Consider the following 120,076-nt stretch of genomic DNA (forward strand, 5'->3'; position numbering starts at 1 on the left):
ACATACATGTGACCCCTGTTCCCATCTGTGCTTATAACAGAATATGCTGAGGGAAACATGTCACCAGTAAACCATCCTAAGGGGAGAATAAGAAATTGATAAAATGTGCGCTCCGAGGGGAGGAAAGATTGATGGGAACATTTACAGCATGTGGATGTGCAATATATTAGCACATATATCAGCATAAACCCTTGGCCCCTCTCTTTGTCACTCTCTGTTCACCTGGACGGGTGTGAGCTTGTTCTGAAGGACAAGTGCTGGGAAAGGTGTTTACGTGGTCTCACAAATCAAGGAAGATTTGACTAAAACAGCAGGTCCCTCTGTTGAATAATAATAAATATGGGTTTTTATAATGGTCAGCTCTTAAACTCTTCCAGTGTGGTCATCTCATACACAAGTATTTGTTTCTGTAGCCTTGGTCTTAAGTGAAGTTCTTCTGAGCGGTACTATGGACAGCCAAAGGCATAAAGGACACAACTGTAAACATGTAATTGAGTGGTAATCTTAACGGGTAAACACATTCTCAAACTTTCACGTTCATTCATTCCTTTTCACCTCACTCTTAAATTTTCTCTCTCTATTATTCTTCCTCTCCATTCCTAATCTATGACTCAATAGCATCAGTGCAAGGAAGAGAGAGAAAAATACAGAAAGAGGATAGAGAGAAAGAGGACAAGGAGAGAATGCACCCTCAGGGTCCCATGTTGTTTGGGCCTGTCTCCCCAACTCACACACAGACATAGACAAGGGCCTAAGATACAGTGAACCCTCTTTCTAGTATATACTGCAAGCAAGCAGTATTACTGTATATAATGCACACTGTAATGCATTTGATTTGCATTTAACACCTTCTTCCCCCCTCATGTGAGAGTGAAACTAGACCGGGAAGGGCGAAATGCAACTGATGGTGGAAATCACACTATAATGGGGTGTCAAAGAGGAGGAGGAGGAGAGAAAGAGGAAGATAGTTGCTCTGATAGTGCGCTTATAACACAAAGGCTGCATCTGTAAAATACTCCACCATTATACAGTAGACAAAAAAATAGTATGTAAACAAAGTAGTAGGAAATAGTAGGAACAACTTGGATGAACTACAGTTTAATCCAGATTATATACATGCTACACACATTCAAACTACACTCTTAAAATGAAAGGATCTTTATTAGCATCTCTGGTTCTGTTGTGAACATCAGTTAGCGAAAGCTAGGGACTGCGGTTTATAAAACTTTAAATATTTATATTTTTCTTACATAAATGCACTGATTCACCAATGTCTTTCAAAACATTCACATTTTGTTCCAAATCCCAAGGCCTCATTCATTTATGAAGAATTCCAGAAAGCACTCACTGCAATAAAGAACATATATCCAAAGCAGCTAATGAAGCAAGACACATGTCAGTTTAAAAAGTAAGGGAAAGTATTGATAAAAAAAAGTTAGGAAAAGTTAATTGTGCCTAATATTTCTCTGTTTGATGCATTGATATGCTTATCAGAGCACTGAGCCATTAGCTTAGCACCAAAGTCTAATGAAATCAATAGTGGGTCTCATTTGTGTGGCATGCAGATTCACTTTTGAGGTTCCATGACAGTCTTAGAAGTCTGCTACCTATACAAGAAAAAAGACAGCTAACTAAATTCTGGAATACAGTCAGATTGTTAGAAGGTTACCCAAATAACTGAGCCAAAGGGGTGGTGTTAACATCAGCTGATCCAATAAGAGTACAAGAGTAAGATTTATATCACATAATAGGATAAGTGGCTTGTTTGGGGCAGTATTAGAGCATTAGGATGCATTAAATGTCTGGTGGTTTAGCCGTTGTTGGGTAAATGTAGCAGTTTCGCTGGCAGGTCTAGAGAGATTATCCTCAAGAATATTTCTGCATTTCAAAACCGTAGGTTAACACTCACATTATGTTTGTAATTACATTGTGCCTGGGCAAAATTCAGTACTGTGGAGCTCGCCATTGTGTTGCTAAGGTGTTCTGAGTTGCTAGGGTGTTAGATGTTTCCAAAAGTGTCCCCCAAGTTTCTATGATATTTTGTTTCCTTGTTTTCCATCTCTACCTCTCTTTATGGCACTTTAAGGCAAAAGGACCCATTAAATCCATTTCTAAACTCACCCTGACATAAAAGTTTCCTCATAACTCAAGCGATTCAAGTGTGTGCTCGTGAGGAGAGTGTGTGATAGGCTGTGTTTGGTCTTGTCCCTGTCTGTGTTTGCACTCACTGGGCCGATGACAAATTAAATATGCCAAAGTCTGTGTGTGAATGTGTTTATTTTGCATATTGATGTATTTGTTTGTAAGTGTACACGTGTGTGAATGTAAAGGTGGTCTTTGTCTGCAGGGTTCGCACCTGTTGTGTGAACACCTGAAGGCTGTGCTAATAGCTGTTCTGTCTGCATTATGTTCAGTACCTGTTGCATATCCTGCAAACAATATTTCCTGTGTGTGTGTGTGTGTGTTTTACTGTTTTATATCTTGGGTGTCACAGAGAGGCCAAATCTAAAATTCCACAAATAGCAAAGTGAAGGAGGAGCTTGTAAAATCGACCCTGATCTGCTCACTTGAATGATTTTTTCCCCCTGGAACAATCTTAAAAACAGAGTTTGTGCACATCTGTTTTTGCTATTGCTCACAGTGATAATCCAACTAAAAATAAAAATAATCTAATGTAAATAATGTAATATCTGCTTCATCAAAAATAAAAAAATAAAAAATAGCAGAAACTCTCAGTAGTTATAATTGTACTTTACATAATAAATGCACATTTATGAATTACACAGACAGGGAGCATGGAGTTATACAAATGATATGTAGTTGGTCTCAGCTTGTTATTGCGTGTTATCTCAAAATGTATACATCCCAATTCAATGACAATTTCAAGCGGTTGACCTCACAATGCTTTCATATGCAATGTTTAACTACCACATTCACGATCTGGTAGCACCTGAAGGCAGCATCAGTGAGAACAGAAAGAGACAATGGTAGCTTTAGCAACATTAACCTAGACTGCCAAGAAGCTCTTTCATAAAGGATGATACTTTATAAAGTGATACTTTGTCTGGAGCTGACGTTTGCACACAAAGTATTGCTATGGATCCCTAAACATTTAGGGGACTTAACAGATTTTTACTGATTTACTGATGATGTGCACAAACCTGTAGGGAAAAATCTGGAATTGCTTGTTCTGAAAGACTGTTTTGATGATATCTTGGGATTATAAACAACAACAAGTAGCTGAAATTGTCTGCACACTGGAAAAATCCAACCAGACCAGAAACGGTCTATCAAAAATATAGTTTATTTTCCAAAAGTGAAAAAGAGACAAAAGTGCAAAGTGTCTTAAAAACAGACCAAAAGAGCAGCTTTCCAGTCCATGCTTTCTTCAGTGCTCATGAGTGCGAATGTCAGAAGGTGATTTTTTTTTTAAATATACATGTTGGATTAAAATAAACTTCTTTTGTTCTATTCACCTAAGAACTCATTGTTCTTTTTGAGCACAGACAATTCTTGTTTGATGATTTATTGGGATTACAGACAAAATTAGTGGGTGGATTTTTACCATTATACGCTGGTTGTTTTCACACACTGTGGCCACACAACTGTGTTCAAACACTGATTTTTGCATAAAGGTCCCCTTTAAATTAAAAGAATTACTTCAATATGAACGAAAGGAAGAGAAATCAGGAGAAAGAGTAAGACAACAAAAATGAAGAGTTTAAGTGGGTCAAAGTCTTAACTTTCTTTCAGTCCAAGTCAAGACAGTGGCCTCTGAGCTGTAAAGGAGTATGTGGGACAGTGTGTGTGTGTGTGTGTGTGAGCGAGAGAGAGAGAGAGAGAGAGAGAGAGCCAGCGTGGCGCATTACACTTGTAGGTAGACATGTGCAGGATGTATCCGAGGCCCAGAGGACCTGCAGTACCTCTCTAAGATATAAATCAGTATGTGTGTGTGTGTGTGTGTGTGTTTACAGACTCTACAAATCAGATATATTCATTGGACAACCTTTTTTCCACTTTCACACAAACATCCTCATTCAAAGTATGGGTATAGTCATTTTTCTCATAGGCAAATACCCCCCACCCCCCACACACACTAATTGTATGATTTATAAACTATTTAGGAATGTAGTGAGTTTGTCTGAAGGATTTAAATGCTATAAAACTACAATCAAATATATAGCCCAAAAGAAATCAAAGTCTGTTATTCTTGAATACTTCAGATTTGCAGTTAGTGAAACTACACCTCTCCTTTTACTGTTTCTTACAACCCTTTTACTGTAGCTCAGGGTTAACCACACATTGAGCAACCTAATGGCCAACCTAAGGCCTAACATGTTTTGACCTGCACACTGTGTGTATATGCGAATGGTTTTATATGTTTTCTCCTATATCATCACATAACATGCTACTGCTACAGCATATTCCTATTTTAATTAATTATATCACAGGAAGAAGAGCACAGTGTTTGTGTGTGTGTGTGTGTGTTTGCACAACCCTGGCCTTTTTTGCGATAGGTCTTTACGCATACCCTGAGGATGACTGGGAGCTGTGATTGATGGGCGAGAAGATAGATGGATGGTGACATGGAGAAACTCTGACACCCAATTCCTGAGGAAAAAAATGCCACACTGTAGAAACGCTAGAAGACCTTTCTAATCTGTGCTGCTGATGAATCAGAATCATGAATCTGTAACGCTGATGAAGGTGGCTGATCTGATCTGACAGCGATCCGAGGAGTTCCTGTTTTGGAAAAGTTTGCATGGGTTTGACTCGAGATGTGTAAAAATGATAGTCGCAAAAAACTGTGTCTAAGTTTATGGAACACATAGAATTCTTTACTAGTGCTCCATGGTAATTTCACTAGAAAACTTTTTAAAGAATAAAGGTGTCTGTAATACAGCAGCTGTTCTTAAACATAATATGGAATTACATGAGCTAACTTCTTGAATGAAAATCATCACATGAGATCTATTACATCTATTATATCAGTTTGAAAGTTTAAAGCTACAAATATATATATATATATATATATATATATATATATATATATATATATATATATATATATATATATATATTTTTTTTTTTTTTTTTTTTTTTTTTTTTTTCAGTTTCTGAAAAAGATCAGGTGTCAGGAAAGATCAGCGTGAGGGCGACTTGTTTTAGATCTATGAGGAAGCCAGATCTTCGTTCAGTGGAGGGGAAACTTCTCTCCTCTGCCATACCCCAGTGCACCTTGATGTTAAAGTGGAGTAGTTCTTCCACTTGAAGAAAATGGTCACTGCTCCTTCCTTCGACAGCTCAATCAAATCATCCCTCTTGAAATGATGACTGCACTCTTGTGTTAGGAGTTACATTAAAATCCTCACGTCGGATACAACAAATCCATTTTTTTTTTTTTACACACATTTGCTTGTCCAAAGGAAAAGTATGGAAACTAACCACAGAATTACACCTTGAGGATGTCACATAATGGGACACAGCAATACACAGACATTGCACCTTCATGCCAAAGGCACTTGAAGCTTCTTGAACTCATTAATATAATATTATATTTTAATATAATATACTAAAGTGTTATGTTACTACAGTTAATAAAATGTGTATAAAATAATTTTGTAGTCTCTAGTTAATCGAAAATTTAACAGAAAGACCACACTATTACCACAACTTGCTATCGGAGAATGCTAAAGCCGAAGCTTGCGTACAACTGAGATTTTAGCTGAAATACAGTACGTAGGCGGTGGGCCGTGCATAGTCTACTGTTGAATAAAATCACTATTTTTGTTTTCTTCGTGCAAAAAAAGTATTCTCATAGCTTTATAAAATTACGGTTGAACCTCTGATGCTACTTTTCTGGGCCTTGAACATGTCAGTTGCATTGCTGTCTATGCAGTTAGTGATGTTTGGATGCAGTGGTGTAATGTAACGAAGTAAAAATACTTCATTACAGTACTTTAGTATTTTTTGGGAGTATCTGTACTATTTCAGCCAACTTTTACTTCACTCCACTACACTTACTAATTAAAATGTATACTTTTACTCCAAAACACTTCCCCTATATAGAAGTATATTAGTTACTTACTACAAAATAGTCAGAAGAACACAGACTGCAGGAAAGCAGGTTTGACGAATCAATGTCTGGCGTTTGCAAATTAGACTCCTAAAAAACACCTTTGCTCATGTGCAAACATGTGTGTGGCTATTTATTTAATTTCATGTAGGCCTAGTTAACTTAATCTATATCACACAAAGAGTACCGTTTTTCTGCAGATGCATGAACACATTATAATAATTTTATACAAGTTTAGTAAAGTTATAAATGACTTACATTTTAGACATAATATTACTTGTTTTGCTAAATTTTTCAACTCTCTGAGCAATGGACGGTGTTTACTAATTGAATGAATCATCTTTTTGAATGAATCGTTTGAATAAATGACTCAGTGATTCACTCATTATCACAGTCAAATGCTTATTTTCTGAATGAATCAATCCTTGACTGAATTGGTTGAATCTCTATGACTCACTCATTAACATTAACTTGCTGTCACCTACTGGTGGTTTTAATTTCACATTTCGATTGTTTAAAATTATTTAAAATATCAGTATTCAATGTTTTGTTAAAAACAAAACATTAGGCTTATTTATATGTCTGTATCTGCAGTTTAATTACATCCATGTCCCTTCTGAGATGCATAAACTGTGTAAATAAGTACAAATGCTGTTTCAGATGCAGATTCCAGAAATGTTTTCTTATGTTGGAATGAAAGACACTAAGTACTGGACAAAGTGCTTCTTATTCTTAAGTAAAAGTATTTCAAAAATACAAAATGGAAGAAATAGTTAAAACTGAAAAATCTTGCTACTCAAGCTGTTTATGAACATTTTTATGTACATATTTATTTGCTTCTTTTCCATTTTGCAATTACTTGTACTTTCACTTTCAGTAATTAATTACATTTAAGATTTAAAAAGACTTTTTGTACTTCAGTACAATAAATATCACATAGACTACTTTAAGACTTTTACTCAAGTATTATTCTAAACGGTGTCTTCAACTTCTACCAAAGTCATTTTCTGGTAAGATATCTGTACTTTTACTTGAGTATGACTTTCAGGTACTTTATACACCACTGCTCAGATGGTGGTTATATCCACGGGCGCTGCGGATAATACATGGGTTGCATAATAAAAAAATTAGTAGATAAGGTAAATCATTAATAATGCATATTAACTCCACTTTCTAATATGAATGTGTTTTAAATTGGTTACAGAAATTTAATAAACTGTAAATTTACAAATTAAAGTACTCAAGAGCAGCCAGTGAGGGATTTTGTCATTTGTTGTTTGATCAACATTAAAGGGGGGGTACAATGGTGTTTCGTGTATTCAGTGTTGTTCATGGGGTTAAAGAGATGGATTCTCATGCTAAACATGGCCAAAGTTTTAAAAGATTATTTAGAAGGATGACTGAAAATTTCTGTGCCAAAAAGAATTCTTCCGGGTTGGTACAAGTTTCAGCTGTTTTTTTTTTTCGATCATGGATCTAATGGATCTAGTTTGTTTTTCCGGGGCAGCAACGGAGTGTATCAAGTGCATTTGTGTGTTCTGGTCATATGAGTGACGAATGTTTTATAAACAAGGCCCAAGTCGGCGCTGGATTTGCACATCGTTTGCTATTAAAACATGGAGCCGTAAAAGACCCCATTCATGTAAGTACAATTGCATCAGATTTCTGTATTTTGTTGGAAATCATCACATAAGTGAGGATATGTTAATGGGAACCACACGAAACATCAGTATTATAGCACCGCTCACCGCACGCCTCCAGGAGCTCGGCTTTTTCCGGAAAGAATCAAAAGCTGTATTTTTTAAATATAAATATGATAAAACTAAAGACTTTTTGGATATATGAAGGATGCAGTTCTTCTCTATAGGTACTCAAGATTAACATGAGATTAGGTGAAACTGTGTATGTTATGTACCCTTTAATTACAGACATAGAGCAGACAAAACCTATTTCAAGGATCCAATATTGATACACATGTGTTTTCTGTGGCAACTGTTTACATTAACTTAAGACAAAACTGGCAGTGGTTATGAGGATTCTCTCAGGATGACCATTTTGACGATTTTGTGTGCATTTGGCCACTTAGCTGCGGGAATAAGTAATGTGGTATACTATATGTGCAATCCCTTAAGGAAATTTAGGACCCGATTTAACAATTCTAGAAATTGTTGTTTCAAAATTCCATGACTTTCCCACATTTGTTCCCACAATTTGGAGGGTTTTGTTGTAAGAGACCTGGCAACCCTTTACGTCAAGCAGGTAACATTATTGCTAACATAATGACTCATCAAAAAATATACATTAGCATCATCTTTATTAAAGAGAAAAATCACTTCATCCAATATCTAAGTGAATAAAATAGCTTTGACAGCCTTGGAGTTCCACTACTATTGACTTTCTTCTCTCACACAAGACTCATGTTTGTGTAGGTGACTTAGAACGCATTTTTGCTCTGTTTGTGTTGTTTTACTACTTACACAATTATTTAATGTATAAAATTATTATTTACAATACACAGACTGGTTTTAATCATATTTTTAGTGTGTGTGTGGGGGGGGGGGGGTTGGGGGGGGGGGGGGCAATCCTCAGAGTGGGATTTCTGCTTATGGATTCAGGTGACGCTTTGGCTCATCAGCAAATCACTACTATGCAGGGTCAGAAAGCTCTCGGAATTTATCAAAATTATCTTAATTTGTGTTCTGAAGATGAAAAGGTCTTACGGGTTTGGGACGACACATAATTAAAAGTCTTAACTGAGGGGCTTGAATGGACTATGGTCATTCTGAGATTTAGTTCTTAGAATTTTACAGCACGGATCATATTAGGTCACACTTAACAGAGTTACAGACTAGGACCATAGAGCCAAAAAGATAACGTCACACCATTTACTTTGAGTTCAGTGTGTAGGCCTTCATCCATTCCAGCGGCCAAAATAGACACAAAGGCAGATGGTGCATAGCAAATTACCAAATGTGCCTTCACTCACACATAAAATGTGGACACACCAAATACCTGTACCCACACACACCTACACAAATACCAAGCGCAGTAGACACTGGCAAACTTAATGTGGCCTGAAGTGTGTTTGTGTGAAGTAAGGTGATTTTGTATGATCTATGGGCCATTCTTCAGGCTGATGGCAAAGCAAAGTAATCTTACCCATCCAAAACATTGGAAACATTACATCAAATTGTCTGTCAGTTTCTCTCACAATTCTTCCTATATCGGTCTGTATTCAAAACAAACATGCACAGCACTCAGAGCTGTTGTCAGTGCATACCAAAATCCCACCCATCCTGCCACCTGCTACTCAGTCATCTCACACTTTATTATGGGCTGTAAGTAACTATGGCGACTGGCCAGGTTGGCAGGTGAATGCAGAGGTCACTGAGGTGGGCGGGGTAAAGACACATGCCCCAGACATCACCGCTCCACACACTTATACATTAACATCTCCATGGAAATGACCTCTGGCCTTCCAGCAAAACACAGCTCTAGAAATCTACAACTAGATAGTGTCATTGTGTAACTCACCCAATTATACAAAACAAACTCTTTGAATGACAATTTTATCATTCTGTGGTGTTACCCACTTTTATAATTAAATTAGAATACAAAAATTATTTTAAATTATAGAGTTATATAATTATATAAATTATAAAGTTTAGAGGTGGCAAGACCTTTTTATTTTTTCCTCTTCTCAACACACCTAAAGTGTACTTTATTCCCTTGATGGCATACCTCAGTTTTCTGGAGCTATTACTCCAGTCTTCAGTGTCTTATGATCCTTCAGAAATCATTCTAATATGCTGACTTACTCAAATTATTATTTTTAATATTTAAATTTGTTGTGCTACTTGATATTTCTGTATAGGATTTGTGTTAGGATTCTTTGATGAACATAGAGTTTAAAAGAACAGCGATTTAAATAGAAGGTTTTTGTAACAATGTAAAAGTCCTTTTCTGTAAAGTAAAATTATCAGTAATAAAAAAGAAAAAGTAATTACTGTAGTACTTAATTACAGTACAAGCACATGTTAAAGGATGTCACTGTGGTTTTTATATAAAAAAACTTTTTTCATATAATTATTTTTTTTATAAAATCAAAATGTATTAAAGTAAACAAATGTTTCAAACAGATTAAAGTGCAAAAGAACAGCTATTACTGTACAGTATATCTTTTGAAGGCTGGAATGTTTCAATCCAGATTAAAATGTACAAATTTACTATATAAGTATATACAAATTCTTAAAAATAAAGTATTTGATAAACATCATAGCGAAAACAAAACTCATGTTAAAAAAACGTAAATATTGTTTGAATTGTTTTCTTTTCTGTGACGGTGTCAGGTACAGCAAGTTGTACAGCTCTGTCTTGTGTAGAGGAGTGACTTCTGTATTTCTGCTGCTCTATAAGCACCACCTACTGTCAGAGGGTTCATTTGCATTTTCATTCAACCTGCCGACTTGTGATTTTCAATGTGAATTTTGACAAGCATGCAGTGCTGAAAATTTTAACCAGCTGATGGAAAAAAGCTAATGCAGATTCTAAAATCTAATTTGGATAAGGTATATAGATTTTTATTACGCAATATACTGTATGTAAGAATACCTGCACATGTCTATGTTAAACAGCAGTGTATGTTTTTCAGTGTAACATTTCACTTGAATGAAATGTTATATATTATATGTTATATGTATATGTTAAACATGTATATGTTATACAATAAAAATGAAAAAGAAAAAAAAAATAAGCATTTTACATGTATCTTGTTGTCTCAAAATTATCCCTACGGTATTGTAGTTTTATATTCATATTATTATTATTTAAAATTTAATTTTAGCACCTTAATTCTATAAACTCAAATGACATCATATTATGAAAGGTCAATAAACCATAAACGGTATGAAAACAAAACCTGGTATTGGTGCCAACCAGGACAATGACACAGCAGGCATGGTAACCACAGGCACAATCAAGCATATCTTTGTTTACTGCCAAATACACACTCTGACACATACTCTCAGAGAGAAAGTGTGAGAGAGATGAGCACACGAAAAGGAATATAAACACCATATCAAATTGGCAGAATGTGGCAAGCGTGAGAAAGAAGAGAAAGAACATAAACAGGGTACAAGGTTCACACGGTGATCAGGATAAAGATACACAGACACACACAACACACACACACACTTACATGATGCAAAAAAAAACTATTTTTTGGTCTGCTTTTTATGAGAAATTCCAAGATATAAACTTCCTTATTTATATTTTTCTTTTCAGCAAATGTAACTTATTTGAATGATGTCTGGATATATTTTTATTTGGAAAACAAGAAAAAAAATACTGTTTTTTTTTTTTTTTTTTTGCAGTTCATGCAACATTCACACACCAAGCCCTAACAAAACCCCCTTTTCGTCCCTTATTCTCAGTTCTTCATGTTTCTCTTTCAGGCATTCTTTCATTATTCAGTGAAGGAACACAGGTGCACCTGTTTCAACTGACTCTTTTCAGAAGAACTACAGTCAAACATGCCTAATCCCTAACTCCAATGACACACACACACACACACACTTCAGTAACACCCACCAGCTCGCTCACTTCGCAACACACTGAATGTCTGCCCTTTAACAGAGGGAGGAAGAGAGAGGAGGTGGCAGTCAAAAGTCATCCGTCTTTCTTCCTCTTCAGCTCTATTGTGTTTGCAGTGCGTCACCTGGTGGAAAAAAGAAAGGATAAAGAGTCTGTGGATGGAGAGAAGAAAGGCAGAAAGAAATCAAAGGATGAAAAGGGATGGAGGGAACGGGAGAGGTGGAGTGCACACAAAATGAGCAAAATAAAGCAGAGGATGTTGTCCAAACTGAAAAGAGCTTTTTAAAGCTGCCCTCCCCTCTAAACTGCTCTTCAGGCCTGTGTGAATGTTCAGTCTTTCTGTTCTCAAGCACACGAGACAAAGAGAGGGGACGGAGAGCAGCTCATAGACGAGTGAAATGAAGGCTGAATCGGGACAGTCAAAACAGAGTTCACTGACTGCATGTATGAGGAGTGTTACTTGCAAAGCTGTTCCAAAGGTTACAATGAACAAAACGGCACACAATAAATATGCAGATGAACTGAAAAACATAGGTTCCAAAAGGGTTGATTCAAAGTGATGCCACTGAAGAATCATTTTAGGTTCCTTAAAGAATCTTTCAGTGCTTTCTTAGGGTGAAGAGCATTAAAAAAATCTAAAAGAACCTATTTCCACTAAAAAGAACGAATAGAAAGGTTCTATGGATGTCAAAGATTTCTTCACGGAATCATCAATGCCAATAAAGAACCTTTATATTTAAGAGTCTTTTAACATACACTTTTTATATATTTTGTATATTTGTATACTATCCCATGCTCTCCAAAGCTGCATTTATTTGATCAAAGATACAGTATGCTGAAAACAATTGTCCTGCTTAGTATTTGTTTTTCAGTATTCTTCGATTCACAGAATAAAAGCATAAGCATTAATATGAAATAGCTACATATATTTTGTAACATTACAAGCTCCTTTGCTACACACACACACAAACACGTTTTAATAAAAAGCACTAATTAATAGTGTACTGTTTTCTATATGCAGGTACTGTATGAATACAGGAATAAACATTAAATGTTTGAACATTTACTTCTATAACCAGTATCTTGGTGTTTCCTCCGACTAAATCAAAGCTGTAACTCACTCTCTGAGCTTGTGTGTGGTTTTCCTCACTTGCAATCATGCTGAGCACATTAAAGTACTTACAACAGCTCTTTATGCTCCTCTGAGACTTACAGAAAGAGAGAGAAAGGCAGAGAGAGAGATTTTGTCTTCCACTGCCCACAGTGTTGGTCAGTGTGTCTGAATTCCCCACGGCAGCTCATATCTCACAGTATGACCTCACACACACACACACACACACACACACACACACACACACACGCTTAAACAAGTGAGCTAACGCTAAAAAATGGGACAGTACGTAAAGAGGACAAAACATTCTACCCACAGTGTTGAATATGCCACAATGCAGTACTGTCTTCCATTTCCTCCCCCGTTCCTTTCTGTTCTTTTTTCATTTAACGGGGTACTTTCTGGGGCTGGGAGACTGAGATACACAATGCCATTTGTTTCTGACAGGAAAACGGATTAAAACTGAATATGGTGCGTCACAGTACACTGTATTGCTCTGGTATGAATGCACTGCCACCTACTGGATGAATGACATATTACAGATGACAGCAGCTTTCTTGAACCACTGGTGTTACAGCTAAAGTCCAGAAAAGCAAAGAATGTCCTTCTTTGCTTTTCTGGACTTTAGCTGTAACACCAGTGGTGTCACTTGATCAGTTTTACTTGAGCATGAACCAGAGTGAAGTATCGTTTGGACCACTAAAATATTACTGATAAATACGTCTCTGGCAATGGAGATTACCATATACCAATATGAGAACAATTTTTAATGATAATATTTCTATATGCTGTTTAGAACCAGAACTAATGATGCCAGATTTGAAAATAAATCACTCTTCTGATCTGGTGAACAGATTTACGCAAAGGTCTGAATTTGTTCGCAATTTAGTTCGTTTCATTCAGTTCACTCAAGCACTGCTCACAATATCTTACTCGTGCACCTTTCAGTAAGTTTTCACCCGAAATAGTAATGAGATACTTTATATGAAAAAACTAAAAGACATAAAATCCACTGCCGGAAATGTCTTTTATAATTTGTCAACAATGAAGCAGCTCCACTCGGTACTGCAAAGCCAATTTATATAAAAATATCCAAAACAATATCTAAGAAAAAAATACATATCAAGTATAAGGATCGAGTTTGAGTATAAAAATATTGAGACACTTTTAATCGAATCATTCTGAATAAAAGACAATTATTTAAAAAATCTCCAAGGCAATTGCTTAGCTTGTGCACAACCTTCTTTTAGCCTTAGCAAAAAGAAATAATTAAAAATAACATAAATTGGTGATTGGCAAAACATCTGTCAAACAACACACAAAGTGACCTGACATACAGCCAAGTATGGTGACCCATACTCAGAATTTGTGCTCTGCATTTAACCCATCCAAAGTGCACACACACTAGTGAACACACACACACACACACACACACACACAGAGCAGTGGGCAGCCATTTATGCTGTAGCGCTGTTGGGGGTTGTGTTCCTTGCTCAAGGGCACCTCAGTTGTGGTAATGCAAGCCCAAAATTAGGGTTAGAGAGATTATCATAAGATCTGAATAAAACAGTGATGCGGGTGAAAGTCACTGTTGAATTACTTCTATTCTCAAATCTATTAATAGTAGCATGTGTGTTCAGCATTTAAACCCTATGTATATGTCTATGTATGGTCTAAGTATAAAATCAGATTACTAACCGACTTACATTACTTTGTTATTGAATATCTGCAGCACAATCCCTGTAAAATAAAAGTTAGTTAATGCTGAAATTAAAAGAAATGAATAGCAACATTGCTAAATGTGCGTGTTGTTGGCATGGTAGTTTACTGGCAGTTCAGAAAATCTGTAATTCACTTACTTGCGAGGTCTTAAAGCAGCAGGTTTTATGGTTAAACAGTAGATCTATAGTATATTTATACCAATCTACATCCAAATCGAGCATTCCCGCCTGGATACAGCTTAACCAATAGCATTCGAATACAGTTCTGAAGGAGCATTTGATTGGTTGAACCTACTGAAGGGATATGCCTTTCACTGATCGAATCGGTTGAGTGAATGACTCAGTAGTTGTGTCCCAAACTGAAGTGCATGGATGGAGTGTGCATTTGAAGTGTGATTGCGTCACAGCACGCAATGAAGGCTGCCCAAACTGAAGTGTTCAGTTCTTGACAACGGTATTTATTCAAAGGCAGGGGAGAGTTATATGGGGGAATTCACACTGAAATTTAACTAGAAAAGTTTTAAAACCCATGGTGTTTTTTTATATATATATAAAGCCCACAACAATTAGACAACAACTATATAAGGCAATAGTATTTTCCTTTGTTGTTGTTTTTTTTTTTTTTTTTTTTTTTTTTTTTTTTTTTTTTAGTGCTGTCATGCAAGAGATGTCTACAAATGTTTTAACCACAGATTTTAACCAAACTTTAGCACTTCAGTATTTTGTATGCATGTCCTGTCGTGTCATATTTTAGAATGTCAAGATTGCAAACCTGTCATTATATTTTTTAAAAGTGTTTCCATTTTCTCTTGTTTTAGTACTATTTTGGAGAAAATGTTTTTGCATGCTGGGGAAAGACTTATAAAATATAAAGTAAGCAAGTTACATTGTGCTGTTGTTATTACCAGGCATGGTTTATTTGCTCTGCCTAGGATTGCAAGCGTCCTGGGACAGTCGAGGGAGTGAGTGGAAGCTGATGGAGGGAGGACATTAAACTCCAGAGGAGAGAAGAGTAATCAGTAGAAGAAATATTGAGGTACTTTAGTAAACTACTTTTAGTAACTACTAATACCACATTGGGAAAAACTACTAGTCATATTTAAAACCTTAGCTAAAGGGATAGTTCACCCAAAAAGGAAAATTACAAACCCGTTATGTTTTTATTACCTTAGATTGAGCTATACATCTTAGATTGATCTACATACATGGAATTATTTATTGAATAATTAAGGAAATAATATAATATAATTCCTTGATTTACTTTTGTAAAGAAATCTCATTGTTCTCTGCTGTCTTTACCGACAACTTTACCTGTGTCCGCCACCCAGGCCCGTCGTCAAGGGGGGGCATTGGGGGGCAGTGCCCCCCCAAATGACTTTTAGTGCCCCCCTAAACGTAACGCACAGAACAATTAGCCAAACTTGCATTAGACTTTTGATATTAGATGTTCTTGATTTAAGATCATTGCGATACTCACTATGTTTCAGCAGAACTTGACTCACAGGAACAGTAATCACTACAACGGTAACACTAGAAATGCATAGCACATTACCTTCAGAAATGATTCAGACAATTCATTATTCAACGCATTATTACACAGAACATAATTTTAAATATAATTATATTCATAAATGACTGTTAAAACATCCCAAAACAGCACCCAAACCTTGCAAAGACCTACCTCATTAATTATTCAAATACAACAGCCAATGGCAAGTCTCCAGCAGCAGACCTCTCAATATGTTATTTTTGTGTTAGTAGTTTTATTATTTCAAATTACAATATGCAGTTTGTTTGTAAGTATATGTATATGTATATATAAATCATGCAATTCATTTAGTTAAGCATACAGTATTGTATTGTTTATACGCAATTCCTTTGCGCAGCTGAGCTGCACATTGCATGCGATCTCAGAATAAATTTTTGGCGGTTTTGTACAGAAAAGCTACAGTATGGATATAAGAAAGTGGTTTAAAGATTCGTCGGTGAAAAAGACGACTTTGACCAACACCAACGTGTGTGGAGACGACTCTGGAGCTAATGAAATGGTAGGATTGGAGAATTTATTGTCTAATGAGACACAAGTTCACAGCGTAGACAGAGCAGCGGGTCTAATTATGAATAGATACAGACGGTTGGTCTGGGAACGCCCCCGGGAACGCCCCGTCACGTGATGTGAATTTAGCCCGTGGGGGAAAACATTGCCTTGGCGACAATTGAAATAAACGGGACAATCACGCCGAAGAGTTGCTGTGTTGTTTTCTGTACCTCCAATAAACTAACAAATTATGAATTTAAGTTCTACAACCTTCCTAATAAACATACAGAGCCGGAAAGGATTACAAAATGGCTACAAGCAATAAATTGTGAGGATGATCAAGGGAAGTTGTGGAATCCCAAGACTAAGCATGTGTGTGTGTGCAGTCGGCATTCATCACAGGCAGGCTATATTAACATCGTGTTCATTATTAACGTTATCAAAACTGTGTAAGGTTGTTTCAGAAAGTGGAATGCATATATAATTAGCCTTATCATTCTACCTTAAGCAAAACTATGTAACGTTAGCCTAGTGTGGAACATAAACCCACTTAAAAAAGCGTGGACACGTAACAACTTAGTTTTGTGTCAGAACTTTTACACTTTCATTCATAAATTCACCCCGTCTGTGTTTGCGAAACGATTGAATCGCAGTCAAAAATAGAGTTTGCTGTATAAAGCAGAACGTCACGGGATTTGGCTATTTTTGAATGAATACATCTATATTAGGGCTGTAAAATGAATCAAATATCGATATGGACTAGTGTATATGAATATTAAAGTTAAAAGAGACTACAATTGTACTACGTGTCTCTGGGAATGAGTGCTCAATACGTGCATTTTGCCATTCAGATACACACGATGCTCGCAGTGTTTTCCCCATAGACAGTAAAAGAAATGGACACAGCGACCCCATTGGAACTCAATTGAGACAAGTGAAGCCCATTTTTAGCGTTTTTTAGCACTTCCGTTTCTGACGCGCAGACTCAAACGAAGCTTGAGGACGTCAGCAACCTGTCTGACAGATGCAAATCTTCTAAGTGGCTGTGCGTGCAAACTGCCATCGTTAATCTTGCAGAGACGGCGAGCTTGAGCGGGGAGTTCTTTGTCGTGAGTGAGCAGGAGTAAGTATTCTGATTAATTATTTTGTATAGTATTTTAAAATGTAACGCCAGTACGCCATATTAAGTTAATTGCCTGCGAGCTTCTCCTCCTGTCTGTACGGTAATGCAACAGAGAGACGAGTGGTTATGACGCAATCGTTAGCCTATTTTTTACAAAAACTGTTTATACGGGGCCATAATGTAACATAGAAGGTAATGGAGCCCTTTATACATTGTCGTGTATCTTTAGAAATAAATAATGGACAAACGGCGTCTTTAAACGCCTCAGATGTAAAGTTATTCGCTGTCAAAGTGACGCCAAAATGAATGGGAGTCAATGGGAATGCTAACGCAAGTGAAGTTCTGCTAAAAGATGGCAGCCCCCACCCGACTTCAACATCCGGTCGAGTTCCTTGCCCCCTGGTTTTCCCCCACGCCGGCCACGCCCCCAGCTATGACTAGATGCCGACTGTATCTATGGGCCTACTACTAGTGATGACGTGATTGCCGTTGCTCTGGCTGTGACTGGGCCAAAGCTGCAGGCCATTGATGATCTTGGAAATGAAGGACCGAATCAGATCATTTTAGAGCGATACCCTGCTCACTTGTATAATAATAAAAATCGCTCCTTTGTGTCTTCATGGTATCAGACTCGTGACTGGCTTGAATATAGTGTCAAAGCTGATGCAGCATTCTGCTTCCCATGTCGAGTGTTCAATAGTGCGCACGCCGTAGTAGAGACATTGAGATCATACGGTGAAGTATTTTATTTGAATAATTGAACAAAACAAGACTATTGTGGTCTATTTTAGTTATAGCCTAATATGGGTTGTTGTTATGGTCTGTCTCAGATCATTAAAAAAAGTGTGCCCCCCTATGAAAATTAAATGCCCCCCCATTTGGTTTGTTCTGGCGACGGCCCTGCCGCCACCGTAACTTCTCTAAAGGGAGGGGTGAGCGGGGGACTGAGCCTCACCACTAGATTGCAGCTAAAAATTACACAGTGCAACTTTAAGTAAAACTATTATCTTGAATGCTCTAATATAAGGTATTGAGAGTAAAAGTAAAGGTATAAAGTATTATTCTAAAAAATAATTTGTCAGGATGGTTTTGCATTAATATTACTGCTGCACTACTGTGTCTGTTGCATTTTCTTCTGAATATGTTCAAGGTTATTAAATTTAAAGTTGCCTACTAAATATACTGCTATGTAGCATGATGCATCAAATGACCATATTTTTGTAGTGCTACTGTCCTGTGGAGAAAAAAAAAATAGAAAACTTAGTACTTCATATTTGTACGAATATACTTAATGGATGTACTTCCTTACAGTCCACCTCTGATTATTCTGAAAATGAAAGTATCAACATTTTGTTAGAATATTAACATTATGCTAACTATATCAAAGGCTCGGACCAGTCAAACAGAGCACTGTTCAGATGTGACAGCTGCCAATGAAGATTGAGCTGTACTATGCTCTATTTTATTTTATTTTTTTACGTTTTTATTCACAATATTGTTGTTATTTTTATGCTTTTACTGCCTACAAAATCCGGGTTGTAAACCTGTCTACATATGATCCACATGGTCAAGACAATAAACTATACAAAATCGCACCTCTGTAAGATATCAGTCAGCATTTGAACTGCTGTTTGAGTGTGTGTGTGTGTATTTTGTAGTTTTTCATCTGTATCATTACATTATTCAAGTAAACTCCAAGCAAATTCCTGCATTTAAAGTTGTAATCCGACAAAGGACGCAGCAAACTAGTGTAATTTACCTGGCCTCAGTCTTAGCAAAGCCTACATCACCGTCCGTCTCCTCCATTATGACGTAAAACGTTTTCCTCTCGTCAGCCCAAGTATAGGTCTCTGCAGGAAAGTAATGGGAGTTACGAGATCAAGGTGTTTTTACACCATGATACCTGATTAGTTGATGTAATAGTGACGTTAGGTTTAGGGGTGGGGTTGGGTAAGGGGGATAAACACCCAGCAGTTTCAAAACACCCATATGGTGATAAACGCCCACTTTTGCTCTGCAGAGACCTAAGTCTCCGTCAGCACAGCTCTAACACCGCTGCTATGCGACCTGGATGCAACAGAGCGCTGTTGCAATTAGGAAATCCTGTGAGGGCGGGGCGTCCTTCGTGCTCTTCGGAGGCCTGGCTGTACCTTGTCCAAATACCCACGCTCTTTGTATTTCTGTATTTGGCCCAAGTGCTCAAGTGAGCATGAAGACCACAATTGTGTGTAGAACTTTTCATTACCTGATGGGGACGCACTTATAGTTTTGTAAAAATGCAAATGTTTACATAGCGTTATTTTAATTTAGGTTTAATTTAATTTAAAATCAACTTCCTTCTAGATAGGATGTTCAGTAGTCCCTATAACATGACATAATTTCAATTTGTGGTGCTTCTAATTAAGTGATAAGCAGCAGCAAATGTTATACAAAATACATATCACCACTACTCATCATTGCACTAATAAAACTTAAAAACACTGTTTTTCTACCTAATTATATGTAATATCTAATTATTTTATTAATATTCAATTTACACTGGAAAGGTTTCCGTGACCTCTCTTGATATCGGCAAAAAGTCTCACGATTTATTTCCACAAAATGATTCACGAAGGGATACACCTATTTGAGACCACATACTTGCCTATTTGTGGATTTACTGTATATTAAGGGCACTGCGTTTTTGGCGTTTTTAAATGTCACGTTTTTCGTTCTTTTTTGAAGCTTTGATTGTGTTTACAGTGTGCAATATAACATGTGTTCATGTTTCGCGTGTAAAAAACACAGTATTTTCACACAATTCACCTATATGTATACCGCTGTTTTCACTGTCATAAAAACGGGCTAATGACTTCCTTGTTCTTTAAACTCCCTCCTTCAGAAATACAAGTTCTGACTGTGCCAGCGTTTCCTGTGTTGTGATTCGACAGCAGCTTAGCGCAGGCTGCCCTCCTGGAAACGCGATTGGGCTAGTTTTGAGAAGCAAGTGGGCAGGATTTGTTTTGAAAACCTGTCAATCCTGATCTGAAAGCATGTGCTGGATATGTACGTATAATCACAGGAGCGTTTTTACTGACAAGATGCGCATGAAAATCACATTCGATTTTTTTGTACAGCCCTAACAACAAAGCTAAACAGCATTGCCCTTTGTGTAATAAGTTACAGAAACTGTTAAATGCACCAACTTAAATAATAAAATACACTTACCATTTGTGGTCCATAAACAACGCCTTCTCCAGACAAAGAGGGAGCTGCTCCATCTTTCAAGAATAATCTTTGTGCGAATCCGGCATTAAACTGATTAAGATTGAGGAAGCTGTACTCAGCAAATTGTACTGCACAGCGTCCCTGGGAAGCCCAAACAAAGGTGACTGGAATCCTATATGAAAGACATGGCGACAAAAGCACTCTTCAAACGCAACTCTTCCTCTTCTCCATTGGAGCGCAACAATACCACGCCCCCTTTTTTGTGTATTCCTGTGGGCTGAGGTTAGTCAAAAAAATGGTTTTAGTGACATCATTACTGCAGGAACTGGAGGGATGTAGTCCAAACAGGTAGTTGTAGGCGAATTCTGTTGAATAAAATATCTCGCTTGGCATTGAACTTTAAGCTTTAGAATTTTACAGATATTATTTATACTCTAACAACAACATTGCACACTAACTAAAGTTTAAAACATGGGATCACGAAGAACGGGACCTTTAAGAACTGGGACAGTCTTGCGCACTTACCTCCTGTCGCGCGCACGCGCTCTCAAGTGGCCAAGACAGCAAGTGTGGGTATTTGGAAAAGGCACTGGTCTTTGAAATGTGTACACTGAACTTTGGGACACAGCTAATGACTCGCTCATCCTATAGCAAGAATCATTGAACAAATTGGTGAACAAAAATGAATGAATATTTGAACCGACTCCTTCACCAGATGAATCACAATCCACTTTATGAGGGCTAGGGTGTGAATTGAATACTTCAGTTCTGGATGGAAATTTACAATCTATTTTTTAGAGAATTTATAATCCAAAATGAAATCCTTCCTTGTGTCACATCTTTATTATTTCCTTGGTAACACACTTCATGAATAGAGATGCAAAACAAATCAAACAATTTCGTTTCTAAAATGACTAATATTTATATTAGTCATATATGTATTTTTTAACATTTTTTATTCATTTAGATCTTTCCATAATACAGGAAATACAGGATCATATTTACTCTGTACACAAACACTTTATTTCTTTAAGTATAATTATTATCCCTCATGACACATACATATATTTTTATATTTCAAATCAAAGAGATCCACTTGTCAAATTGTTTTTATTTCTCATTCCATTCTAGCTTACAATTATAAACAGAACATAACAAAATAGAGAAAAAAAATTGAAGAAATATATTAAATAGCACATGAGATTCAGCAACATTTTTTAAAAAAAAGAAGAAATCTATTAAATAGCACATGAGATTCAGCAAAACAAACCCCCCCCCCCCAAAACAGAAGAAATATATTAAATAGCACATGAGATTTAGCAACATTTTTCCATCCATGTCAGTCTTAAACTGAAGAGGCGTCAGCAAAATTTCCAGAAACATAAACACTGATTTCATAAATAACCAGCAACAGGTGTGTTTTAATGTGAAAGTCCTGGAGTGTTTAGAGTAGTAATGCAAGTGCAGACAGATGACTGGGAGCTTCAAACCTCACAGCATGGAGATACCACAGCTGCCCAATCAGAAACACAGTTGTCTTCACACAAATCAACATTAAAAGTTAAAAATAAAGGGAAGAAAAGACTGAGTGTTTGTGTATCCAAGTTAGAGAAAAAGGAGACAAGAAATTCTGTGTCTGGTGGTGAGAGTGTGATATAAGGCAGCTGCAGGGTCAAAGAACTTCTCTGTGTCGTAAACCACGAGGAGAGACACATACTGATGATCTCACAGTCTGTCAGTCCGACGACAAGGTCACTAAAAACACAGAAAGTTAAAGCCAACACAAGAACCAAAGCAAAGTTCTTGGAAAATGTACACACAAAAAAACATCACATGCACTCACACCAGACACAAACACATATTAGTGCAAAAAAACACAATAGTGCTGATGTGACTCACAGTTTACAGTTTCACATCTCTTCTGAAATTATAGTGGACGTCCTATGAAACAAAGGTCTAGACAGCTTGGATGCCAAATTTCAAGTTCAACAGCAAAAACAAGACCATCTTATATAAAGATCAGCAGTGGTTCAGTAAACATCTTTCATAAATCCAGTTCGGTTTTAATCCAGTCAGCTGCAACTTTTTTTTATTACAATTTTTTTTTGCTACAAGGATATATTCAGGAAACACAGGAAGACATAACGACGGCTCTCCCCTTTCCATACTACTGCCTCCTCTGTGATGCTGATAGTGGCACATCCGTTCCAGAGGAGTAATATGAAGTTCAGTGCAGTAGTAACTTGTAAAAGAGGTAGTCACACTTCATCACACTGCAGGGTTAGCATAAACCTCCAGATTTCCTCACTGGTGTGCGTTTGTAGGAAGTGGAGGGAGCTTTTCATCATACTGTGGAGGAGGCGTGAGGGGTTCGATGGAGAACACGTTAGTCTGCTGGATATCGCTTAAGCTTTTCCTCCTCAGGTTATCCGATTTCATGCGCCTAATTTTAAGGGGAATCAGCTTGCGCCCAGGCCGGCTGTTTCTTCGGCCACCTGCACCAGTGCTGGGGTCGATTTGGGATGAACGTCTGCGTGCTGGGCTAAATCCATCTACCACAGTGTGCTGATCTTCCTCTAGGTCCTCATAGGCTGGCAGCTGGGTGATGCTGTTGTGTCGCTCTGAGGACTGACTGATGGGATACTGGCCACTCATTACCACCTCATCGTAAGTGGGTACAGTGTAGGTTTGAGCTAGTTGTTCCATCCTAGAAGCAAAAATGTACAACCAAACACAGCATATTCAGCTTATTTTTGTTCAAACTATCATTCAAAACATTTGGGGTCAGTAAGTCTTAATATATGCTTAATATTTTTATTCAGCAAGGATGCATTAAACTGATTAAAAGGGGTCATCGGATGCCCATTTTCCACAAGCTGATGTGATTCTTTAGGGTCTTAATGAAAAATCCGTAACAAAGTTTGGTTAAAAATTCTCAGTGATATTGTAAAAAACACCTTTTTTTATTCTGTCAAAAACAGCTCTTTTCAGAGCAAGCCGGTTTCCCTTAAATGTTAATGAGCTCTGCTGACCCCGCCCCTCTCTTCCAGCCGCTCTCTGAGGGACTGTTTACTTCAGCCGCAATCGTGTGAAACTTGTGAATTAGCACATTATTATTATTATTATTATTAACACCTTATACTCACTTTTTCTGTAGGTGATCGGGGTGCAATCTCTTAAGAAACAAACGTAATACACTGCATCTTCAGCAGCTCAAACTATCATCTGGGTCTGTTTTTGTGACATCACACAGACATCTGAGAACGGCTCGATTTGAGAAAGGGGTAAACATTTTAGAAGATAAAAGAAGGTGGATTTTTATCACTATAGGGTGGTTGTGTACACACACTGCCAAAACACATTTCAGTTCAAACAACTTCTAAAAGTGCATGTAGCATCCGATGACCCCTTAAAAGACAAACGTTACAAAAACAATCCTCAAAATTACATACATGACTCTGGACCTCAAAACCAACCATAAGGGTACATTTTTCGAAATTTAGATTTATACATCATCTGAAAGCTGAATAACTGTGCGTTCACACCTCCGGCGCCGAGAGCGTCAAAAATCGCTCTTGCCACTCTGCTCACGACGCTGCAGAAAGATTCGTGAGCGCTCAGACGCTCTGCAAACAAGCTTGTTGATCTCGTGCAGACTAACCACAAGGAGGGTAACGTTATAAGTTAACCTCATTAAATATTGTTGTGGACAAAGTATTAAGATCCTTTACCTAATAATGTAGAAAGCACTGTAAAATACTCTGATGTAAGTAAAAGTCTTGCATTGAAAATGCTACTTAAGTAAATATAGTCAAGTATAAACATTACTTAATGTAAGTATTATCAGGGAAATTTGTTTAAATGTAAACTGGGACTACAAAAATGAACAATCTCAGACACCTTGGTCCACGTATCAATTTTAATGTATTTTTTTATGTCCCTGTACGCAAACGGACACATCATAGATCATTGCAAACGGGAAACGGCAATAATCAACCTGTCCTCCATTGTGCTTGGGAACTAATGTGGTCGGAGCTGCGTTCTCTGGAATCCTCTCAAGCGGTGGACTTCTGCGCTCCGATTGGTTGCTGCCCAACAGCGTCATAGCTCATTATCATAGAGTTGCCTTGATTTCAAGCATATTACTAATCAAAAAATGTTTTAATATATTTACGGAAGAAAATGTACAAAATATCTTCACGGAACATGATCTTTAATTAATATTCTTCTTATTTTGGCCCATACAATGTATTTTTGGCTACTGCTACAAATATACCCCAATGACTTAAAACAACCCAACGGTTTTCAACATTCAGAATAATAAGAAATCTTTCTGGAGCAAAAAAAAAAAAAAAAAAAAAAAAAAAAAATCATTAGAATGATTTTTGAAGCCTCGGAATAAAATAATTTTAAAAAAGTGAATTTGAGTTTATTTGAGCAATTTCAAGATTATCTCTCACAATTCTGATAAGCAAAAACAACTTGTCATTGTTTCTTTTCCTCTCGTCTGAGAATCATGAGTATCCCTGACTTCTGGCTTTTTTTCCTCAGAATTGTCAAACTCACAATTTTTGAGTTAAGTTGAGTTATAAAGTCCGAACTAGGAGATATAAACTTGCATTTGTGAAAATAAGTCAGAATTGTGAGATCAAATAAATAACTTTTGTAAAATTTTAATAATGTTAATAATAATAAGCTTAAATATTTAATAAATATTTATTCTCCAAATTGGTCTAAATGACATCATAAAGTAATAAAATAAAAAAAGAATGTTCATTTAATTTAATGTTAATTTAAAATCTTCCAAAAATCATGAAGTGTATTCAAGTCACTTGTATGTGTGAATTATTTAATTGATGTGTTTTTGAAAACATTAATTGGACAAAAAAAATTAAATAAAAAGTCAGACACATCATTAGCCTATTTACCATCATAAAGTGTAAGAATGTGGCTGCACCTGGGTGTGTATTTAACAGCATTTACTCACCTAGCCCCCTCCTCCTGTGTGTTAGCAGGTGTACCGCTGGCTTCCTGTCCCCGGGCCGCCCTCTGTTTCTTCCGTACGCTCAGACACACAGACAGCAGCAGAAGCGCCACTCCTCCCCCTACTAGGACGAATGCCACGGACGAGGCCTCCCGAACTTGATTCTGATCCATGCTGGGTCTGGAGCTGTTCCCTCCAGACCCTGCCGGCTCCACGCTCCACATAATCATGACTATCCCCAGAGCGATGAGGCCCAAGCCCAGCGCAGCAGTAGCATACTGCGCCCCAGAGGTACTGCCGCTGTTCCTGCTGGGGCTGGGTGGAGTCGGGTCGCTGTAGGACATGCTTCCAAACCTTACCATGGATTCAGATCTCCTCTGGATATGTTGTGTGCCTGTCGAAATGCCTAAAAACCGTATCTCATTTTTCCTGTCTTTTCTGGAGTGCTGACCCCCTCTGTGAACAGAAAATCAAACAAAGGTGAATCAGCAGAAAAGTGATTGAATAATCAAGACAGACGATCATAAAAGAGTCTTATATCAGTCAACGTCCAAGATCCAGGCCAATTCCTTTGATAAAGCCTGTGTGAAAAAAGCGTAACCCTTCCAGTGCTTCAGCAGTGATAAGGTTTTTATCAAAGCATATTTATTGTGCACACACATCAGTAGACATGATGTTAGGCTTGCCAAACATCCTTCCATGAGATAAAGCAGGCGTCCCTTCAACTGAGCTTTAGTTACAGGTGCATAAAATGGAAGAAGGAGTTTGATTCATGAGTGAAGTGAGAGGGTTCACAGACTTTTCATCTCTGCTCTGGAAAGTTTATGTTAAAGTGAAAACAAGGCACCTCCAAGCTCCAAAAGTGTCTTTACTAAGAATGTGTTATTGTTTAATAGACAAATACACAACAAAAAAAAGCTCATGATAACTCTGCTCAGTCATGCCTACACAGCTCCTGGCATTGGTTATCTGTCCAGGCAGGTCTGGGATACGCACTCTTTGCAGCACCCTTAATCATTTCTTAGCATTGTAGCAACATTAAGTCATGCTCCCAGATCAGTGTAAAACTTGTGCATGCAGAACCAATTAGTTTATAATAGAATTATTTCCTTGAGTTGTGACTCATCGGTTATGCTGTGTGTATGGAAAAGTGTAGGCAGTTGCTCATGAGCTTTGTCTTTGTATTCCAGTATTTAAAGTCTCGATGGACAGACATAATTTCTGCACGGCACATCTGACTTGTTGAAGGCAATTTCCCTCATGAATAAACAAGGTTTAGTACATGCCTGAATTTGATCCATAACATAGAATTTACCTAGCACGTCTAAGCATGCAGACAGATAAAATGATGAAAGTGAATCCTCCCTAGGGAATGGCAGGAATTTCCTTTTCTCCCAAAAGCCACTGTAACCAGATTAGACGATGGAAAACAATAGTGCCACATAAATTCACATTACAAGGGACACCGTAAAAGGTTCAGCTAAGGGAGCCCAGGGCAACCGGGGGCCCAGAAACCCTAGCGACACCAAATTTCAGATGGAAGCTGTTTCTTAGAGGGAAAAGTACACACACATTCCAGCATCAGTGAATTTAGTGATAACTTGACAAAAATTGTCATCAAAAATAAGAAACATTTTTTTAATAATTTACAGTACTCAAAACGACACCTAAGGGGGAGTTAACACAGAATATGCTTATATATATATATATATATATATATATATATATATATATATATATATATATATATATATATATATATATATATAACGTGAGCACCTAGTTTTTATGCCAAATACAAAAACGTTTAAAAATGTGTAAATACCCGTAAAGCTGTGATGTTTAACACTCTGCCAAAAATCTCCTCGTGTGCATCATGCAAGAAATAAAGTCATGCAAGTTTGGAAAAGTATGAGCGCAAAGTTTTCTTTCTTGATTTCCCTTTAAGCATCAACGTCTGAAAATCTTATCCGAGTAGATTTTGAACGTGTAATATAGGTGTTAGTAGAAACTTTATAGAGTTAAATGTCCTTAACGCAAACAATAAATTAATGCAACTTTACACGAGCAGACGTCCTGTTAAACACTAAGAGATAGCAACAGCGATTCTTAACAGAATGATCACACTGTAAGGCGTAAAAAGTCCAAATATTATTAAATATATGACAGATTTAAAACAACAAATGCGCACGACATGCGTCTTAAAAACAGAACGCGCAACGTAAAATCATGTAAACATAACAAAGTTCCAGAGAAACGAGTCAAACTTCAGGTTCACTGGGAATGTAAGAAGACTTACCGAGAAAAATCCCCTTCCTTTTGTTTAGGAGACCAACCCCATTTAAATGCTGGATGAAACCACTTTTAATCCATTGATGCTACACCGCAGCATTCCTTAAGATACTCAACTTGAATTTCTTAAAGCGGTTTGGCCTCCAGTTTCACAGAAGTGAACATCTTCCTGTCCCTGCAGTCCAGAATTAACCCTTTAACAGACCTGTTCGGGCTCCTGCCCCGCCCACATGTTCTGAGGGGCTAAACTTCCCCATCCTCTGACACTGATGGTCCATAAAACTCTTTCAGTGAAATTTTTAAAATAGAAACACAACCTATCAAGGTTTCCAGTTCCTTAAGTCAAAAGTGTTCATCTTACTTTCGTTCATCTTTTTGTATTTCAGTCTTTTTTCTCAATTTTTTAAAAATGTTTAAGAATTATTGATAACCTCTAGGAAGACTGTAGGTCTGTACAGAAGCTGTCATGAAGTTTATTTATGACATGAAGTTTGTTTATACACTTTTCAAGATACTAGCATTGTTTATCACCATTCTTCAGTCAGGGTGGTGCACATCAAATGACCAGGATCACCCACATAAATACGTCAAACAAGGTTCAGACAAACATCAATTCCTAGAGCGGGACAAATGCTCAACAATATTTAACTACTTTATTGGCAGTTGTGATTCTGGCAGTGTTAATAATGCTGGACAAAGGTTGACCATATTGACAAAGTGCTTCCTCTTTACGTTAGGAAATATCATGTAACTTTATAACAGTAAATGGAAAAAGGAGTGTTCTGACATGTATTACGTATTTTTCTCAGAATAATGAAATACTTTAGTAATCCTGAGTGGGAAACTGTGGGAATGTCAGGTAAGATGTTTATCAGATACCAGAAATATGAGGAACAAATATTTAACAAAAACACAACAATGCCAAAGTGGGAAAAAATTAGCTGATCATTTTTTTTTTCGACCCCAAAAAATGTTGTCTTGTCTTAATGTCCTGGGATAAAATACAGAAGTAGGCTGCCAGAGAGAAGAGTTAACTAAAATTTAAGACCATTTTAATATGGAGAACATGTAGTCCTGTCTTTATCTATACAAATATGCACCTCCTTTAACGCTGCTTCAGAAAGTCAGTTAATAAACACATAAATGTACAACAGTCATATCTTTTATATTTGCACATTTACTATGATGATTAGCCTAACCCCTGCTTCAGCTTAGCAATGTGCATGACCTTGGAGTTGATAGCATAGCTATGTTTGCATGATATTGAGATTAGTGATTTACAGTCGGTGCACAGAAGCAGCAGATTCGAACCATTTGAAACATTGGTGGGGGGGGGGGGGTCCAAATTCAATACCACGCCTTAACATAAATGGCTGCCCACTGCTCTGGGTGTGTGTGTGTTCACTGCTGTGTGTGTGCACTTTAGATGGGTTAAATGCAGAGCACGAATTCTGAGTGTAGGTCCCCATACTTGGCTGAATGTCATGTCACTTTCACTTTTAATATCAATAATTTTGTGAAAATCTAAACATATGGATTCTCACTTTGAGACAAACGAGTCTACAGCCACAGACAACAACATAGGGTCTTCAAAGCAAAGCCAACTGGCAAACTGAGAGTCCAGAGACTGAAAATGTGAACTTTCATTAAAATTTCATCAACATTCACCTTGAAAAATAAAATCCCCCATTTGGGAGCTTGAAGAAAGTGTCTTTGTTTTTCCTCAGAATGTGTTTGTTATGTTTTTCATCAGTGATCTCAACAGGAGAAAGACTCAGACATTTGTGAGCTCAGCAGCAGAAAAATGTCGAACCGGGCAACGCTCTCGTTGTAGCGAGACCTCCTGAAGTCCATTCCTTGGAAATGACCCGGATCTGTTCTGATGACTGATCTTTCGTCCAGCGAAGTTCTTTGGGCTGAGACCAAGCTGCTGCTGTAGAAAAAAAAAGTATCCATTAGATTTCTGATTCATCGGTGCTTCAAACTTTTAAAGACTTTTAAGAATTATTCAAGCAATAATGAGGATAGATTGTTACTGAGAACTACACTCGAAAGAGAGAGCAGACACTGGTTGTGCAAAAAGATTAATGCAAAGGATAAAGTGTTAACTAACTACATTTAAAGTAATTGTTCACCCAAAATATTGTATTACTGAATACTGGCACGTCTAAATGTAGCATTTGTATAAGTTTTAAGAATTTTATGATTCAGCTTTAGCGTTCTACCTTCACCCTCCTTAAAGACTGCTGATCATCAAGACAGCTAGGTGATGAGCTGCTTAGAGAGCTTTGCCGGTGAAGTGTGGGCGGAGTCCCCAAAGGTTCGACTTCCTGATCAAGCTCTGCCCTGCAGACACAGACATCAGAGAAATCTGCATGACTCGACTGTCTCCTGAACTTGTACGACAATATATTCAAAGAGACATTGATTCATTGAGACATATACACTTGTAGAGTTAGACACAGACACATACAGTACAACAATACTAACAGACAGTCTTACCTGGCTGCACTGACAAGTGCCTTCACCTCTTCATTCAGGTGATGACGGACCATGTGCTTGTTGCTTGGAATACACAAGGCCGCCGCCATGGTGTCAGAGCTGAAGGAGGGATCCATCACCATGATGGCACCATGAACCCCACTGCTCTGAAGATTGTCAGCAAACTCCTAAATGAAAAGATATGTCATTCTTTTGAGTTAATCCATATACCACCACCTACACTTTCTCTGTTGTCTCTCAATGGTACCTTCAGATCAATCTCTTTGATCCATTTGATGATGCGATGACAGGTCCACACTACAGGGTCTGTGTTCTGATTCTCACACTCTGATCGCCTGGACTGCAAAATCTGCAGTAAAACAGTATTTGGATAATTGTTGTTTAGCGTCATTAACTTATTAGACAGACAAACAGGGTATGTTTTCCAAACTGGGCTATTCTGATGTGTGTGTGTGTGTGTGTGTGTGTGTTGTTCCATTTTGGTAAGGTTGCCTGTGCCTGTAGGAATTCCCATCATGCTGTTCTTCTGGTTTATGTGTGTGTGTTACCTCTTTGTCAAAGTTGAGCGTATGTAGCAGCTGTATTCCCAGCAGCAGGCTGTTCTGGTGGGCTTTTTTAGACACGTGCAGATGCTTCTCAAGGTCGGTGCGCGTGAGTGTACTTAGGAGACGTCCGTCCACAAGGTGAGTGTGGAAGAACTGGGAATATTGAGGGAGACCTACATCCATCAGCCAGGCCTGAGCCACCCAGTGGTGATCCAGATCAGCTGCTTTAGAAAGGCTGAAACAACATTAGAAAAATATTGTATAAATCTAGAAATAAATGGAACTCTTTGTATTCAATGAAGTTTTGTATACCGTTTTAATAACAGAAGTTGCAACTTGATCATCAACATTATTATATATACAGTATACAGCTGCTTCTCAATAAATTAGAATGTCATGGAAAAGTTTATTTATTTCAGTAATTCAACTCAAATTGTGAAATTTGTGTATTAAATAAATGCAATGCACATAGACTGAAGTAGTTTATGTCTTTGGTTCTTTTAATTGTGATGATTTTGGCTCACATTTAACAAAAACCCACCAATTCACTATCTCAACCAATTAGAATACTTCATAAGATCAATAAAAACAATTGTTGGCCTTCTGGAAAGTATGTTCATTTACTGTATGTTAATTTATTGTACATGTACTCAATACTTGGTAGGGGCTTCTTTTGCTTTAATTACTGCCTCAGTTCAGCGGGGCATGGAGGTGATCAGTTTGTGGCACTGTTGAGTTGGTATAGAAGCCCAGGTTTCTTTGACAGTGGCCTTCAGCTCATCTGCATTTTTTGGTCTCTTGTTTCTCATCTTCCTCTTGAGAATACCCCATCGATTCTTTGTGGGGTTCAGGTCTGGTGTGTTTGCTGGCCAGTCAAGCACACCAACACCATGGTCAATTAACCAACTTTTGGTGCTTTTGGCAGTGTGGGCAGGTGCCAAAAAAATGCAGGAAAATGAAATCAGCATATTCAAGAAGCTTGTCAGCAAAAGGAAGCATGAAGTGCTCCAAAATTTCTTGGTAAATAGGTGCAGTGACTTGACCAACACCAGCAGATTACATTGCACCGCAAATCATCACAGACTGTGGAAACTTAACACTGGACTTCAAGCAACTTGGGCTATGAGCTTCTCCACCCTTACTCCAGACTCTAGGACATTGGTTTCCAAATCAAATAAAAAAACTTGCTCTCATCTGAAGAGAGGACTTTGGACCACTGGGCAACAGTCCAGTTCTTCTTCTCCTTAGCCCAGGTAAGAATCCTCTGACGTTGTCTGTGGTTTAGGAGTGGCTTAACAAGAGGAACACAACAACTGTAGCCAAATTCCTTGACACGTCTGTATGCCTTGAGCCCAGACTCAGTCTATTCCTTGTGAAGTTCATTCAAATTCTTTAATTGATTTTGCCTGAAAATCCTCATAATTCTGCGGTTTCTCGCAGTTTGTTGTGCATCTTTTTCTTCCACACTTTTTACTTCCACTCAGCTTTCTGTTAACATGCTTGGTTACAGCACTCTGTGAACAGACAGCTTCTTTGGCAATGAATGTTTGTGGTTTACCCTTCTTGTGAAGGGTGTCAATGATTGTCTTCTGGACAACTCTCCATGATTGTGTAGACTAGTGAAGCAAACTGAGAGACCATTTTGAAAGCTCAGGAAACCTTTGCCGATGTTTTGAGTTGATTAGCTGATTGCCATGACACCATATTTTAATTTGTTGAGATTGTGAATTGGTTGGTTTTTGTTTAATGTGAGCCAAAAATCATCACAATTAAAAGAACCAAAGACTTAAACTACTCCAGTCTATGTGCATTGAATTTATTTAGTACACGGGTTTCACAATTTGAGTTGAATTACTGAAATTAACTTTTCCACAACATTATAATTTATTGAGATCCACCTATATGTTTATATATATATATAACTTGATATATAACTTTAACCTGGAATATTCTTTTCAAATATATTTTATTAATAAAATAAAATGCTATTAATAACATAAATAGAATTAAGTTTTTGGGGCGGTCACACCATTTGACCTTCAAGGGATTGTTCGCCTAAAATAAAAGTTTCTGTCATCATTTTAAACCATTTAATTAATACGGATTGATTTTATGATGCATTTTTGGATCTTCCATACTTTGGTTACCTGGACTTTTAATGGAGAGACAGAAACCTCTTAGGTTTCATTAAAAGTATTTTGTGGTCTTAATATATATTTTTTTATATTTTTTTAATCTCTATGAAATTGTTGTTCTGTTCAATTTATTTTTATTTGCAGGGGTCCTCTATAAAAAAAAAAATATTTTTCTGTTATGTTCTCTTTTTTTATGTCTTAAGATGTGCTTCCTACCCGTGTCCTAAATCCGCATCCCTGTAGTCTTCAATGGCCAGACGGAGTTTCCTGCGGTGCATTGAATTACTGATCCCTAAAACAAACTCCAGGTCCTCATCCGTAAGAACTAACAAAACCTAACAAAACACACACAGAAATCAAGGTTTAATTCTAACATTCACAAACACTGCTTGTTTAAATAGCCCAAAGCATTCTGATAGGATCTGTGTATAATTTTATAGACTGGTGTGGATAAGTGTTTATGTATAATACCGACAAGGTCACGTCTACCTTCCCACTTTTAACGTTGTCTGCACAGGCCCGTATGTACATGGGCATGGCCATGATCACCTCTAGCCACGCCTGCACGGTTCCTGCACGCCAACGGGACATGGGGGCCGTCCGCGCGAGCTCCACCTGCTGAAGACGATCCAAATGCTCCTCGCATTCTGATAGGCTCACACTGAGGCGGGCGGGGCTTGATAAACTGTCGGAGTCTAGATTGGTGGATGACGGGAGAGGGGCGGGACTTAATAGGAGTTTGTTTTCTATAATTTATGAGCATAACCACCGTGTTTTCTCAAGTGGAGACAGCTATACGGTACCATAAACATAAAATATATTAATTCAGAGATAGGTTAGATTAATGTCCTGGAACAAACATTTTCCCATTTACATCATAGTTTTTGAACAGCAGCCACTAAAGCGTCTTCTGAGCAGGAATCAATAATTTCACCAGTAGATGGCAGCACAAAACCGCCTTCAAAAACGGCAATCTCCTCAAGTGCCCATCATTTGTTAATAATAGGGTTGTTTCGAAAAACAAAGCACTCCTTTCTTTGAATTTTAACCTCTTAAGACCCGGCAAAACATTTTAGAAAAAAATAGTAATAATTTTTTTTTCATGTCATTAAATTGCTTAGAGCATATAAATACATGTAAAAATTTATAAATTAATTAATACATTAATTAAAAATTATATTTCATTAATTAGTTATGCTACGTCCTTGGTAGAGGACATCGGGACTCAATAAAATAAAAAATGAAAAGACATGAATGAACATGCATAGGGAAAACAATTGATTTTTTTCCATTTTGACATTCGGCAAACGCTTTTATCCAAAGCGACTTACAAATGAGGACAATGGAAGCAATCAAAATCAACAAAAGAGCAGTGATATATAAGTGCTCATGCTCCTATACATGTCTCAGTTAGCTTAACGCAGTACACATAGCAAGAGCTTTTTAAATAATATAATAAATAGAAAGAAAACAGATAGAATAGAAAAAAGAAAAAGAAAAGAGCAAGCTAGTGTTATAGGTATTTTTTGCTTTTGTTAATTGCATAATAAATGACAAGAAAACAGATATAATACAAAAAGATTACAAAGCTACTCAAGTTTTAGTTTTTTTTTAAAAAACAAGCAGCAAATGAATAGAGTGCAAGTTCAAAAGGGAGAAGTGTTTTTATTAAAAAATGTTTTCTGTGTATTATATATATATATATATATATATATATATATATATATATATATAGTTTTCAGGATTTTTTTTTAATCCAACTTTGCATAAAGATAATTCTTAACTATGTTATAACAGAATTAAATGATATACAATTTTTCTTTATGCAAAATGTGTCAAATGGACATAAACAGGTTTTTCATTGTATATAATTTATCTATTAACAAAATTTAATTAGCATATTAATGTGTTTTAAGGCAAAAAAAAAAAAGTGAAAAAAAGTGTAATAATGGACAAGTAATAATTGACAAGATTTTCATAATAATATATAAATTTCATAGGAATACTGAAATATAATTTCTCCCAAAATGCGTAATAAACATGCTTTTAGTCCCGGTGTCCTCATATGAGGACATATGAAATCAACGTCGTGTTTCGTAACAGAAAGTCATATTTTAATTTGAAACCCCATTACATATTCCTGAGATGTTGATTTATGACACACAATTAAAAAATTGGTCAGATTAAAATGATAATTACAAAATATTATCATATTTTTATAAGAGTTTCGCAAAATTATTATCAGACATGTTTGAAGACCAAGGAGAGGGAGTGGCGTGTATAGTCACACTAAAATGTAATGTCCTCAAATGAGGAAGCAGGGACTCTGAAGGGACGTTGAAGAATAATGACTGACAAAACAGATGGCTACTGCTAAGACCTTACAGAGTAAACGTTGTTGGAAAAGAACAGCTTGTCTGGTTTTGCTACTGCTTTCATCTCATCTACACAAACTCTTCATATATTAGACCATTTCCCCCCTCCTTCTCTAATAGAGCTTCATTATCAGGATTGTGGAGTTTGCACATCACCAGGAGCTAATGAGCCACTGCAGAGAAAAACAATGTACACAGAATTCATCCTGCACCAAAATGACAAAATGAGAGCCCCATAAAGACTGGACGAATGGATTAAACAACCACACACACATACAGATAAATGTCAATGCGGTTAAAAATATTTTGTGATGAGTTAGTTAAGGTATGCTCTGTACTACCTAATCGCCATCAAGCAGGCGATGAAGTAGCCAAAGACGAGCTCTGGGAGGAAAAGTGCCAAAACACAGTTACAAAGAGTGAAGAACTCAGCCACACACTGTTGAGTGTTTCTGATTTTATTTCAAAATAGTCTGTAGTTATATAACTTATTACCATTTTCATTTCCATGCCATTTAGAGTTCCATGCTATTCAGCACCAGCCTGAGCCAAACGCAGCAGGGAAACGAGAGCCGTCTCTCCATCTCCAGCTGATGAAGAACACTCTGCATGCTCTGAAAACTCATTTATTCTTCACTTCATGTCAGTGCAATATTGAAATGTACACAATGGTAAGAATCTGCCACTGAATGATAGCTAGCATTGATTTCAGAAAAATAAAAATAGTAGACTATAAATACAAAGTTGAATGGTGAAAGGCCCTGTAGAGTAAAGGTATCTAGTCCCCACTTGCAAAGCAAGATGGGAAACTATTGTCATACCCTGCTTTATTAAAGGTACAGTAATCATTTCCATGACAAATATCCTAAGTATTTTATTTTTTTATAACCAGTCATCTGGGTTTTGTATTTCCACACAGTTCTAAGATCAGTTTTTGCCTCCTGGTTAATGTTGTTGTGAAGGCAGTTGTCAGAGTTAGTGTGTGTGTAAGGGTGGTTATAAACTCTCCTGTAGGAAAGGCAGGACGAGCCACTGCTCACTAAAAGTCACAGACTACATCAAATGTCCAAATACCAGAATATGTTGCAAACAGATATCTTTTGTATCACAGTGTGAAAAAGCAAATGTCCTTTTTGGGGTTTTCATACGCGCTGAGGGTCCTGCTGGCTTCCGACAGGAGAGCTCCACCAATATGTTAAACACCCAGGTTTAAAAACAGCCAATGACAGACAATGAGCGTTAAATGATATAAAAGGCCTCTGGAAACACAAGCACAGAGTGCACAAAGACTATTATTTACACATTCAGCAGTCCTTCAAGTTTCCAGTGATATGCTAAAGTGGGTATAAAATGAACACACACACACACACACACACACACACACACAGACACACACACACACACACACACAAACTCCGGGCAGGTCTGGGTCTACTGCGGCACAGTTCGGAATCATTGTACAGTCAGCTTGTGCTCATAAACGGCAGCGATAGAGACACACACACACACACACACACACACACACAGAAACGGGTTAGGGGGGCTCTCAGCAGCGTCACCAGTCAGCATCCTCCTCTATGTAGTAGTCAGGTGTGTTAGTACCATCAAACAGAGTGGGGTCCAGAGACTTTCTTTGCTTTCCTCGACCGAACACCCTCGACAGAGAGCCCAGACCCATCCTCTCTTTCTTCTTTCTGCGTCTCTGCTCCTCTAGATCCTCTAGAGACTGGAGACAGGGATAAAGAAAGAAATAATAAGCACTAGAAGCAAAGGTGATACATCAAAAAACGAGCAGAGAATCTCTTCTGTATCAAGGCACAATGCATTTGAAGGTTGTCATAATATCTTCATTATTCAATTTCCTCATTATTCAAAGTTCAATAACAGCCACTCAAGATGTGAAATGTGTTGAGTGCACTTCTGTGGTTTGAAATTTAATTTATAGTTTAAATACATTTTATTATTATTATTACAAGTCCCTACATTTTTTGTTATTTTGTTGTTTCAGATAATTTTTTTTTGCTTAAATTTTAATAAGGAAATAATTTTAGAGACCATGCAATGCAATACATTTTTAATAATAGTAACAATTTTATTATTGCTAGAGTTTTAGATTTTTATTAATTACAATATTGAATTATTACAAAATGATTACAAGTTTAATAATAATAATAATCCCTATATTAATTTAGTTATTTTGTCATTGTAGGTAATTTTTTATTTATTTAAAAGTTTTAATAAGGAAATAATATTAGAAACCATGCATGTCAACACATTTAGGGTGGCAAAACTAAATAAAGGTTTGTTTATATACTATGTGTGTATAGTTATTATGTACATATAGGTATGCACAAATATATGCGGATATCTTTTACAAATATTTGTGTGTGTGTGTGTGTGTGTGTATGTATATATATATATTAAAATTTATATTATATAAAATAATTGATGTCAAACAATTAATCACGATTAATCACATCCAAAATAAAAGTTTTTGTTTACACAGTATATGTGTGCGTACTTTGTATATTTATTAGGTATATATAAATACACACATGCATATATATATATATATATATATATATATATATATACATATATATATATACATATATATATATATACATATATATATATATATATATATATATATATATATTTAAATATGTTACATTTATATATTAAATATATTTATACATAATATACATTATATGAATATGAATATATACATGTAAATACATGTAATAATTTTCAAAATATATACTGTATATATGTGTCTTTATATATACATAATAAATAAACACAGTACACACACATACACTATGTAAATAAAAACTTATTTTGGATGTGATTAAATCACAATCAATCGTTTGACATCACTTATATAAATATACATATTTTATATATAAATCTAACATATTTATCCTTAATATATACATGTATGTGTGCATATTTATTATAACATAAAAGAATGTAAAAACAAAATTTTGTTTTTGGATGCAATTAATTGTTTTGCAGCCCTAAACACAATTAACTGTTAACAACAGTAACAATAATAACATTATTATAATTTTAGATTATAATTAATTGCGATATTTAATAGAATTTAATAGAATTAATTGAGTTTTATTATTATTATTATTATTATTATTATTATTATTATTAATAATAATAATAATAATAATACTATAGTCCTCTCTCTCTATATATATATATATATATTTATTTATTTTTTCTACATAAATTTAAACCAATTAAAGAATATTAGCACCATGCATGCAACAAAATTTATGGTAACACCATAATGAGACCAGTTGAAAATACTGTGAAAAGACATCAGTATTTTTTGCACCTTTTCTGCAAAGCACTTCACAACCCTACCACATCCAACGCATGCATTACAAAAAAATTAAAAATCTTAACGAATATTGTTTAATATAGTATACTATGAACACTGTTGACTCTGTGACAAATTTTTACACGTCTATCATTTGTAAGTCACTATGGATATTAGAATCTGCTAAATAAGGACATGTAAATGTGCATGTAAATGTATTGAGGTATAGGTGTCAGGTAAACAGTAGCATGCTGCACTACTGTACTACACTTGTGCATTTGTGTATGTGTTTTGCAATGCAAAGAGTGTCACAGTGAGTGGAAATGCTGTGTGTGTGTGTCTTACATTGCAGAGGGAGTGTGTTCTGTGTCGTGGTGAATCGGATGGCGTTGAGGATCTCTCTCCCTCCATCACCGAGGTGTCTGAGATGACTGACGGTTGTTTAGAGTGACACGGACTGATCCTGGCTGCAGCTGATGACATCATGCTGATGCCATCAGCATCGCACACACACGGTGATGCTTTCAGCACTAACAGACACAAGCATTAGGAGAATTAGGAGGCTGATTTTAACTCATTTAGCATAAGTGGTTGAGATGTTTAAATGGACAGGTCAGTGCTGTAAGTGTTTGTGTGTGTACCCTGTCTGTCCATTGAGTGGTAAAGGTTTTGTTGACTCTGTCGTATCGCCGCAGTCAGAGGAAGCTCTGCATGCATCGCCCACTCTTGGTTGCCGTTGACGACAGTCTCTGTGGGCATGGCCAGCGAGTGTCGCTTAGGAACATCCTTAGTGAGAGTAGCCAAAGACTGTTTTGCCTGGAACACAAACAGATTTAATTCAATACGGTCCACATCCTTGTCCAGAGAGAGTGTTGTAAACAAATGTAGAAGTAGTGCCAGTCTGGAGCTAAAGTCAAGTTATTAATAGGCCCACAGAGAATCTATACTCGGAGGATTTAGCAGAAAATATTACTACATTTTACATCTGTAACTGAACCACGCTGACACGCCTTCTTCCCAGCTTATGTTCATTCCCATGTTTTATTTTAAGTCTTCATTACTTTTCTATTTGTATATTTTCTAAAAATGAGCATATGCGAAAAATTTAGCTGATTATTAAAAAATCTAAAATACAGAATAAAACAACAATAATATTGTGAAAAATTATTGCAATTTCTACATCTGAATATCATTATTTAATATACTTTAAAATATAATTTATTTCTGTGACACTGCACTGAATTTTCATCATCCACTACTCCAGTCTTCAGTGTCACATTATCCTTCAGAAATCATTTTAATTCTGATTTATAATTCATGTTGGAAACTGTTGTGATGCTTAATATTTTTTTTTGGAACCGGTGATAATTTTTTCTCAGATTCTTTGATGAATGAAGGGTTAAAAAGAACAGCATTTATTCAAAATATAAATATTTTCTAATAATATGTCTATGAAGACTGGAGTAATGAAGCTTTACAGGAATAAATGAGTGTATTAAAATAGAAAACTTATTTTAACTGTTAACTGTCAACCGTCCCCTCTTTGGGACGCCGACATTTACTTCACTATATTACAATTAAACAGGAGTTTTGAACATTGTAAAAAAAAAAAAAAGACTTCTTTGTTGCCTTTTTCTCACATCACATTTGAGAAATCATCAGAAATTATATATCAACTGAAAACTTAAAATCTCAAAATTAATCCTTTAGAACTCATTTTAAAATCAGACATTGGATTACCATGTAAATTGTATATCAATATCATGTTACAAAATGTTTTCATTCATGAATTATAAAAATTTAAGTTTGGATCTTGCACTACAAAGTCTATGTTCAAAAATGTGAGTGACAGTTAAGGGGTTCAATTGCAATATTTCACAAATGCATTTTCTGTATTTTTGATCAAATAAATCCAGCCTTGATATGCATAAGAAACTTTTTTAAAAAACATGAAAAATCGTACTGATCCCAAACTTTTGAACAGCGGTGTATTTATGTAATCGTTGCAGAAAATGCTGAAAAACTGCAGATTCCATGTTGGGCCAAAATCATTTCAAGCCACAGTCATGCTAGAAAATAAGCCAAAAGAACACCACCACATTATCATTGGTTTAGAATGGCTCCCAAGCTAGCTCCTAAACATTCTACAAAACGAGCATGCAGAGAAGAACATTCACGCTCACAGTGAAGGAACAGAAGTGCACATGCTTTTTCCATTCCATACACACAACGAGTTTGTTCTCAAAACAAAATACACGTGCAACCAATCAAACTGTGCATATCAGATGGGCAGTCAACACTGCAGGCCAATCAAAGAGTGATTTGGATTTGAGTGACAGGCCTGGCTGATCTTACCGACACTGTTTTGGGTGAGGCTGGTCTTTCTGGAGATCGAACAAACACGCGACTCTCTAGTTTCTGAGCCATAAAGCTACTCATCTGTTAAAGAAACACACACACATAAACAAAAGCACACACACACGCACACAAACAACCCAACCCTGACATTTTTGAGCTACTCAGCTGACAGATCGTTTGAAGACACATGAAGACATTCTGAACAAGGCAAACACTTCAGATATATCTAGACTCACTCATCCACTTAGAAGACAAAAAGTAGGATACCCTGCTTTTCTAAGCTCTGTGTATCTCACCATAGTCAGTTCAGCCTCCAGCTCCTTGATCCTGTTCTCTTTCAGGTCCAGTGCTGATCGGAGAGCACTTGCATGTTCTGAGGCCTCTTTGGTTTGTCGGCGTAGGTCCCACTTCTCCCGTTCTAACAGATCTTTTTCCCTTGCCAGAACTCTCACTGCATCCTCACTCTCCTGCAACACATAAATAAGAAGTGTGTTTGAATACTGAAGCATGTGTGTAAGTGGGAATTTATGCACGTTTAAAGTTGTTGTGCTAGTATGAATGCATGAGATATGCATGTATGTGAGAAAATACTTTTCGGTGTAGCTCATAGTTGCGTATGAAGTCTCGTAGCTGCTCCTCACGGCTCTCCAGTGTTGTGTAGAGCTGCTGCATCTGATTCACCAGATCAGTTCTCTCCAACCTCAAACGCTTCCTGTCTGCCTTCATTGCTAGGGGAAGAAGTAGATCAAAAATGGCTGTAAAAATGATATATATGTCATATGTGAGCATGAGATTTAACATACAGTATAAGGTTCATGTGACACTAAAGACTGGAGTAATCACAATTCAGCTTTACTGTCACAGCAATAAAGTACACTTTAAAATATATTAAAACAAAAGTCAATTACTTTCAATTGTAATAATATTTCACAGTATACTATTTCAATACAATATTTCACAATATAGTAGTGTATTTTTGACCAAATAATTGTAGCCTTGGTGAGCAAAGAGTCATCTTAATCAACCCCAAACATTTGAAAGGAAGTGTACTTCCTCAAGTCACATGATTATAGGTATCATTTATGTCCACAGCACAAAAATTTATAACAAATCATAACCTTGAGTGTAAGCAACACCAATCCTTAGCTGATATGTAGCAAGCACCAATAATTAAAGAAAACATACCAAAAAAAGAGAGAAAGCAAAATAAGCAATAATTATTCCCTCTACAGAAAATGAAAATACTAGTTTTAACTTTGCGATGTGCTTTCCAATCTAAAATACTGTTTTATAAAGGTTCTTTGCTCCTCTGCTAGTCTTGCCCTGACGAATCAGAAGTGCTCCACAACCTTGACAATCAAGCTTCTTTTCTGCTTTAAATAGTATGAATTCAAATCATATTCATAAAGACCTTACAGCGTTTCACCTGTCATTGCATATATGTCTTAGTATTATTACACCTTTTTACACCTGTTCTGCATTTGAAATCATTTTCACGTCCTATTCGGATTGTGGCCTTATCAATTTAAATACATAATACCATTTAATTTGCATAAAACCATTCCCATTTACACATAACTATCATTCTGTTGATGTCCAATATGTCCATTTTCACACACCAACCCCCCCCCCCCCCCCCTCTCTCTCTTCAGCTGGCTGTGGTTAATACTGTGTGATAACAGAGGCAGTAATTGACTGTTTTAGGTTGTTTGTAGCCTCTGCTCTGACTTGCAAATTGCAGCTCGTCTTTTCCAAGGACATTGAGTCCATTCACCCACCACTTAAAGACTCATTATACAGGAGCCAAACGGCACACAAAAAAAAGCCTTTTACACACTCATGCACACACACACACACAGGAACACCTGGAGAGAGAGACTGTGAATAGCAGTGAACACTCAGATCAGTAAATCCTGGAAGATCAAGAGCTCTTCAACCCCCCCAAACTGTGCTTAATTAAATATTGGATGTTCCTTTTCCATTAGCTCACACACAAATCACATTATTAGTTATTTGAGCTTTTGTTATCCTTCCATCTTTTACCGAAATGGATTTCTATAGCAGAAATGTACAATGGTTGCTTCAAAATGACAATTTTCATTAGTGATTTCAGTAGGCCTTTACCGAATACTGCAGAGGGTGATATGAGAAGGCTTTTTTTGCCACACATAAACTGTATACACACACACACACAAAGTCAGCACTGTGGTAAAGTTACTGTTCAAATGCTGAAAAATGAGCCACGGGACAAAATAAAGGAGGAGGAGAGACGAGGTCCAAATCGTTTTGAGGAGTCTCAGTCTCTGCAGATTTAAAACACCTTTAGGTCCTCAAAAGTTTTCATGATACTGGATCAAATGACCTGTCTGAGACTCATTTAAACATATAAGGTATATAATATAGTAAATCGATTGTAAATTACACTAAAATGTGCCAAAAATAAATGCATTATTAATAAATTAATCAAGGACTCTCTCCATAATATTTATTAACACTGTATTTGTTTTTACTGAGCAAGGGGTTTGGGCTTGCAAGTCTGTTGTTTATTTCAAAATGACAGGTCTAGTGCTGGCTGAGATCTGAAGGCTCATAATATTCATTTCCTACCTTGCAATGCCTCCTTTGCTCTGTCCAGCTCCTGCTCTTTCTGTGTTAGCTGCACGCGGAGCTGTGAAACAGACAGCAGCTCCACAGAGCAGCCTCCTCCTGTCTCCTCCAGCTCACGATTCAACATCTCCCTGACCTGCTTCAGCACTGACACCTCCTCCTGCAGACGCAGCACCTCCTCATGCAGCAGCACTACAGAGACAAGAGAGTATCATTAACATTACAATGCATCACAATGATGTTTTCATTATTTATTTTGCTACTGAACAGTTGAACGCCTCTTATTATTAAATTATTTACTATTTTTGTTATCAGAAGTGGCATGAGCAAAGTGGATTTTAAATGCAACAGCAAAATAAATAAATAAACATTTTTAAAGTTTATGGTCATGGTTGTTTTTTTTTTTTTTTTTTTAAGAAATTAATACTTTTATACAGCAAGGATGCATTTATTAATATTATTATATATTTATAAAGTTCTAGTAAATTAAGACGTTTACACGGATGTCATATTTCTTGTTCTTTTACTTCAGAACAAAGGTAGAAAAAACACACAACTGACCTACTTGACAAGTTTGAATCAATAATAATGATATCGGCATGCTTAGTGTGTACTTGAAGTATATCAGGGTGAGATGCATGTCATTGTGAGCTTTCTTAATAAACAAAAACATAATAAAAATAATAAAGTGTTTACAATTATTTACACTTAGCATCACAATTTTCTTATGCTCATCAAGGCTGCATTTATTTGAGCAAAATACAGAATTTTTTTAATTGTCAAATATTGTTGCAATTTTAAATAATAGTTTTCTATTTTAATACACTTTAAATTTATTCTTGTGAAGCAGAGCTGAATTTTCAGCTTCATTACTCCAGTCTTCATTGTCACATGATCCTTCAAAAATCATTTAAATATGCTGATTTATAATCAGTGTTGGAAACAGTTGTGCTGCTTCATATTTTTTAGGACCTGTGATCCTTTTTTTGGACTCTTTGATCAATAAAAATTTACAAAGAACAGTGTTTATTCAAAATAGAAATTTTGTGTTACAATATAAAATACTATTTAAAAGTTTGGGGTCAGAAACTTTTCTTTTTTCACAAAAATTTGTTTTTTTATTCAGCAATAATGTGTTGAATTGATAAAAGGTGATAGTGAAGACCTATGTTGTTAGAAAATACCTATTTTAAATAGTAAATGCTGTTCTTTTTACTTTTTACTCAAAGAATCAAAGACAAATATTTAGGAGGCACAATACTTTCAACACTGATAATACATCAGCATATTAGAATCATTTCTAAAGGATCATCTGACACTGAAGACTGGAGTACTGGCTGATGAAAATTCAGCACTGGGACACAGAAATAAGTTCTATTTTAAATTAAAATAAGAAACCAACATTAGAAATTCCAATACTATTTTACAATATTACAGTTTTCAGTATTTAGTTAAAATAAATAAATACAGCCTTGAAGAGCATAAGAGCCTCCATAAAAAAAAACTCCATTAGAAAAAAATCTGACTGATCCCAAACTGTTGAACAACAGTGTATCACACACAGACACACACACATGCAATACACAACCTTAAGCATACCTACCTATAAATCACAGTATGTCTAAAGTGCTTCGAAAAGAAAATCCTTCAAAGTATTCCATCAGTTCAACTTCACGCACAATGTGCAAATAAACCTCCTACTCAACAGGTGTTAGGACACAAGCATGAGAGCATTCCTGTCATTTCTGCAGGGTGAAGCTATAGAAAATCAGCGTAGGTAAAAGGTGAGACAGAATGTCAAGTAAATTGATTAGAGGCTTCAGTGAGGACAAAACATCACCGAATCTACAAAGCTAAAAATCATACATACATACATAAATATTAAAATTATACACAAAGATATAACTGTGCATACAGTAATGTGTGAATAAAATCATATAGTTAAAAACAGTAATGGTGAGGTGTTTGTGTGTGTGTGTGTTTGGCATCTATGATGAGCTTTGTCTGTCTGGCTCATGGTTTGTTGTCAAATTCTGAAGTGTTCAGGTCAGTCACCTGAGCTCTTCATTAAAAGTCTGATTCATTTTCTATTCTCTCAGCAATGTGATGATCACACGAGTCTAAAAAGTACAACAGTCTAATAAATATTCACATCACAGTTAGCTCTGAATGTGGGATTCGAAATGAGGTGAAGAATCCTGAACACCTGGTGTTCCTCCTTGTCAGAACAGGCTGAAGTCTTGACACAGGCATCTAATGCAGCTCTAGAATCTGCTTTAGTTTACTTTCAGACAGCAGATACGAGACAACACTGCAGATCTGCCAGGCTGTATTATACGGATTAGTGCTGTAAGACCTCTGCATCAGCTAATCCAAAAATGAGCCACTAGAATGCAGATGCAGCTCTAGATTAGCTGGGTTCAGTGAAGGGTTACTGTTGGCTCTAGACTCAAGCTTCTTGTCCAGACAGGAAATTTGTATTGTTCAATATTGTAGAAGTGTATGGTAGGAGTTTTCACCTGGACTCTTTGTGCTTGCTTTTTTATGACTTTAAAAACAGGATATCAGGGCTAATTTAAACAGGCGGAAACAAGGCCTGATCATGAATGCTCAGCTTGCATGTATAGTGGCCCCCCAAAAATGCAAACACTTAAACCATAAGTGTTCATTGCATTAGCAAAAAATTCATTCAGAATTTATTCAGAATCATTTCTCCTGTCAGTTCCACTTAAGGTCTTTAAAATAAATGCCACTTGGTTTAATGATTTGTTAACCAAGGCGATGACATTGAAATAAGAAGTGTGACAAAGAAATAAAAAAGGAGAGAAACACAGAGAGGCATGTGAGGGCTTCTCGTGCAATGTTTACATTTAATTTAAAGAGTCTTGAGTGTTTTGGCCTTTGAGGACATTACAGAAAAGGCCAGTGATGTAACAGCCACATTCTGAAGAGTTTAATTCTATTAGTGTCGTCAACCACAAAATGGAACTGGGAGCCTCCGGGAGAAGACTAGAGAAGGAATGATCGTTGACTTAAAATCTCACTGCACCGTAAACAGAATTTTAAACAATAACAAAAAGACTTTTATCAGATGAACGTTTGCAATGAAGTTTGAACTTAATAATAAAGAGGCTGTAGGCTTGTGGTGTGTGTGTATGTGTGTGTGTTTCTGTCCTGGAAAGCTCATGCTTCAGTTTATATACAGTGGGATGAAGTGATGCCAGGCCTGTCCACTGTGATAAATACTCCCACAGTTCCACCACCACACTCTGTTTTATCCATCTTCTTATGGTGGGGTATTTGAATGCAAACAACTCTGATTCAAGACATATTTTTTTTTTTAGCTTTTACAAATGATGGTGACAAGTAAATAAAGCCATTTTCTCTTATATTTTCATCAATTAACTGGACGTGCAAGAAAAAATATTTCACAATTTTGTAATCAATACAGTCCTGCGCAATAACTCACAAAATCATTTCAGGTAGTAAATAAGGCATTTTCAAGGTTACCTCAAGGTTACTTACTCCTGCAGCTCAACATAGAAAGAGAGATTTTAGTATTAAGCATAAAATGAGACAGCACATGGCACATCATTTTGTAACTTTATTATATATATTATTATAAAATATTAAATAGAATATATAAATATAACCTTTTTAGCTACAACATTATTATTTGTATTAGCATTAAGAAAATTTAGAAATGGTCTTCTGCAACAGCATCTAAAAGAATTTTATGCAAATATTTACTTTAATCTAGCCTAAAGTTCATGTCTATTTGTTAACTGCTCAAGAGCGTGTGTGTGTGTGTGTGTGTGTGTGTGTGTGTGTGTGTGAGAGTGTCTGTTTGAATGTAAACACGATTGATGATGTAACGGTACATTCTGATGCCTCATTGCATTTACAACAACAAACTTTGAAAACCACTTGAATCACATCAGCCTATACATCATCTGAACACACACATGAACCCTCTCCCAGTGAAACCAGTCATGCAGCTACAAAGAAACTTTAGCTGCTCTCCGTTTCTCTCTAGCCTGAGGGGAAACGCTCACGATCAGTCGTTTACTCACCCGCAGTCAGCGCTCATCCCTCACTGTCTTCTACAACAAGTCAAATGCTCCAGACTTAAAGAACCTCAGCTATCATCTCCTGCACTGAATCCAACAGCACACCAAATCCAAAAGCTCAAACTCCCTCTTCACCTGCCAGAAGCGACTCCCACTGGTTTACAGATATTAACTGTCCTCAGACCTCCCTCTTTGAAATGCTTAAAGAGGAGGAGCTACAACTGACACCGCTGCTCAGCAAACACACACACACACACACACACACACAAACACACACACACCAGACAAAAGGAAAGAAAGGATCTAGGTTCAAGGTGCAGAATTTCAAGCAGGTAATGACTCTCTTTTCAAACACATCCATAAACACACACACACAGCACTCTCACTTGCCAGATTCCGGTAAGAGGAAACGAGACACACACACACACATACACACACACACACACACGTTGACAATCAACAACTAACACACAGTTCTCAGAATAATCTACAGGAAACCCAGTTTTGCAATCTGTCTTTATCCACTTGTTTTTCTCAGTAAGTTTTTATCCAAGTATCTCCATTTGTGTGTGTGTGTGTGTCAATTCACTGCAAAAGACTAAATTGAACGTTGACACTAAAAATGGTGTCTAAGGAGTAATATTAAATTATCAAAGCAATAAATAAATATTAATTTGACGTGTGTTCTTAAATGGAGATACAGTGGGTACAAATACTTTTTAAATGTGTTACAATTACCCCTGTAATAAACAATTTTAAAATAAATTCAGTATTATTATACCTGACATCATAAGCCTAATAATTGTACAGGTGCTTTTGTAAGGGTGTGTGTGTTTCAGTCTCCTAAGATCACTGCAGCTACATTTTTTTAAATTAACAATATAGTAAAATGGCAATATTGTGAAATATCGCTACAAGACATTTTTATTATCAGTAATAAAAACAGTTAATCAATTTAATGTATTCTTGCTGAATAAAATAATACATTTCTTTAAAAATCTTACTGAACCCAAATGCTAGCTTATGAATTCATCTTTCTGTATTAGTAGTCTGTGAATTAGGAATAGACAAAAAAGTCACTATTTGCCAGCCAATTTTAAATGTATTACTCTTTTTTTCAGTTTTTAGTGTGTACCTTCAGCGGGAATCGAACCCATGACCTTGGTGTTGGCAGCATCATGCTTTATGCTGTACAAATGGTGGTCTTTCAAAAGTGTGCAAGGGACCCAGTCCCAAACTGCATTTTTGGCCATGAAATACCCCAAATGCTGTAAAGCACACTTGGTCACATGTACACACAGACTCACAAACTAAAACTGATACACACACAGAATCTGTGAGCCTGATCGCAGCTGTGCTGCTTTTCAACACTAGGCTAAATTTTACAGGTCCCTCAGGATGGCTTGTCAACACATACACACATTACACCTGTCAACAGAGTTCACACACACATACAAACATACAATCCCACTTGCACAAAGGAATGTAAAGTGTGGCTAACTGCTGTGCCAAGCACACCATAGCCAAAGACAAACAAATGCAGGCTGGCATCACCTTCTGACAGATGATTATTCTAGTCTTTGAGTCACAGAAACAGCAGCATTTACACTAAATGAAGTATAATAAACATACTCACAGATGCCAACATTAGTTGATGACATGAACCCCCCAAAAATGAAGGGAATAAACGAGTGATAAAAGAGGAGAGGTTTGTTTAAGAACTTCAGCCACAGTCATTCCCTCTGTGGAGATGATAAATCAACTGATTCATAATTTAAAACCTTTGATTCATAAAAGCCAGTAATCAGAGAACCTTAATCAAATGAGCCTCCAAGAGTCAACCTGCAGTCAGGCCAAAAATACGCTAAGATAAAATGGCAGAGTCTCTCTACCACTCCACCTCTCTTTATTCTCCCTGTTTGACAGAAAAATAAAAATAACTAACGGCAAAAAGGATGACGGGCTGCTGACAGGTTCAGCAGAGAGTGAACATGTGCAGTCTTGCATAGCCAGACTGGACCACTAGCATAATGCCTGGTCCACATTGCATCTTATTCTGGCCAAGAACCATTTAAATAGGCATAAAGTCGCCACCCACACTTTTTAGGTGATTTTACATGCTGAAAAGCTGAAAAACCACAATAACAAGGCATCAGAGCTGTGTCAAGTTCAGGATGTAGAAGTGTCGTCGGTTCACAGGGAATCAGGTTCAATCTGGGTCATGTCATGTACTTTCCACTGTCATGCAAAAATAAAGGCAAAGTCCCTCCAACCCCTTCAAAAAACAAAACAATAACAACAACAACAACAAAAAACAAGCTTCCAAGGAAAAAACAACAACAGGCAAATCCACAGCAGTTCTCATAAAAGTTGTGTAGACTGATGAAATTACTAGAAAATCTCATAGCTCACAATTCCAGTAACCGGTTCTTCTGCAGAAGTGCACGTTGCTACGTAGAGGTAACAGGTAAGTTTTCCTAGTAATTATGCACTACCTTTCAAAAGTCTGAGAGTTGTTTTTTATTTTAAAGAATTTTGTATTTTTTTACTCTTTTTCAAACATGATAATTAGAATGATTAGATATTAGAATGATTTCTGAAGAATCACTGAAGACAGAAATAATGGCTGCTGAATAATCAGCTTCATCATTACGGGAATAAATTACATTTTAAAATATATTAAAATAGAACAGTTATTTTAAATCAAAATAATATTTCACAATATTACTGTTTTTACTGTTCTTTTATTCAAACAAATGCAGCCTTGTTCGAAAGATAAAATTATAACTGAACAGTATTGTAAAAAATGTGTATCCCAATTCCCAGACAAAGCCAAGCAATCAGATTGAAGCTTATCATTTTGCAAAAAAACTCTGTCCCTTTAAATATGCAGCCTGATGTTGTGTGTGTGTGTGTGTTCTTCCAGCTCAGCTCAGGAAAATTCTCCACTCTCTATCTCTCAGGCGAAACCTCATAGATCACTCTGATTTTCAATCTGACATATGCACAGAGACACACAGACACACACACACACATATTTTCATTCCACTAGTCAGTGGTGCATTTCATGGTATTTGTGCTTATCTGGACTTCCTTACATGCTTTTCAGCATGTACAGTATTCTTACCTTTATCTAAGGATGTCTCCTGAAGAACAACGTCACATTTTTGACCAAGCTCTGTCAAAGCTTTCTGTCTTTGCACCGGTGCATCTGAAAGAGAAACACACAGACACATACTGTTAGAATTTATGAACATTGTGTGCTTGAGCAGGATTCACATTCTGGTTTTATTACGATCGCTCCATATGGTTGGAAATTCACATTTGATCAAAATAAATGTCTGGAGTTCAGCTTGAATGACCTCTGATAGCAGCAGCAGAAGCAGTAGATCTCACCTCTGATCCGGCTGAAATATCACACCACTCACTGCAGAAGGAACTGGAAGCATTTAACACACAAATCAATGGCAGAATAGAGGCTCAGCCACTGGATGCTTCTTATAACGCCTTCAGGATAGATTCCAATGCTTAGAAAGCTTCTTTACCTAATTAAAGTGAGCGTAATCTTATAAAACTAAATCACCGGCTTTATTCTCTTTCTTCTCTCTCTCTCTGAAGATGTTTTCACTCGTTTCCTCTGATCACCCATCATTCAATCTTATTTCAGCACCGACGGAAAACCTGTTCAGCATGATGTGCCACCGATCAACATCCTTCAGATGAGCGTGACAAGATCCTACTTAAAACACTTACACACATATACACATGAACTTGAAATATATTGATTTTGTGATTGTGAGCGACATAAAATCACTAAAATGCTAAGTGCTAAGATGTCTAGTTTTTCTTTTTTCATCATTCTCTTTTCAGGGTTTCTCAAAAGCCTTTAGCTGTAGAAACATTACAGCAGACCAAGTGGAGTCAAAGTCTGAGACCACCAGAGGAAAAAAAGCTTCTTTTTCTAATTTAATGCAATGTTTTTGGTACAAATTAAGTTCTCAGCAATGCAATTCGAGTGAAAAATGTGTCCTGTCTCTGGGTCTCTCTTGCATGCAGAGTTTAACAGATCGAAGTTGAATAGATGAAATGTGTTGTTTCCCAGACAGAGAGACAAAAACAAGATAAAAGGGAGTGAGGGGGAGGAATGACATTTCTAACGAAGAACAAAATGCAGCAGAAGGAAAATGTCTTCGTCAAAACTTCTAACACAGCTGAGGCATTTTAAATACAGAATTCGAACCATTTTGCTCCTGATGTTGTTGTAAATCCTTGAAGAGACATCTTTTAAAGCAGATGAGTTCACACTGTAAATCATGGAACCGATTGGGATAAGACTAGAGAGAGATTAAATACAATCGGTTCACCAACCAGATATGACATTGCTTTTGTGTGCTCTGTGAGGATATGAAGTTAGAAATGTCTGGTTCAGGGGTCAGAACTCCTCCGTCTCTCTGACAGAACGTCTGGAGCCGAGCCAGGACATGACCAGGGGTTGCTAAGCAACTAATGCCAAGGTAACAGCACCCAAAACTCTTACACCCGTTTCAGGCAGAAGGTCATCAGAGGGGCCTACATTTGAAATTAGGAGACACTAGTGGGGCAAAACACTTTTCCAGGTTAAAAAGTAACTGAAACAGAAACTGATACACAATTTTAAAAATAATAACAATGTCCTGTTAAATTTATTTTGGGGAAAAGACCAGCAACTGAGTTTTATAGAAATTTACCATAATCAAAATGATGACAGGGTTTCAGGGATTGTTGTTAATGTATATAATGTAGGTTTATGTATATTTTACCAACATCATATACAAATGTTTATGTTTACATATCTGTCTATTTGAACTACTAAAATGTGCTTTTTAACAAAAAATGTACTAATAACCACCAAATACATGCTGTAATATCATGAATTTGAGGTCACTGTAATTGGCCTAAACATAACTCTTATATGGTGGACAGGGTAATAGACACAAAAGCCCTATTTGGATAGTAACTGCTTCTCATGGGGACGCAAGTTATTTTCAGGCATTTACTGGGGGAAGTATGTGATTGTATTGCCGCCTGAATCCAGAATGTCTGTGTTTATCTCTCACCACCCACCTAAAAATCCCCAGCTGAGCCGAATTAGCTACCGTTTTTTGACGAACACCAAGGTTGTGTGGTTATTTAATTGCAGTCTGAATCCACATCTTTGAGTTTACAAGAAGAAATATTTTCAGAATTCAACGTTTAAATCACTGCCAAACACCATAAGGTAACTGTGGTAATTCACTGTAATTTGTATGCATATTTATTTCTGAAAATTTGTCAAGTATTTATAAGAACAATATTTCATAACTGCTCCACTACATTGAATGGGAGCAGAAAGAGAAGAAAATCATGTAAATATTGGAAATGGGTCTTTATTATGGGAGCAGGAGGTATGCAATACATTTAAAAATGTGTTTTATATACAGTAATATACATAACATATACTATATCACGTCTATTTTCCTATTTTTTAAAAGGAAATTAAATATGCTTGGAATAATAAGAATACATTTTACACAAGTATTATTTGTAATACATTTAACACAAAAATAAGAATAAATTTGTATAAAATAATGTTTTTTCATCAAACAATCATGTAACTGGCCATGTGAGCAGCGCATTCCCAGATTCGTAGGATCACAGAACTTACTTCAACGGTGTTTAAAAATAGCCATTTGAATCCACGAGTTTTCTCACTGCAAGTTTCTTTTTACAGATGTCCAAATGAGGGGAAAAAAGACCGTCTGAACAGGGCTAAAGACTAAACACCAACACATGGCACTAAAATAACGCAATATATATCACAAAACACCCTAATGTACATTACTGAAGAAAATTTTTGTTTGGCATATTCATATAAAATAAAATGTTTTGCATCATGCCGGGACTTCTGAGAATGCCCTTTTGCCCTGTTTTGACCATAAATTGTACAGTTTTTAAATACAAAACCCATACATTTGTCAGTATTTTATAGTGAACTTACATAATGCAATGTTAAACCATTTACAGTTTACATTTACAGTGAATTACAAATGTAGAAACCCGGAGCTCCTACTTTTTTCCAAGCAAATGCACAAATTTTTAAATGTTAAAATAAATAAATAAATAAACATTTGCTTGTTGTATTTGCTTGTTCAAAACAAAAACAAAAACAAAGTCTTAAAATTTAAGAGGCACTTGAATGAAATAAGTTTGGTCTCAGAATGGGGTTTAGCAGAAATTGAGTACCTACAATAAATGACAAACCATGACACTATTCCATTCAGTTCATAATATCACATTATTCATTACGGTTAAATTTGAGTGCACCACTTACAAGACTCCAGAATTTAAGAGATTATCAATGCAAATTATAAGAAAGAAAAAAAGCTTGGCAGTGCCAAATTAAACCCATGCACTCAATGAGATGTTCATGGGACACAAACAAGTTAATAAAACTGAAAGAGAGATTTGTTTAAAGCGATCAGCTGAAGCTGTGCTGATGGCTTTGTATATTCCCTGAATGACAAGCGATCAATGTTGCTCTCACAGGCATCTCTCCAGGCCTTCATCAAGCTGCAATGTGCTGAATTTGAATGTGCTGCTGATTTTGAAGTATAGAGAGACCACCTTGAAAACTGTCAGTGCTTTTAATAAAGCCTTTAACCTTTTTAACCTCCTAGCTGTAATGCCACAACTCTGCCAGCCCAAATCTTCTCCTTGATCATTACGCGCACATGTGCAGAGCTTTTTCCATCATGAATCCCAGTAAAATAATCTCCAGATGGCACAGCAATGATAAACACCTCTGGTTTAACAGCCTAAATATTGGGCAATTGATTTTGGTCCAGGACATCAAACAAGATGTTGGGCTCGAATTAAAGTCTGCAGAGTATAATGTCTGTGATCCAAAATGCACAAGAATTTGACATCTAGCTGTAACCTCCCAAACCTCATTGGTAGGCAGGGTACAGGGTTTATTTCAGAAGCATATCATCTTTGAGTGCTGCAAATAGCAAATACACACACACACTCTTTCTCTCTCTTTCTGGCTGGTAACCCCATCCAGTCGTTCTGATGCCAAACAGTAAACAGATATAAGCTCGCTCTCGACATCTGTGTTTAACATTATAGTGAACACTGGCGAACACTAACACATAGAAACTGCACCCTCACAACTCAAACATAAAAAAACCCTTTATGATTCATCTACTTTTTAAAACTTATAATCCACAAATGTAATATTCAGAACTTTATATAATCACACAGATGCTCAAAACTGTAACCCAAAGTACTATGCTACATACTATAAAAGAACCACGACTGCATTATTTTACATCAAAGTAAAAAAAAAATGAACTGAAACCCTACCACAATTCAGATAAACCTTTAAATATGGCTGCACATTCAAATTTGGCTGATAACATTACATACCAAAGAGTAAAACTCACATGCTCCATGGGTTAGTGACGGTCACAGTGTGAATGACAACAAATCCATTTGCTCTTTCTAACAGACAAAGAAGCTACTCACTTTTTCCTCTGTTTTGTAGCCCTACAGAAGTGAAAGAGAGAGAGAGAGAGCGAGAGGCAAAACTGTCCTCTCAGCTCCTCTAGATCTTCCATACTAACAGAGCAGGTGGAATATGACACTCTATGAAGTGTGTGTGTGACATAAGAGTGAAGTGAGTTCATTGAGAAGTTTAAAGCTATGCTGTGCAAAGGTTGTGCAGACTGCCCCTTTACACCCTAGTCTTCCACACACACACTTTTACAGAGATTCAACCAAATGTGTTATACTTTAACTGTGATAAATGAGAAGTCAGCTTATGGATGTGCTGCATAAGGGATTCGAAATTAACACTCGACAAGCAATGAATGCAAGGGAAAAAGGAGCTGCAAATAAATTTCGAAGTGTTAGACTGTTAGTCTGCCTTTCTTGGATCAATTCCTTTAATTAAATCAAAAGAGAAACACTGGTAAAATATGCTACATTTTAGCTAAACTCCATAAAAGTACCTATACATACAATTCAATGCTGTTTCTATTTGAAATGAACACTATAGTGGACAGTAAAGCACAAACAACTTATTTATTTTTAAACACATTATGATTACAGGCACATCTGTGCAAATTCTCAATTAAGTTAAGACTTTAAAACATTATACTAATACATTTTGCATCACATGTTTGCATCACACATGTATGGCTTAGGTAAACTTGCTCGGCAGCTCACCTGGTTCAGAACTGCACTTGTGATGTGAGTGTAAAAGAGTCACAATAAAAGAGCTCAAACTAAAATGGTATGCTGGCACACCAAATGCATTTTTATCTCATGTTTACATTTGTTAACACTATTGGATACGTTAAGGGTTTATGGTACATTTACAGTGACCTATCTAGGGATGTGCCGAAATGAAAATTCAGGACCGAAACTGAAAATTCTGAATGCACTTGGCCGAAAACCAAAAATGCTTTGTAATGATTATTTATTATTTAATGACATAATACAAAGTAATTCGGTAAGACTTTTTAATTTAGCTAAATTTTTATGATGCCTACTGAATAAAAAAAAAAAAAAAACACAACATACGTTTTACTAAAAGTAACACAATAAAATGTATATTAATATTAGTAACACATGACAGTAAGGCAATGTCTTAGTTAAAATCTTTAAATCTTCATTAATGTTAATTTCAACATTTACTATTAAATCAACAGTTATTTGTTATCAATAACAGTTATTGATTTGTTGATGACAACTGAATTAACATGAACTAACAGTGAACAACTGTATTCCCATTAACTAACATTAGGAAAGATGAATAAATACTGTAATAAATGTATTGTTCATGCTAGTTAATGGTCTACATTAACTAACACTAACTAATGGAAATTTATTATTATACAGCTCTGTGGAATACTTGATTCTGATTTGTCAGTCGCAACATTCGGAGGTATGTTAACCCTTGATAACAACTGGTAAAAGCTGATAACACAGGCTCATCCGGGTAATTTAAGTCGGCGTTGTACTCTTGCTAAGAACAGTTTTCCTTTGTGGAAGCTTTGTGTTTGTTTAGCTAATAAAATATCAAAACTTGATTCAAAATGGTGTTCAATTATTTCATTGTGTCATCCTGGTATTGCGGATTTGCTCTCTCATTTCATGCAAACCCAGCTGGTGCCATTTTGCTATGATTGTTTTGTACGCTGTAATGGATTATAAGGTAACTAACAAACTGGTAAGATTTTTAAACATTTTCGTCTTAAATCTTTTATTGGCTTAATTATTTATGTGGTGAAATGTTGTGTACCATTTCCCTTCAATGTCCATCTAGTTTGTACTTGTCGAATGCTCGCAACAGCTGAGTTCATGAAGCTTTCCGTTAAAATATTTCAACTCAAATCAATATTTTGTGTCTAACTATTTACTTATGTGGCAATTAGCCCTGTAATAAGCGGGATAATGTACATATATCCAGCTAATTGTTATCACAGAATAACCCCCTTCAGGGTGATAAAAGACCCCTCCGTGGGGGTTATTCTGCGATAACAACTGGCTGGATGTAAATTATCCCTTGCATATTACCTTAATATTAAATATCAATATATAATTTTTATTCAGTTCCATGCAACAGAATCAAATATAACTTTTTGAAACTAATTATCCAAATAATGTATAATCCTATAAAGCTATTATTATTTTTTTATTATGCTATTAGTCATTTTACCAGCGTTGCCATGATATAGAACAGTAGCACTTTTGCAGACAGGAACAAAGAATTTTCCGGTCTGCGTGTTAAGCGGACTTTGCTTTTCCAGTGACTATGATCGGCACACGAGCGGGAACGCACATTCATAAAGGCGGAATATTGAGCAGAGCATCACAGCGCGCAGTGACGGGGAGAGTGAAACCTGCACGCTGAACACGGCTGGGCATTGCGGCGTGCCATATATATTATACATACTTTTACAGCTTCTTATTTTTCACCAAAAAATAAAATAAATAAATCTGTTAATGTAATGCCACATAAAAAAAAATTTAATTAATGACTGGTTAATTTATCCTTGGCAGGTGTGGAAAAAGCTATTTTTAGATTTTCAGTAGGCTACATTGATGATTTATTATGTTTAAATACAGCCACACATTCATGCAAAGTGACTCATACAGAGATCATACAAACTGTAACGCTCGAGTAAACAGCTTCAATCAGGGGCACTGCAGCAGCAGGACGTGCAGCTGTCAGGTGACCTGATCACCTTCAGAACAGTGATAGCCAAACATATCACCAACACAGCAGTAAAGATTTATGATTACAGCATTCATCAGTTCAGCATCCACGTGGGTACCAGTAGAAAAAAAAGACAGAAAATAAGGAAGGGAGAAAACAGAAGGAGAAAGAGAAAAAGAAAAGGATGGAGGGAAAAAAATGAGGTAGTGGACCCGCATGTCTGAGATCCTTATTGCTCAATGGATGCCTACGGCAGAGTGCACTGCAGAAAAAGAAAGCATTTCTCAATTTGTGGTCTCATGACAGACTTTCACTAAACTGATCTTTAAAAACAACAGATTCTAAGTGTTCTATAATGCAGTTGTGGATACGTTTAAAATCCTTCATATCAAACCAGCAACAAGCATGTCTAGAGAGCAGAGTATCTATTTACTATTAATAATAATAATAATGAAAATTATGATAACTGAAAATCATAATTGTGCGTGATTCACAAGTTTCATTTACAAACATTTCTCATTATTATCAATGTTGAAAAACATCTTTGTTGAAATATACACACACATACATATATACACACATCAATTATCTAAAAAAAAGGCTAAATATAAGTTGATTCATGTCTGGCCAATTTTTCACTAATTATGACATCACTAGCAATTCTGCCCTTTGAAATCATGAATCAGCCTGAAACGTCACAAAGGTCTATGACTATCCTGTGCATCAAGACTGGCAAAACAGCTAGCTACAGCAAAAAGCAATACAAAACAACAGTATGGTCAATAGTAGGAGGACAAGACCAATTTTTAGCTGATTATTTAATAGACTTTTCAAAGCAAAGAAAGAGCGAGTCATATTGTTATAACTAAGAACACTTATAATCAGACTGCATGTTTCGTTGTTTTATGACATGAAAATAAGTGAGCCATCAAAAATAAGTGAACATCAACAAGAAGGGTAAAGCACCATTATCGGTTAAAAAAAATGAATCTGCATTATTTAAGTGAATAAAGGTTAAAGTCAGAATGAAATGAAATTTCACTCTTTCTATTTTCTAAATGTATGTATGATTTATTGTGATCAATTCATCTCTTCATACGTTTTATTTTCTAATCATTTTGACCACTTAAAACCCACCTTTGCAAGCTTGCGTTCATCTGCCTACAATTTTGAGCGCAATGCCCACATCTCAAAACCCAAGCAGCAACCGATGCATACAACCAGTCTTCATGCTACATCATTTCTTTTCCAAAAATCCGTTTACTTGGATTTACCTTATAAAATGAAAGAAAAAATTTGTTGACAGTTCCGTTTCATCTTCACTTTAAATTACCATCATTTCCAAGAAAAGAGCCGGAATCATAGGCAAGGTGAAACATCCGTCAGCACCATCAGGAATTTGAGCAGGATCAAATAAAGTGAGCGAATTAGGTATGGATTAGTCGAGAGCACATCCTACTCATGTGTCTAAAAATATTAGATTAAAACTGAGCCCGGAACTGTCTATAACTTGATGGTGGTGATTTAGCCTGACCTTTAATGCTGTTTTAGTGCCATTTAAAGCCTTACATCTTAAATTATGATGATTCCTTTTGATCCGAGCGTGGAAATGGTCTTAATGAGTGAACTGAGCTCTTGACTGCTTCAATCCAGAGGCTTGATGTGGATATATGTCGAGATGTTTCATCTTTGCCTTGAATTTAAATTAGGCAGTTCACACATCTGAGGGATCAGGATCAGGACTGCTTTCAGCCAGCTCCCATCTCAGTGCGCTCACACATATACATAGCACCTGTCTATTGCTGAGATACAAACAACTGGATTCTTTAGCATTTTAATAACCGACAAACAAGCACATGGACAAACGCCTTTATGAAAATATAATCACTTTTATACAACGCAACATAAGCAAAATTTGAAGAGCTAATGACCCGCTTAATAGCTCATTAATGTCAGTAGGATAAACTAAAAGCATTGATCAGCCGGAGTGTGTCTGAGCGTATATAGAGAGAAAGGAGAAAAGCTTTTAGCTGCATTATCAGTCCTCCCCCTTTGTGATGTCATAATTAGAGAAGATTGCCTAGCAACCCACTCTGCTGCCTAGAGACAGATAGATCGGGAATTTGAACTTGAACAGCCCCTATGACATAATCTAAGATGAACACAAGCTCACCTGTATGGAGCCAACCTTCTGTTGGCATTGTCTCTCAAGATTTACTAAGAAGCGCCATTACTAGGTTAGTGCTTTATCATAACTAATTAACTCATTCTCAAATGTATAAGCAAGTGTAATTCCCATAAACAGAAAAAGATAGATTTTTACGTGCGTGGCAGCTGACAGCTGTTACATCAAAACAATTACACAGCCAAGCAATTAAGGCAATTTAGAAACATCAATATCACATAAGCCAGATATATGGCCAAGTGCACTTAAACCCATTCTCTTCTGGCTATAGTGTGGAAACGCTACATAAACATCATCTTTAAGCAAATAAAACCCCATAAAAACACAGTTAATGTAGATACAATGCCGTAATTGGGAAATTAACTACAAGCAGACAAGACTGTGTGAGCGCGCGTGCTTATTTGTATGCGTTTAGTGTCTCATTCATTAGCAGCAGGTCTTTGTAGGGCCATCTGCACTGCTACTCTCTCTTCCAAGAGATAAATAAGCACTGTTCTCATTTACACCGACAGGCTCATGTCTGGGTGCATGTGTCCGTGTGATTTTCCATCTTGATAAGTCATTATTTTGTCAATACACACATCCTGCATTCTGACATGTGGCAAAATGCAACAACAAAGCCCCTGCTTACATAAAAACAGCTTCGCCAGGCTGAAATACTGTAGCTTAACTGGTGCTAGCAATGTCAAGGTCATAGGTTTGGTTCCCTGGGAATACATGTAATGATAAAAAATATAGCCTGAATTCTTTCTAAACGGCTTTTGGATAAAAGTGGCTGCCAAATGCATAAATGAACACATAAATAAATTGCATCAAGTGACTTGGCAAGCCAAACTCAATGCCGAAAAGTGCCTTTCCTGGACTGGATGTAGGACAAAGACACAAGATCGCAATCTGCTGAGTTCTCAATGAAGTGCTGAATGAAATCAGAGAGCTGCGGGCAAGAGCCTCGCAGTGGTCCTCTGAGTGTCAGGATTCATCTGCAGTTATGAGATGGATTTCTACTGAGAAATGATGAGGAAGGGAAAGATTACTGTTCTTTTTACATGCTTTTATAAGTTATTTTATAACAGCAATGTATGTAATGCATAATGTACAGTTAGCCAGCATCATCACAAATTAAACATACAGTAATATTTATTCTGAAGGTTGTTTTTTTTTTTGCAATAACTACTGGCTGACTTTGCATTATACCACTTGTTAAACGACCGCTTACCAAAAAAATAAATAAACAGATATAAAATAATTTCTTGGCATACACAAGGGTCAAATATACAGTTAAGAAATCAATATAAAAATCATAAATTTAAACAAAAATACAGCAGCTGTGGTTGCCAGACATACCGTGTAAAAAACACAGTAAAAAAATGTTTCTGGTATTACAGTATAGCATATTGATGCCTGTATATTTCACAACTTATAACTATTTTAATTACTCTTTAAATATAATATAAACATATATGATGTGTCATGCATGGACTACTGGGAATTAACATTTCCTTGTTTTGCATCATAATATAAACCAAAATATATACAGAACTCCCCCCCCCCCCCCCACGAACACAAATTTGACATAATTTTACAGTAAATTTACATAAGTGATATCAAACCATTTACAGTTTTACAGCAACGTAGAGTTAATCAATTTACAGGATTTTACTGCATTTTTTTTACAGTGCAAGTTGGATTTGTGCTAATCAAAAACACACACAGACTAACCTTGTGTGATGATCTAAGAATAGAAGTGTAAATTGATGGCAGCATGTTTCTAAGGTGAACCAAAGCTTCACTGTAACTGCAGGGCACATCTAGTTCATCATTATGGATGTAATTATGGAAATCACAATCATGATTCATCATTGTGCCCTTAAGTAAGGCACACAACCCCAGGGTGGCTCTGGCATACAGTAAGTTGCTTTGGATAAAAAGCATCTGTTAAATGTTATGACCCAAACCAGCCCAGGGTGTCTACTCCACCCAGTGAGCGCAGGTGGATCAGAAACACAGACTCACTCTGATCACCCAAGAGATTCAAACAGAAGCCACCCCAAGCTACACCACACAGCTTACAGACAATCACAAGACTGACCAATCAATCAATGGTGGCTACAGCAGCACACAGAACAGCAGGAGAGCTTTTCTATAGTGTGGTACACTTAGTCTGACAGCATTAATGGAAAAAAATGAAGGGCCATTTCCTGAAACACGAGCTGTGCTCGATTATATTACTTGGGTTGTCAGTAAAACAGTTTATCTTGTGGATATAGTCTTATTTAAGCAGGAGAAAGATCTAAAAGTGAGAAAAAATTTAGAGATATTCACAACATGGGGCTAGATTTGCAATGAAGTTCATTTTTAGGTAGGCTATTGGTTATGTAGCATTTCATAATATTACCTACACGTTTTTTTTGGTTTGTTTGTTTTTTGTTTTTTGGCACTGTACCACTTTAATTAACTGAATTAACTGTTTTGAGAAAAAAAATGCCATCAAAAAGGTAAAACATTTCAGTGAGAGGAAATATATCTTACAATAACAAAAAGTTTATTTCTGATACTGATCTAAAGCATGCTGATGAATATAAACGCTTTTTCTTAACACCCATCTTCTTATATTTTCTTAACACATATTCTGATTCTCACAAAAACACTAAAAACAGTCCTGAAACACCAGCTGGGCAAACTGAAAAACAAAAAGTCACCTTACTAATCCACTAGAATCAATCGGAGGAAGAGTGAGAGTTTGAATCTATTCTACCATTCATTCACTCGAAGGTCACACAGGTAAGCGATATGAGGGGTCACACAGACGCACAGGTGCGGTTCTTACCGTGATGGTTCTGTTGTTGCTGCTGGTGCTCCTGCGGTTCGCCCGGTTCTTCCAGCTCGCCGAGTTCCGCCAGTCTGTGGCCGGTGGCTGTCAGCTCCGCGCGCAGGTTCGCGACCTCCTGCTTCGCGCTCTGGATCGCCCCATCGATCCGCTGCGCGAGCTGCTTGTTCTCGTCCATCATTCTCCGGATCTTCGCCTAAGGGGAGAATCCACGGAACTCACGTAGCGAGTCATATCGCCTGCTGCATCATAAACACACTAAAATCCCATTCTGTCTATGTCCTCTATTTTATAAGTGCAGAAATCCCCCAAAATCCACAAGGCGAGAAAGGACATTTAGAGTCCCATACTGTCTAATGTTCGGATGTGGTTGTCAAAAAGAAAGACAGACAGTGAGAGACAGAGTATGTAAAGAGTATGAAGAATAAAACAGCGTGCTCACTAAACGATTCTTTCTGCCTCGCGCTCTCGTGGAGAGAGTTCAACGCACGAGAGACTCCGAGCGGCTCTTTAAACGGACTGTACCATCTGAGAAAGAAAAGAGGAGGGCAACTATCAAAAGGAACGTGCCATTTGCATATTTATTTATTTATTTATTTATAAAAAAACATTTTTTCCCATTAATTTGCTTTGTAAATCTTTTTTTTTCACTTCATAAATAAGTAATTAGCTTTTTTCAAAATCGTTTTAAGCGTTTTATGTTATATTTTAATATGTAGGTCTATTCGGCTGATTTAATACATGCAAATGTGCATATTTTTCTGTGTGTGTGCATGTACGGGTTTGTCTAAACTTCTGAAGGCCACATTTTGAAAATGTCTTTATAAATAGCTTAAAACATTTAGAAAACCTACTTGTGATTAAGGTTCATAAATCTGCCAAATGAAGCTTTGCTTTAAATCAAATAAGGTGAGCTAGGATTAAAGATATGGTAGATATCATTATCTCAATGTAAAAAATATTGTCTATGAGACAGAGTCAAAACCGTAATAGCTTCTAAGGTTTTATATGTGTCTTGTGTGACTCATCCTCACTCATTAACTTACTTTATATTTCTCCCACAATTATTTATTTGTATTTATTATTATTAATGTCAAGCTAGGTATGAATTAATAGACTGTATCTAAGAGGGAGAATAGATAATGTTGACACATTCAAAGTTTTTGTAAGACATATTAAGTTCCGTATCAGTTACAAAATATTACTAACTTTTAAGGCCCTTGATAGTTTAGCTCCTGCACCTAACTTGTCTTCTATCATGCTACAATCCATCGCAAAACTCTGGACTCTTGGTAGTCCCTATAGCAAATTCCACTAAAAGAATTAGAGCTTTTTCTCATTTGTATCCCAAACACTGTAATAGCCTTCCTGATGACGTTCAGAGGTTAAGACACGCTCTCTCTGTTTAAATCTAGATTAAAAACACATCTAATTAGCCAAGCATTTACATAATGTATCTCATAACCTTGTACTCTATATCTGATCAAATGCACATTATCATGCTTTTGCTTTGGTTGAACAAATAATTTTTGCTTCAGTTTGAACATCAGCTATGATAATGTTGTCTCTATTTGCTTCTCTGTTTCTCCCACAATACTAGCATCCCAAGGTAACTAGGAATTACACAAGCTTCACTCTGGATCCAATCCTTACAAAGATCTGAGATGACCCAACACCTGAAAAGTGATGATCCCAACCCCTCGGAGAACCTCAGATGATGCCTGCCCTCAAACAACAGAAAACTACCAAATTTTGCATGTTTGATTGCAACATATGTTCACCGTCTGTTTGGTTACATATAATCAACTTACTGTACTGTACCCACTCAAATTCTTCACCTCGGTCATCTCTGAGTTGGCAGAATAGTGTGGTTTTGGGAGAATGGTACAAATGTGTGTGTGTGGTAGGACATTCAAAAGCTTTTATTTTGAACTAGGGCCAAGAAAATAAAAGACTCATTTAAAAAATCCCCTTAACACCACTTTCTTCCAAAACGGAAAAGTCTTTTTCTTCATTCCTCTGTATAAACAAAATTATTCCACTTTAATGTGAGTTTCCTGACTGCGGTCAGTCCTGTCATATCTGGGTGGAATCACTATAGATCATCTGCTCATTCTCTCTTTTATATTATTAATGTATGTTGTAATGCTAAACTGCTTAAAAGAGTATTAACCACACCCAAAGACAGAAACCATCTGACAAAGTCCTCTTAACATACATCACTCTGTGAAAGCTATTCCAGTGGGATGACTGTTCAATATTACCTGCTTTTAGTGAAAGGCTGACTTTAAAACATAGCTGCCATTGAACTGGCTTTGTTCTTGTGACCTTGACTATGATCAGTATGGAATGTATGTATACTATTCTTACTATTTTACAACAACTTTGCTTTTAAAGTGACTTTGTGTGAGCTGTGCTTCATGCATCACTACTCTCTTAACAAAAAAATTACAGAAATTTCACTAATGTGACTGCATCTTCATGTGTTCCATTGAACAAAAAAATAGTAGCAAGTATACTGTGATATTCAGTATAAGCAATGAGACTTTATTTCATTCTAAGTCCATTTTTTTCTGGGTTAATTTAGTCCCACGTTCCTGACCAATGACCTCACAGACCACGCCCCTCTCAGGATGCATGATGCTGACCACAAAATGTATGTAACTGCTGGATGAATTCATCAATTAAGCAGAAAAATCCCAGCATTAAAGAGAAGGACAGTAACATGTAACTGCAGGTGAGCAACATACTGTGTGAAATATAGCACATGCATTCAAGCTTGTTTTTTTGAGCGGATGACAACGCCTCCATCGGTTTATGACATCACTTCCTCCAGGCTGCTGTCAGAGTGCTGTGCGAGGGTGACATTCAGCTGTCTCCCTCAATGTGTTTATTGTCAGTCACAAACAGCACCGAAAATCCCTTGTGGAGAGACTGTTTCCATTGACCTCTTCAGTGCTTGAACAACTGCAACACTTAAAGGAACAGTTCACCAAATAATGAACAATCTGTCATCATTGACTCACTTTCATGTCGTTCCAGACCTGTAAGACTTCCTTATTTCTGAGCAACACAAAACAAGATATTTTGAAGGATGCTTTTTAAATTTTCTAAATATCATTTGTGTTTCACAGAAAATCAGGTTTGGTACTACATGCATGGGGGTGGGTAAATGATGACAAAATGTTTTTTTTGGAATATATCCCTTTAAATATTTTCCAACCCCAGAGACAGACCTTCAGGATCTCTTATCCAGCAGCTATTTTATAGATAAAGCATCCTCACTATTTGAGAAACTATTTTCATCATGCTAATTTTAATTACTACTTTCCGGCTTTACTGTAATGAGATTTAAGGGAAAGAATGAGATCCCATTTTTCTTATTTACACTTTTTGTCTAATCTCCTCTGGTTTTCTTTGTCTTCTTCTCTTTATGCCCCTCTGAATCTTCCTCTCCCTTGTCCTTTGCCCTCTCCCTTTCTCTCCATCTCTCTCTCTCCGCTCTGCTGAGCAGGAAAATGAGGAGAGGAGAGACAATTAATGTAGCTCTTGCACAACCAGACACAATAGCCCAGCCAGAACCTCATGCACCTATCGAGACACTTACTAAGCATCTTGTCCGATCCCAAACTGACTCTTAAGCACACACCTCACACATATGCATGAAACCACTAAAACTATTTGTTGTGGTGTTTAAAGCACTCATCAGATCTGGGCTCATCACCATGGTAACAGCCAGCCCTTTAATGTCAGTCAGGTGTTTCTTTGGTGACCATGGGTTTCTGATTGGTTGGAAGCCTTCTGGGATATCGGAAGCAGATGGCATTATGGGATACGTTAGTCATTTGTGACATGTACCCTCTGAGAACCAGCTGGGCCTGAGCAAACTGACCAGTGTGTGTGTGTGTGTGTGTGTGTGTGCACGTGTGTGCTGAGATAGGCTTGATGAGGAATAGCAAATTGACTCTTGCAGACCTTCTCAGTCCCCCAGGGACTCACTGGCGAGATTAGTCTGGACCCTGCGAGGTCCCGTCTAGCCTTGATTCGTACTGAGGGTCATTAATGTGTAGCGCAAGGCTTGAATCAACAAGGCTTTTAATCATTTAATTATGATAAACCTTGTAACCCTATTAAAAGCTCACTCAAAATAAATGTGTTTATGTGCGAGGGAATGGCGTGAGATGTTAGCGTGTGCTTCGGGTTATTAAAAATTGCAGGAGGAAGACAGGAAGATGGCAGCAACATTATCATTTCTAGCCCCCCCTAGGGCTTGAGTGGCAGGTTGGCTGATGGATCTCTGGTCTGGGAAAGGGGGGAGGTTTCGGCTCATCAGGGTTTGATTCGGCCAGGAGGAGCAGATGGGATAGGGAAATTGCCTGCCCAACCACACAAATACTCACACCTACTGGAACACATCCGAACTGACCACAATAACATTCTCCTGTGCATTTTTTCAGAATATTAGGTATATGTATATATATATATTTATATATATATATATATATATATATTAGGTATATATATAATTCTGCTGTCACATTTGATTGCTTCTGATTAAAAAACAACAGTGTGTATATAGTAATATTGTATGAAACTGACATAAAGGAACATGATTGGCTATACCTGTGCACTGAGCTGCAGGTGTGTCATGAGTGTCATGGCTCTCTGAAGTGCTTCTCTTCTGAAAAGCAGTGATGAAGCCTGCTCTTCATCTTCCAGATTCTCTCTCCACTCATACAAACGAAGCTGACCCTCTGCAGGGGGACAAGCACATGTACATTCATACACAGTTATAGAATACTGTAGCTGATAAAGAGAGGCCACAATATAATGAATGGCAGTATTAACACTGACAGTCCCTGAGTGATCACTGTTTTCCATTTAGACTGAGTTGAAGTTAATTAGGATTTAATTTCTGTTTAATTTAATGAGTTTTAAATTAAGTTATGCCTTAATGAGCAGTGCATCTAGAAGCAGAATCTCCTTGTCACAAGGAGATTGCGAATTCTTAAAGGGACAGTTCATCCCAAAAATAACATTCTGTCATTATTTACTGACCCTCATTTTGTTAGAATGCTTAAGACTTTGAGTGGAACAATGTGCATTACTAAAATATTGTATTTATTTATTTTTTCAATATAATGAAAGTGTCTGATTGTGATACATTTTATTGATTTCAACTGTATTGCTTATAAATATATAAAATAACAAAAAACATATACATTTGTATCCGTTCATACTTAAAAAGAAATTATACTTTACATTTATTTTCAATTCATAATATGTAAATAATTACAAATTATTCAGTTCAGTCAGATGACAATATTTCTGAAATACTAAAACACTAAAATCTTTCATAAACAGTAAAGACAGACATTGCACGAGAGTGTGTGTGTGAAGGCATTATTAAATTAGTCAAAATATTTTATGTGGACCTGCTCATATTACTGAATGCAAGAACAAATTCACACACGACAGGCAGCAATATTTCCCAGCATATAAGCTGAAAGACTGAAAATCTAAATCTTAATGTACAACTGTGGAAGCAGCTCACAGGTCAGGATTTATCACACCCTAAAACATCTTCTGAATCGCTCAGAGATTTATTTAGTTCATAAATATACAGACGGACATTATTGCCTTTTGGAGTCATCTTTTTCTACCACAACCCTTCACTGTCTTCCTCTCACTGAGTTTTTATAGTCTCAAAGTGGATATAAAAACAAACAGGGAGAAAATCTTTCTCTTTCAAGACCAATTTAAAAGATAATTTTTAAAGCTGTATCTAAATTGGTCTCTCATATCTGTATGAGGGTTACACATTACTACAGCTCGAAGCATTTCATTCGCTGATGGCAGATGCTTGAGTGAAATTATACCACTTATCTTTTAGAGAGCTTTAATAGATGCATGTTAATTAATCTAAACAACACTGAAAGGGACGAGGATGACATAAATGTCACAGTATGCTCTGTCAAAGAGACTATAAACAAGAAGAAGATTGGTTCAGAGCAAAGGTTTCTTATTATTTCTAACATCAGATGTGTGACTCTGCTGAAATAGGCATATTTAAAAGCCAAGACTGACTTCTGCTGTCAGTCCTAATCTTGAAGCACATCGCTCATTTTCAGCTGCAACAACATGAATGTGTGCGTACTTCACCATCACTGAAACAGATCAAATGCTGCTCCTGAGTCATGATACACTCTTTTTAAGTGTAAAAAAAGAAAGAAAAAAAGTAGGGTTGGGGATGTAGATCTTGGGCTTGTGCAGAAATGCTTTGAATTAAATAACTACTCTAATACTGTTTATGAGTGTGGTTTTAGGCTTTATGGGTTTTATGAAACGAAATGAGCTATGCAATTTCACAGGGAAATGTGTTTGCAACCTTCTTCAGTGGTAAATGATTGGCGTCTCGTGTACCTTACACTGAGGATCTATGTCGCCCTCTAATGGTCATGTAACTAAACAAGAGCAAAATGAGCAAAGAGCAAAAAGCTGATCACACAGGATTCCTTAATATCCTATCAATATATTGTCTATTACAATTAATCATCTATAATTTATGTTAAGCATGAGGCAGGCAGGAAACGCGAAACAAGGCAGTACAAGGCTCTACTTCAACACACAGTTTATTCCATCTATTTATATTGTTATCTTGAAACCTGAATTTAAAATATGATGTTGCGAAGCTAAAACAAACACACACGAAATACAATGTTCTCTCACATTTAATTCCTGCAGACACATCTTCATTTAACACTCAAGTTTCAAGAAAGGTTTTTAAACTGTAGGATTTCAAACAGCAGTGAAGACATGCTGAACAATTTAAGAGTGAGAAAGTGATAGACATTTCACACAACAGAGATGCTATAGTCTAATAATATTTCCCTGGAAAAACCATAGACTGTATAAAAACAGGGGAAAACATCTTTGTCGGGTTCTTTAAACTTATTGGTAACCTTACTGGTTTGCTAGTTGTAGCTGGTTTAAAGTTTGTGGAGGCTTAAAAGAATAGTTTACAAAAATTTGCTGAAAACTTTTGATTTTTTTATTCTGACGGCGCTCATTCACTGCAGACAGAGGATATACATCGACGAGCAAGTGCTGTAATACTTAATTTCTCTAAATTCGTTCTGATGAAGAAACAGACTCATCTACACCTTGGGTGGTCTGAGTAAATATTCAGCAAATTAATATTGCTGTAAATATTAAACCATATACACTAGATTTAACAAGTAACAATGATGTTTTGCAGCATTTGATACCGTCCTTTTCTTGGCAAAATTACATTAAATCTTTCTGTGCTTAAGTGTGTGCAAGAGAGTAACACAAAGGTGTCGGGCAGACTAAATAAAGCTTTTGATATAATGAGAGCTGACAGCAAAGGTCAGAGAAATGAAGCAGCTCTCTCCCTATTTCTCTGTTCTTTGGAGATTCACAAATAATCCTCTGCAGTGATGTCAAAATGTCCCGCTGTGTTGCATTGAAATGGTCTGAAGTGAAGTGAGGGTCCTTGCGATACGTCATGTTTAACAGCTGCCCTTTGGTCAGTGCGCTGCTGGGTGCTCGAGTACATCTGGACAGAAGGCCCTGTCATTGCAGCAAAAAATGTATCCAAGAGGCTTCTGCTGAAGTGTTCCTACAGCACTCGGGGTAAAGGACTGCAGGGTAAATGAGAGGAGTTAATGCAGCCAGGCGAATGAGTTTGCTGACATCTAACATCTACAGAAAGTACAGAAACCGCAGCCTCGGAAAGACAAAGTGTGTGTGTGTGTGTGTGTGTGTGTGTGTTTGTGTGTGTGGAATAATCTGCCTCATCATTTGTAATCACAAAAGTGGTAGAAGTCCACAGAAAAGCTGAGAAAGGTGAAAAATTAACATTCTGCACTTTTTCTTTTGCCTCACTCATACCCACACAAAAGCAATCAAATAAAACAGCCTCTCTCTCTCTCTCTCTCTCTCTCTCACTATGTTTCTACTTCTTTCTTTTTTTCAGGCTAATCTGACAGTATCCTTGAAGGCTTAAGGTTGTGCTCTAAAGTAAAAAGCACCATATCCATACAGGATCTCAATCAGAGAATAAATCCAATAACTTGACCATTGTGAATTTAAATATGAAAACAATAGTATTTAAAATTGTGATAATAAACAAGACTAATAAGCCATTTATTATATGTTTATGTTCACAAATTTTAATGTAAAAAAAAAAAGTATAAAACGTAAAATAAAGATTCTGTATAATGCCTGGTATAAACTAAAATTGCTATTTATCAACTAACAATAAATGAACAACATGAAAATGGAATTTATAGAATTACAGTGCCATCTGCCATCATCTGCCAATTAAAAATGAGTATAAAATAGACAAAATATATGAAAACAAAAAATCTGAACAACTGTAAACAACCGAACAGACCGTTTTTAACATCACTACAAATAAAACTTGAATGAAAATAATACAGATTATCATAGAATAAGATTGACTTATTACTGATTTATTTTATAAACCTCGTAGGTAAGAAGTTCAATTTGAGTTTGCAGAGGCAGAAGAAAACAGATACTCACTGTCTTCTGTCCGCTGTATTTGAGTTCCCTTCACCTGACGGAGACTCGGAGGAACATCTGCCATCCTGTGTGTGTGTTATTGGTAAATATTGTTATATACTCTTGAATTGGTTTCTGTTCTGCTCTTATTATTCATACCTCCTCCATCCTTATCACTCTCTCTTTCTTGCATCCTCTCTCTCTTTCACTGTATGAAAAAGGTGAGCAGGCAATTCTGCAAGCATCTAAGATCACTGCTCCTGGGAATGTGTGTGTGAACATATTTTGAATGTTTATGTGAGTAAGAGTATTTCCTTTAAGTATCCCTTCTGCTTCTAATTCTAAGCTAAACTGATTTAACTCTCCTACTCTCTCTCCTTACTTAAGAGACCTCCCTCCACCTGGGGTCTTTTGTGTGATGTGTGTAGCCTATGGTGTCTCTTTCCTTAGTCTTTTAAATTTTGATGAGGTGAAGCTGTTTGAATGAGTTAAAAGAATGTCTTTAAACAATGTCTTTCAAATACACCGAGGTCATTCCTCTTATGCAGTACCCTTTGAGCTTTCTAAGAGAGATTAATGCTGAGTTTGGAACTGCATACTAAGAGTTTAGCATTAGAGTTATTTGCAAAATGTTGATATTACCATACCAGTTTTCTGTTTGATGTAAAATGTTGGAATGCTTCACAGTGACCCACCAGTTAATACCACAAAGCATCAAAGAATACAACAAATCCATTGCTAATGCTGTTTGCCCAGTCCTCATTCTGAACCAAATCAACTGAGGACACAGGAAACCTGATTAAATTAGATTACTCTATTAAAACAATGTTCCCAATAAAACGTTTTGTTTGACACATTTTCACTAGAGAAAGGGGAAAGGAAGAAAGAAAATGTTTACCTATAATTGTGATACTGTAAAGACTTTATATCCAATGTTTTAAATCACACAGCCTATAGACATGAAAATTTAATAAATAACAGGAATTAACCTAAAAATGTTTTTAATTAATTTATTATTTTTAAATGTGCTGCTATTAAAATTCATAACTACCCTCAGTCTTCAAGAAATGCACATTTTCTGTGTGGTCTTGTTGATATGTGAGAGTGGCTTGCTGTCAGACAGTAGGAACATTGTGCTCCTGTAATTACACAAAGTAGCCACTAGATGGAAGCATTAAATGGCGGCATTCACACCCAACAAATGCCTCACATTCACAGGCCATTTCACACTTTTTCAACGGTTGAAAATAATTCGGCGTCAAGCAGGCTATTTTTCTTGCTCCAATTCCTCAGAATCATAAACTGATGTGCTGGAGGGTTTTGCATAGGCCTCGTGGTAGTAGAAAACTCTTATTTTCAAGCGCAATCTGTCCATAATTACATCCTAAATTCACAAATTCCCATAATCTAATATACCTTAGTCAGGGTGTGCGCCATATTTAATTTCACACAATTACTACACAACGTGGCTATAAAGGACAGCCATAACTGTTACAGTCTGTACAACAGTAGGCTACTGTCTTAAATCACATCTAATTTTAGTTTTTTTGTTGAAAGCCATATTTTCAGAAGTAAACCATTAATCAGACTGTCTAGCAATCACAACCGTTTATATTCAAATAAGAATAAATACAGCATATCCAACATGTTCCATAAGATTGATATATGTATATGAGAAAAATAAATGCAACGGTAAAAGTAAAAAAAAAGGAATATAAAAAGGTGATATTGAAGCTGTTTTCAGGTTTATATAGTCAAAGAGAGAGAGAGAGCAAGACAGATATACAGAGATTTAATTTAAGGCATAAGGGGCAGGACCACCTATACCAATGCCCAGCCCCCTCACCCTCACCCTCTGAAGAAACACTAAAGCACATTTACTCACTCTCACTCTGGCTCTATGTCCAGACTGCTGCTTCAGACCTCACCACCCCTTTCCATTCAAACCAACTTTTAAGCCACACTTCTGAGCGTGTGAGCCAGCATTTCATCCACAGTCTGCTGTGCACTTTCAGGAGCCTCTTCACGAACAGTGACCAAAAGTGACCATGGTGAGGATCATACTACTGCTACTGGTCACCCTGACGGGCCCTTTCTGTACCTTTACCCAAGCAAGTAAGTAAACACACATACAGGGAGCTCTGCTTTCTTTCAAACACTCTGGCCATGCTGTCCATCTGTTTCTAGTCATATCCTTTATTCATGATTACACTAAATTATGTTTCTCTCGCTCTCGCTCTCATCTGAGTTGTGTTTTGGCTTTATATGTGAGTATATAAAGGAAAAAGACGTGTTATAAAGGTTATAATGTTTAATTTTTTACATGATATTTTTTTTTCTTTACTTAGATCATTAATTCATTGTAGTATTTTAGTGATCAGCTACAATATATACAGGGTTTTCAGTGCAAGTAAATGAACGTAAAAAATCATCTTTACATTACATGCATCTATAGATGTTTCAGTGCTTTTCTGTTCATGATGAACATTATCCATACATCTAGGCCTGTGCTGATAAACTGTTTCTCTCATGTGGACCTAGTGCTGGGAAAATGATGTAACGGTGCAATGATTGTAATACCCGTTTTGAGTTAGTCAGCACTGATCTACTTCTCTGTTTCTTTCACTCTGGGCAGGGTTACACGTGCATTAATACTAGAGCCAACTCTATATTTAAGGGATGAAATCGAACATTTAGTACACACAGGCTGGTTACATCCGAGGAGGCCTGAGAGAGAGAAAAAGAGCTCTTTCTCTCCCTCTCCTCACCCCGTCGCTTATAACCATCTTTGGCGGGGTATCAAGATTTCACCCCTCTCAGTTTGAGGGGCATGTACGTTATTTTTAAACTGCAGGGCCTTTGACTCACTGCTCAGGGTTGGTTACAGCCCTCTTAACATCCCATTAAAATGCTCAGCAAGTTTCAAACTTTGGAAAACTTCACTCCCTGCAATCAGAGAGCATCAACCTCTCCAGACTTCCTTCTGTCTCTTTCATTCTTTCTTCCTCTGCCCTTTGTCTCTCTTTCTTCCTGTTCTCCCAGTCTGTTGGTGCCACTCCCTGTTTTCTAAATGCGGGCTTCATCGGACTGTTATACGTTTCTGCTCAGTACTCCTTTTTTTAGGATCCAGCATTGTTTATATGATTACTTTTGAGACATAGATTCATGTTGTTTTGTGAACTTTTTACCTTTTCAGAAATCTCTTAAGTCAGCCTGGTATGTGTTGTGTGTGTTATGAATAGAGTAATGGTAAACTGGCACGTGAGGTATTGGGTGTACTGACCGTTAATTTAGCTACGTGAACCCTAAAACTCTTTCAGGGTCTCTGACTGCTACCACAGACTTACCCCAACTTATTTACAGTGCTCCTCAAACAACTTCATATTCAACTTAAGAGTGCAAACTGAGTTTTGATACATCTAAATTATTTTGTTCCGCTTGATCTTTAGCTCAAAAAGAAATCAAATCCAGTCCTCATTCTGAATCAAATCAACTCCTTAAAGTGCTGTCTGATAGAGATTACCCTAGACTGACTTTATTGTTATGTATTTGAATTAATTCCATACAACACAATATAAATGATCTTCATAATCTAAATTCACTCTTTAACAATGTTGTTATTGATAACTTAAAATCATCCTTGGTTGGATGATTAGGATGTGTGTTAGCATTGAGATATTTGTTCCCTGGAGATTGTGCGTGTGAGAGCCTAAGTATGTGTATGTGTGCTGTTGATAAGAGTGAATTTTCACTTGCTATGTCCTTTACTGCCCACTCATAAGGTGCCATGTGATGTGTGTGTATGTGTGTGTATGGGTGAAGGAGGGAATTTGTGTTTGAGATTTTCTTCACTTGTTCTTCCTGAACTAAAACATTCCAGCAGCATACTCCCTCACAAATTGCACACACCATACACACACACACACACATGCTGAAGCAATATATTGAGATTAATCTGATAGACTGGAAGTAATTAGTTTGGGTAAAGGAAGATCAATCTTTCCTCTCTGTATTCCGGCAAAACAATTCTGCCTCCCTGTTTAACAGACACCCTACACTGGCCTCTTGTGCTCTATTTCCCTTGTTCTATGCTCTTTTCCTCTATATTTGCCTTTCGTTTTCCTTGTCTTTGCCTTTTATGGTTTCAGTTTCGTCAGGAAACTGTTTCAGGCTTGGTCATAGATTTGATCATCTAATGGGTGGATTTTCACTGACACACACATACCTGCTCTAAATTTGTGGGTTTTGACTCATTGCAGTCTGTTCTAGCACAATGGTTTCTCATTATATTATTTATCTCTGCCAATCCACCCTACACAGGACAAGCGGTTTGGAGATTGAATGGATGGACTGTTGCCAAAGTCCACGTTGTATCCACCTTATTTTTTAATCAAGTAGTAAGGTATTTCCTGTGAATGTGTGAGACTTACGATTAATTAGCCACAATAGGTAAATAAGTACCTTTTTAATCCTCCTTATTGTCCAATGCAAAAGTGCATAACAAAGTGCAGCAAACAGTAAAACCATTTGCACTAGTGTGTTTATGATTCAGTAGTACATTTAAATAATATGACAACAAATTCCAGTTTGGCAATAAATTATGGTAAAATCCTTAAGGTAAAAATGGATGTGCTTTCTCTTCTTGCGATAATAACAATGTGGATATCAGTCCGTTTGTCCAGGTAAACGAACTGGTCACTACTGTCACGTCTCTCAGACACGCTTTCACATTCATACTAACACAATTGGTGCCATCTTACTTATCAGTTGTCAAATGTCATGAAAATGAAATGATCGCTACTGTATTTCTATTACTGTAATATTGATGTAGTGTTTGTCAGTTAACATAATGAGTGGCCACCACAAGCCGCTGTTCCCCAATAATGAGGGACTGACTGTACATTATGCTTTACATAACTTACAATTACAATCGCTGGCCATGCAGCCTAACAGCTTGCTCTTTCTCCGTGCTCTGCTCCTCCCATCACATCGTGTGTATTTATGTGAGTGTGTGGTAGTGGTTGGAGGGAAAGAGAGCCATACTTAGAACTAATTGTTGGGGTCTCTAACATAATGAGCTGATTGTTAGCTGCAGTCAACAAGAACATTAATATAAACACACAAACTGACACTTACACACATACACACAGGACAATGTGATCTCTGACCACACCCCACACTTAAATATGTTTCTTAACTGGACTGTTTTGTTTGAATGTGGCACTATGGAAAGTAACAGTGACAGATTTTTCTGTCCGTCTTTCTATTGCTTTTTGACACCCACTTATAATTAAATAATTTTCTACTCTCACGTAAAAGTTCTTAACTTGTTTTAATGCTTTATTTTGGGAGGCCAGTTAATTAGGTTATATAAATATGGATTTAAAATAACAAACTGTGTGGAAACCTATTATTAAAGGGATAGTTCTTCCAAAAATGAACGTTCTGTCATTTACTCTCCTCATGTCATTCCAAACTTGTATAACTCTCTGCTCTGTGGATTACATAATGACAAATTTAGCTGGTTGTTCTTTCAATGCAGATACAATGAAGGAGACACTTCAAAAAGAATTCAAAAGTACCATAAACATATCATAAAAGTACAACAAAATAAAACTATTGTAGAAGCCATTTTTACTCAGAAATTCCTAGTGCTGTATTTGTTTTTGTAAAAAATTAGAAAGAAACTGCAAGTAAGGCTATTTGTGTGATATTGTTAACATATATTAAATATATTAAAATGTGTCATATTTTTTCATAAAAAAAAGAACGCCAGGATATTCTTCAGAAATTTCTTTTTAGGGTTCTACAGAAGAGAGACAGTCATATGGGAAACTGCTCACCCTCATGAGTACATAATGACACATTTTCATTTGGGTGAAGAACTCCTTTAATTCCAAACTGCTGAGAGTGTCTGGGTCACATAATCATCAGTAAAATACACAATTTTCTCCATAAAACTATTACTAAAGAAGCGAAACAGTAATTTGCTATTCACCCAGAGCTGAAGTGCAATGCATGCTGAGTTTGATATTTTAAAGTGTGTAGCTCAGCAGTTGAGGTGGTGTTATTGTAAAGGGAGTTTCCCCTCGGATCGCCAAGAGAAAGTCTCTAATGTGAAGTCCATCTGGATTAGACACAAGCACAGATCTGAGATCAGTTTTTGCTGCGTCTCTAATGGTTGCTGAGGTCATTGTGAGTGATGCAGAAATATCAACGATCAGCCCTGAGGAAACACGCCATTTTTGCTTTTTTTCTCCACTGCTTCATTTCCTTCTGTGCAGTTATTGCTGGCTCCACCCAGGAAGTGAGACAATTAGTCTGGCACTCTGGCTGAAGGTATGATTTAGAAAGGAAGTGATCTCATTAGTTTGGAGCTATTGGGGGAGTGGCAGACAGTTTTTGTACGTAAATGTCTAAGTGAATGTGTAAGTGTGTGTGTTTACTAAGCTGATGGAGAAGGCCGGAATGTTCTTGCTATTAATGGCAGGCCATGAGAAAATTCTGGCTTATCCCATCCAATACAACCACTGGAGAACCAAAACACACAGCAAACAGCATCAGTGGAATTTCTCCATTTATATCCGACTCTCTCCTCTTACGTTGAAATTAACATCTAAGGGTTTCTGATTTTTATGAACCGTTTTGTTGTTTTTGTGCCAGGTACTCTGGTGGTGCCAACAAATACTGATTCAACTTCAGAACCAAATCTTGCATCAGATCCGCCTGTTTCCACAGCCAAAACAGTGGAACCAGCTCCTCAAGATGCTGTTTCAACGCCAGAGCCTTTTCCTGAGACTACAAAAGCAGCTGCCTCAACAGAAGTGCCAGCGGTTTCCACAGCAGCACCAATGATACGTTCAGATGCCCCATTAGAAATAACAACCCCAACAGATACAGCACAATCAACAGAAGCTGGACCTAAAGAGACAGCCGGCCCTAAAGCCACTGTCATTGCAAGAACAGAAGAAGAAGAAACAAAATCAGAGACAGCAGATAAAGAGGAGGATGAAGGTTAGATATACAATATACTCACAAACATACAATGTAAATATTGTTAGAGTAAAGGCCTGTTCACTCCAAGAACGATAAGTGTTTTAATCATTCATCATTCATCAAGAAAATTGTACAAGTTGAGGTGTGGACTTTGCTATTATATTTACATTTAGAACAACCTTTAATGGTGTGAATGTGAATTCAGAATGTGTGTGAGTGAGGATGAGCAGCCATTGCCGTGATACCTGGTGATTTTCCTCATTCCAGGTATGGGCACAGGACAGTTGGTGGGGATCGTAATCGGTGCATTGATCCTAGGGATTATTGTCATTGCTGTGGTTATCTTGGTGGTCAGAAGAATGGGCCAATACTCGTAAGTACAAGAAAATAAATAACATTTTAAGGTAAAAGTACATTTTTACAATTATTAATTAAAAAATATCATTAAGAGTTAGTTCACCCAAAAAGAAAAGAAAAATGACATTATCTTCTCACCCTCATTCAATTCCAAATCTATATGGTTTCTTAGCATTTTCAATTTCAATTTCAAATTGTAAACTTCAATTTCAAATTGTGTTTTTTTTGCCCGTAGAATTAAAAGTCAATGGAGTCCAATGTTGTGTTAACAATAATGTTTAACAGATGCAGCTGGCTGCTTTAGGAACGTGTTCTCTATACATGGCTGAGGTGAAATATTGCATTCTAACGGTAAATGCTTTCTATGTTGTAGGACTGCAAAGAAACGAAAGCCTCAAAAACAAGAGAGCATCTTGATCTCTGTAACTGTCTTATTGTTTCATTGATAACCCATATGAATTAGTGTAACCCAGTTGCTCATAAAATGGTAAACATGTTAGAGCTTGACAAAACTATGTTGCTACTCCAAGCAGTGCACAGTGTCCAACCAAATGGCAAATATTGGAGAAAAACACCACTGAATCATTCAGGGATCAGAATGTTGAACAGGGAAGTGACCTCATAAAGGGCATGTTTGTACATTGTACAAATGTACTGTTTAAAAAAGTGTAGCAACACAGTGGTGCTCATGCTATATTATTTGTGGTATTAACATGGTGTGACCCCCCCCCCCCCCCCCAAACAAAATAATAATAATAATTTGGTAAAATAATAATAATAAAATAAAATAACCAATTGAATTCATATGATCTAAAAAAAAATTCTAGATTTTCTATGTTTGGTCATAGCTGAGTCAAACGTATGAATAAAACTCATAAATACAACTGAAATACCCTATTAATATACATTGTCATGTAATCTTTGTCTGTGTTACATGGATACAAACTAATTTGTGTCTGATTGTGGTGTATTTATGCTAAATTGCATTTCCGCTCTTCTTATTTCCCAGCCCCTGAAAAGAAAGGCACGACAGGAAGAGAAGAAAAATAAGAAGAAATCCAGGAAGTTCTGAACTATTATTCTGATGTCAAAATCAATGCAAGCAGCACTCTCACCATCCATCCAGGACTGTACGGGGAGCAGGAGAGTGTCCCATCCCCTATCCCATTAAAAAATATGCCCTCCCACAAATACGCCATCCCAGTGCCCACAAGTCCCTTTATTTAGCATGAAAAGTCTCATTTATCCCAACACTGGGAGGCAACAGGTAGTTACAGTATCTTTTTTTAATGCATATTAGTGTAACAGGAGATTAAATGAATGTTGAATTTGTGAAGGGCCTAATAAACAAAAACAAACAAACAGCTGCCCATGCACGCAAAAGCTTGTATGTTTTTATTCCACTGAGTGTAAAAATCATACAGAAAAAATATTTCACAATTCTACAGATGTGTCCAATAGGACTATGACGCATTATGAACAGTCTATGAACTGTCATAAGCAGATGCTGAGGACACATTCTGTTCTCAAGATGTGTAAGCGGCATTAACTAAGAAATATTCTTTTTAATTATGAGTTAAGGGGAGCAGCACACAATAAGTGCTTGAGATTTACTTGTCTGAAGTGCATTAATACTGAGTGCCTGACTGTGCTGTTCTTAACTGTCACCCATTCCAAAAGTGACATCATTTCCTCTGGAACGCATAAATTATTGTGTGTTCCAATCCGCTTAGCTCCAGCGCATAGCTGCTATTGGCATGCATCTTAAAAATCCTGATGTTCCTCAGCCTGGACTACATCATTTTAACAGCATACAGACATTTTGCATGGTATATTTGAGTTGTTTGCATTTCTTTTTGTCAGTGTTAAGGGGTTTGCGTTTCTTTCTCGATAGCATTGCTATCCTGGGCTTTGATTTACGAGATCAGTATTAGGTGCACTGAATTATAAAGAATAAATTTATAATATTGACAAGACACTGCAGTTGTTTGCAACGATATTTTGTGGTTTTGGCTTGCCAGATTCCTCTTTATTTTCTGTTATTCCATCATATCATTTTGCCATTTGATGTCAGAATACAGTTTGTCTTTGTGTATTGTTTTTTTTTTCTTTCTTATTGTTCAATCAGTTTCAATAAAAATGTTCAAAAGTATGTTGGGCTGCCATATTGTGTTGTTGTGGATCCCAGATAACATTGTCTCTTTATTCTCTGTTTACTTTTCAGCCCCTTTTACTTAGCATTCCAGCTATTCACACACATTTACGCCCATGGTCTCTTTCTCACACAAACACACACCCACACATTCCCTTTCTCTGTCTCTCTAATCCCTTAGGTTATAAAGACTGTAAAAGACAAGGGAGAGAGAGGAAGAGATATGCAATGAATTAAGGCATCTTTGTAAATATGACTATGTACTTAAGTGACCTCTTTGGTTAAGTAGAGTAAATAACATGAGAGTACCAAACAACTGCCCCCAAAACGTATTTGGACATTAACTTTCATTTGGAAGTGGTATTCATTTTTCATATATTTCAAGTACACCTATTGTAGTAGTTTGCTTATTTTTGTCCTGAGATAGTCCTCCAATATGCTCATTTAAAAAATTCATTTTTATAAATATTTAATTCTCAGAAAGTTAAAATTAAATTAATCAGAAAGCCTTCTAACCAAATTATGACAGCCACTTCTGTGTGTGTGTTTGAGTGGGTGAGCATATATGTATGAGGCTGAATGTGGTTTTAGGCAGTAGCCCAGCTACTCTCTCTCTTTAGCTATGAACAATGGACTCTTTTAGTGGGAGACTCTCTCTGACGTCCTGCTCACAGTCTGATCTCTGTAACCGTTTGTTTGTGATCCAATGATTTCTACATTCCTAATGAGAAGGGCACTTCCTGACTAGTAAAAGTCTGCATGTACACTCACATGAAAACATAGAAAAAGCGAGAAGCACAAAAAAAAAAAAACACAAAACAATGTCTGGATATGCATACACGATGAAATACAAATATATACATGCCTGCAGAAAATCCTACAAAGTCTTGCTAACACAGACACACACACACATAAACATGTATGCTAAACTTAAAAAAAATGACCTAAAGTGACCCATATCCTATGTGTGTCACAGAAGAATGTGAGTGTTCAAGGGAGGACAGCTAATACAGCAACCTCATGTTTACTTCAGAGCCTGGATACACACATATAAGCAGAGTCTCTCAGTGCTTCTGGTCACTCCCCAGGTCTCGAGAAACACTCACTCTCAGTCTCGTCCACTCACTGTGATATATTTGTAGGGAGTACAGTACCAGTAAGAGACTGGACTCATCTCTATAGCTTCACAAAAGAATCAAATTCACTTACTGCTGTAAAGCAGCTCTATAGCAAGTCAATAGTGTTATTCTACAGCTCAAGTCAGTTCACCATTGATTCAGTTCAGTTGCATAACTATGTAAAATTCGTCAGTTACTGTATATACAGTGTATATATTTATGCATATGCATGTACAATATGTGCGAGAGCCACTTAGAAAAAACAAAAGACACACAAGAGTAGTGTTTTAGATTTCTCACATCTGTGTGTAGTTTGTGTACATGGCTAATTATTTGATGTTTTTGTGTAGAGTTACTATGCAAAAAAATGTTTTCAAAGAAGTTGCTTTTGCAAGACGTGTGTGACGTTTTGCATGTTGTGCATGTGTTTTGTGGTTTTGTGTGTAGAGTTTTGAGAAATGTTAAAAAACTGTGTGTAAGCATTGTGAAAAAAAAGAATATTTATTGAGTTACAAACTTGAGTCAAAAACACGAGAAATGCTTTATGTCATTTTTGAACTATCCCCGTTGGCATAATGAAACGAGAAAAGATTGTTATAGTCAACCGACTGAATTATCAGAGCCACCAATCTCTGTGTAAAAATAACATGATGCTGCTCACTTTATAAAGTCATTACCCCCCCCCCCCATAAAATAATGGATTACCCAGTAAATATAAATCTTTGCAATTTAATATTTTGCCTTCATCATTATTCAAAAAACACAAAAAAATCCCCCCAAAAATTATAATCAAACACTTGTAAATGTTAGAAATTAATAAAGGGTTCTACATTCATGTGTTTGTGTATGTGTGTGTGTGTGTGTGTGTGTGTGTGTGTGTTAAATGCCATCTAAAAGTACAGTACATGAGAAGCTGATGTCAGGAAGCAGGCTGACATTTGAATTTATTGGACAGCTGAATGCTGGGTGTGTATGGATGTGTTAGCATGTTTGTGTGTGTGTTGGGTGGGTGTCAGAATGGAGGCTGTTTAGCTCACGTCTGGTGTTCTGTGATATGTAAGTCTCTCTCCCTCTCTTTTGTTAAGCAGTTCTTTGTGCCATGTGGACGGAACCTGCATTGTGTGTGTGTGTGTGACACTAATGACAGCTCAGAAGTGCCCATTGTTTAATGCGTCTGTGTATGTGTGTGTGTGCCAATGGTCAGTAGTTGACACAAACATGTTATCTACAGCATAAATAAGTGTCCTGTAATTTGTTCTGCATTCATGTTTGTATTTTCAGCACATGAATGAAAAATAGTAAAAAAAAAATAATGGGCAATTACATGTTTGCTCTTGTTCGAGACCCTTCAGCCATCTATGCATGCACAAAACCCCATGAATCTCACAAAAATGTGTATCCTGTGAGTCTTTGCAAACAAATCAATAAAAAGTTAATTCATCTAATGGAGAACCCTTCATAAAATATCATATTATAAGTCATGGCAAGTCATCCTCTTGTTTTTCTGGAGATAATTTACAAAATAATCCAGGATGACTAGTTTTGTATGAAAATAAAATGAACAGTTGGAAATAGTTATTTTTGCAATTCCCTCTGGTGCCACAATGATCTTACAATCTCTGTTCAGATCTAGGATGCAGTCATTATCTTGTAAATTAATCAGGGCTGTGTTTTTCTGCACACAAGATTTCTCACAGCTTTACTTGGAAATCAATGGACATGCAGATGGAGACTGGCTGAAATACTGTTTCACAGATTCAAGAATTATCTCACTTTATTCCACACATTTTTGAGTATCAAATTAAGAAATAAAGAAATGAATATAGTGAGTAATGAAGCAACCTCAAAAGTGAGTAAACAGATTATATAAAAGGACTGATGACTAATTGAGGTTTCATGAGAAAATTGTGGGATTTTGAGTAATTGCTACACTCTCAGAATTTATTTTTACAAAAGCTGACACTGGGGTGATACCTTTTCAAAAGGTACACTTTAGTACACTAATATGCACACTTAAGGTACTGATATGTACCTTTATGGTACAAATATGGACTCTTTAGGTACAAAGGTGTGCCTTTTAAAAGGGACCGCCCCAGTGACCACTTTTGTACTTCTTTCTGAGAGTGTAGTGCTCATAGGTAATAGTGAGAAAATGGTGAACACTCAGTTCTCAGATTCTCACTCTTATGAAATAGTTTTGAGCATTTACCTTTTATTTGATTGATCTTTAAAGAAATGTACTTCCACTGGGTTGCGTGTGTGAGAGAAACACAGAGAGAGACCGAAGCAATTTGTGGATTGTTTTAAAATGAGATTATTCATACGGTTTAAATTTTCATACCCCGAGCTTCTACATAAAAAAACTCTATATGAAGAACTAAAATCTTCTGCACTTTCCTTAGGAATTACCATTTTCTCAAGAGCAATGAAATAAAATGAAAGTGATAGGGGGCAGACTTTTAACTCACAGCCGTATAATCTACTGATCAGGGGCGTTGAGGTCACACATGATCTCACTCATTAACATACGAGAGAATACGCAGGGTACATGCTGTTCTAACACAGAAACACATTCTAACGTAAAAGAATGTACAGTACGATAGTGAGAGTGTGAGGGCGGAAGGCAAATGATGGAATAAGAGTGGGACAACCCGCAGATGAAGGATGAGTAGGTGAAGATTAATGCAGAGTAATGTGACAGTTCTATAATGGGTGATTGTTGAATAGTACAAAAGCTCGCTGACCACAGATACCAAAAGCAGGTCTATAAATTCCACAGATGGCCCGTATGCTCGAATAAGACCTGTGATTTTACAATACACACTGGACATTGATGTTTCCCACTCCTCTTTAGACAAAAATGTGACCCAGGGTCCTACTTGTTGACAGAAACATGCATAAACATACACCAACACACATATCAGATCTCAGTTTGAGGAATAATCCATTGGCTTCTATTATATGTTTCCTAATACCCTCTCAAACATATTGTAGTGAGCATATCCAAGCTATGGAGCTCTCGATTAATGCATCACTTTTTCAGCACAGAATCTCAAATCAGTACAAATTGGGACACAGCGGCCTCTCGTGGTCACTTGTATTAACTACAAGAAAGTGAGTTTTGTCACTGGACTACTGCATCGTATTATTGCTGATATTTACCATTACGCCATTGAATTAAAGTGTTGTTATTTCTCAGAATGTCTATACATTAACATGAACACACACATACTGTTAATAAAACACCGTGCCCCTTTCCTTTGCTCCTCTTTGAATAAAATATTTATATAGCGTAAAACTTTACATTTAAATTAGGAATCGAGATTGTAAGAGATCAGCTAGCAGGGAACATTTTTCTAGAACTTTGACTGACGTCCTGGGTGCGTTTCCTAAAAGCATCGTTAGCTAGCAATGGAGAAACGCACCCCTGGTTGTGAATGAACATTCTTCCAGTAACTTCCAGTGTTATCTGGTCTTTAATAATGTTCTAAAAAATAGACTAGTGTTTCAGAGAACGTTCAAGAGTAAAAATCCCTTATTGTTTGCAAAATGATTAACATTTCTGCAGTGATCTATTGCCTACTCTCGACAATGAGGCTATCATTTGACACATTGGATGATGAAAACATCGTAGGTGTTGTAGCCTATAGTTTGGAATACATTTGCATAAATTAAGTCATGTTTACTGTTTATATAAAAGAATAATGAAACAATATAAATTTATATACAAACAAGCAAACTGGCTATATTAAATGTTAAATTATAGCCTATTAATTATATGCTTAAAATAGTGGTCACCAACCTTTCTAAGCCCAGGATCCCTGACCTCGGCCTTTATAAAGGACAAGACCTACATATTGAAGAACTGATAGGAATAGACATCCCAGTTTGTACTTCCAATTTAAGGCTTTTTATTTGGTATTTTAATTACTTGTTATATGTTAATTACTTATTATATGTATATTATATTAATGAATATATATATATATATATATATATATATATATATATATATATATATATATATATATATATATATATATATATATGTCAGAATGGTCTGACCCTTTTTTTGGCAACATAACACACACATGAAACAAAAGCAACAAGTTTGAATGGGACGCAAATTCACTCTCTGACAGCAGGTGGCGCTTAAGAACCAGCTGCGATATAGTGTTACCTTGGTTACCGCTGTAAACAAAGCAGAGCTGCTCTTTATACTGAGATAAGAGAAGAAAATGCCATTATTGCATCAAAACTTTTCTCAATGCAGTCCCTCATTTTCGTCCTATATTTCGAGCACAGTGAACAGTGCGCTTGTTCTCTGTCTGTTACAGTATTTTATATTCTTTGCGCTTGTCTTCAGCGTCTCTTACATCTGTTGATGTCGTGTGCGATGTATTTTTCTTTGTCACTGCCCCAGTAGCTCCCGAAAATAACAGAAAAATAATAATAATAAAGTAATGCAATGTAATGCATTTTTTTCAATCAAATGGTTGGTGACAACTGGCTTAAAACATTAATAATATTTATTAATCACAATCTATTCAATACCTGTATAATATTGATGAATTTGTTGTTTCACTTTTACGGAATATGACTAATATAAACACTATTTTTTAAACAAAAGTTTCGTTTTCATGCATTCACATTTATAAGTGAAAATGTTAACAAAATAGGTTACCTTATAACAACAGTATTCCAAACAAAATAGTGTTTCTAGATCTCTAGTAAATAAAACATTCTCCCTGAAAATATTTAAGTGCATGCAGTTAAAGCAAAACGGTAATTTGTTGTCCTTGTGCTTCACGTGTAATATTTCATGTAACTATACAGGTGCATGATATCTCGCACATGCGCCTTGTCATCAGTGCAGTCTGCAGTAGCGAGCGTCCTGCGCGTGCCCACCAGACTCAAGCAGCGAGGCGTCACAACAAAGCTGGTAAGCAATACACAGGTATAGCCAATTTAATGCAGAGACCAAAGGGCATACCTAATCAAAATCATGTGGCGTGAAATGGCTCGCCGAAGCTTCGCGATGTCAGTCTTGTTTATGTTGTCTGAGAGTCAGCACTGAGAATAACCATGTGTGCATTTTTATTATTTTGGTGCATGCAATAACGCCGTACAAACCCCAGCGATATACAAGCGCACTAACTAAATGGATGTCGAAGCACTTTAGCATGAAGCGTGTGTCTCTCTGCCTGTGACCTTCTCGTCTGCGCTTAGCGACAGTGCCAAACGGGGTTTGTTTTATTTAAAGAGCTGTCAGACACCCGCAACATGTGCGCCCTGACTGTACACTAGACAGGTTTGCGCGATTATATCCATTTTAAGCAGTTTAATCTATTCGACGATAACATGTACTTATGTTGCATAAGTGCGTAATTATTTGCGCACATGCATAAATCTAAAAAGGCCTGACATTATAAACAGCCGCTGCATGGTAAATCGATTCCCCGCATATGTACAGCGGGAATGCGGCAGTTATGGCTGCATTACGTTATTTCTTGAGCATCGCAGACAACGACTCTGCCTGGTTCTGTTGCTATTATGTTGATAAATTGTCAGTTTATAGCATTAGGACGCCCTGTGACCCTAAGAGGCGTCTGTAAAATGAGATTATTTATTATTATTATCTTAGGTAAGTTTATCTGACCCCACCCACACCTCCACAGTGTTACAGGTGGACTGCAAATGAACCGCAGGAGCTCACTTTCTTTTGTTCTTAATCTTCAAATGTTTATTCCAGTGTGGTTGTGACACCACTCAAAAACATGGATGTTTTAAATGTCATTTTTGATCCAGTAACATGATCACAAATCAAATCATAAATCGAGACATCTATTGTAAACTCATGATGACAGTGGACATTTAGTAATTTCCCCTAGCTAATTTTAATTTGGTTAAACTCAACCATTTTACAAGGATCATCAGTTTTCCAAATGTAAGTGTAGCCTACCAAATTAGTAATTTAAATGAGTTTCTTTTGTATGAATATCTTTGCATTATTGATCATTTTATGTTGAAGGTTATGTTGAAGGGCAGAGTAAGTTTTCTTGGGAGATGTATTTTTTTATTATTATATATATCTATATACACTGTATATAATGTAATTGAACCTTATTTATTTTAACCTTATTAACGTAACCTTATATTAATTAATTAACCTTTGTTTACTCATTTTCAGACATGAAAAGAAGTAATTTGATTACATTTATGTGTATGAGTTTGTCCTGGCTTAGTTTAAAGGTCAGATGAGAGTGACATTGCAGCATGCCATGAATCACCAACTGCACTCTGTCACCCAATTAGTTAATTATCTTGATCACAAACATAACTTTTAATAAATAAACTGTTTAATATTAATAGAGATTTCACTTATGCTTTGTTATTTTTATGCTTTGCTATTTTAAGTTATTGTTGTCTTTGAGTGCATAATTACATCATAGAAACTGTCAAGAAATATTACTGTATTTATTTCCCCTCAGCAAACAAGGGGCCTCCTTTACATACCCCAGAAGAAATTCTTAATTTTTTTAATTTAGAAATTGATTTCACATATGTTGGACAATATTGCACACATAGTAGATATATTACAACACTTATTTATTATTTCAGCAAATAAAAATTCTTCATTGTGACACAGACATGTTCATATGTTTCAGTTATGGAAGAGGAGAGGCCTAGTATGCTATCAGAGGTTATTCTCCAGCACCCTGAGGTTCAAGATGCCCACGCTGATGATACTGCACTTCTCAGCATCTCGGAGCCAGATGAGGAAGAGATAGAAAAGGGGATAGAAGGAGGAATAGGTGTGAAGATGGACAGCAAAGACAAACAGAACGGAAGACAGACTGTGTCCCAAAATCTAGCTAATCAAACCTGTCAGACAAGTGAAACTGAGTTGCCTTTAAATGACACTAAGGTTGACCTTGAACCTGGTAGTAAACCCCAGCGTAAATTACCCTGCCCTCGCTGTGAGAGAAGGTTTGCGACTAGTCAAGGCCTGCAGCGTCACATACAAACACATGCCCTTTCAACCTGCCACACACAGCGTTTTAAATGCAGTCGCTGCAGAAGGAGTTTCAGTACATTGTTTAGTCATCGGAGGCATGAGAAAAGACATGAAAATAGAAACAGGAAGACGGATGATCTCACAGATGCCCCTTGCACTGCCAGTCAGAATGTGCATGGCAGTGCTGAACCTCTGAAAACAGCATCACAGAACCCAGACCCAAACATGTGCATTAATGCAGCTGATGGTGAACAAAAGGATGATAAAAACAGTGATGCCAAAGCCGCACATGTCTGCAAGTACTGCAAAAAAGCATTTAGGACTCATACTAGTTTAAGGAGACATCAGCGCAGGATCCATGAGCGCCATCTTCTTCCTAGAGCAGTTTATAAAAAGGTCAGTATTATTCAAGAACCTGAAGGACAGCCGCTTGTTGAGATGGCACAAGACAACCATACTGCTACCTCACAGTGTGTAGAAGACATTGATCAGGAAAGGGAGTACATGGTTGACATCTCCAGTAACATTTCAGAGAATCTCAGCTTTTACATAGATGGGAAAATTGTCTCGACAAGTGCTGTAAGTAACTGTGAGGTGATTGAGATGAACTCTGGTGGCTCTGCTGTGATCGGATTAAATGCTGTTCTAATCAGTCCAGCTCAGATTTCACAAGCTCTTAAATTAGAAACCATTACCAGTAGTTTTACCTCTGACTTGTCTGGGCAGTCTTCAACCAGACGCAGGACATCTACACCACCTTTACTCCCACAAATAAAAACAGAATTAGAGTCTGAATCCATCTTGAGTACCTCCTCATCTTCCTTGTCATGCTTGACACTGTCCTCTACGTCTGGAGCTCCGCTGGTCACTGCTCATTTACCTCAGTGCATTGAGACAGTTGCCTTTAATGAGGAAAAAACTGTCCATCTGTCTCCCAAACTCAAGCAGATCCTTCAGAATCAGGATGGCAGTAAACTGGCATTTGCATTGATTGCTGATGGCCAAAAACTGGGTCCTCCCTTATCCCTGACTGTTTTACCTGCAACAACAACTAGATATAAGAGAAGGACAACCTCCCCTCCGAGCTCACCACAGCAAACCCTTGATGTGAATATAGAAAAGCAAGATCAACATTCTACAGAAGCAAAGAAGTCAAAGTTGGAGAGCCACAGGTTGGGCAATGAAGAACCTGAGCCTTTGAATTCACCCATAGATAGCTCTGATGGAGCTCCAATGCAGCAACAGATCTTGCCATTGGACTGCTCTGTATCAAGAACAGGCGGAAACTCTTGCAATCAACAGCCACTGGACCTCTCAAATTCTGTGGTTAATCGAGAGAACAGCGAGGCTTTAGCAGAGTCCATCCTGGACTTAAGTATTAGTGGAAAGAGTTCAGACTGTGACTCAGCTGGAGTCTACCTCACTCAGCCTGCTTTAAGGAAGAGTAAACCTAACTCTAGTATGCTTCAGAAGGTGCTAATGAATGAGTATGGTGGGGTAGATGTTCCTTCCGTTGAAGCTCCAGCTGCTGAAGGTGTCCTCAGTGTAACTGACATAGCAAATCTTGCAGTTGTGGCAGTGTCTGATGCAGGTCCACCAAAACCTGAAAAGTTTTTGTTTGAGTTGGCTCTTCCTCCTGCTTCAATCAATCCAACCCCTTCACTGCTCGCTCCAGTCAGTATCCATCCAGTTACCCCAGTCCCACCACCTCAGTGTTCACCTTCTTCATCTCCAACTTTTGTTTCCTTTCTATCGACTCCCACAGTGGAACCCAGTCAGGACATTCAAACCCTTCATTCAGCCTTTGTGGTATCTGAAAATGTAGCACCCACAGGGTCTGTAGGAGACTGCGCGGATAATCCTGTACATCTTTCACAGGGTGATATGAAAGTGACAATCCCTGGCTGGGGTTCCTCTGCTCCTGAAGGTCTGGAAACCCTTATACCTGCAGTCCCTTCACTGAGTTTACAAAGCCCTCACTGGGTTGCTGATCCTGCTGTATGTGAACTAGCTCAAAGAACATTGGTTGTAGACTCTGTATTAGCTTCTGATGCACAGATATTTTCTTCATCTCTGCCTGGGAACCAGTCCAACGTCACGTCCTTGGCTTTTCCTCCAAACACTGTTGTTATTGAGTATACAGTTGCAGTGCAATCTACAGAAAATATTCTTCCAGCTCTCCAACATAATTCCCTTCCATGTCTCTCAGATAAAATTCCTGTCGATGCATTAGAGCAAGAACCTCATGTCTCATCTGAGCCACAACCTCTCAGTCCTGACACCACCCTATTACCTGAAACCTCCACACAGTCAGCCCCAACAGAGCAGTCAACAAGCTCTACAGATAGTAAACTGACCCTCACTGCTTCCACCGGTGCTGTTGAAGCCGACAGCAATGAGAATGGACAGGAAAATGTAGAGTTCTCTGATTGTTCTAAGCAGGAAAACAAAGTTGAAGAAGAGTTACCTCCCTTGCATCCTTTTTGCAAGAACTTCATGTGCAATGTTTGTGAACAGCCCTTCCAGTCCATGAAGATTCTTAGTCAACATGTTGGTGAGCACTCAGAAGAGTGGCCCTATAAATGTGAATTTTGTGTGCAGTTGTTCGAGAGTGACACAGGTTTGCTGGAGCACCGTTCCAGTTATCATGGCATTGGTAAAATTTATGTTTGTAAAGCATGTTCTAAGGAATTTGCTTTTCTCTGCAACTTGGAACAGCATCAGCGAGATCTCCATCCTGGTCAAGAGAGCTCACACACCGAAGCAGTACATGGTAAGTTAAGGCCTGAAAACCATAACAATCCCAAAACCGACATGGCTGACCCAGGCCTTCCAGTCACAGAAATTAAGCAAGAACCTGACAACACAGCCTTAAAGGTCGACAATGATTCCTTGGACAACACTTCTGAGGAACTGTTCACAACAATTAAAATCATGGCATCTGGAGGGGTCAAAACAAAAGGTCCAGATGTACGATTAGGAATTAACCAACATTACCCAAGTTTCAAACCGCCTCCTTTTCCATACCACAATCGGACATCATCTGAAACTACGGCAGCATCGGCCACTAACTTCACCACCCATAACATCCCTCAGACCTTCAGCACAGCCATTCGTTGCACCAAATGTGGTAAGAGCTTTGACAACATGCCTGAACTGCACAAGCACATCTTAGCCTGTGCTAATGCAAGTGACAAGAAGCGATACACTCCTAAAAAGAACCCTATACCACTTAAGCGGTTTGCAAAAGCACAAAATGGGGTGTTATCACCTGCAAGGATTGTTAATGGTAAGCAAAATTTCTCGCAAAAGGTCAGCCAACCAAGAAAACTGAACTTTCATGAATCGCCAGTTAGGATAAAAATGAGTATTCTGAATAAGAAGAAATCTCAGCTGGTGCAAAGGGGCAGACCTGCTGGGGGAAGAAAGGCCTTTGCTCAGGATGACCTGGGCGTTTTTGCATGTCCTCATTGTAGGAGAGAGTTTACATACAATGCTAGTTTAAAGAAACACGTAGCTTTTAGCTGTCCCATGAGACCGGCCAGTAGAAACTCCAAAAAAAGAACACTCAGCATTGTTTCAGCACAGGAGAACAACGGGAGCCTTCGCAGACAAATTGCAAACATGAGCGCAAAGGCACAAGTGTCAGACCATGGGCCAAAAACAATAACAAAGAATCAGATCATTAAGCAAAATGCAGCAGTTGATACCACTCAGGATTTTAGGCTTAAAAGATCTACCATTCTGTCAACATCTGTGGTTCAGTCTAGTAAAAAGGGCAAGCCTATGGAGCTAAAGAGCGGCTTTATGCCACAGCTGGCTTCAAAGCAGATAGTCATCTCATCTGTCGCTCAGGTTAACTCTCAGGAGCCAGGTGTTCGGGTAAATGTTTTAAGTAGAAAAATGGAGCAGAGAGTGGGTGACATGAAGATACAGCCCAGAAGAGAAGAGCGTTTGTCTCTGAGGTTGAGAAAGAGAGTAGGGCCTATTACTCGCAGTGTGCAGCAGGCCAGCACCACAACAACAGTCCTGAAACAGCCAGACAGTCACAACATCATCATGCACCCTGTTGTTCTCCAAGTCAAGAAAAGAGACTTGTGAAATAATAATAATAATTAAAAAATATATATTATCGATGTCAATTATCTGTTTTCTTAAAATGCCTCCTTAATGCAACATTTATTTGTAAATATGAGCCATATAAATATTGGACACTATTTAAACTTAAAATGATGGCTTTTTAATTTATTGTTTCAAAACACAGCAGGCTATAATTTATAACTTCTAAGCATTATGAAATCCCATTACTGTTCACATAATAACACATCAACATATTAACTTCTCATTTGTAAATACATTTGCTGTCTGAAAAAATTGTAATGTGCAAATACAGGTGGCGATATTCCTGGATACCTGTGCTTTAACACACCTGTGTGTGGTTTTCAAATGACCTTGATGAGCTGGTTTAGGTGTGTTAAATTAAACCCTGAACTCATGCACTTTTATGCTGCAGTTCGTATTTACCTGGTTTTGAATGCATTGCAATACAATGAATCCATTACTACTTATTATTTATTAATGTGAGTATTCTGTGTTTAAAAGAAGGTGTGTTCAGTGGGCTTCACTGGAGCACATATATTATCGTAATGGCTACTCACTTCTATTTTTGTAGACTGTGTTAGTTGTGTTTTATTGAATAGATGCAGTCTAAACTCTTCATGCATGCCAGAGATTTCATGTTTTAGTGATAGTGTGAGTGTTTATATATCAGACTCTGTACTGTAACAAATGCAGCAGCAGCAGAAAAAGAAGGGCATACTTGACAACATCTGCACCTTAAGGATTAGGAGAAAATTATATTGTGCTCACAATAATATTTATGAATATACACTACTGTTCAAATTTTGGGATCAGTAAGACTTGTAATTTTTTTTAAAGAAGTCTCTTATGCTCATCAAGGCTGAATTTATTTGATAAAAAATACAATAAAAAAAAACTAATCTTGAAAATTTGTATTAAAATATAAAATAATTATTTCTATTTTAATATCCTTTAAATATCATTTATTTCTGTGATGCAAAGCTGAATTTCCATTAGCCATTACTTCAGTATAAAGTGTCACATGATCCTTAAGAACTCCTTCAACTGTAATATGCTGATTTATTATTGGAATTATCAATGTTGGCAACAGTTGTGCTGACAAATATATATATATATATATATATATATATATATATATATATTTATTATTATTTTTTTATTTTTTGGAAAGTGCGTTACTTTTTTCAGGATTCTTTGATGAATAAAATGTTATAAAGAACAGCATTTATTCAAAATATAAATCTAAATCTTTTGCTATCAATTTAACACATCCTTGCTGAATAAAGGTTTTAATTTTTTTCAGAAAAAGAAAGAATACAAATTTACTGACCCCAAAGTTTTGAACGGTAGTGTATATTGTTAGAAAAGATATTTATTTAAAATAAATGCTCTTCTTTTTAACTTTAATTTATCAAACATTCCTGAAAGAAAGCATCACAGGTTCCAAAAAAATATTAAGCTGCAGTTTCCAACAAATATTAGAATGATTTCTGAAGGATCATGTGACACTGAAGACTGGAGTAATCATGCTAAAAATTCAGCTTTGCATCACAGGAATAAATTAGATTTTAATATATATTAAAATAGAAAAACATTATTTTACATAGTAATAATATTTCACAATATTAAATTTTTCCCGTTTTGATGAGCATAAGAAACTCCTTTAAAAAACATAAAAAAAATCATTCTGATCCCAAACTTTTGAATGGTAGTGTATGTCAAAAATCCTAAACTAATAAAGAAAATTAATGAAATAAAGAAAGCATTTTTCCTGAAGACAGTTGTTAAATTTGCACAAATTTGTGTCCTGCTGAGTGAAGATTCTGATGGTAAACATGGTATTATACTAAACAAAAGGCCTGGAAGGGCCAATTATATGTAAATCATTATGAAGAATGGGATGCAAAGTTACAGAATAATAGAAGACTTGTTTTTAAATTAGGTCAACTGTTATGTTTTATAACAAGGGTCAAAAGTTAATTAAAGCTCAAATGAACACCGAATTGTTTACACAATGATTGATTGTCGTGAGTGAAAATGTTACCAAAGCATGCCCATGTGAGACGTTTACTAATATCAGAACTCTGGAGAGAAATCTGGACTCTATTTAGTCATTACCCATTTCACATCTCCATTGCTTTGTGGCATTCATATTCTTGACCCGAAATAGTTTGCAGGCTTGAAGGGTTTCAGAAGTCTCTTTAATGTGAAATGTTTGTGCAGACTCGGAAATGGTCAAATAATGTTTAACATCTCAAGGGTTGAGTTGAATATGTATACTTTAGAAACGTTGTTCTTGAATGATTTAATAAATTGCTCTGTTTTAAAGTTCATTTGATGAATGTGTTTCGTTTCATTGTCTAATAGCATGATGCCACACAAAAGTAAAAAAAAAAAAAGAAGAAATGAGGGCAAGCCAAAGAACAGACACTAAGTAAGAAGCATATAAAACATATCAGTATTTTTTAATCCTACCCAAACAATTATGCATCATGAAATTGATATTTCAGATGCATTCTAACAGCTCTCACAAGCCTCATTAAAACAAACTGAATATTAAGACAATGCATGTTATATTTCTAAATCGGACTAAAATCTATTTTGTCTTTTTTTACTCATATAAGACTGCTATGCAAAACTAGAACTGTGACTTAAGTATCCCCTCACTCTCAGTTACTAGTTCAGTCCACCATTACTCAAAATAAGGTCATAAACTTTACGTTAGCATATCATATTTTAAGTTCTACTCTAGCCATCCTAAATATATGTTTGTTATAATATGAAGTTTAAAAGATTAAATTAAACAGATGTGAGATGACAGAGGAGGGGCTGAGTTTTTATTTAAATATATTTTGTAAATGGGAGTGTTTATCGTTTACTTAGAAGAATGAACAAAAAAAATCCAAAATTTATATTTATTATGCTATATATTTTACGTAAGAATGCTAATCAACGCTTATTCAATATGTCAGAGTTGTAAGCATGTTGATGTTATACCAATAATAACCACTGGGTGGCAGCATCGACTCAAGATTGCATCACAACGAAATTTACATCTCCGTCGCCCACATCACCGGTGTCTTCTAGTCTTTATTTTGTAGAAGTAATGTATTTGCGATACATTTGATTTAATTTGCCCGTCATATTAAAGCACTTTGGGAAAATAGGAGGTCGTAGTTTCATAAACATTGGTATTTTGTCAGTTTCGATAGAAAATAAATAAATAACGAGTATCACACCATAAATGATCCGCCCTGAAAACATTTCTTGAAAGCTGATTGGTTAAGATGTTTGGCGCTGGAGATTGATGGACGGTGTTAGCTACTCCTTTAGGTTGAAAGGAGGATTTACTGCATCGTGGTATTTCTGTGAACGTTACAGATCATATTTCAAAGCGAATTTAGCACAGATTTCATTGAGATGGCTGCTTTTTGAAAACCCTTTATTTACTTGCAGGTTCAGTAATGTCTGCATCTAAAGCAGCCTGCTCTTTCAGCCTTCCCTTGCCCCTCCCTCTCTGGGTGTAAACAAAGCCGAAGTGGGTCATTTATCGTGGTTTGATTTCGCATGACAATAGTAAAGGTTCCGCATCCCTGACGCATCATGTAAAGAGCCGATTTATCTGTCATTAAAACCACAAAAGAAATCAAACAAACTACGAACGTTTGTCTGGGACATAATAGTATATTGACTCAAATGTACAGACTGACGACAAGCTATCCATATCAGGCATGTGCCTTTCCAAAAAAAAAGAATATTTAGTGTATTGTTGTTATGTGGTTGTCAAGACAGTAAGAAAACGCTGGCTGAGCTACACAAAAGAGCAAGGATGCTCTTGCAGACGCACTCGCTCCCCACCTCCTTCGGGTGGGGGATTCTTCTCTCAACCGTTTCTTTTTTTTAACGTTTCAACACGTAGCATGAGCGAGAGGCGTTGGTATCCAAACTAAACCAAACCAAACCTCCCCGAGCCCGGTCTGAACCGGTTCGGGGGCAGCAGCGCGCGCTCTTGGAGACTCCCTCCCCTCTCGCTCGCTGAAATTCCTGCCACGCGCTCACACTAACAAAAAAAAACCTTAGCAGAGAACGAGAACGAGATCGAGCGCGCGCGCACCGCGCACAAGTCGACCCTCCCCTCTGCCTCGCTCCTCTAACATCTCCCATTGGCTCCCGCGGCCTTCTCGAGCCTCCTCTTGTAATCGCTTCTTATTGGTTGGCAGTAGGGACCCTGTCCTGCGATTGGTCGATCTGAGTTCGAGCCCTTCTTGATCATTGGCTGGAGCGGGCCGTGCATGAGCGCGAGGGAAAGGAGATGTAAACGCAAAGCGCGTGCTGGGAGAGCCGAGGCGTAGGGCTGAGAGCAGCGCAAGCGCCGGAGATCAGCAGGGCATCACTCGTCACAACATCCAGCTTCTCATCCGCCCTCTCTCTCTCTCCATTTTGTCGCGATTTTTTCGTTTTTACAGTTGGACTCTGACTCGTAGGGAGTGTTAGGACCAGAGTTAGGCAGCGAGGCTTTTGTTAGCCCTAGTTGGGGGGGAACAGTTGCTGTTGCCCCTCAGTGGGGGAGCGGGTTGTCATATTTCGGTTATTTGGGAGGCAAACCCGTAGTCTCACCGCGTAGTCGTTAAAAAATCGATTTGAGGTGTTGCTGCTTGATTTTGGTTCTGGTTAGACCAGATTAACGTTACCTCGGATTTAAAAAAAATAAAACAGTGCCGCGGCTCTTTGTGTAGCTTCAGCTTCGTGTCTCTGTTGCAAGCTAACGAAGTTCCGCACTCCGAGCTCCAAAACATGTGCTCCCGAGTGTGGTTTGTCACAGACCGGCGGATCTGCCAGGAGTACCCGCAGGTCCAGATCCTGCGAGCTCTGAAGGAGCGCTGCGCCGAGGACGATGTTGAATTCCGCTATCTTCTCATGGATGAGATCGTCTTGACCATCACGGATGGACAGCTCGGTAAAAACCGCACACACACACGTAATGTAACGTTACATACACATTTCTTCTGTACGAGCACGAAAATTGTTTTTGTTTAAACTGTTGAGTTGGCTAAATAACTGGTTAGTGTGGATGTTTAGCGCGCTCGTATTGAGCGGATGTACATCACCGTGAGAGTGTGTTTTGTGTAACGTTAAATGTGCGTGTGGGTGACCACCTAACCCACTTTCAACCAGTCCGCCACCACAATCTAGCCGATGAATGGGACGACGTTTAAAATAGTTGAGAAATTGTTGTAATCTTATATTTAATATTTGGTATTTAAATACTGACGTGAATGTTTTCGTATCAGCGTTTATTGTTGCACCATGTGCGCGCGAATGAGCGGACAGTCACGAGTGTGTTGCGCGAGCGCGTCCATTATCAACACATAAAGCCTTGAGCGCAGATGGCGCGACGTTCACAAAGACCCGCGATGTTAAGGTTCTACTCTTTATAATGACTTTATTTTCTTTGATCTTTCTTGTATGTTTATATTAAATGCGCAGGCTTTGGTCCAATTAATTAAACTGAGACGTTATGACGCATTCCCGCGAGGTTCCACATAACGTTACAAAGGGCTTGAGATGAAATAATCGTTTCGTCACGTGCAAACCTAGGTTGAAATACGATTTTCAAAACGTTTAATCCAATCAGAGGATGTCTGTACCGTCGTTTAAACGGTATTTATGTAATATCATCACGGTTTGGTAGCCATACTGAAGATACAGATACAGTCTAATGAACTTGAGGTAACGTTATACTGGATTCTTAAAGATACACACACCTATATTGAATCCTCTTAGTCATGGATTACTCTGTTGTTTTACCAGTTTAGCTTTATAGCCACTTATATACTTAACCACTTCAACATCCGAGACAATGGCTTCTATACCAAAGATGATTTTAGGCCAATTTATAACCAAGTGTCTGAATTTGTAGCATGTGGAACTCCCTAACGTTTGGATATGAATAAAACATGTGGTGGTGCTGTTTAAATTAAATGGCCATTTCACAAACACATCTTTCATTTAATCACCCATATGTTGTCCCGAGCAGATTTTCCTCAGTGGCCTACCAAAGGAGATGTTAGAGGCTGGCAGCCTGAGTCACCATTCACTTTAATTGCATCTTTCTTTCCATGCAAAGCAAGTGAATGGTGACGGAGTCGGTCATTCTGCTTAACATCTTGCCAGCAAGATATAGGTTTTTTTTTTCATTTCAACTGTCCCTTTAATAACCAGCTAACAGCCAGTTGCAAAGTGTTTCATAAGACAATGATCTGAGTCATTGACACCAGTGTTGCCATTGTGGGTGGGTGGGGCTGTTTTGCCTTGAGGTGACCGCATTTCTTTTAGGGGCAGCAGATGGGGACTGGGACATAGTGCATTTTGCATAGACCTGAGGTAAAGGGAGTGGCTATGCACCAATGCAGCAATGTTTTGAATCAGTTACTTTAAGTTTAGTGTTGTTTTTGCAACATGAAGGACATCTAGTCTAACAGGAAGTCCCGAACAGACAAGATAATTGAAGGAGAGTGGAACTAAGACCACATTGACCTACTTTAATGCAAAGGTAGACGGCTGTCTGGAGAGCATGATAGCAGCACGACTGGTGCAGGTTGTTGGCATGTCATATTTGTCTGTGTGTTTGTTTAATCTGCTGGCCTGGATCCTGTTTTGGTCAGATTAAGAGGTGGTTGACAGTGGGTCAGCTTTGGGATTTAGACCCCCAGAGATCCTGACATTCTTCTGAGTTACATCATCAACGTGAGACACATGGAACGGAGTAGGCCAACACTTGATCGTGATCTCTTGTCAGTAATACCACTGCAGTTTGAGACCAGTGTCTTAAATCACAATTCCTGAACAGGTCTCATTTAATTGAAAGATGGTGCAAATCTATTAGTGAACCTGTTGACAGGCGCTGCAAGAGTGTGTACGGTTATCTCATCACCTGCTGTGTGTGTTGCACCACATGCGGCAATCAAACAATCAGTGGGTAATTGGGGTTCAAGACAGATTTTTCACTTCATTGATGGTGTGAGAGAAGTGTGTATGTGTTACTTTTTGATGTCAAGTATCCATTCCTCCAATAGATGCAAAGTCTCACACATGCACAAACTGCAAGCATGCAGAAAAAAATATGCAGATACTGCATGCACACATGTGACTATATTGGACTTTAGTTGGTGGGAAGTGAAACTTTAGACTGGAACGATTTAATCAACCACTTCCCAAGACATTTCATTTATATAAATAAAAGGAGGATGAAGAGGAGTAGCACGGGTGGTGCATTAAGATTGAGGTAGTTCCTCTTTGATTCTCAACTAGGGAAAAACAAAATGCATGTTCATAAACGAATGCGGAAGGCAGTTTACTTGGGTTAGGATCCTCGGTGTTGGATGACACTAGTGTGCCAATTCACTGATTTTCAGTACTGAGTATAGGATTTCTGTGTTGTATTACACACTAGTGTAGTCATAAAGGAATGAATGCCAGTTCTAGCCCTTAATGCACACCGATTGGATTGCACGTGTTAATATGCTTTAATATGAATATACATGTTAATATGCTGTTTATGTGGGTCTAGTTTATGAATGAATAGCCTTGGTTTTTTTGGGATGAATGAGATTAGAAATGTGTAATTATGCAAGATGGCTTTACATTCGGTAATGGGGGGGGGGGGGGGGCAATTAAGTAAAACAAACTGAGTTCTACTACTGTTCAGATGTTTAGAGTCAGTAAGATATAAATACTTTTATTCCAATTGACCAAAGTTGACTAAAGTTCCAAGATTTTTAACTTTCTATTCAGTTGAATCTTAAAAGTATCCCTGTCTCCACAAAATATTAAGCAGCACAAGAATTTTTAACACTTGATTATGATGATAATAATAGTTTCCTTCGCACCAAGTCAGCATATTAGAATGATTTATGAAGGATCATGTGACACTGAAAACATAAGTAATTCAGCTTTGCCATCACAGAAATCAATTTAATTTTAAAATGGATTCAAATAGCAAACAGTTCCTTTTATAGCATTTCAAATGACGTACTCTATTTTTAGCAAACAAAAGCAGGCTTGGTTAGTATGTGGGGGTGTTAAATTGTAGCATTAAATTGTACCAACCCCGCATTTTTTGTAGCCGAGGTTTATATTGAGTAATTGTGTGGTATTGTGCTTTTACCTGTGGTGTTTGTTAAATGGGGTTCCTTGTCTTGTGTTTATATTGTCTGTTTATCTATGTGTATCTAATAGCAGCTCCTCACCCTCAAAGCACACTTCTGAAGTAGGTTAAACCTGTGTCTATAATGTGCTTAACACAGTAGGTTACCCTGGCTGAAATTATCACATGCTCTGGATTTGTTGTAAGTGTGAGAATCATTCGGGTTTCTTAACCCACAGTGAGACAGTTGCCGCAGAACTGACAGAAGGGGAAGTGAAGGAAGTAGATGGCATGTGTGCTATGAATTCTGGGTCTGTGGATACATTTACCTATTGAGCCTCAGGCAGGAAAAAAAAACTTGATTGTCTTAATTTAACACCCACATGAAAGATAAGCAAATAAAAATGTGTACACTTACAAGTGCTTGAGGGCTGATTTCTTGTTGCCGCAGTGAGTGTCATTTCCTCCGGAAACTAGTCAGACCGGTATGAACGCCTGATCTGTGTACCTTTTTGGTAACAGTTGGCCTATATATAATGAACAGCTGTTTCAGGTTGAGGTTAAAACATTAGAAAGTCAATGAATTAGCATGAACGAAAGTAATAAGAAAAAATATTATTATTGTTAATCAGTGTTTTGAAATGCTGAGTGTGAATTTTGTGCAGTTTCAGAACCTAGTGTGAGCCACTGACACCATCCAATATGGTAAGAGAAATGGCAATTATACGCTACCATTCAGAAGTTTGAACTAAAGATGTGCAAAGTTGATCTAAAGCAACTTTTACATTACTAAGCTTTTTTGATTTTAAATGCTGTTGTTTTTAACTTTGTTCACAAGAATACTGTAAACCATGTTTTACAAAAATATAGTTTAATTCGATATTAAGAAATGTTTCTTGAGCACCGAATCAGCCTATTAGAATGATTTCTGAAAGATCATGTGACACTGAAGTAATTCCTGCTGAAAATTCAGCTTTGCATCACAAGATTAATTTATATTTTATAATATTTTTTATTTATTTTAAATTGTATAACATTTATAAATATTTCTGTATTCCATAGTTTAATTAGAAATGAATTTTAGGTTAGCAGTATGCTAAAGTACAATTCTATTAAAAATCAATCATGATTCATTGCGAGTATCCAATATGTGAGTGCTATTTGTGTAGCGTGCAAAGTAACTAATGAGGTTCTATGATGTCTAGGGTACTGCCTTGGTAGGGAACAGAACAGAGCTAAATATATATATAGGAAATTCTAAGCAAATGCCTGTTTATTCAGTCAGTATACATTAAATAATGTTATATACTTAAATATTGGTCTCTTTATGCCTGTATAGTCCCGTTTTATGCTTTAACTGCATTCATTCGAGTCCCATCTGCTTTGATCCATGAGAGGAAGAGGGAGTGCTGATGTAGCAGTTGCTAGTGAAGATGCTGAGTCGTGGTTTGTGTGTGTTGCTCCATCCTAAGATGGCGGAGAAACTGGAGAGATGAGAAATTCTGTGACTCATTCATGTTTTGTCTCTCTCTTGCTCTCTCATGCCTCCTTTTATATCCTCTTTTACATTTCCTGTTGTCTCCTGAATGCTCAAACATGCTTGCCTTTATGTAATCTCTGAAATCCTTTCTTGTCGTCATCTGCTGTTTATGTGGGGTTTTTTTTTCCATCCAAACAACAAAATGACATATGTAATTTGTATGAAAGTTTGTTGCTCTTGTATTTATAATCAGAGTCGAAACACAAGATTTGTGGAGTCAAATCCAATGAGTGCCGGTTTTAAAACTGATTTTAGATTTTGCTAAGTGAAGGCTGGTGTTAAGTGAGCATAAAACCTAAGTGGCATCTTAACTGAAAGCAGTGCAAACTGGGTTAGTGGGTCAGCATGACCGTCGCAGTAGCGAGGCCAGGCAAGCAAGCGAGCGACCTTCTGCAGTGTTGTATAATTGCTCTCAGAAGGAGATCAGCTATTTAGTATTGCAGAGATGCTGTCGTGTGTGTTTGTTAAACCAAAGCCAGCTCATCTGTCATACTGAGTGTTTGTGAGAGAGGGAGGGAGAGAAAAGGGCAACGCATCCAAATGAAAGTCTGGCTCTCATTGGTTGCCCAGATACATGAGTGTAATCTTTTCACACAATACTGTGCCGGCCAAACTGCACTGCACTGTACTGCAGCATTGTGATTTATCTTCCCTTTCTTTCTCTCTCTTTCAGGTCTGCGGGTTGGGCAGGAAATCGTTACCTCATACCCGCAAGTTGCCGTGGTGCGCGTTCCAACCCCATGGGTCCAGTCGGACAGTGACATCACCGTTCTGCGTCACCTGGAGAAGATGGGCTGTCGTCTGGTCAACCGGCCTCAGGCCATCCTCAACTGTGTCAACAAGTTCTGGACCTTCCAAGAGCTCGCCGGGCATGGAGTGCCTCTGCCAGACACGTACTCCTACGGTGAGAGATCATCTTTATCTCCGAAACACGCCAATCCCCAATCTGTAATAAAGAAATGGTTTTCGTGTTTTACACAAAGATGCACTGGTATTTGAAATTCTTGCCAATATGTATAACATATTTTTTAACGCACTAAAACGTTTTAAAACTCACTACTTTTGAGAAGTTAGAGGCAGTAATTATTTTTAAAAGAAACAAATGCTTTTATTGATCAAAGATGCATTAAATTGATATATATAAAAAAATATATATATTTATTAGCATTGTTTTATTTAAAATGGAAAACAGTTGTTTTAAATAGTAATAATATTTCACAATATTACCTGGTGGGGGGGTCATTCATTCATACAGACAATGGCTGTTTGTGTGACAGTCTACTGTTTAAAGAATGAAATTGGAAGCCCTCATGACTAGCTAAAGAAAAGCAAAATAAAAATCCAGAGAAAGTGAGAGAGTGGAAAAGGGGAGGGGGTGTATAACAGCAGTTACAGCTGCTTTAGTGACGTGTCCCTGGCAGAGCTGGTCTGACATACCCTGCATTTTCTCTCTTTCACCCCCCTCACCTTGAACGCTAGTTCATCAGCTCAAACACATTCTGCATTCCAAAGAATCTTCTCTTCACAAGCATGAAGAATATTTATATTTCCGCATGTAGAAGGTACAGAAACATCCAGAAGTTATACTTATGTGGTTTGGGTTTGAGCTTAAATTATATTTCCACCCACTCTGTCACATTCTCTTTCTCTTCTCCTTATACTCTTTCCATAGGCTTCTGTTTGTTTAAACTTGTTGCGTTAAATGAAAATAGTTTGTCATTTACCAAATACTAACCAGTTAATTTTGTTGTCTAGTATTTTGAATATAAATACAAAGTAGAGAACCCTTAAACCTATATATTTTCCCCTTTAAACATCTTTAGCTTGTAGGCTGTTTTGACATAGACTTGAAAAAATAAATGACATTTAACATAAATCACAGATCTACTGAACTTTGACTATGAACTGTCATTTGTCAATTAATGAAAATGTTGTTAATTACAGAGATATCAAATTAGCTGTAAAAGTATTAAGCTAGATAATGATGGAAGCTTTTATAAAGTGTTACAACGTTACAGACTTTTGGCCATCATGTTTCTCCTAAAACATCTTCAGGCCATTAACCTTGAAAAACTGGCCACGTAGTTGGACAGGATACTGTCCAGGAAACCTTGTGCATAGCAAAAAAATCTGTCAGTCTTGCAGTCCTTCTCATGTGGATATTGAATGTCTCAGTGTTGCTTGTTTCATTAGAGCCGTTTGCATCTTGCTCAGGAATCTCTCACTCAAATTAAATCTCGCTTTTAATTACATTCATTACATATTCACTAACCAACATCTGTGTGTGTCTGTGTCTCTCCAGGAGGACACGATAACTTCCGCAAGATGATCGATGAAGCCGAGCCACTGGGTTACCCTGTGGTGGTGAAGAACGCTCGTGGACACCGAGGTAAATCACTGTTTCTAGAACAGCCGTGTATATAATGGGTCCTTTGGGAACTGAAAATAACATACCAAGTTAGACTTCAGATCTGCATGCTGACAAACCTCAACTTTGCAAAGTTATACAGCACGCATGATCTCTCCAAAAAAAAAAAAAAAAACTCAAGCAGCTTAGAAATAGGGGTTGCACCACTGATCTATATATAATGACTGGATTGCTCTTGCGTTCTAAACTGCCAACAAGCGGTGAAGCCACCGGAAGTGTTCGATCCGCCATCTTACTATTCCCTACCAGCAGAGAGCACCATTAAGTCCCAGTTAAAACATTGACCTAAAATCACCTGATTTGAAGCAAATCAGTCAAACGGGGTTAGTTTTTATGTTAGGCGTATGTAAATTAATTTTTACTTCAGATGTTATCGGCAATGTTTATGGTCTTTTTATATATATATTTTAGATATATGTAAATCATTAAGGTGGGTGTGTCTGCTGCGCACTGCTGACACCGGTAATGTTACGTTAACTGATTGAACACCAAATACAGCCAAATTCTTTAAATATGTAATTATTCAGGAATTATTAAACATAAATGTATTGATATCAGAAATTGATTTGAATTTACAATGAATAATACAATAGCCTCTGTTACTTTATTGCTTTGTTGTACTGAACTGAAACGCTTATCTTGCAAATAAAGCTTCATGTCTTTAAGTCTGTACTGTATGTAGTCATTTAATTCTTTGAATAAATTGATGGGTATATTTTTAATGTCCTGATTGAGCAGTATCTATTTCAGACTCTCCAAGATTGTGCAAATGTTTACTAGCATGTATATGCTAAATCAATCATTTAACCACCATTTAAATCATAACCTGCTTTAAAATGAATGCTGTTAACGAAATCATTGTTGAAACATTTGCAGTAAGACTATGTATAACTGTTATACAAATAATATTTGTATGTTTTTATAGTTATGTGTATATATGTGTGTGTGTGTATATATGTATCTTGAGGTTGTGTCCATCTGGTGTTAATCATGTTCATCTGATGTTCACTACTGTAATGAACGTAACTATTAAGCGGGTAAAATTCCCAACATTTAGGGCTGTGCAGTTAATTGCATGCGATTTTATCACGTGCATCTTGTCCGTAAAGTCGGTCCCATGATTAGCAGTAAATCTCCATCACCTGCTTTTCACTGACAATTAGGCAATATCGTGTTCAGTATCGCAGATCAAATCACCTTTGATTCTGAACGTGATATTGTGTAACTTGTCAGTGAACTATGGCTCTGTGTAGTAAGATCCACTCCATCTGAAAGCAGATGATGGAGATTTACTGCTAATAACGGGACTTGCTTTACTGATGAGATGTGTGTGACAATCGCATGTGATTTAATTGCACAGCCCTAACGAACATAAAAAAAAAAAAAAAACCTGCCTAGGGTGTTTGCATTGTAATAATGAACAGGGATACTTCAGATTTAAAAACACTGACTTTTTAGGTGATGTTTTCTAATTAAATTGATACGATTTACTATTAATTCAATGGTTTGTATTGGAATATTGGGGGATACCAATATGGTGGCATGGCGGCTTCACTTTCATGACATCATGAGCAGTCCAGTTCTCTATTATAGATCAGTGGGTTGCACCGACTAGTAGACTTAATTTCTTATTTTGTTCATATAAGGGATTTACTGGAGCATCATTAGGGAGTCTCACTCGTGGAGTTTCTGTGCTAGGGTGCCCTCTGGCTAGGAGTATGAATGAAAAAGAAAATGCATTGCATACTCACTACTGCTCACAAAACCCTAATTTGGGTAAAAATAATTAAGAACTTTGAGGTAAACATTTGCAAATCTGTACGTTTTTGTCCAGGGTAGAGAAGAGTACTTTATTTATTATTATTAATTTTTTTTTTTTGCAGCTAGATTTATTAATACATTTATTCTTGAATATTCCGTTTTGTATATTCTAGTGAAAGTGTTATTACAAAACATTACAAAAGTAATATTCTTTTCTTTTTTAAATAATAATCATCATAATCAAAATTAGTTATATTAATCTATAAAAATACAGAATATTAATGTAAAAACATTCAATATCTATAACAAAAAAGGCAATGTACAGCACTGGTATGATATTTGTTTTAACAGGCGGAAACAAAAAATAGGAAACTGACAGATAACAAAATTGGTGTCTTATCTCCCAACCTGCAACCAACTCTGACCAACAAATACATTAGGCAACTGTGTTTACGAAATTGCAGTGTTTCTCTCTCTCTCTCTCATCTCATTTTGTGTACCAAATATATTTATTTGTATAAATTAATTGTAATTAAATAATAGCTGAAGTATTACCTTATTTAATTTGTTAGAATTGGTATATTTTAACAAATGATAAAAGCTGAATAATCAATAAATGTCTAATTATTAACAAGTTGAATAAGCAATGGTTAGTTGACTAATCGGTCTAATAATCGTTAGATTAATCAATTATCAAAATAATGGTTTGTTGCAGCCCTACAGACAATCGCTCACTAATATCTGATTTTGAACAAGCAGAAATTTGTGAGAAATATAATAACCTAAAGACAAAAGCTCTGTTAAAAATGAGCTGTCATGGGAGCAGTAGCCATGTGGGCAGTGCTGTGTCATATGCCATAACTGTGCACAAGCTGTTTGAGTCTCAGCTACAGGTTCAGGCTTATTTGTTCGTATAATTACTTTTAATCAGCGACTAGTTGATGTCAACTCTGCTTTCATCACATGAACTTCTGAAGTCATTCAACCCCTACTTAGAATCATCTTTTACCTTAAAAAAAAAAAAGGTAAAACAAAAGGTAGTCTTTCTTTCTCTCTCACAGTGCACATAAGGCATCTTTGTCCTGCACTGTTTTTTCAAGCACATTTAAGGTGTGTGTGCTGAAAGCATCATTTTCTTTTTAGCTGCTTTTTTGTTTTAATGGTAGTTGCTGCAATCTTGCAGAATCACACAAACTGCTCTGAAAGAACTCAGTCGGATTAGACCTTGCTTTGATTCCAAGACCAGTGGCCAAACGTGAAGAAAATGATTAAACAATGTCATTACCTCATGATGTAATGTATTAATTACAGTATTAATATTTTATTTTTGTTATGAAAAATTCTCCCAAGTCAGCTCAATCAAGCTGTGCATGCAGGTTCAGAATTCTGCAGGTTCATGCATGTGCCGATCTGTGGAGTTGTGAAATTGTGCATTGCATCATGACTTGAACTTGTGGAACCTGAAAATTGTTTAATACAATTACAATGGAATTTATTGTCCTGTTAATTTACAATAGAATATTAATTTGTATTTTTATTGTTACAAATCTATTAATAGATAACTAAAATAGTATCACAATTCACATTCAATTTTATTACAGTAATAGTAATTAATGTTTTGTTGTTTTTTTTCTAGTTCAATGTTTTCTTTCTTAAACATTGATAGGCTAGAAATAAATTTTTCCCCCGTCTCTCTCTTATCTTTTTTAAATCCGTATCTAGTAGTGACCATAAACTGGGAAAGTCATGGAAATTATTGGTTAAAGGTATGGGAACACTGGTTATGTAAAGCAGGACTTGTGCACACACATTTCAGTCAAACCTTTGTTAAAAAGGTTATCAGGTCGATGAACTACAGATGGAAATAAAACATTGCTCACAATGTTGACCTTTGTCATGCTGTGACATTTTTTTTTTAAAGGTTTCCTCGAACCCATGGGGAATTGGGTGGGGTAGTAGCAGCCGGATAGTTAAACATCTGGAGAGTTCACAGCCCTGCTGTATCACCTTTGTAGCCTTGAGCGAGACACTTAACCCCTGGTTGCTCTCCCTACATTTAGTGTCTTTAGCATCTTGTTGAATCTGTTAGATGGCAATTATATATTTCTCTTCTTCCTTTTGTTCACTGAAAACAAGTAGGACATTCTGCATGTGTCCAAATACATGCTGCTACACCTGGCTGTGTATTTCTTATTATGTGAAAGGGATGAATTTGACACTAATTTATGTGATTGTCATCACATGAAGGTTCATGCATTTAACCCTAGTCTGTTAAAGGTTCTTCCTGTTTTGTTTGGTTGCTATGCAGATAAAATTAACCATCAGTTGACCCTTTGGCAGTGACACTTTGAAACTTACATACTGCATAACTTCCTGAAGTAGCAGAAGACACATGTTGTTTCAGCAGTTCAGTAGTGAGGTTTTTCTGGTAAAACCTCACTACTAATAAATTTGCACTTGGCCAGAGTTGGTCTTTAATGGTGTCACATTTTTGATCTGTACAGGTAAAGCAGTGTTCCTGGCCCGGGACAAGCAGCACCTCTCAGACCTGTGTCATCTGATTCGCCATGACGCCCCATACCTGTTTCAGGAGTATGTGAAGGAGAGTCATGGACGGGATGTGCGAGTGGTTCTAGTCGGAGGGAGAGTGATCGGCTCTATGCTGCGCTGCTCTACCGACGGACGCATGCAGAGCAACTGCTCACTTGGTACGCATTAGCATACTCACCTCGCCTAAAATGTTTGACTTGATGTAAAATTCATTATGTATATTAGTACGGTTTATATACAAAAAAAAAAAAAACATTTTTAAATGGCTTTTTATATTATACTATAGTATACTTATATATATATATGATCACATGTGATTATATATATATATATATATATATAATGAGACTTTTTATAATGAGAATTTTTTTCTTTTCTAGGTGGAGTGGGAATGATGTGCCCACTCAGTGAGCAGGGGAAACAGCTGGCAGTGCAGGTGTGCAATATTTTGGGGATGGATGTTTGTGGAATTGACCTGCTGCAGCTAAACGATGGTTCCTTCGTGGTGTGCGAGGCCAATGCTAACGTGGGCTTCATAGCATTCGACCAGGCTTGCGGGATGGACGTGGCGGGCATCGTGGCCGACTACGCCCTCTCCCTCCTGCCAAGCCGCCTTAGCAGGAAGATGTCGCTGCTCTCCGTGGTCTCCAGCACCAGCGAGACCAGCAGCGAGACTGAGGTCTGTATCCCGACCGAGGTGATAATACCCTCAGAGGTGTGTATTCCCAATGAGATCTGCCCGCCTGGCACTACCGGCGTCTCTGCCATGAGCACAAGCTCCACCTCCAGCGAGAGCGAGGCGGATCTAACCGAAACAGGCCCCGCTCCTGTCACCGCAGATCCCACCTACAATATCAACTCCCTTCTCGCGAGTGAGATAAAACTGTTGACTGAGTGAGCTGGAATTACAGCCACAAACACACACACACACACACACACATAGATATACACAAACATCAAAGAGCGACACATACTGAAGTGGACATTATACATTCAGATGCACACGTGTAATCATACTAACCCTCCCTGTAAACCCCCATCTGAGGCTGCTCCCCTGATGTTTCATCTCCATTCACAGACTATAGAATTATACAGGCATACAGTGCAGTTGGAAGTGCACTAGATGGTGTACACTCCTGCCTGGCTGTAGTGCACCAGCTGAATATGCGTTTGCCACTGTAATTTGAGGGTGCATGCACTGTAGAGTGGTTTTACCAGGACATGATTCCCAAATTTAACCTTTCAGCTACCATCAACTGGATTCTGATAAACATACCGTGGGTTAGGGTACACACATACTTACATACACATGAGGACATATTAAAGTCTGTATTATAGAGAGAGAATGAATGAATTTTGTCTGTTACAAACTTTGTGGCAAGGCCTGGCTGAAGGTATAATGCATTGAATGTGTGGGGCGAGAAAGAGGAAACCAAAATGGACCCAAATTTCAACTGCCCACCAGGATACAAAGGCACATTCCTCCCTGCCCTCAAAAAGCCCACATAGACAGACCCATAGAGGGTCAGCAAGAACAAAAACTGGAAAGCTGTGAATATTCTCATCCATCCCATCTCTTTTAAAAAGAATGAATGAGTTGTTTTAGTCTGTTGCTGTGGCTGCCTGTAGTAAATGAATTACTGCTGATCAGACAAGCGTAAAGGTTTCATTTGCTTTGCTGGTGTCTGTAAAACTGAATGACTGATGTGGGACCCATTTTGAATTACCTTCCGTAATGTGTAAGTGAGGATTTGGCCCATAGGAACTTTATTCTCACAGGCATCTTCTGTCAGGTAATTCTGCCATTTTAAAAGTCCCCCATTTTAAACTTTCGGATCAATAGTATGGAAGATATTGTGAACGGAAAAACTTGCTGAGCTTCTTTTTCCAATGTCTACTACGCAAATCTGCTAATGACCACTTGCCATTCTGCATGTCTGCCACCCCAAAGGAAATTTCCCACACATTAGAGTCTAAACAGTGAGTTGCATAGAAATAGAGCAAATAGACTTTTAAATACTAATGTTTTTACCACAAGGGGCTGAACGATTTGCCAACACTAAGCGCTGACGATGAATAAGCTATTTGTCTTCAACGATTTTTTGTATTGCAACAATAAAACTGAAATGTCAACTCAAATGGGTGCTACATCTGCTCTTAATTCAGCCCAGTGGTCTAAAAGCCAATGATTACCTGAAAGAGAACCAGGAACTGTATTGACTTGAGCTAAATTGACATCTATTTGTTGTACTCTAGTAATAGCACACATTTCTCATAAGTCTAATTCTTCTATTTAAACGTAAGCAACTCTATTCATGTCCCTTTTTCTATCTGGATTTCTCAAAATCCACAAATTCTTAACTTCAGCATATTTGCATGTAATGAAATTCACATCGAGTCTTAAAGATTCCATACAGCAAACCTAAAGTGGACCAAGCTCACAATCCATACCAGCTCAGAATGGTTTACAGTGATAGACGTCATAGTTTAGATTAATTAAACGTGAGTCCGGACTTTAGATGAAAAGTCATTTACATTAAGACTCAGTATAGATTTGAGATTTAGTGTCAACTCAGGGAAGCAGCCTTGATCAGATTCCTCTCCTTGGAAACATGTGACACATTCATGCTAGACAGTCCTGCCTATGTGTATCAATAAACAAAAGGACAAAGCATTATAAAATATTAAGAAACAGATGCTGTGAGACCTGATGGTTACATGCAATCTTTTCTTTTTTTGTTTTATAATATTTAGTGTTCTATTGTCTTTTGTTTTCCTAATTTATAATTTTTTTTTGTTTCTTTTTTTGAGAAAAAAAGAAAAACCTGTTTATAAGCGCTAATCTTGCTTGGGAAAGACGTGACAAAGGGTTTTGGTGTGAGTTGGACTGAACAGCCATTGACCACCTGAGATGTGCGCGCACACACACACTATTCTCACATCTCCCTCTCAAGCGTTGTGATTTGCTGTCTTATGTGTGATGTGTTCCATCATTCCATGCAACCAGAGACTTGCACCCTCCACCTCTTCCCACACAAGAACAAGTGTCCCTGTAAACTCTACACTTTTTGGTGTTTGCGATAACATACCATATGGTTGTCAAACTCTTTCAAGCTCTGCCTCCACTTCCTAGGAAAAAAACAGGAAGTATTTTCTAACGCTTAATAAAATGCAAATTCAGAATGGAGAGGTCAAACTCCCATGACTTGCATCTGAACTGAGAGCTACAATAGCATCAGATTTTTCTCTTGTCAATATGAAGGTATGCTGAATTGGATTGTTAAGGTACCACTATACCCCTCCAACTTGAGTTGGCAATTAACTAGCGTCGCCTAACTAAAGATGAAAAACAACAGTTGCTGCTAATGAACACTTAGCTCTCTGTTATGGAAAAGGGAAATGTTTTGAATACTCCATGTTCATTTCATTGCCTCTTGTTTTTTTTTTTTAGTGGGAACCTAAATGCCAAAAAACCAAGCAATGTTGTATAATTTAAAACAAGAAATAACTAGTGATAGAACGCTAACGTTGATGTTATGTGTTATTACGTAATAATACCAATAAAGACATTTTAAAAATGTCCAGAATGTGAAGCGGTGTCAGCTTGTCTATTTTTCTCACGTCACAGTTGACAGGCCTTCTTCCCGATCTTTTGCTGTAGTCTGCCTAACTTAAAAAGTGGTCACATTTACTGTTGTTCTGCAAATTTTCGCGGGCTCAATCCAGTCATTTTAACAGGAATCCACTCGTTTGGGCCGGGTTGGTCACAAATTAACCACGTTGACCAACAGAAAGCTGCTTGGTTTTAAAGTAACTTGAGTGTCAGCTATGCATCATACATCGCTATTGAGAAAATTTTGCAAATGTGACCTCATCTTAATTAAACAACATCTCCTACTATCCATAGAATTAATGAATATGAACACCGTACTTTGTAAAAACACTGTTGCTGTGCTGTATATTGGGGTCCTTTTTGATTTTTTATATTTGTTAGGTTAGTGGCCAGTCTCGTTCCAAGTGTTTTTCAGCATGTTGTAGTAGATTATGGATTGACTCTCCGTGTGTTTTGCTCATTTAACCCCTGGATCAACACCTCAGCCTTCTTCTCATACTCCAAAGCCTACATGCACTAAAATAAAAGGAATATATACCAAAAACTAAAAAAGACAATCTAGTTTCTAAACAGAAAATTTGCTAAACAATATCCCCTATTTAAATGATGGTGTTGCAAGTTTAGCCGTTTAATTTAGGGAGTATATTGTAGCTGAATGAATATTGGGATATTAACAGTGCTGTGAAGTGATAAATCGGGGAGTTTCGTTGTAGTTTGATATGAGAGTTGGGAGGCTGAACAAGCGTGCGATTAGAACAGGATTTAAGCTGTAGTAGGGGGATGTAGGAGGAATCTTAAAAGAGAATCCCATTACAACCAGAATAGCAATGGAACAGTCAGACTGTCAATTTCCATCACGGCTTTAGTCTTTAGTGTTAATCTGCACTGAAGTCAAAAGCACTTGTTGAAACATGTTCACAGCTCAACTCCATACAAGTCAATGGAATTCAAACGTTCCATTTCAGCATTCAATTCAACGATCATATTTACTATTTGGATACGCTGGGTACTGTTGAGGAGATGAGTGTTGAATTCAGGAGCATACTGTAAATGTATCTCATGAAGTGTCTGAATTGAATACTTTAATTAGGCAATCTTTATTGTTTACCTTGATGTAGTTGTTGCATAGTAACCACCAGAGCATATCCAGAGAATGAGCCAACATGGCTGACTGGTCAGGGCGAGGATTCACACACTGTTCCTCAAACTCTAACATACATCTCTACAACTGATCAGCCTCCACACACCGGGCCTCATCTACAAACACTGTTCCTCAAACTCTAACAAACATCTCAACAACCAATCAGCCTCCACACACTGGGCCTCATCTACAAACACTGTTCCTCAAACTCTAACAAACATCTCAACAACTGATCAGCCTCCACACACTGGGCCTCATCTACAAACAAAAGAGGAAGATCAAGTCAGCTATAATAGTCACAGGTGAGTGCAGCAGTTGGATTCTGAGAAACCAGATCTATCTGAGGCTGAATGATGAATTCTGTTGAATAATCTCTAGGAGATATTCAGCAACGTGATCTACTATCTAGTGTTTTGAAATATATTCTTATTCCTTATGATCATCTGAATTGGCTGATAACCATGCCAGCTTGGTCCATTAGGAGAAGCCATTAGTTCTACCTGATGCCAGTTCAGTAATCTACCAACAACCACATCTATAAATAGTTTGAAAATAATTAAAGGGGGTGTGAAATGCTATTTCATGCATACTGAGTTTTTTACACTGTTAAAGAGTTGGATTCCCATGGTAAACATGGACAAAGTTTCAAAAATTAAGTTGTACGTTTGAAGGAGTATTTTTGTTCCAAAAAAAACTCTTCCGGTTTGTCACAAGTTTCGGAAAGTTTTTTTCGAGTATGGCTCTGTGTGACGTTAAATGGAGCGGAATTTCCTTATATGGGTCCTAAGGCACTTCTGCCGGAACAGCGCGCGCTCCCGTATAGCGAGGCTGAGCACACATTTCACTGATCAGAGCGATTCACTGATCAGAGCGAGAGCGTCGTGAAAAGTCACAAAAGAAGTGTGTTTTTGGTTGCCAGGGCAAGACAACCCTGCACAGATTACCAAAAGAGAAACAGCATTAAGGGACCAGTGGATGGAGTTTATTTTTACAGAGCATCAACGGAGTTGTGCAAGTGTTTTTGTTTGTTCCCTGCATTTCGAAGATGCTTGTTTTACAAACAAGGCCAGTTTGACGCCGGATTTGAACATCGTTTATTTCTTAAGGATAATGCAGTCCCAACAAAAAAGGGTCAAATATCTCTGTGTTGTTAACTTAGCTATCGGCGTGTAAGCACATCAAGTAAACAACATGCGATGTTGTCATCAAACTGCACTTTCCACATGTACAGCTTAAAAAAAAAAAATTTAAAAAAGACGACATAAAGTGGAACTTAGTCATTTTCCAAAACCGCTAAGCAAATATATACAGTTTCAGTACATACCACACAGAGACGCCTTTGCTGATGCTGCTTTTGTTAAATTTCAGCCTCTGGATCTGTGTCATAGCTTCCAGACGCTCTCAACGCAAAAGCTTACTCGCGCTCGTGATTCTTTAGCTCCGCCCACACGTCACGCCTCTAGGCGCTCGTGTTTTTCCGGGAAAAATCGGTACAGACTATCTTTCTCTTATAAATATAATAAAAATAAAGACTTTTTGGAGTTATGAAGGATGCAGTACTACTCTATAGGTACTCAAGATTAACAGGATATTAAGTGAAAACGAGCATTTCACCCCCCCTTTAAAAAATGTTTCATCATATTTACACTATGGTTCAGTGGGATGAGTCTGGTCAGTGAGATTATTTTTTAAAGAAACACTTTTATTTCCATGTAACAGTTCTTCATTAAAGAATCCTGAAAAAATTTATCAAGGTTTCCAAGAAAACAAGTTTTGAACAATGATAATAAGATCTGTTTCTTGAGCAGCAAATCAGCATGTTAGAATGATTTCTTAACGATTATGTGACTTGTAAATTCAGTTTTGCCATCACAAAAAGAAATCATTTTATTTTTAGATTTATCATGTTCATAAAAGAAAAAATATTTAAAATTGTAATAACATTTCAATAATTTATAAGTGTTTGGTTATATCAGTTTATTTATTATTTTCTAAAATTAAAGTTAATGCATTCCAAACAAACAATAGTATTTTTTTTATAAATAAACATTGTTATTAAAAATTAACATTACGCAGATTTAACATTAAATTCATTCATTTATTAACTAAGTAAGAATAATAATGCTGAGAATACATTACCAAATGTCAGCAAATTAAACTATTGTAAATAGTGACTGAGTTGCTTGACTGAACAATGAAAATAGTTTGGTGTTGGGCTTCACTGACCACTGCATGAAATGACTGTCTGCTCTACAGAGAATAGAGAATAAAACTGGCTAGTCTGTGTCCCTGATTGATACCAGGTCATGCTTGTTGTTGTTGCTCTGTGCAGTCACATCCACTAGGACAAGCAGAGCAAGGCCGGCTGAGCTGTTTCCTGCTATAGAGTCATCTGGTCAGAAGTTATAATATGATGTGGCTGGCCAGAGGGCGGAACCGGCGCCACTCTACTGACCTCGGGTCAGTCAGCATGAGGCCAGAGAGCAGGAAGGATCAAGCGTACTGACCAGCCAGCCGGCCTCACTGAGCAAAGCCAGCCACGTCACTGTAAGACTTATCCAAAACACCGCTGTGGTTAATAGGCTTAGAGAGAGAACTAGGGCAGAAGCGCAGCACGTACTCTCGGCTGTGTCATGTTTGATCTCAGTTATCAGTGGAATGAACTAGGTTTTGCTCTAGGACACAACCTCGTGGCTCTAAATATAACGCTAACCTCATACGAACTACAAACAATACACAATACATACATTCATGACTGTACAGGCTGCTATAAAAGATTATGATAAATGAAATCCACAGCATACAGATGTGACATTTCATGCTACCATAAACAATTTAAATGTATATAGATTACATATTAAAATAAAGTTTTTATTTGCAAGTTCAAAGTGTTATAGACATGAATTTATTAATTTGAATTATTTTTAATATATCTATATTAAAAGCCGTCTGTGAAGTGAGTGAGAATCATGGGAGCCTGTTTAACAGGAGCGTCTGTAAATTTAATGGCCCAATTGTTTTAGGAACAACAGTCTTTTTCATTATGAATGCATACACAAAGGACAGCAAGACTTCATTAGAGAAGAAGAACAGTGGGCAGAAACAGAAAATGCATGATAGGGACGGTCAACATTGACAAGGTCTGTGTCGAAACAACATAGAACTACTTCTGCAAAGTGACAGCAAACCTCAGTATGCACAATTGAAGACAGTATTTCCACAAAAACGCACCACAGAGAACTTCACAAAGCCGGCATTCATGAAAAGCTAAAACACTAATAATAGACACACCAATGCTAAAATGCAAAAAACAAAAACAAGAACAATATTGTCATGATCTTAAAACCTGAGTATTTGGAGCACCAGGGTGAATTTTAACATCTGCCCTGGCCAGCTCAATTCTCTGAATGAATATTATCAAAACACTATGGACAGTTTTGGAGAGAAGAGTAAAACGTTCCCAAGTCCCCCTTTAAATAAACAACAACTGCAATTCAATGAAATGGTAAATAACTGTTTTCTATTTGAATAGATTCTAAATCTAATCTTTTACTGTGACAGCAAAGCTTTCTGCAAATCATTGTAATATGATTCTAATATGATTTGGTGCTCAAGACTCATTTCTTATTATTATCAATGTTTAAAACAGATGATTTTGGTGGAAGCCAGGGTTTCCAGGGTTCTTTAATAAATAGAAAATGCTTAACAACAGCATCCATTTGACAAAAATCTTTTGAAATATTCTACATTCTACTATAAGTGATTCATTTAATGTATCTTTGGACAATAAACAGGGGCATGTCTACGTGGAGGCCAGGGGTGGCACCAGAACACCCACCCCCACCCGAAATTTGTATGTCCACCCCAGGTGCCCCCCCCCTTTCAGATGTCTTGCGATAGGCTTGTTTTTAGTAAATTTCTAACTGCATCTGGCAGTGCTACCTCAGTAACCCCTCAACCCCATTACACAATCATTCTCGCCCCATAAAAATAATGAACTGATCCTTATGTGACATCATTAATAGGAAGTGACACCATACAACTCTTCTGAACAACATTGTGAGCAGACATAGGCAAGTTACCAACTTCTTTTATAACTATAACATAAATTATATTGTGATATTGTGATTGTCAAGCTTAATGACTCATTACATCTTAATTACATCAAATAAAGATAGAAAATGATTACTTGTGAAAATTATCCTTTTTTTATTTTAACAATATAGATAATTTCTTAATATCATGCATACCATGTGCTCTCCTGTTATTCACTACATTTAGGGCAGGGGCCGTTTTGAGCAAAAAATCACAAATTATTCAGTAATTTAAATTAATTCTTATATTTGATCAAGTATCTTATCCCACATGCATATGTTGAATGTATTAATGTCCATGTCAAAGCTGTGTGTTTGTGCTCTTCCTAGATTTTCATATCTCAGTGTTCAGTAAATTCAACAAACAATACCACATAATGACAAGGTGAACAAAGTTGGAAAGGTAGTGTCAGTGCATCAGTTTTCAGATCTCTCCATCTCTCAGATCTGTACCCCGATACAATCCTGTCTCTGAGGTATACAGACAATACCTTGGACTTCATGGCTTGGTTTGTGCTCTGACATGCACTGTTACCTGTGGGACCTTCTATAGACAGGTGTTTGCCTTTCCAAATCAAGTCCAATCAACTCAATTTACCACAGGTCGACTCCAAACAAGTTGTAGAAACATCTCAAGGATGATCAGTTGAAACAGGATGCACCTGAGGTCAATTCGGAGTATCATGGCAAAGGCTGTGAATACTTAAGTACATGTGATTTTTTTTTTTTTTATATATATAAATTAGCAAAGATTTCAAACAAACTTCTTTCACATTGACATTATGGGGTATTGTTTTAAGAATTTTGTGGAAAATTATTAAATCCATTTTGGAACAAGGTTGAAACATAAGAAATTGTTGTTATGAAAAAGTGGAGCGCTGTGAATACCTTCTGGATGCACTATACAGGCTTGTTGTATGTTGGTTTAAAACCAGAGCCTGTGTTCTTTATTTTATGTAGAGCTCTTGAAAGAGGTGTGGGCCATATATTGAATGCCACACAAGTTCTATGTTTTATTTATCATGACCTATTGAGTCAGTTTATTATCTTCTAATGTATGCTATGTTATTGTTGTTTAACTGCAGTCGGGTTAATAAAACGCCGTTCAGTTGCAATTTATATCTGTTGTCTTTCTTGGTCACATAATGAAATACAGTGTTTATAGAAAATCTTACATTGAATTTGA

At 37.1% G+C, this 120,076-nt stretch overlaps 5 protein-coding genes across 7 annotated transcripts; 3 read left to right on the top strand and 2 right to left on the bottom strand.

The window, feature by feature from the left end:
- Nucleotides 1-22,148: 22,148 nt before the first annotated feature.
- On the bottom strand, nucleotides 22,149-28,324 carry LOC113078404 (transmembrane protein 51-like). The gene is made up of 3 exons (XM_026250738.1): nucleotides 28,152-28,324; nucleotides 25,856-26,308; nucleotides 22,149-23,575 (listed from the first exon to the last, which is right to left on the bottom strand). Exons 2-3 carry the CDS (start codon nucleotides 26,212-26,214, stop codon nucleotides 23,173-23,175), a joined length of 762 nt encoding a protein of 253 aa, XP_026106523.1. The 5' UTR covers nucleotides 26,215-26,308; nucleotides 28,152-28,324; the 3' UTR covers nucleotides 22,149-23,172.
- A 1,210-nt stretch (nucleotides 28,325-29,534) lies between these two features.
- On the bottom strand, nucleotides 29,535-63,846 carry LOC113078392 (kazrin-A-like). Of its 3 annotated transcripts, XM_026250722.1 has the most exons (16): nucleotides 63,329-63,844; nucleotides 51,201-51,284; nucleotides 44,004-44,195; nucleotides 41,988-42,124; nucleotides 41,693-41,863; nucleotides 41,394-41,477; nucleotides 39,680-39,854; nucleotides 39,384-39,568; nucleotides 37,304-37,427; nucleotides 33,816-34,021; nucleotides 33,543-33,661; nucleotides 31,195-31,426; nucleotides 30,894-30,995; nucleotides 30,647-30,813; nucleotides 30,370-30,490; nucleotides 29,537-30,077 (listed from the first exon to the last, which is right to left on the bottom strand). In XM_026250722.1, the coding sequence occupies exons 1-16, from the start codon at nucleotides 63,507-63,509 to the stop codon at nucleotides 29,919-29,921; spliced, it is 2,439 nt and encodes an 812-aa protein (XP_026106507.1). In that variant the 5' UTR covers nucleotides 63,510-63,844; the 3' UTR covers nucleotides 29,537-29,918. The 3 variants fall into 3 exon arrangements, with proteins under 3 accessions (XP_026106508.1, XP_026106507.1, XP_026106509.1); XM_026250723.1 differs by lacking the exon at nucleotides 41,394-41,477 and having other exon boundaries at nucleotides 29,535-30,077; nucleotides 63,329-63,846; XM_026250724.1 differs by lacking the exons at nucleotides 51,201-51,284; nucleotides 63,329-63,844 and adding an exon at nucleotides 48,077-48,247.
- A 9,913-nt stretch (nucleotides 63,847-73,759) lies between these two features.
- On the top strand, nucleotides 73,760-81,380 carry LOC113078393 (proline-rich receptor-like protein kinase PERK1). Its single transcript, XM_026250726.1, has 4 exons — nucleotides 73,760-73,990; nucleotides 78,539-78,889; nucleotides 79,139-79,244; nucleotides 80,238-81,380. Exons 1-4 carry the CDS (start codon nucleotides 73,924-73,926, stop codon nucleotides 80,242-80,244), a joined length of 531 nt encoding a protein of 176 aa, XP_026106511.1. The 5' UTR covers nucleotides 73,760-73,923; the 3' UTR covers nucleotides 80,245-81,380.
- Nucleotides 81,381-89,098: 7,718 nt separating this feature from the next.
- On the top strand, nucleotides 89,099-94,036 carry LOC113078401 (PR domain zinc finger protein 2-like). Its single transcript, XM_026250733.1, has one exon. The coding sequence runs from the start codon at nucleotides 89,169-89,171 to the stop codon at nucleotides 93,615-93,617; it is 4,449 nt and encodes a 1,482-aa protein (XP_026106518.1). The 5' UTR covers nucleotides 89,099-89,168; the 3' UTR covers nucleotides 93,618-94,036.
- A 3,899-nt stretch (nucleotides 94,037-97,935) lies between these two features.
- On the top strand, nucleotides 97,936-113,635 carry LOC113078389 (beta-citrylglutamate synthase B). Its single transcript, XM_026250719.1, has 5 exons — nucleotides 97,936-98,574; nucleotides 103,977-104,207; nucleotides 105,606-105,692; nucleotides 109,997-110,200; nucleotides 110,423-113,635. The coding sequence occupies exons 1-5, from the start codon at nucleotides 98,412-98,414 to the stop codon at nucleotides 110,938-110,940; spliced, it is 1,203 nt and encodes a 400-aa protein (XP_026106504.1). The 5' UTR covers nucleotides 97,936-98,411; the 3' UTR covers nucleotides 110,941-113,635.
- Nucleotides 113,636-120,076: the final 6,441 nt, after the last annotated feature.

The sequence above is a fragment of the Carassius auratus genome, unplaced genomic scaffold (genome assembly GCF_003368295.1).
Source record: "Carassius auratus strain Wakin unplaced genomic scaffold, ASM336829v1 scaf_tig00025657, whole genome shotgun sequence".
Taxonomy (NCBI): Eukaryota; Metazoa; Chordata; class Actinopteri; order Cypriniformes; family Cyprinidae; genus Carassius; species Carassius auratus.

Coding starts and splice junctions, on each gene's coding strand:
- LOC113078389 (XM_026250719.1), top strand. CDS start 98,412: ATGTGCTCCCGAGTGTGGTTTGTCACAGACCGGCGGATCTGCCAGGAG. Junction 98,575..103,976: donor CATCACGGATGGACAGCTCG/GTAAAAACCGCA, acceptor TCTCTCTTTCAG/GTCTGCGGGTTGGGCAGGAA. Junction 105,693..109,996: donor GAACGCTCGTGGACACCGAG/GTAAATCACTGT, acceptor TGATCTGTACAG/GTAAAGCAGTGTTCCTGGCC.
- LOC113078392 (XM_026250722.1), bottom strand. CDS start 63,509: ATGATGGACGAGAACAAGCAGCTCGCGCAGCGGATCGATGGGGCGATC. Junction 39,855..41,393: donor CCTCACCCAAAACAGTGTCG/GTAAGATCAGCC, acceptor TTTGTGTTCCAG/GCAAAACAGTCTTTGGCTAC. Junction 37,428..39,383: donor GAACACACTCCCTCTGCAAT/GTAAGACACACA, acceptor CCCTGTCTCCAG/TCTCTAGAGGATCTAGAGGA.
- LOC113078393 (XM_026250726.1), top strand. CDS start 73,924: ATGGTGAGGATCATACTACTGCTACTGGTCACCCTGACGGGCCCTTTC. Junction 73,991..78,538: donor CTGTACCTTTACCCAAGCAA/GTAAGTAAACAC, acceptor TTTTTGTGCCAG/GTACTCTGGTGGTGCCAACA. Junction 78,890..79,138: donor AGATAAAGAGGAGGATGAAG/GTTAGATATACA, acceptor TCCTCATTCCAG/GTATGGGCACAGGACAGTTG.
- LOC113078404 (XM_026250738.1), bottom strand. CDS start 26,214: ATGGTAAGGTTTGGAAGCATGTCCTACAGCGACCCGACTCCACCCAGC. Junction 23,576..25,855: donor ACACAGGAGGAGGGGGCTAG/GTGAGTAAATGC, acceptor TTTTGCTTCTAG/GATGGAACAACTAGCTCAAA.
- LOC113078401 (XM_026250733.1), top strand. CDS start 89,169: ATGGAAGAGGAGAGGCCTAGTATGCTATCAGAGGTTATTCTCCAGCAC.